The 144,179-nt window shown below is 42.1% G+C and overlaps 5 protein-coding genes across 8 annotated transcripts in view; 3 read left to right on the top strand and 2 right to left on the bottom strand.

The window, feature by feature from the left end:
• Window positions 1–2,813, top strand: part of atp5l (ATP synthase, H+ transporting, mitochondrial F0 complex, subunit g) — a 13,655-nt gene extending 10,842 nt beyond the window's left edge. The window contains exon 3 of the mRNA XM_060913186.1: window positions 2,540–2,813. Coding sequence (XP_060769169.1) covers window positions 2,540–2,638 — 99 coding nt within the window. The 3' untranslated portion in view covers window positions 2,639–2,813. The remainder of the gene's footprint in view (window positions 1–2,539) is intronic.
• ift22 (intraflagellar transport 22 homolog (Chlamydomonas)) overlaps window positions 1–11,082 on the bottom strand; it is a 15,797-nt gene extending 4,715 nt beyond the window's left edge. Inside the window, exons 1-5 of one of the 3 annotated variants that reach the window (XR_009651905.1) lie at window positions 10,807–11,082; window positions 10,620–10,702; window positions 10,432–10,521; window positions 5,199–5,401; window positions 3,725–5,071 (exon numbers count right to left, since the gene is read on the bottom strand). Coding sequence is in view for 2 of the 3 variants with exons in the window: in XM_060913184.1 (XP_060769167.1) it covers window positions 4,923–5,071; window positions 5,199–5,401; window positions 10,432–10,521; window positions 10,620–10,702; window positions 10,807–10,860 (579 nt within the window). In the remaining variant the exon portion in view is untranslated. Of the gene's footprint in view, window positions 1–3,378; window positions 5,072–5,198; window positions 5,402–10,431; window positions 10,522–10,619; window positions 10,703–10,806 lie in introns of those variants that run through there. The other 2 variants (XM_060913184.1, XM_060913185.1) reach the window with 2 other exon arrangements.
• A 10,163-nt stretch (window positions 11,083–21,245) lies between these two features.
• ftr82 (finTRIM family, member 82) lies at window positions 21,246–27,014 on the bottom strand. Its single transcript, XM_060913019.1, has 7 exons — window positions 26,110–27,014; window positions 24,185–24,280; window positions 23,597–23,830; window positions 22,998–23,157; window positions 22,491–22,550; window positions 22,331–22,399; window positions 21,246–22,143 (listed from the first exon to the last, which is right to left on the bottom strand). The coding sequence occupies exons 1-7, from the start codon at window positions 26,698–26,700 to the stop codon at window positions 21,623–21,625; spliced, it is 1,731 nt and encodes a 576-aa protein (XP_060769002.1). The 5' UTR covers window positions 26,701–27,014; the 3' UTR covers window positions 21,246–21,622.
• Window positions 27,015–56,617: 29,603 nt separating this feature from the next.
• On the top strand, window positions 56,618–66,777 carry ftr83 (finTRIM family, member 83). Of its 2 annotated transcripts, XM_060913319.1 has the most exons (8): window positions 56,618–57,268; window positions 57,798–57,893; window positions 59,808–60,041; window positions 60,259–60,418; window positions 61,810–61,866; window positions 62,747–62,842; window positions 63,787–63,859; window positions 65,850–65,938. In XM_060913319.1, the coding sequence occupies exons 1-7, from the start codon at window positions 56,696–56,698 to the stop codon at window positions 63,846–63,848; spliced, it is 1,278 nt and encodes a 425-aa protein (XP_060769302.1). In that variant the 5' UTR covers window positions 56,618–56,695; the 3' UTR covers window positions 63,849–63,859; window positions 65,850–65,938. The 2 variants fall into 2 exon arrangements, with proteins under 2 accessions (XP_060769302.1, XP_060769301.1); XM_060913318.1 differs by lacking the exon at window positions 63,787–63,859 and having other exon boundaries at window positions 65,850–66,777.
• A 13,400-nt stretch (window positions 66,778–80,177) lies between these two features.
• On the top strand, window positions 80,178–143,966 carry ruvbl2 (RuvB-like AAA ATPase 2). The gene is made up of 15 exons (XM_060912123.1): window positions 80,178–80,240; window positions 83,252–83,306; window positions 83,431–83,486; window positions 90,074–90,215; window positions 91,844–91,973; window positions 92,068–92,134; window positions 103,392–103,498; window positions 103,633–103,726; window positions 121,368–121,491; window positions 122,895–122,989; window positions 135,360–135,478; window positions 135,568–135,687; window positions 139,297–139,426; window positions 141,910–142,024; window positions 143,675–143,966. Exons 1-15 carry the CDS (start codon window positions 80,229–80,231, stop codon window positions 143,698–143,700), a joined length of 1,392 nt encoding a protein of 463 aa, XP_060768106.1. The 5' UTR covers window positions 80,178–80,228; the 3' UTR covers window positions 143,701–143,966.
• The last annotated feature ends 213 nt before the right edge of the window (window positions 143,967–144,179 follow it).

Here is a 144,179-nt window from a genome sequence, read left to right as displayed (position 1 = left end):
TTTGGTCACCAGAAGCTCCGCAATTGCTGCCCTCCGAGCCCTAATGCGTCTCTGCTGGTCACTGAGCTTTATGAGCTTTATTCTCAAAAGCAAACAGGCGAATATAGCTCTTAATAACAGAAATGCTGCTACTCTGAGTGTTTCCATGCTTGTCATCTGTACAATGGTTGCTCTTTTGTGGCGCGAAGATTGCCTAAAACTCCGTTTTGGTCTCTTTACACACAAACGTAAAACGGAGTTTTCAAAAAATCTCCACTTTTGCCGGGGTTTTTAGAAAGAATCGTTTTCAGGGGAAAAAACTCCGTTTGTGTATAAACGAAAGGCACAAACGAAGGCAAAGGTCTGCGTTTTTAAAAATACCCGGGTATGTGTAAACGGCGCCTAAGAGTGGAATAAAATGTTTTGCAAATTGCAATTATTTCTGAAGGCATAATGGTAAGGTTTGTGTTTAATGTTAAATAATTTAAAAAAAAACGCCTTTTGGTTCAGGTTTGGTCCACACCCACTTTTTTTTTTTTTTATTTAAATTTTTTTTTAATATAAACACACAACACCTGAACAAGTGTAGATATTGGCCCCAAAAAGATTCTCTTATTGAATTGCAGATTTGATTTAAAAATGTTATTTTTGTGCAGACAAGATGATAAACATTTTAATCATGAAAATCAAAGTTTGATGCAATTTTTTTTTTTAAACGTGAGATTCACATGTGCATAGTTGTATGGATGACACCTTTTGTCAAAATTACTCAAGATAATAAGGAAGTCTGGTTTTAAGTCAAACCAGGGTGTGAAATGACGTGGATATACCCTTGTTGAATGCTTAAAGTGACTACGTGGCAAATTTTCATTTTGAGAAGGCAAACAATAAACATGTCACCACAAATAGTTATCCAAACAGTTGATTGATACATGGGCATAACATTTGCGAAGAGAAAATGTTTTCCTACTAACCATCCATCCATTATCTATACCACCGACTAGTCAGGGTCGCGAGGGAAGCTGGAGCCAAACCCAGTTGACTTTGAGAGGTGGGGTACACCCCGTTTTCTTACTATAAATAGAATATTTATGTAAATGAGCTATTTCTTTTACATACTGTGGAAGTTATTAATCTTAAAGCTTGCAAATGGATCCTAAAACAGGCTGGCTAAAACAAATGTGCTGTCCTTAAGAGAGGAGGACTGCAATGAATAAATTGAAGGTATAGTTAGTTATAGTCCGTTACTTCCTGTAGTAGTTTCTTTAATATTTTCACTGGACCCCGGGACTATTGTAGCTTGCAAGCAGTGTTGTAGTCAAGATACTAAACCTCGAGTCCAAGTCCAGTCTCGAGTCCCCAGTGCTCAAGTCAAAGTCGTTTTTTAAAAAAAAAAATTCAAGTTGAGTCCACTATTGATCCGAGTCGAGTCCGAGAACAAGACTCCAACTGCACCATTTGACAGCAGCTGCTTCAGCGCCATTTAACGTTAGTTTGTTCCTGAACGTGACACATGAACAGGTGAATGTGCTTCTCTTTGTTAGGGAGTGCGAAGTATTCTGTCAGAGATGGTTGGGAGATGGATGTAAGCACAGAAGGTGTATACAAGTGAAGACAGGTAAACAATCCAGAATGGCAGGCAAAATCATAAAACGGTGAAACAAGTCAAGTGAGGCACAAACAGGCTATCAAAGACGAGAAATAGGAAAAACAAACAAGGAAGGAAATAAGGCTCGGTAATGTCAGCAATGCAACTCAATACTTCGCAAAGTAAGTGTGTTTTCACAGTGTTTTATTTAGGTGTGCTTATTGTGCCTTAATTCTGTGCAGGTGTGAGTTGGTTACCGCGTACAAGTGTGTCTGCTTGGCATGAGCACGCCCGAGAGTCTCTGATGCACGTGCCAAGGTGTGCCACTCTTGCACGAAATTAGTACAAAAATTAATGTAAATATAAATGTCTTATGCCAAATTATGATAGCATGTTACAAAAAAATAAAAAGTCCGAGTCATCAGTGCTCAAGTCGAGTCACGAGTCCTTAAAATTAGGGCACAAGTTGGACTCGAGTACCACAAGCCTGCTTGCAAGTAATGGAAACCTCATCCAGTTGTTCAGTGTCATGATTTGTGTCTGAAATGATGACCTTCCTGCCTAATCTAATGGCAAAGTGTATGTGTTCTGTACTCCATGCAGTACCTTATTGGATTTACTAGCCCACTTAATATGCATTCCAATACGTTTAGAGAGGGATGCTGAGTAGTGCACTATGTAATCCATCCCAGCCTCACAATCAACTAGTGTCCAACTGTCCTGAAAACGCCATTTTGCTTTTGATACGATTTACTAAATTAACAGTGAAAGCACTGAAACCGTTAAATGGTTTGTTTTAATTTCACCATCCATCAACTCCACTGGTAGCCACTACTTTGCTCCGTGGTTGGACTGTTCTGGTTCACCTGTGTGTCGCTTGGAATTAAAATTCTGAATGAAATTAAACACAATTTGCTTCGTGACTGGATTAAAATGATTTTGTTAACTGAAGTTAATCTCTCGTCTCCACAGGAAGCTCTGAAGAACGGTCTGGTCGCCACAGAAGTTCTGATGTGGTTCTACATTGGAGAGATCATTGGAAAAGGAGGCATTGTGGGATATGATGTGTAAAATGTGGACTGTCCTTGTTGCTTGTTTCCTCTTTGTTGAAGCCCTTTGTTTCCAGTTTGAACTTCTTGGAATCCAGGAACTAAATAAGTGTATTGTTTAAAGTCATATGTGCTCAGGACAACGATGGAGGGCAGGTTATGCCAGTTTTCATAATAAAAACTAACTTGGGCCATTATTTGGATTTGTGTGTGTGTGTATATATGGAAGGTGTACATGACTACTTCTGGCATCAACTCAAGGCTTTCTTAGATACAGTAGAAACAACTTAATATACCACGAGACCAGTGCTGTAGAATAACTTATTGGGCACATGCGCACACGATAAAGGAATTCTCCAGCATACGGGTTGTTTTACAATCAGGGTACGCAAGCTAAAAATCGCATTTAACACATTATCTTCAATATCAAAAGGCTTGACTAAATAAACTTGGTTGTTTATTGTAGCCCTGTGATCGCTCTATTTACCATGCAAAAAAACATTTGGTGATAACGTTATTTTTGGTGAATGTATGGCAATGTATGTCATATTTAGCAAAATTACTCATGTCATTTAGAAAAAGTGCTTTTTTGACCACAGGTAGCTCCAAAAGGGATGCACTTACATCATTCTTTATACCATAAAACACGTATTTGGTTCCATATCATTGGAAACATAGTTAAGTTTTAATGTTGAATGCCAGTAAGTTTTCAGACTATTTTGATCAAATTAGTATGCAATTGTGTCAAAAAAAAAAGTCCTCTCCGAGACAGCTAATTTTTCAATATAAAATAACATATCTAAAATGATTATTTTCATCCTAAAATGTGGTCAAGATATTGGGACATAAATATTAGAGACAACTAACACAAAGCTTACAGTCTTATATGTAAAAGCACTATGGAAGTAGTGGATTCTGAATTGTCAAAAAAAAGTCCTCTCCAAGAATCACTTCATTTGTTTCTCCCATCTTATAGCAGATTACACAAAACTACCATACACACGTCAAAAAATTACCTGAAATCTGTTCTTTAACTTGTCCTTCACTTAAAAACTGGTACAAGAACCAGTTTGAATCAATTTGAATTTTGGACCCCTGCGACACAAACCTGATTGTAAAACAACCCCCACTTCAATGTAATTTGTCTGCTGCATCTGTAGTGTACGGGTCATCAAAGTTCTCTGCACTGGTAATTTTGTTACCTGTACTGAGAAAGAGCAGAAGACACTTACTCCTTACAACTCGCATTGGAAGTCGTTGAATTTTGTGAAACTTGCATAAAACCCATAATTTATTAGAACATTGAAATTCTACAGCTTGTAAATCTGTGCAATTTTTGTTCTTTCAGAGAAACGACTCCTTTTTCAGAGAGATTGTGTTTACGTGTTAATGTGAGTGTCCGAAATCGCTCCCTACTCACTATATAGTGGGGTCGCAATTTTGTAGTGCTGTCCGAAACCTTAGCGAGGATTATTTACACTATATAGTGCGCTCCAAGTACCCTGCAATGCATCACGAAAAGTAGTGTACAACCAATGGTCACTAACCAAGCAATATATCCCATCATGCATTATGGTCACGCTGAAGGAAATCTAAGTCTCAAATTCAATTTAATAAAAGGCAGCGGCAAAGAAGAAAAAGTATTCAGCCTTGATTTAAAAGAACTGAAAGATGCAGGTACTTTTGTATTGATTAATGTAGGAAATGCGCTTAGTATAATATGGATTTATCATAAAAACACATGCACGCGTTTATTATTTTGAAAACCCACCAGCCGACTGATCTGGCACGTTTTAATTGTGTGACGGACTAGTGGCTGAAAGTCTTTTTTCATTTTATCAATGGGCTCACTATATAGTCCTCTATATAGGGAGTAGTGAACGAGCGAGTGATTTCGGACACGGTGAGAGTCTGATGGTCCAGGGATACCACAGCACCTTAGAGAAAGTACGAGTAACTGGATTTACTTTTTAATATCGCTCCAGTGTTGGAAAATCAGATAAAATTCCATAAAAACAGCGTAGTTTGTCTTATCCTATGGCTTTTGTAATGGCTGTAGTTATGAATTAACGTCACATATTTCAAATGTTTATCTCTGGAGTCAAACAACTGCCCTTAACACTTCCATTACATGCCAGTAGGTTGTTTTTTTCCCCCCTTATTACATGGAATCATGAGAAATTCCTGCCTGTGGCAATCACACACGCTACAGATGCAGTAGACAGAGCTCACTAATTCCTATTAATTTCATTAGTCCTAATTCATGTTACCTGTATATAATGCAGTCTGAATATAAAACGTAATGGTTATGCTATAATGGACATCTCTTCACGTTCCCGGCTTTCTGACAAGCTCTGGACAACGTTTCCTAGATATGTCCGGAACTCCTGACGCACCCCTTCAGGGTCTTCGTCTAGGTTGGAATGAATGAGAGGCAGCTTGTTCAACTGAGGGGCTGCACAGATGAGAGAAAAGGACGTACAGGTTTCTCTGACTCAAATGATGCCAATGCAAAAGTTAAATGGTAATTTGTCAACAAATTCTGTATAATAATTTGCATTCTGTTTACTCTCCGGTCTTACCTAAGTGAGGGCGCGATGTATCTGCTCCACTACCAGGCTTGTGGTGTGCTATGAGCAGACACTGTCCTGCCTGTAGCCTTTGAGACGAGATGAATGTCGAGTACCAGGTCTCTGCTTCTGTAAGGTGACTGGGAACGTCAGGGTTAAATACAACGACCACTCCACTGGAGTCTTTCAATATAGCTGACCAGCATGCTTCAAACCTATAATGAGGATGTGAAAAGTGATCAGAGACAGATCCATACCAAACTTAGTCACGTTATTAACTAAATACCACTTAAATCCTAATTATTATCCATCCATCCATTATCTGTAGCCGCTTATCCTGTCCTACAGGGTTGTAGGCAAGCTGGAGCCTATCCCAGCTGACTACGGGCGAAAGGCAGGGTACACCCTGGACAAGTCGCCAGGTCATCACAGGGCTGACACATAGACACAGACAACCATTCACACTCACATTCACACCTACGGTCAATTTAGAGTCACCAGTTAACCTAACCTGCATGTCTTTGGACTGTGGGGGAAACCGGAGCACCCGGAGGAAACCCACGCGGACACAGGGAGAACATGCAAACTCCGCACAGAAAGGCCCTCGCCGGCCACGGGGCTCGAACCCGGACCTTCTTGCTGTGAGGCGACAGCGCTAACCACTACACCACCGTGCCGCCGCCTAATTATTATATGAATGATAAATAAATGTGAATGACAGGGTGTGCTACAGTATTCTTCATTACTCTTGCTAAAGTTCTTCTAGCAAGCAAAGAAGAAAAAGCAGAATCATACCACAGAAAAACCTGGGCTTATGCCTGTGAATGTACTGTATGTTTGGATTTTAAGCAACTAGCCAAGTTAAACTCTTAATTTATACAGTACATTATAATAACTTTCACTTCTAGACAATACACTATATAGCCAGAAATATGTAGACACCTGAGCATCACATCCATAAAGTGTGAAACACAATTGTCTGGAAGGTTTTCGTATGCTGTTACATTTAAGATTTACCTTCACTAGAAGTGAGGGACCCAAATCTGTTCCAGCAAGATAATGCACCTACGCATAAGGTAAGCACCATGAGGACATGATTTGCCAAAATTTATATGGAATAACTTGAGTATCCTGCCCCAAGCCCTGACCTCAATCCCAGTGAACCCCTTTGGGATGAACCACAATGCCAACCTCCTTCCCCAACATCAATACCTGACCTCAAGAATGCTCTTGTAGCTGAATGAGCATCAATCCCCACACTGTAATTGTAAATCTACAGCACAGAAAGACATCCTGTACAACTATATGCCTCCAGTTGTTTGGCAACAGTTATGCCAGGATCAGACTACACAAACTCAAACCAATTTTGACATGATTTTTGTCACAGCCATCAAATTTCCAATGTCAGGCCTGAATATGACCTTGTGACATAAACGAAGAACAGCAATGTGGCATCTCAGAATATTCTTCTATTTTCTCACCTAGTTTGACAATTCCTCCGACGTTCCTTCTGTAGCCATGATTGACAATTTCTTGGCCCTCCTACCTGATGACATGCGAGGATATGACCGATGATTGGTCAGGGTCAAACTTATAGTGTTGCCGGTCTCTTGACTAAGACATGACAAGAATTTATAGCACTATGATTGTCTAATCTAACACGGTGATCATCATGAAAGACAAACAAATTGTGCAGTCTGATCCTACGTATTAGAGGAAGGTCTACTTATGAGTGTGATGGTCAGGTGTCCACAAAGTTTTGGCCATACAGTGTAAAAAGCCACATGCTTACTGAGAGGATGCAAGTATCAAACCTGTATTGAGTATTGATCTCATACACAGAGCTGTGATGCTGGTACAATCCTGATTTCAAAAAAGTTGGGACAAAGCACAAATTGTAAATAAAAACGGAATGCAATGATGTGGAAAGGGCGGCACGGTGGTGTAGTGGTTAGCCCTGTCGCCTCACAGCAAGAAGGTCCTGGGTTCGAGCCCCGGGGCCGGCGAGGGCCTTTCTGTGGGGAGTTTGCATGTTCTCCCCGTGTCCGCGTGGGTTTCCTCCGGGTGCTCCGGTTTCCCCCACAGTCCAAAGACATGCAGGTTAGGTTAACTGGTGACTCTAAATTGACCGTAGGTGTGAATGTGAGTGTGAATGGTTGTCTGTGTCTATGTGTCAGCCCTGTGATGACCTGGCGACTTGTCCAGGGTGTACCCCGCCTTTCGCCCGTAGTCAGCTGGGATAGGCTCCAGCTTGCCTGCGACCCTGTAGAAGGATAAAGCGGCTAGAGATAATGAATGAATGAATGATGTGGAAGTTTCAAAATTCCATATTTTATTCAGAATAGAACCTAGATGACATATCAAATGTTTAAACTGAGAAAATGTATCATTTAAAGAGAAAAATTAGGTGATTTTAAATTTCATGACAACAACACATCTCAAAAAAGTTGGGACAAGGCCATGTTTACCACTGTGAGACATCCCCTTTTCTCTTTACAACAGTCTGTAAACGTCTGGGGACTGAGGAGACAAGTTGCTCAAGTTTAGGGATAGGAATGTTAACCCATTCTTGTCTAATGTAGGATTCTAGTTGCTCAACTGTCTTAGGTCTTTTTTGTCGTGTCTTCCGTTTTATGATGCGCCAAATGTTTTCTATGGGTGAAAGATCTGGACTGCAGGCTGGCCAGTTCAGTAACCGGACCCTTCTTCTACGCAGCCATGATGCTGTAATTGATGCAGTATGTGGTTTGGCATTGTCATGTTGGAAAATGCAAGGTCTTCCCTGAAAGAGACGTCATCTGGATGGGAGCACATGTTGCTCTAGAACCTGGATATACCTTTCAGCATTGATGGTGTCTTTCCAGATGTGTAAGCTGCCCATGCCACACGCACTAATGCAACCCCATACCATCAGAGATGCAGGCTTCTGAACTGAGCGCTGATAACAACTTGGGTCGTCCTTCTCCTCTTTAGTCCGAATGACACGGCGTCCCTGATTTCCATAAAGAACTTCAAATTTTGATTCGTCTGACCACAGAACAGTTTTCCACTTTGCCACAGTCCATTTTAAATGAGCCTTGGCCCAGAGAAGACGTCTGCGCTTCTGGATCATGTTTAGATACGGCTTCTTCTTTGAACTATAGAGTTTTAGCTGGCAACAGCGGATGGCACGGTGAATTGTGTTCACAGATAATGTTCTCTGGAAATATTCCTGAGCCCATTTTGTGATTTCCAATACAGAAGCATGCCTGTATGTGATGCAGTGCCGTCTAAGGGCCCGAAGATCACAGGCACCCAGTATGGTTTTCCGGCCTTGACCCTTACGCACAGAGATTCTTCCAGATTCTCTGAATCTTTTGATGATATTATGCACTGTAGATGATGATATGTTCAAACTCTTTGCAATTTTACACTGTCGAACTCCTTTCTGATATTGCTCCACTATTTGTCGGTGCAGAATTAGGGGGATTGGTGATCCTCTTCCCATCTTTACTTCTGAGAGCTGCTGCCACTCCAAGATGCTCTTTTTATATCCAGTCATGTTAATGACCTATTGCCAATTGACCTAACGAGTTGCAATTTGGTCCTCCAGCTGTTCCTTTTTTGTACCTTTAACTTTTTCCAGCCTCTTATTGCCCCTGTCCCAACTTTTTTGAGATGTGTTGCTGTCATGAAATTTCAAAGGAGCCAATATTTGGCATGAAATTTCAAAATGTCTCACTTTTGACATTTGATATGTTGCCTATGTTCTATTGTGAATACAATATCAGTTTTTGAGATTTGTAAATTATTGCATTCCGTTTTTATTTACAATTTGTACTTTGTCCCAACTTTTTTGGAATCGGGGTTGTATAATATTGAAAATAGACAGTTAGGGATGGACTGAAAACAGAACATAAGCAATCATACAGTACCAGGCAAAAGTCTGGACACACCTTCTAATTCAATGGTGTTATATATAAATAAATAAAAAAGACACTTCATGTCTTAAAGTAATAACGGATGTCGTTTGTCTTTACTTAGTTGAGCGGTTTTGGAGATAATATGGATTATTACAGTTGTGCAATAGAGCTGTGTACTGTATTTATTATTATTTACTATTTCATCTCAAACGCATTAAGAAGGCAAGAAATTGTACTAATTAACTTTTGACCTATGGTCATGAACTTTGGGTAGTGACCGAAAGGATGAGATCTTGGATACAGGCAGATGAAATGAGCTTTCTCTGTAGGGTGGCTGGGCTCGTCCTTAGAGATAGGGTGAGGAGCTCAGACATCCAGACGGATCTCGGAGTCAAGCCGTTGCTCCTTCATGTCAAAAGGAGTTAGCTGAGGTGCTTCGGGCATCTGATTAGGATGCCTCCCGGGCACCTTCCTTTGGAGGTTTTCTGGGCACATCCAACTGGGAGGAAACCTTGGGGTAGACCCAGAACATGTTGGAGAGATTATATATCTCACCTGGCCTGGGAGTGCCTTGGGATCCCCCAGGAGGAACTGGAAAGCGTGGCTGGGGAGAGGGATGCCTGGAATAACCTGCCACCGTGAACCGACTTCGGATAAGTGAGAGTGGATGGATGGATGGAACTTCTGACGAGGCACACTGTTGATTGAAAAGCATTCCAGGTGACTACCTCATGAAGCTGGTTAAGATAATGCCAAGTGTGCAAAGTATCATCAAGGTAAACGCTGGATACTTTGAAGAGTCTAAAATATGAAACCTTTTGTTTACCACATAATCCCATATAGGCGGCACGGTGGTGTAGTGGTTAGCGCTGTCGCCTCACAGCTAGAAGGTCCGGGTTCGAGCCCCGTGGCCGGTGAGGGCCTTTCTGTGTGGAGTTTGCATGTTCGCAGCCCCGTGTCTGCGTGGGTTTCCTCCAGGTGCTCCGGTTTCCCCCACAGTCCAAAGACATGCAGGTTAGGTTAACTGGTGACTCTAAATTGACCGTAGGTGTGAATGTGAGTGTGAATGGTTGTCTGTGTCTATGTGTCAGCCCTGTGATGACCTGGCGACTTGTCCAGGGTGTACCCCGCCTTTCGCCCGTAGTCAGCTGGGATAGGCTCCAGCTTGCCTGCGACCCTGTAGAACAGGATAAAGCAGCTAGAGATAATGAGATGAGAAATTTATCCAAAGCACGTGAGACAGCAATGTTACCAACCCTGCAGTCCTGGGATTTAAACCAAATTTGGAGAAAGCTTTGACCTCTGATCCTCTGAATAGTTCCAAGTAGAAGGAAGTCACTCACTTGAAATCTCCTGAACAATCCCACAGCTCCACTTCACAAGCACTGTCTTTGGTCCCATTTCCCAAATTTTGGGACTCAAACTCCAATATCCTGACAAACACCATGTCATAAATCATTAGTCAGGAAAACATAAAAGTTTTTCTCGTGTACCATGCAATGCTATTTCTCCTGGATTCCAGTTTACTGACCTGACTCCCTGGGTCGGGCTGTAATCACCTCCGATTGTCTCCACTGTGTCAGACAGGAAATTGGCCAAGACTGTCTTCCCACTCTGTTCATAATAATAATAATAATAATAATAATAATTGCTTTAGAGAGAATCCTAACACAAAGAAGATCACTACAAATGATAAGAATAACCAAATCCATGCTCACCTCACGTGGTCCAATTAAAAGAATTTTCACTTTTAGATTTTTCACTTTTAACATTTTCACAAACTCCAGTATATTATATAGCACAACACGCAAAGCTAAAGCTAAGCTAGGCAGCTAAATTGCTAGCTAACCTCTTTAACTGGCTGAAGAGTTGACTAACAGAGAATGGACATGTTATTTTATTTAAATTCTGAAATTATGTTATATAATATTTAAAACGACACACTGGTATCAGAGACAGAAACTACAGATCTGACACAAACACCTCGTTGTCATGGCGCTGCAGCCTGCGTGCTGTGAAGTTTTACATTTCGCATTCTCAGATTCGTGAATATTCACAACCGCAGGCAATGTAGATGTATAACTTTAACCGAGATAAATTCACACAAACAGAAATTAAAGCTTTGCTTTATATATCTCAAAAATTATTTTTTTTCTGTAGCGCCTATAATTTAACCACAGGTTAGACTCTTAACCTTGACGTCACAGATGAGCATTAATATTAATATTAAAATAATTTTCTTCATTCTTAAACTATCCTCTTAAACCCATTTTACGCCATTTTTACTCTCTTTCTCTTTCTTATTTTCTGATGTTAATCAATAATGTAGACTTTACACCAAACACTGGACATTTAAAAATAAAAGGGCTGTATTTATATGCGGCTTCATCCACAGTTATCGACGCCTTCGTCCACAGTTATCGACACAGTTCCACAATTAGCGACACCTTCGTCCACAGTTATCGACAACGTTCCACAATTATCGACACCTTCGTCCACAGTTATCGACACAGTTCCACAATTAGCGACACCTTCGTCCAGTTATCAGCACCGTTCCACAATTATTGACACCTTCGTCCAGTTATCGACATCGTTCCACAATTATCCACACCTTCGTCCACAGTTATCGACACAGTTCCACAATTATTGACACCTTCGTCCAGTTATCGGCACCATTCCACAATTATCGACACCTTCATCGAGTTATCGACACCGTTCCACAATTATCGACACCTTCGTCGAGTTATCGACACCATTCCACAATTATCCACACCTTCGTCCAGTTATCGACACAGTTCAACAATTATCGACACCTTTGTACAGTTATCGACAACATTCCACAATTATCAACACCTTCGTCCACAGGTATCAACAACATTCCACAATTATCGACACCTTTGTCCAGTTATCAACACCGTTCCACAATTATCAACACCTTCGTCGAGTTATCGACACCATTCCACAGTTATCGACACCTTCGTCCAGTTATCGACACCGTTCCACAATTATCCACACCTTCGTCCAGTTATCGACACAGTTCAACAATTATCGACACCTTCGTACAGTTATCGACAACATTCCACAATTATCGACACCTTCGTCCACAGTTATCAACAACATTCCACAATTATCGACACCTTTGTCCAGTTATCGACACCGTTCCACAATTATCGACACCTTCGTCCAGTTATCGACACCGTTCCACAATTATCGACACCTTCGTCCACAGTTATCAACACCGTTCCACAATTATCGACACCTTCATCCACAGTTATCAACAATGTTTCACAATTATCCACACCTTCGTCCACAGTTATCGACAACGTTCCACAATTATCGACACCTTCGTCCACAGTTATCGACACCGTTCCACAATTATCGACACCTTCATCCACAGTTATCGACACAGTTCGAGAATTATCAACACCTTCATCCAGTTATTGAGACCGTTCCACAATTATCGACACCTTCATCCAGTTATCGACACGTTCCACAATTATCGACACCTTCGTCCACAGTTATTGACACCGTTCCACAATTATTGACACCTTTATCCACAGTTATCGACACTGTTCCACAATTATCGACACCTTCATCAACAGTTATCGACACCGTTCCACAATTATCGACACCTTTATCCACAGTTATCGACACCGTTCCGCAATTATCGACACCTTCATCAACAGTTATCGACACCATTCCACAATTATATTAAAAAAATAATCGGTATGTGCTATTAAGTTAATAAAGCATAGTTTTTATTTAAAATTTGTTTTACATTGACTTATATTTCATACAATATATGGTAAATATATTGATGTCAGTGATTACGTAAATGAGGAAGTAATTCTGATGTTTGTAAACAAATTATCTGATAATGGTGAACCTGTGTCAGAAAATCCCCCCCCCCCCCCCCAAAAAAAAAATTCCTGAATGAATAGAAAAATCTGAATATTTCAAGCATGTAATTTTTTTATATACTCGGAATTTAATTCTGGTCTAATTCTGTTTATTGCAATCAGATTCCAAATACTCTATAAACATTCCATTCTGTTATGAATCAGAAAAAAGTTATTATAAAATCACAGCACTTTTATTTTTTAAAAGAATTTCATCTACTTCAACAGTGTTACACAAAGATCGATCCATAACAGTTGTAAATGTCACTAAATTCCACAGGGTGTCGATAATGGTGGACACCGGTGAAAGTGATCACTATTATCGACACCTCACGTGACTTTTCAAAACACGTTTAGATACAAAATGGCGACTGTCAAATGAAAGGGTAAGAAACAAAGTAGGTTTCGACAAGGAGATCATGAAATATCGGTAGATTTGATCAGTAAAAACATGTCCATGATCTTTCCACCATGCTTACCTGCGATGATAATGTCTGGGTTTTCCTCAAATTGCTGATCGTGCTGAAACAAAAAATTCAATCTCAGGTAACGAGCTGTGTCATCAGATGACAAGATCAAAGGGCAAGGCGGGTCTTCAGGTTGATTAATTAACCAATAATAACTGTTGTAACTGAAACTTGCCTTTGTAAAATTGTTTTTTATTGGTAAATCTGAAAAGGTGTCGATAATTATGGACTGTCGATAATTGTAGCTGCCGCTGTATACAACCCCGATTCCAAAAAAGTTGGGACAAAGTCTCATCTCATCTCATTATCTCTAGCCGCTTTATCCTTCTACAGGGTTGCAGGCAAGCTGGAGCCTATCCCAGCTGACTACGGGCGAAAGGCGGGGTACACCCTGGACAAGTCGCCAGGTCATCACAGGGCTGACACATAGACACAGACAACCATTCACACTCACACCTACGGTCAATTTAGAGTCACCAGTTAACCTAACCTGCATGTCTTTGGACTGTGGGGGAAACCGGAGCACCCGGAGGAAACCCACGCGGACACGGGGAGAACATGCAAACTCCACACAGAAAGGCCCTCGCCGGCCCCGGGGCTCGAACCCAGGACCTTCTTGCTGTGAGGCGACAGCACTAACCACTACACCACTGTGCCGCCTGGGACAAAGTACAAATTGTAAATAAAAACGGAATGCAATAATTTACAAATCTCAAAACTGATATTGTATTCACAATAGAACATAGACAACATATCAAATGTCGAAAGTGAGACATTTTGAAATTTCATGCCAAATATTGGCTCATTTGAAATTTCATGACAGCAACACATCTCAAAAAAGTTGGGACAGGGGCAATAAGAGGCGGGAAAAGTTAAAGGTACAAAAAAGGAACAGCTGGAGGACCAAATTGCAACTCATTAGGTCAATTGGCAATAGGTCATTAACATGACTGGGTATAAAAAGAGCATCTTGGAGTGGCAGCGGCTCTCAGAAGTAAAGATGGGAAGAGGATCACCAATCCCCCTAATTCTGTGCCGGCAAATAGTGGAGTAATATCAGAAAGGAGTTCGACAGTGTAAAATTGCAAAGAGTTTGAACATATCATCATCTATGGTGCATAATATCATCAAAAGATTCAGAGAATCTGGAAGAATCTCTGTGCGTAAGGGTCAAGGCCGGAAAACCATACTGGGTGCCCGTGATCTTCGGGCCCTTAGACGGCACTGCATCACATACAGGCATGCTTCTGTATTGGAAATCACAAAATGGGCTCAGGAATATTTCCAGAGAACATCATCTGTGAACACAATTCACCGTGCCATCTGCCATTGCCAGCTAAAACTCTATAGTTCAAAGAAGAAGCCGTATCTAAACATGATCCAGAAGTGCAGACGTCTTCTCTGGGCCAAGGCTCATTTAAAATGGACTATGGCAAAGTGGAAAACTGTTCTGTGGTCAGACGAATCAAAATTTGAAGTTCTTTATGGAAATCAGGGACGCCATGTCATTCAGACTAAAGAGGAGAAGGACGACCTGAGTTGTTATCAGCTCTCAGTTCAGAAGCCTGCATCTCTGATGGTATGGGGTTGCATTAGTGCGTGTGGCATGGGCAGCTTACACATCTGGAAAGACACCATCAATGCTGAAAGGTATATCCAGGTTCTAGAGCAACATATGCTCCCATCCAGATGACGTCTCTTTCAGGGAAGACCTTGCATTTTCCAACATGACAACGCCAAACCACATACTGCATCAATTACAGCATCATGGCTGCATAGAAGAAGGGTCCGGGTACTGAACTGGCCAGTCTGCAGTCCAGATCTTTCACCCATAGAAAACATTTGGTGCATCATAAAAGGGAAGATACGACAAAAAAGACCTAAGACAGTTGAGCAACTAGAATCCTACATTAGAAAAGAATGGGTTAACATTCCTATCCCTAAACTTGAGCAACTTGTCTCCTCAGTCCCCAGACGTTTACAGACTGTTGTAAAGAGAAAAGGGGATGTCTCACAGTGCTAAACATGGCCTTGTCCCAACTTTTTTGAGATGTGTTGTTGTCATGAAATTTAAAATCACCTAATTTTTCTCTTTAAATGATACATTTTCTCAGTTTAAACATTTGATATGTCATCTATGTTCTATTCTGAATAAAATATGAAATTTTGAAACTTCCACATCATTACATTCCGTTTTTATTTACAATTTGTTGTTTGTCCCAACTTTTTTGGAATCGGGGTTGTATTTTTATAGTATATGCCCATTATCCAAACAGCACACTTTTGTAGCCCAGTGCAGCAGCGCGCGCTCTGGTGTCGGTTAAAACATCTAGAAAGTTCTAGCTGCAGCAAAGCTGAGAAATGAAAGTCTGTCTGGATTAAACAACTTTATGTGTTAAAGCATGTTTATAATAGCTCCAGTTATTATACACTCGCTGAGCACTTTATTTGCCACTTTATTTCATGATTATTGATGCCAGATGGGCTGGTTTGAGTATTTCTTTAACTGCTGATCTCCTGGGATTTTCACACACAACAGTCTCGTCAAAATGGTACACTAAATAAAAGCATCCAGTGAGCAGCAGTTCTGTACACAAAAACGCCTTATTGATGAGAGAAATCAACAGAGAATGGCCAAACTGGTTCGAGCTGACAGAAATGATACAGTATCTGACATAATCACTCTGCACAAGTGTGGTGAGCAGAAAAGCACCTCAGAATGAGTAGAAGACCACGTCCAGTTCAACTTCTGTCAGCCAAAAACAGAAAGCTCAAGCTGTAGTGGGTACAAACTCCTCAAAACTGGACATCTGAAGACTGGAAAAATGCAGCCTGTTCTGATGAATCTCGATTTCTGCCGAGGCACACATATGGTAGGGTCAGAATTTGGTGCTAACAACATGAATCCATGTACAGTGCTCAGCGTAAATGAGTACACCCCCTTTGAAAAGTAACATTTTAAACAATATCTCAATGAACACAAACAATTTCCAAAATGTTGACAAGACAAAGTTTAATATAACATCTGTTTAACTTATAACATGAAAGTAAGGTTAATAATATAAACTTAGATTACACATTTTTCAGTTTTACTCAAATTAGGGGCGGCACGGTGGTGTAGTGGTTAGCGCTGTCGCCTCACAGCAAGAAGGTCCGGGTTCGAGCCCCGTGGCCGGCAAGGGCCTTTCTGTGTGGAGTTTGCATGTTCTCCCCGTGTCCGCGTGGGTTTCCTCTGGGTGCTCCGGTTTCCCCCACAGTCCAAAGACATGCAGGTTAGGTTAACTGGTGACTCTAAATTGACCGTAGGTGTGAATGTGAATGATTGTCTGTGTCTATGTGTCAGCCCTGTGATGACCTAGCGACTTGTCCAGGGTGTACCCCGCCTTTCGCCCGTAGTCAGCTGGGATAGGCTCCAGCTTGCCTGCAACCCTGTAGAACAGGATAAAGTGGCTAGAGATAATGAGATGAGATGAGACTCAAATTAGGGTGGTGCAAAAATGAGTACACCCCACAACAAAAACTACTACATCTCGTACTTTGTATGGCCTCCATGATTTTTAATGACCGCACCAAGTCTTCTAGGCATGGAATGAACAAGTTGGCGACATTTTGCAACATCAATCTTTTTCCATTCTTCAACAATGACCTCTTTTAGTGACTGGATGCTGGATGGAGAGTGATGCTCAACTTGTCTCTTCAGAATTCCCCATAGGTGTTTGATTGGGTTCAGATCAGGAGACATACTTGGCCACTGAATCACTTTCACCCTGTTCTTCTTCAGAAATCCAACAGTGGCCTTAGATGTGTATTTAGTCATGTTGGAAAAGTGCACGACGACCAAGGTCACGGAGTGATGGTAGCATCTTCTCTTTCAGTATAGAGCAATACATCTGTGAATTCATGATGCCATCAATGAAATGCAACTCCCCGACACCAGCAGCACTCATGCAGCCCCACATAAGGACACTGCCACCACCATGTTTCACTGTAGACACCATGCATTTTTCTTTGTATTCCTCACCTTTGCGATGCCATACAGTTTTGAAGCCATCAGTTCCAAAAACATTTATCTTGGTTTCATCACTCCAGAGTATAGAGTCCCAGTAGTCTTCATCTTTGTCAGCATGGGCCCTGGCAAACTCTAGGTGGGCTTTTTTGTGCCTGGGCTTTAGGAGAGGCTTCTTTCATGGATGGCATCCATGCATGCCATTCCTCTGCAGTGTACGCCGTATTGTGTCACTGGAAATAGTCACCCCAGTTTGGCTTTCTACTTCTTTAGATAACTGCAGTGAACTTGCATGCTGATTTTCTTCAACCCTTCTCATCAGAAGACGCTCCTGTCGAGGTGTTAACTTCCGTGGATGACCTGGACATCTCTGTGAGATGGTTGCAGTTCCATCTTTCTTAAATTTTTGTACCACTTTTGCTCCAGTATTCTGACTGATAAGTAAAGCTTTGCTGATCTTCTTGTAGCCTTCACCTTTGTGGCATAAAGAAATTATTTTCTTTGGGGAATTCTGAAGAGACAAGTTGAGCATCACTCTCCATCCAGCATCCAGTCACTAAAAGAAGTCATTGTTGAAGAATGGAAAAAGATTGATGTTGCAAAATGTCGCCAACTTGTTCATTCCATGCCTAGAAGACTTGGTGCTGTCATTAAAAATCATGGAGGCCATACAAAGTACTAGATGTAGTAGTTTTTGTTGTGGGGTGTACTCATTTTTGCATCACCCTAATTTCAGTAAAACTGAAAAATGTGTAATCTAAGTTTATATTATTAACCTTACTTTCACGTTATAAGTTAAATAGATGTTATATTAAACTTTGTCTTTTCAACATTTTGGAAATTGTTTGTGTTCATTAAGATATTGTTTAAAATGTTACTTTTCAAAGGGGGTGTACTCATTTATGCTGAGCACTGTACCTAACCTGCCTTGTGTCAACAGTCCAGGCTGGTGGAGGTTATGTAATGGTGTGGGGTATGTTTTCTTGGCACCCTTTTGGGCCTATTACTACCAATCAATCATTGCTTAAATGCCACAGCCTATTTGAGTATTGTTCCTGACCGTGTCAATCCTTTCACGGCCACAATTTACCCATCTTCTAATGGCTACTTCCAGCATTATAAGTCACTGTAACTGAATCCAATGGAACACCTTTGGGATGGTAGAATGGGAGATTCACAGCGTGAAAGTGCACCTGAAAAATCTGCAAGAACTGTATGATGCCATCATGTGAACATCGACTAGAATCTCAAAGAAATGTTTCCAACATCTTGTGGAATTCATGCCATGAAGAATTGAGGCTGTTTTGAGAGCAGGCCCTAATCAGTATTTGTATATAATTCCTTAGTTCTCTGTTAACATACAGTGCCCTCCATGATTATTGGCACCCCTTGTTAAGATTAGTAAATAGGGTTAGAAAAAAAATCACCTTTTGGTGAAATAGTTTCATCTCACACTAAATAAATGAGAAAAATTCAACTTTTAATTGAAATAAATGTCGTCGGCTGTCCATCGCTAGCAATGATGACTGCTTCATTAGGATGCACAGAAACACAGATAGGCTGCGAGGCCTACACCAGAGAAATAAATGTATTCAGAAGATAACATCCCTCATTGAGAAATATTTATTTCAACAAAAACACATGTGCCACGATTATTGGTACCTTTGCAATTAATCCTTTGTGCAACCTCTCTTTGCCAGTAAAACAGAACTGAGTCTTCTCCCTGAGAAACCATTCCTCTTTACACAATCTCTCCAGATCATCCAGGGTCTGAGGCTCTCTCTTGTGTTCTCTCCTCTTCAGCTCCGCCAACAGGTTTTCAATGGGGTTCAGGTCAAGAGACTGATATGGCCATGGCAGAAGCTTGATTCTGTGCTCATCTAACCATTTTTGTGTTGATTTGGACACATGCTTTAGATCACTGTCCTGCTGGATTATCCATTAACGACCCAGTTTTAGTTTCCTGGCAGAGACATCCAGATTTTGATTTAAAATGTCCTGGTATTTCATGGAGTCCATGATACCATGTACTGTAACAAACTTTTCAGGGCCTTTGGAGGAAAAGCAGACCCAAATCATCACAGAACTTTTTTATTTTATAGTTGGGATCGGGTTCTTTTCATTACAGCCATCCTTCTTTTTACACCAAACCCACCGTGAGGGTTTATTACCAAAAAGCTCAATGTTTGTTACATTAAACCAGAGAACACGGTTCCTGTCAAAGTTGTAGTAGCATTTCACAAACTTCAGGTGCTGACATGTGGTTAACTGACAGAAAAGGCTTTTTTTCTGGCACACCTTCCAAATAATCTGTTGGCATGGAGGTGGCATCTGATGGCGGGTTTGGAGACTTGGAAACCCCAAGATTTTACTTTTTCTTGTAATTCACCAACAGTGATCCTTGGGGATTTTTTTTTTTACCATCTTCCTCACTGTACGTGGGGACAAAATAAACTTGGGTCCTCTTCAAGGCAAGTTTGTCACAGTTCCAGTTGGCGTCCACTTTTTTATTATTGATCTGACAGTAGAAAAACGCATTTTCAGGCTATTTTTTAAATAACCATTCCCTGACTTACGAAAGTCAACACATTTCTTGCTCAATTGGTTTGTGCGTTCTCTTATTTTTTGCATGTTGATGGATGACTAAGGGAATTTGGCATCTGTGTCACCTCATATTTGTAGACCAGTTAAGCAGGAAGTCGTGGATTACAGCTTGAAAGTTCCTACACACTCCAATCAATTCAAAAATACTGTACAATTTAAATGGGAAACATGCTTCAGTTACATTGTGTTCTCTATAATTTCCAGGGGTGCCAATTTTTTTCTAACCCTCTTTTTTTTTTTTTTTACTAATCTTTACAAGGTTGCCAATAATTGTGGAGGGGCACTGTATATCCCTGCTGTAAATTATTGCTGTTCACCAAAAGAGGGTGCAACAGCAAACTTTTTGGCGTGCTGTGAACTATCTTTACTGATGTGCGTACACCTACTGTACCACTTCTATGTTCCCACCCAAATCCAGGAGTTTCCAGTCTAAAAGTTTTATGGATGTTGTTTCTCATATTTAGTTCTGACAATCCAGCTGCTCGAAATCTTCAGAAGAGAGAATATTAAACCTAGGTGAGAACCAGAACAACCAGTTTGGACAGCTCTCCAGGAACTGGCTTGTACATGTTGTGCCATAACTGAGCTCTTCTTTTACCTATCCACATGATTTTTTGTGTTTTCTTTCCATGATCCAATTGATCATCAAATTATTAGTCTAAAAAGTGTTTAAACTGTAGGATATAAGTGCATATAACTACAAACCCATACAGTGAATTACTGAGAAAGACTGCAGCTGCAGGAATTGTCCAGCAAACATCATTTAACTTGAGAGGGTTTTCATCCTGGTACTGATTTTCTGAAACACTAAAGGAAGGGGTTGGGAGCGTGTTTCCTTCCTAAAGTTCACCAGTGCAGTTGTGAATGCAAGAACAGTTAGTGGCAAAGAGCCAGATCGAGAGAATTCATGTGTGTTTGCTTTGTCTGAAAAGCTTTCAATGTGTAGAACATAAAGAAAACTGCAGTTTTTACTCAATTGTACACACTCAGAAAACTATTAATCTATCATGCTCATTATTTATTTTATTTACCTAGAGTATGAATTAAACTGCTGGTTTTTTTTTTTTTTTTGGTCATGCTAATACTGGAATGAAACTTCCTGCAAGGGGGAAAAAAAAACCCCGTCGAGATTGATCCTGTCCATCACTTGGCAAGATTTAGATATAAGACACAAACACACGTTTGTTTGTTAATAAAAACTTTAATTGGAATATCAAGAGGTCATTTTTAAGGAACAGTGAAGCTTTTATCAGAAAACGGACAATGGCACTTGGTACTTGGATAAATATAAGTTTTAGTATTATGATATGATATTAATTGAAAAAGAGAAAAATAACATGGCATGTTGGAATGACATTTTTGTTATTCTGGGACTAGGGCTAAATGAAATGTGATTTGCAAATCAAATTCGAGGTGTTATTTTTTGTGTATTTTATTTTTTATTTTTGTAATGTAGAGTAAAATGAAATGGCTTTAGTGATAACTGAGAATGACATAAAACACATGATGTAAAAAAAAAAAGTACTCCGTAGAAATAAAAAAAAAATTGTCAAAGTCTTCATTTTAGCTGGCAGATTTTAACTGATGTTCCAACCCCAAACCCAGGATAGAGGGGTTCAGTGAAGGTGGTTTCGAAGCGATGGAGGCACGTCATGGTCTCGCCGATGCTGTAGAAGCCCAGCACCCCTGCGCTGTGGTCTAGGTAGACCCCTATCCTTGGAGAATGTGGTGCATTGATGACTTTGTCCACTCTGTTATGCCAGGCAGAATAGCCCGTATCAGAGCAGAGGAGACTCCAGGATTTATCATTGTACCCCAGCAAGCAAAGGGGACCTTTTCCTTTGCGGCTGATGCCCCGGTAGGCCACTCCAACAGAGAATTCACCGTTCCACTCGATTTCCCAGTAGAAGCGGCCACCAGACAGAGCCTCGCGACACAGTACCTGGGCAAAGGTGTCAAACCGCTCTGGACTATCAGAGTAGGGCTGCAGGTTGCGGGTCCGAGTCACCTTCTTGTTGTTTTCTGACAGGTATAGCTCTTTATAGGCTGTGCTGGGGTCCAGCCGGAGCTGACAGAAGTCTACAGGCAAGGAGGAGGGAGTTGAATTACTTCCAGGAACTCTAAGAATATTAATATCTATACCACAAAGGCCTAGGAGTACTATTCTCAGAAGAAACTGAGCAAGAAGTCTGGAAGAATGTATGATATAAGCGTTATATAAGCCAAGAACAAGCGGACTAGCTGGATGATTAGATATGCTACTTACATTTTAAGAACTCAGACCTGCTCCTGGGCTGTGAAGGAGGGGCACTGTCCACAGTTTGGACGTCTTTGACTAGATACAGAAAGTAAAAAGCGTATAGTTAGGTTTCATTCAGTGCTCTTTAAGAATACATTGTTTTTGGATGTGTTTTCTGATGCCTCACCTCGGCTGCTTTTCTCTCGGACACTGCGGTTCTCCAGTGTGTAAACAGGTACTTCATTCACTGCAAGGCACCAGGAAAGTACGCATCAAGAGCTATCCATTTGTTTGTTAAACATCATTAAGAAGTTTTGCCCATAAACATGACTAATCAGCACCCTTGTATTATTACATAAAACATCCTGGAAACACGAAAGGATGTTAATCACCCAATCAGTGCTGTACTTTTTGTGTACCGCACTTTAGTCACGATTCAAAGTGCTATTTACTTTCTCAACGCCGTCACATGACTCCACTTTATGACACTTGTAGCAGTTCATGGTCATGTGCCCTGTGTGGCTGGATTATAATCCTCCTCACACTATGTGTTTGGTAAAGTGGAAAAATACAGTACTCGACGTTCATAATAATGTACAACAAACCCAACAATGAAAATGTCCATAGGTTGTAAATAAATGTACTCAGCACTGAGTAGTTTTACTAATGTTGGTGGTTAGAGGAGGGTTCTGACCTGATTTTGAGACCTTCAGCAGTTCCTCTCTGCCCAGTTCTTCAAGTCTTTCCTTGATCTCTGCGACGGCTTTCCTTGCGGCGCTGAACGAGAAGTCGGGGTTCAGAGACACTTTGGGAATGAAGCCGTCATCAGTTGGTGTGCAGAGATAGTGGAAATTCTGTAAGGGAAGGAGGAAAACATGTGGTATAGTCAGACACTATTTACACTGCGTAAATATCCTGTGTTAATATTTGTTTTTCATTTATATATACAATATTCGACTAATGCAGTTTTAATCAGAGCATTTTTTTTTTGTAATGTTTTAGAAAGTTTTCAATTTTTGGCAGTTTCAAAGAAAAGTCTGCTTCATAGAGAATCTCTGCTCTCAGTGGTACGCTGGCACAAAACGAAAGGCCGCATAATGAAACTATTGTGTTGGCTAATAGATTTGGCATAAGAGATGGAACAGCAAATAGGAGGTAAGGTTATTTCAAGGGTGGCTATACACCTGTTCAATTCAAAACGCTCCCCTCTTCGACTAGCATTCCAGTATTTATTTATGTGAATTTTCAGTTTCAAAGCAGCTAACTTCTGAAATCACTGAGTTCTGTGTCTACCTGTAAGAAGTGGATGTGGTCCTCTGTACTGTAAAGCTGCTTTAAGCCAGATTCCTTCTTCTTCAGTTCATCAATCTCCTGCTCCAAGCGCTCCATCAGCCCCTCGGCCTGGCTGAACGCAGCTTTCTCGTTGATGTTGATCAGCTTGGTGACCTCCGACCTCATCCTCTCGATGGCAGTGATCATCTCATCGAACATCTTCTTGCTCTCTGCCATGGCCCTTTGAGCTGAGCTCTGAGGCATATTCACAACAACAGTTTAGCACCCATTGGCGAATCACTTTGTTCCAGACTACACAGCGACTTTCTTTGTTTCAACTTTCATGGCTTAACATGTCAGAACAAAAAACACACTGTGTCAACAACTGGTTTGCACTTTATCGGGCAAATCGGGCAAATACAGTCCGGCCTCACGGTTTATTTGTGTTCCCTTGCATGAGGTTGTTATTGAGTTACTAAAGAGATAAGGGTTCTATCTCACACCACTGGCATTCGTAGCTACATAATATGGCTTTCTGCTTTTTACAATTTGCTTTTGATTGTGAAAACAGGGGCCGTTCTGGAGGGATTCATTGAAACTACGACTCACCTTCAGCGAGTCGACAGCCGTCTTTAGTTCCTCCAGCTCTTTGGTCCTCTGCTGGCATTTTTGTTTGATCTCAGCTTGGGACACTCCAAGAAGTTTCTATCAGAGAAACACACAACACAGAATGTTCAATGAGTTTCAAGTGACTAGCTCAGCATAGCTAAAACCACTGACAACCACTAAGAACCACCAAAGGATTGTTTAAAGAATAACTTTCTAAAAGGATTCTACTTGGGACCGATTCTTATATGGAAACATTCTGGAGAACCTTTTAACGGTTTCCCCTAAAAGGTTAAATCTAGAAACCTTTTTTCTAAGAGTATATAAGCATATTTAAACCTCCAGTTTATTACTTATACCAATCTACTAATACATAACCAATAAAAAGGGAACTCAGAGAGTCTATATACACCTTGCTATGTCTTTCAATTGCGATTAATTTGTGCATTTGGCAAGGTGGAAATCTTCACGTGGGGAGACATTGTAGCTCATTATTAGTAAGTGGTCTTATTTGGAGATCCTGCTTAATATGTGCGCCGCTATCTCAGGAGACAGTGGAAAGAAAAGGGAGTGTGGGAATGCCAACCACGCCAGGAATGTGAAACTAGCCACTCCCGCCTTATGTAGAAGCATTTCAAGGTGCACATGCCCTGGCCCCTTGGAGAATGAAGAGGGGGCTTTGGTGCGGCATTTCAGTGAGCCCGCAGGACCATTCTTCAAGATAAGCTTGATGGAATGTGGGGAATCTGGGAAGGGGTTGAATAAAGGGAGTGTGTGTCTCTGTTTGTGTGAGAGACTGAGAGGCTGATGAAAAATAGGGGGGTCTTAAATCTGTGATAAGGTCCTTCTGATTTCAACAAAGTAAACAAACCATTGTCAGTTAGTACCTGCTGGTTCCTGCTCTGGCAATGGATCACACGGATTATGAGAACAGCACTGGACTTACTGCCAAGCTTTGATAATGTTATTATGGAGATAAACAGAAACATATCGAATACTGTCAGCTTTTATCTGAACAATCCCTGCTGTCAGTTGTCCTGTACTTGTTCCAGGGAAGGGGAAAACATCCGAAGGATGGCTATTTATAGTTTTTAATCTTGTCTTTCCACTTTCCCGCAGGTACTGCAAGCCTTCGTACGTACAACCAAACTAGAGAGAATCCCGTAAGACGATTGGAAAATGTTGGCAATTTAATAGAGATTAAATTTTAAAAAAGGGAGGAGGAGAGGGAGGAGGGTTCAAAGGGAGGTAGACATCTGTACATTCTCTCAGTCATACGTGTCCACTTACTGACTGGATCATGTCTCTAGCGGTTTAGCAGGAGGTCTCTCTCAATTTCTTTTACTGATAATGTAGGAGGTTGGGGGGAGGGTTGGGTCACAAGCTTTGGCCTGATCTTCTCAAACTCACATACCTTTATCTGTGGGATTTTGCCTGTCCCTACACTGCAGGTCCTGACCAACCCTTCCCCACCCTTTCTCTCTTAGAACATAAAACAATTTTGCTTTGTAAGAATCTGTTTCCAGTGGAAAGCCTACTCAGAACATGCTTTGAGTCACCTTTGGCTATAGAGACACTCCCTGGATGGTTTCGGGTTGACCGCCAGGATATGATAACGTTATTTAGCTATGACTTTTGTCCTACTAGTTCTGTCTCCCTCATATACATCTGGTTTAATGTTTACCCTCACTACCCATAATACATTTTCATGAATCGTCACTAATGGTGCATGGCTAGCTTGCTTTAGATAACACAAAACTAGTTTGACTGAAAGATATGAGATAATACAAAATGTGAGATAAACCCTGGGAAAGTATAATTTAACGGTTCTGCACACCTCAGTGAGAGGCTTCGTCATACACTGCTGAACATCTTAGTATTAACTTCTATCAGAAACACAGTTTTGTTTCGTAAAAATCACTCCTTACCTGTTTCTCACTTCTCTCTGCCTCTGCTGATACGATATCATGACCTCTGTGCTCACTGACGGTGCAGATAGCGCAGATACACATCTGATCGGTACGGCAAAAGAGCTCCAAGCTCTTTTGGTGCTGTGGGCAGATCTTTCTGTCTAGGTTCCCCAGCTCATCCACCAGTTTGTGTCTCTTGAAGGTAGCTGACTCATAGTGGGGCTTCAGGTGTTTCTCACAGTACGAGGCCAAGCAGTTGAGGCAGGATTTGACAGCTTTGAGCTTCTTTCCTGAGCAGAAGTCACAAGCCACGTCTTTCGGTCCAGCAAAGCTCCCATTGCTTGGAGGCACCAGGTTGAGGTTCAGGCCCGTCTTCTTGATCTTCTCAGCCACTTTGGAGAGGGTTGCATTGGGTCTGAGCACAGGTCTCTGGGTGAAAGTGATTCTGCACTGAGGACAGATGTAAATCCCGGTGTAGTCAGCCTCATTCCAGTAGCCACTAATGCAGTCCATACAGAAGCTGTGGCCACATGGGATAGCCACTGGATCCTTCAGGAGATTCGTGCACAGGTGGCAGCTGAAGTAATCTGGAGACACAGGCTCAGCCATGTTCACCTCAAATACGCACAGACACGTCTACACACAAGATGCGTCCAAACACCTGTTTAAGTAAACAGGGCGCGTCCGTGAACGAGAAAGAGAGAGGAAAAGAGGGCACGCAAAGGAGAAGTCGTCAGAAATCTGGAATCAAAGCAAACAGCTGCACACACACAACCTACTTTGTACTGTTGAATTCCACGAATTATTGACTGAAAGCAGGTAAAGTCCTCCCCTTTTTACAGAGAGATAGACAGCAGGAAAAAGAGAGAGCGAGAGCACAGCCTACCTTAGACAAGCAAGTCAAGTTAGGAGTGCCAGAGACTTAAGAGAGACAGAGCATGAGAGTGCGGAGGGTGGAGTCAAAGAAAAATAGGGCAGGGCTATTAAGAATGAGTGAATTGTAGTCCAAAGGGTCCCAAGATGAAACCGAGAGTTGTTTAGTAAAGATACAAACATACACTAGAGTAGGTTGTCCCCTTTACACTTTATTTCAGACTGGGAGCCAAAGAATATTTTGATAGTCCACACACACACACACACACACAGTATAATTACACTTAGTTGATTATAATTACACTTAATAACAAACAATACCTTTCCCATTAGTTTCACTGTAGATAATAATTCATAATAGTGGGTCAAAAATGTACTCTAATATGAATATATTCAAAATTTCCCATTGAATTTATGGCATAAATACTGTCCTTTGTATTGACCTTAACCTTTGTAAATATTTCGTGTAAAAACATCCATAGTGCAGAGCTAACATTGTCAGAACATAATAATTATGAAAGAAAATCAACATTATATTAATTTCTCAATATTTTTATTCATGACAAATGAATAAAAATGGGGGCATGACTGTACATTAAGCCACATAAGCAGTAGTCAAAATTAAAAAGTTGTATGAAGAGGATTTGAGTCATACTTTGAAGTAAATCTGGTTGAACTAGTCTCATCGTGTAGTTGATGTACAGGTGGCGCGCGTGTGTGTGTGTGTGTGTGTGTGTGTGTGTGTGTCTCATTATGTAGTTTCTATCTGTTAGTCATTTTTTGTTTGCTTTAAACCTCTAATATTTCTCTGCTCCCCAGATTCTCTGATGACGATTCAAAAGGTGGGGACCTTCAGTGACTCAACACCACCAAACATTTTTACCCTGAGTTTTAATATTCCATATAATATTACGTTGTGTAATCTATTCAAAGTATATATTATATTTGTAACTCAAATATAATCATTTTAATAGAAAGAGTAACTGTTAGGCGGCACGGTGGTGTAGTGGTTAGCGCTGTCGCCTCACAGCAAGAAGGTCCTGGGTTCGAGCCCTGGGGCCGGCAAGGGCCTTTCTGTGTGGAGTTTGCATGTTCTCCCCGTGTCCGCGTGGGTTTCCTCCGGGTGCTCCGGTTTCCCCCACAGTCCAAAGACATGCAGGTTAGGTTAACTGGTGACTCTAAATTGACCGTAGGTGTGAATGTGAGTGTGAATGGTTGTCTGTGTCTATGAGTCAGCCCTGTGATGACCTGGCGACTTGTCCAGGGTGTACCCCGCCTTTCGCCCGTAGTCAGCTGGGATAGGCTCCAGCTTGCCTGCGACCCTGTAGAAGGATAAAGCGGCTAGAGATAATGAGATGAGATGAGATGAGAGTAACTGTTACTAGTTACAATGAAATACATGTATTTAAATAGTGTGATGTGATGGGGCAGCTACGGCCTGAAGGTTAGAGGAACAGCCTTGGGCCCAGGGGGTGACCGGTTTGATTCCTGGGACTGGCAGGAAAAGTATATTATGGCTGAGGTGCCCTTGAGTGTGGCACCTGGTCCCTAACTGTTCCCTGGGTGCTGTAGCATAGTTGCCCACTGCTCTGGGTATGTACGGTATGTGTGTGTGCTTGTTGCCCACTTGTGTGTGCATGTGCGTGTTCACTGCTTTGGATGGGTTGAATGCAGAGGAGGAATTTCACTATGCTTGAGTGCGCATGTGACAAAAATAAAGGCTTCTTATTAAATAACGTAAAACACTTTTCTTTTAAATATATTAGTTTGATGCATGTTCATATCAGCAATTTGGTCCTGGGTATGACTTTAAACTCAACCGGTGGTGAGTCTCAGGTCCAGGAGGACTTGAGTATTGGGGAAAGTGGAGTTACCCCTTAATCACCATTGCTCCCAGGTCCGCTCTGACCCAGAGTGGTAGCACCTGCCTGGGTTCCAGCTATGGGTTAAATAGTACATCACCAGTAATGCGCTGGCAGCAGGGCACTTTTCGGTTCAATGTGGCAGATGACCCCAACAGGGTCAATGGCACACCATCAGAAGGCATGCGGAAGAGCCACTCAAATGGACAACGGACGGTATCACTCGGCAAGTTAGTTGTCACTCCAGGGCAACTTCTATACCCGTCAGGTCTGTGACACTTTTGTGCACCACTTGGCATCAGGTCTGGAGGTCCAGAGAGAGACAACACGATGGGGGCACAACATCGTTTGTCTTATCTTACTGTACAAGGTGCTTCGATAGGAGAGGAGCTCTAGTGCGGGCCTTGTGGCCCATCTCCGTTTCTGCGCATCCTAATGAAGCAGTCATCATCGCTAGCGATGGACAGCCGATGATATCAGTAATATTGACATATGGAGTAAAACATGTAACTATAAAATGGCAGTCCCATATTTCAGCCCCATATTTTCACTCTTAGATATGTAATGCATTACAATCTGCCAGTTTTGAGGAGGAAAAAAAATAGATTAATAGTGTTTGATGTAAAAACATATTTTGGGTCTATGACCGAATGATGACTCTATGTTTTATGCTATTAGACAAAACGTTCCACGGATGTAAGGGAAGATATGTAAATAGTTGTAACCAGACCATGAATTTAAAGTCACATTGCAACATTTTACATTCTTTGCACATAATGGACACGCATTCCGGTCGCGCTTGTGAATCCTCATTCATGTTGCATGCTCACATACTGCACGTGAACAACGTTAAGATCATGCAGTAGTCATGAAATAATTAGTCTGTGTAAATGTTGATGCAATTTTGCGGGACTCATTCTTTTGAGGTTAGTTTCGGCCTTGAGAGTTGCCAACTCATAGATGTCGCCCTCGCCCTGCAGTACAAGCCTAGTTACTCCACCTGACACTTCCTTTTTAGAGGACAATTGATACTACTTTGTCTGGTTTTTTTTTCAGGGTTTGGGTAAGCCTCCTCTGCTGTGTAACACCTCTGAGTACACGAGTTTCAATGTTTCACCTCTCATTTGCATAGCCACAGCAAGCGTGCTGTTGTTGGAGAGGGGGCAGGGCTCGGATGTGCCTTTCGGTGTGTTTTAAGCTGCACTTTAATATACAACCATGTCTGTTTTATATTGTACACAAATGAAATCTAAACTCTAGCTTCTCTTCATGCATGTTAACGTTAAGGTTCATAAACTGGATTCAGAAAGCGTGTAAGAGTTTACTGTCCGTGCCGCATTTTTCAAACATCTTTGGTCCAAATTCCAGGTGCGCACGCAGTGACACAGACAGTGACACTTGTTAAACTTTGACTGGCTGCACAAGAATGGTTTCATCAGTCCCGCCTCTCTTGCCTAGCTGACATCACTCCGTACATGGTTTCGCCTCACTCCTTATTTGGTATACTTTCTGATAAGCCAGTTTCTCTTTCCTTCCTCTTTTTTTTTTTCCCAGAGTTGATCAGATTCCAGGAAAGGCTGTTATACAGAGCTTTTCCTGTGATTGTCTCTGCGTGACCACGAAATAACTAACACAGAGCTAGGTGAAGCCTTCCCTGGGTGGAGGCCCTTCTCTTCTGCTCTGAGACGTGCACACTAATATCTTTAATAATGGGAGCAAGATGAGGCTACGTGATTCATATATTTGTATAAGTGCACCAGAAAAGATAGTCTTCTGCAAAGTTTGGATCCAATCCATGGAATAAATCAGTACTATGGCAAATAAGATGGCAATAGATTGCATGTTTATAACCCTTATATGACCTCAGACAGTTTGCGATACTTTAAGAGCCTCAGCTCTGCTTCTCCGAGGTACATTTCAACCAGGACGCTTTGTGTTTCCTTGGGTACATTACAACTCGGCTATCATGTTTCAGTTGGTTAGTGACTGAGAGAAGTGTATAGGAGTTGGTGTGTAGGGGTTCATACTGAGGTTGCAGGAATGTGTGTGTGTGTGTGTGTGTGTGTGTGTGTGTGTGTGTGTGTGTGTGTGTGTAACATAGACTGACCAAGTGTAAAAAGAGTGTGGGGCTTGTATACCATGCACGTTGATAATCTAGAAGTCAAGGGCTTGCCTCTGTCCATTCGTTTCGTCAGTGCATGGAGACGAAGTATTTACAAGTGCTTCCCTTGAACAATGGTTACCTTTGTCAGTCTTAGCCAAGATGCAGGGTGTGTGTTGCTAGATGTTTGGAGAAAGGCCAAGTTAGAGTGAACAGGTTGCAGAGACTGGAACTGCTGCAGGGAAAAAATAAAAAAATAAAATAAAAATTAGAGCGAGCCTCAAAAACACACAAAACTGCTTATTTTATGACGCTCTTCTTCATACGCTTTGAGCTAATATAAAGACGGATGCATCCTGAAGCAGCTCATGGAATAAAAAAAGGACATTAAAACCAGCATCTGTTGACTACAAATGGTTTACTTTTATCTAAAAATCAGTTGCATGATTCTGACAACACTGAGATGCCAGTTTAGTGGCGTGCTCAATTAGTAATCGCATAAGTATACCTAATAAAACAGCAACTTAGCACACATGGAAGATAACAGCAGTATTTAATATTAAAATTAAACACTTTTTTTTGTCACTGAGAGCTTTGTAGCTTTACACTCTGCTGTAATTTTATACACACACTCACCTCTTTAAACCACTCAAACACATGCTACGTCCAACACCCAAATATAACCTGTAACGCTGCAGCTTGACTCACTACTGTGGTAATCATTACTCATGTGAGTACATGTGCAATCTATTTTAAACCTGTGCAATTTATCGGATACTCTGACACTCAGCAGTAATGTAGATAATGACGATGTGCTGTATTTCGTCTCTGTTGTTATAACGTCGTTCAGGGCGAGCATGCAAGTAAGAATTTCATTGCATATTGTTTACTGTTCTTACGCATATGACAGCAAAAAGCTTGAAACTTGTTTTGACAAATACTTAAAAAGAATGAAATTGTTACATAAATTTCTTGATTGGACATTTTCATATGAATGTCAAGCTCCAGGGCGGCACGGTGGTGTAGTGGTTAGCGCTGTCGCCTCACAGCAAGAAGGTCCTGGGTTCGAGCCCCGGGGCCGAGCCCCGGGGCCGGCGAGGGCCCTTCTGTGTGGAGTTTGCATGTTCTCCCCGTGTCCGCGTGGGTTTCCTCTGGGTGCTCCGGTTTCCCCCACAGTCCAAAGACATGCAGGTTAGGTTAACTGGTGGCTCTAAATTGACCGTAGGTGTGAATGTGAGTGTGAATGGTTGTCTGTGTCTATGTGTCAGCCCTGTGATGACCTGGCGACTTGTCCAGGGTGTACCCCGCCTTTCGCCCGTAGTCAGCTGGGATAGGCTCCAGCTTGCCTGCGACCCTGTAGAAGGATAAAGCGGCTAGAGATAATGAGATGAGATGTCAAGCTCCCGAAGACCAAAAAAAAAAAAAGGTAAAGTGTACATAATTCACAGCAACATGACATTTAATGTGTAAGGTTTTGAAGATGTCGTTATTGAATGACAATGCGTCATTGAATGAAGAGATCACCTCCCATATCAAGCACACTTCATCAGCATTCGGCTGCCTCCGTAAGCACGTCTTCATGAACCACAACCTCTGCATCTGCACAAAGGTCGTGATCTATCATGCAGTCTGCATCTCGACCCTTCTTTACGGATGTGAAGCCTGGACGTTGTACAGGAAGCAAATCAAGTCCCTTGGAGCCTTCCATCTGCGCATCCTCAGAGTAACTTGGGAGGACGCAGATCCTCAGCAAGGCTAACTCCACACGTGGATCCTCCATCATGTCCTCCGATGGACCGGACACGTCATCTGAATGGCCCCCAACTGAATGCCCTGGATGGTCCTCTACGGAGAACTCACAGAAGGGACCCGCTCCCTTGGAGGACCCAAGAAGCGTTGGAAGGACTTCTTGAAGTGGTCCCTGCAGTCCTGCAACATCCCTCCTGCCGACCTTGAGATCCTTGCCAAGGACCGTGTGAACTGGAGGCGGACTGTGTCCCAGGGAGTCTGCCACTTCCAGGAAGAACAGACCAGGCTGAGGGAGGAGAAATGGGCCCAGCGACACCTTCGGCAATTCCTTCCCTCTGCTCCCGCGTCTGGTCCCTTTGTCTGTCGTCGTTGTCGTCGTCCCAGGATCTACCAGTCCAGGAACAGGCTTCTCTCTCATGAGCAGGTGCACGAGAGACAGCAACAACCCTAACAGTAACAACAGCAAGACCTGGGAAGGCAAAGAAGACAATGAAGAGGAGGACCTTGTCATCATCAAATTTTCAACAGACAGCCATAAGATAAAGGTTTTGAAGAGCAAAAATGATCCCATACCACAGTGACCACTGAGAGAGTAATAGTGAAGAAACTGACAAACAAAATGGCACCAGGTAATACAGTATTGTGACTATTTTTTTAGTAAAAACTTTGTAATAGATTTCTATTTTATGACTTCGACATTATCGAGTCAGTACAAAAACATTTTAGGTTTCAAAACATTAGCTTTCCAGCACAAAATTAAATGTTACAGAAAAATGTTTGAATGTCAGTAAAAAAAGCTTTTTTTTTTGGACATTCATATGTACAAAGCACACACACACACACACACACACACATATATATATATATATATATATATATATATATATATATATATATATATATATATATATATATATGGGTCTGTCTCAGAAACTGGGTACTGTGGGGGTCATCATTTTTGTCAACCTGGAATGACCATCACTGAACAGAGGTGGGTATCTATGACATCTATCAGCCACCTACAATGCAGCCATCAGCATTCTGATTCGGATTCTATGATGATCCATGAGAGGATAAATACTTGATACTCCCTATTAGACAGACAGAACTGAGGATGCCTTTCGGATGAGAGGCGAAACGTCTTCAAGACTTTTCAAGCAAGTCCAGTTGCTCTCTTCTACCAACCACAGATTACTATGTACCAGTGGCGGCTGGTAGTCTTTCAAACAGGGGAGGCTGGTCGGTTACGATATTTCCAGATTTTAAAAGAAAAAACACATCAATTTTGCCCATACTCTTGCCTCTGATCTGGCTGATTGTTGGCAGGGTCACAAACTGTGAAATAACAGGTTCTTTTGGCCCATTAGCCTACTGTCCAATATACATGATGGTGGTGTTGGGGGGAGGGGGGTATATTTTCACATTTTATATTTTAAAATTGTGACATGTTTAAAAATTGATCATTATTGAAAGCAGCTCTTTGTCAGGAACCTCAGCAGTAGAGCTGGGTGCCACACATTTCATTCAATGACACTCTCCCTATATTTTACTTATTTTGACTGAGAAATGTTTTATTGACAATTTTGATAACCCTTCACTTTTAATCCAGGTCTGTAGTGTGAAATGTTCTCGGCTGTGTTTTTGTTTAAAAATGTTTTCCAAATTGTAGCTGTGTTTAATTCATATCCAGAAAAATATATATTCCAATATAATATACTCAGCATAAACATTTTAAATAGAGTCTATATTTTTGGTCCATCCATGACATATTACTAAAGTAGCCTATTTACTGTTGTTGATGTGGGTCACTTGCTGTTAGCCAATTCACTTTCTCGTACCAGGAGAGCTGAAAGGAACGAGTATTATTTCCTACCTTTTTCACCAAGTCAATTTGAGGCGTTGGTCTACCCTGCTCTTTAATTTTAATTTTTTCCTCGAAAGGAAGACTGGCAAATGGCTTCGCCAAAATTAAATCAGCAATGCTTGGCATCCGTGCGCAGCTTTCTTGCTAGCTGACTAGCCCCCTCAAGTTCAAGTTCAGTCACTCAAATAAACGAAATTTCTGGAACTAAGATAGCAAACTTGACAACACTATATTTACACTTTATTTACAATGAAAATATATACAAACTAAAAAAGCTGGTAGAAACCGTATGTAATGAATGAAATCGAAATGTAAGCTGATCTCTTACAATACAGCACTTGCGAATCCGCATGGGACTGAACTGATGTTGCCAGATACTGCTGATGTTATCCAGCCCAAAATATGTTCAAAACCCACCAATATGCACTTAAAACTGCTCAATTGATCGGGAAACCCCCAATCTGGCAACACTGTACCGCTGCCTGTCTATAGTTGAAACGAGCTGTCAATCAAAGAAAATATCCGGCCGCTTTCACCAATCACCAGTCTCCTCGCGGAAACTGCCATGTCCCTCCCATGTGAGGCTCGGAGTCCGTGGGCGGGCGTTTTCGCAGTATTTGTCCAATAACCGTCTTGCATTTTGAGATTGAAAAGCGCAGGGCTCCCAAATGCCACTGAAGTCCACTGAGGCTGGGAGTCCGTGGGAGTCCGTGGGCGGGCGTTTTCGCAGTATTTGTCCAATAATCGTCTTGCATTTTGAGATTGAAAGCGCAGAGCTCCCAATGCCATTGAAGCCCACTGAGGCTGGGAGTCCGTGGGCAGGCGTTTTCGCAGTATTTGTCCAATAATCGTCTTGCATTTTGAGATTGAAAGCGCAGAGCTCCCAATGCCATTGAAGCCCACTGAGGCTGCGCTGCATCGCGCTGTCACGAGGGGGAGAAACTCACGCACACATTAAAGTTATAAGGGCATTTTTAGAGGAGGCTGAGCCTCCCTCGTTGTCTTAGAGCAATCGCCCGTGCTATGTACCTGGATGACTGAGTATCTTCACAGATACGTATGTTTCTACACACTTTGGGATGAGTTCCCTTTGACTGGTGTGGGAGTATGAGAGGACTTCCAGAAAATTGGCAGACATCTTAGCCAGAGAGTATCGTTCATTTTTGTCAACCTGGAACGACCATCACTGAACAGAGGTGGGTGTCTATGACATCTATCAGCCACCTACAATGCAGCCATCAGCATTCTGATTCGGATTCTATGATGATCCATGAGAGGATAAATACTGGATACTCCCTATTAGACAGACAGAACTGAGGATGCCTTTCGGATGAGAGGCGAAACGTCTTCAAGACTTTTCAAGCAAGTCCAGTTGCTCTCTTCTACCAACCACAGATTACTATGTACCTGGATGACTGAGTATCTTCACAGATATGTTTCGACGCACTTTGGGATGAGTTCCCTTCGACTGGTGTGGGAGTATGAGAGGACTTCCAGAAAACTGGCAGACATCTAAAGCTGGGCATACACTGTGCGATTTTTGGCCCGATTTTGACACGATTTTCACTCGTGCGACTATTTTGGAGATCAGGCCGAGTTTTGGCTCAATCGTGCGTCTCGGATCGTGTAGTATACATGGGGTAACGACAAGCGATTAACACCTCACGACCTCCTCCCGATCGATCGGATGAAAATCAAACCTGTTTGAAATCCTGAGCATCGCATCCGAGCATCGCATCCGAGCATCGGATCATATAGTGTGAGAACAGGAATCGTAAGCTGCGTGCTGTTTACCCCTGCGATTCACTCATACAGTGTGAGCAGCAGCTGAATACTGCGATTGAAAAAATTGCACAGTGTATGCCCAGCTTTAGCCAGAGAGGATCGTTCATTTTTGTCAACCTGGAACGAGCATCACTGAACAGAGGTGGGTGTCTATGACATCTATCAGCCACCTACAATGCAGCCATCAGCATTCTGATTCGGATTCTATGATGATCCATGAGAGGATAAATACTTGATACTCCCTATTAGACAGACAGAACTGAGGATGCCTTTCGGATGAGAGGCGAAACGTCTTCAAGACTTTTCAAGCAAGTCCAGTTGCTCTCGTCTACCAACCACAGAATAGAGAGCACAATGTAACTGAAGCATGTTTCCCATTTAAACTGTACAGTATTTTTGAACTGATTGGAGTGTATAGGAACTTTCAAGCTGTAATCCATGACTTCCTGGTTAACTGGGCTACAAATATGAGGTAACACAGAGGCCAAATTCCCTTAGTCATCCATCAACATGGGAAAGATAAGAGAACACACAAACCGAATGAGCGAGAAGTGTGTTGACCTTCATAAGTCAGGGAATGGTTATTTAAAAAATAGCTACTCGCCTGAAAATGTGCATTTCTACTGTTAAGGCAATAATAAAAAAGTGGACACCAACTGGAACTGCTCCAAACTTGCCTTGAAGAGGACCCAAGTTTATTTTGCCCCCACGTACAGTGAGGAGGATGGTAAGAGAGGCCAAAAATCCCCAAGGATCACTGTTGGTGAATTACAAGAAAAAGTAAAATCTTGGACTTTCCAAGTCTCCAAAACCACCATCAGACTCCGCCTCCATGCCAACAGATTATTTGGAATGTGTGCCAGAAAAAAAACCCTTTCCTGTCAGTTAACCACAAACGTAAGCACCTGAAGTTTGTGAGATGCTACTACAACTTTGACTGGAACTGTATTCTCTGGTCTGATGTAAAAAACATTGAGCTTTTTGATAATAAACATTCAAGGTGGGTTTGGTGTAAAAAGAAGGATGGCTGTTATGAAAAGAACCCAATCCCAACTGTAAAATATTATGGAAGTTCTGTGATGTTTTGGGGCTGTTTTTCCTCCAAAGGCCCTGGAAACCTTGTTTGGGTACATGGTATCATGGACGCCATGAAATACCAGGACATTTTAAATCAAAATCTGGCTGCCTCTGGCAGGAAACTAAAACTGGGTCATCATTGGATCTTCCAGCAGGACAGTGATCTGAAGCACATGTTCAAATCAACACAAAAATGGTTCGCTGAGCACAGAATCAAGCTTCTGCCATGGCCATCTCAGTCCCCTGACCGGAACCCCATTGGAAAGCTGTGGGGTGAGCTGAAGAGGAGAGAGAGCACAAGAGAGGGTCAAGGACCCTGGATGATCTGGAGAGATTGGGTAAAGAGGAATGGTCTCAGATGCCCTGGTCTCTTTTTCTCATTGAAAAATTGCATTGGGGTGAAAACCCTTGCACTCATCTGTAAACAGGAACTATACTATAACTTGTACTATAAAGGCAGAATAAAATGAAGTAGAAAAAAAAAGAAAACAAGTGTTGCCAGGCAAAACAAACCTCACCCGGTAGCACTTATGATGAATATGAAGGAAGATATCATGAAAAACATATTTGACTTTTTTGGTGACCTTGACCTTGATTTTGACCTTGTGTGTGAACATACTTGGCCAATAAACATGGTTCTCATTCTGATTCTCTGCTGCTCTCAGCCAATCAGAACACACGGCTACCGCCTCTATATGAAGTAGTAGCCACAAAAACCTTGACCTTGACTGGATGACCCCCAAAATTTTGGAGGTTCTATTTGAGACCAATGCCCATCTATCCTGAACATTTCATGAAGATTGGTCCAGCCGTTTTCCCATAATATCATTAAAAAAACAAAGAAAGAAAGAAAGAAAGAAAGAAAGAAAGAAAGAAAGAAAGAAAGAAAGAAAGAAACCTGACCGAAAACAATGCCTCGCCCGCTGGTGGACTCCGTCCCGGGCGAGGTAATAACTGAAGGTTTTTTTTTCTTCTGCTGGGTAGAATTGCTTTTACACCCTTTTCAAATGTATTTTTGACAATATTCCTCAATAAAAACTAAAATTATAAAGGAAATATCTCTGCTAGTATTAATCATTATGTAATTATTCATTTATTTCCCCCTGTTTTGAACCCTTTTAGTATCTTTCTAGTCATGAATAAACTGTTTCGAGTAACTCTGTGTAGCTATGGTATAATAAATGTCACTTTTACATACCCTACAGTCCAGTGGCCTTCACAGCCTCAGTAGAGATGCAATATAAAAGATAAGTAGGGTCCATTAGTCTGTTGTCTTGGTGCAGTCACCTCTGCTGTTGCTTCAAGGTGTCACAGTTGAACGAGAAGCAGCTCCAGTTACGCTGCAATCAGAAGAGACCAGAGGAGGCATTCTGCAACCTCACACCCTTCACATACTATACATGCTGAAAACGGTTTATGGTTATTTAGCACAAAAATCTTTTAGCACAAATCCAGTCTTTTAGCACAAGTTCTAAAGCCTCTTAGGACAACTCTAAGTTCTTTAGCACAAGATCCAAGAACACTTATTCTTTATTATGAATACTTACTAATCATGTTTAAAGCTGTTTGATGGATTTTTTTTATGAAAGTTGCTGAGATTCCAATCGAAAACGAATGATTGTATTTTCCCACTCCGCCATCTTGAAACCGCCATGCTTGATGTAGCCCGTATGCTAGTCACCAATCCTCCCTCCAAATTATTTAACACGGCACGTAGCCTGACCCAGTACACCGCTACAGCCAACTTCCAGGTTTGTTTTGTCTTTATTAAAGTCTTCTCCTTCTTCTTTTGGCTGCTCCCGATTAGGGGTCGCCACAGCGGATCTTTCGTCTCCATTGCTCCCTGTCTTCCGCATCCTTCTCTACCACACCTGCCACTTTCATGTCCTCTCTCACCACATCCATGTATCTCCTCTTTGGCCTTCCTCGTTTTCGTGTGCCTGGCATTTCCATCCTCAACATTCTCCTTCCAACATGCTCTGCATCTCTTCTCAGGATGTGCCCATACCATCTCAGTCTCATCTCTCTTAGCTTAATTCCCAAGCTCTCCACATGTGCTGTCCATCTGATGTGTTCGTTCCTTATCCTGTCCAACCTCCCATCGCAAACCTTAACATCCTCAACTCCGCCACCTCCAACTTTGCCTCCTGTCTCTTCGTTAAGGGTACGGTCTCCAATCCATACATCACAGCTGGTCTCACTACTGTCTTATACATCTTACTTTTCACTTTTGCTGGGACTTTCCTATCACAAATGACTCCCGAAATCCTTCTCCAACTGCTCCACCCTGCCTGCACTCTCCTTCTCACCTCACTATCGCAGCCCCCATTTTCCTGCACAGTTGACCCCAGGGACTTGAATTTACCAACTTTCTTTATGTCTGCTCCTTGCATCTTCACTACACTCTCATCCCCATTCTCATTGATGCACATGTATTCTGTTTTGCTACTGCTCACCTTCATTCCTCTTTGTTCCAATGCATACCTCCATCTCTCCAAACCCAACTCAACCTCCTTTCTACTTTCACCACATATCACAATATCATCCGCAAACATCATGTTCCATGGTGACTCTTGCCTCACTTTGTCTCTCAAGCTATCCATCACTATGTCAAACAAGAAAGGCCTCAAAGCAGATCCTTGATGAAGTCCCACCTTCACCAGTGCTAAGCTTAAATTATATCCTATTTACTATTTGCTAATTTGATAAAGAGTGAAAGGTCAAGTGAAATTTACAAGATGGTAAGAGTTTAAAGAAAACTTTTTGTTTGTTCTTTATCTAAATTTTTGTTTTTACAAAAGAAAAAAGGTCAACAAGATGGGTTCTAACCCAGCGGCCGACAGGGGCCTTTCTGTGTGGAGTTTGCATGTTCTCCCTGTGTCCACATGGGTTTCCTCCAGGTGCTCCAGTTTCCCCCACAGTCCAAAGACATGCAGGTTAGGTTAACTGGTGACTCTAAATTGACCGTAGGTGTGAATGTGAGTGTGAATGGTTGTCTGTGTCTATGTGTCAGCCCTGTGATGACCTGGCGACTTGTCCAGGGTGTACCCCGCCTCTCGCCCGTAGTCAGCTGGGATAGGCTCCAGCTTGCCTGCGACCCTGTAGGACAGGATAAGCGGCTACAGATAATGGATGGATGGATGGATGGATGGATGGATGGAAAAAGGTTGAAAGAAAGGAAAACTATGTACAGCTTTTTCAATTATTTTATGAAGCTGTCTACATTTTAGATCATTGCTGTGACTTCGAAATGCAGGAAAGTGAAATAATTAAACAAGGTTTAATCAAGAAATAACAAATAAGGCTTGTTATGGCTTAACTACGAATATCCAAAGACACCAAAGAATCGGATTTTCAGTCCACATTTCAGAGATCAACAACTGATCCTTACCTAACATGCACAAAAGCAGAAATTCCGGCTTCCAGTCCTGAAGCAATCATAATAAACCCGTTCTGATATCAAGATCAGTATTTTTTTTCTAGATTATTTTGTGACCATAATCCAGAGTTGTGCTAAAGAACATAGAGTTGTGCTAAGAGACTTTAAAACTTGTGCTAAAAGACTTTGGATTTGTGCTAAAATACTTTTGTGCTAAATTACCGGATACCCTGAAAACAGACCAATGATATTATACCTACTGTGAAGCATAAAGTGATTTTTGGCCATATTTTATTCAAAATGTCTACATTGCATCAAAGGAATTATTGTATCTGGAGCAAGCCTCTTGCTGCGGATGCCAGTGATAGCTTTAAGTAAACGTGACTGTGTCTTATCACAGTCGGACAGCTTTTTATCAGTTGCTGCTTTAAATGAAGGTGTAGGCAGCAATAAATCAGACAGCTGATGCAAGCAAGGATAAATATTTGACCAGGGCTATTAAAATCTCTGCCGTCCATATTATTACACAGCATTTTATGAAGGACATAAAAATGGATTGGAAATGTAATCCGACATATCTATTACATTCTGAGCTTTATAGCTCATGGAGCAGAAATGACAGCCTCGCTGGTATATTTTCCACTGTCGGACTGGAAGTGGAATGAATGACATGCTGTACAGATGTCCTGCAGGTTTGGGCACTGCTTCAAACCATTCCCAGCTGCAAATAGTTTTGTTTTGTTTTGTTTTTTAAAGCCATCTCACTTGCACAGTGGAACTTTTTACATCTTCAGATCTCTCTTCTCTGACCCTGTGCTATCTGACTTATCAGGCTGGGACACATTCTTGCTGACACTTTTTGTGCCCTGCATTGAAACACAAGACCAGATGGCCATTTGGTACTTTCTGAGAAGAGATACATAACAGCCCCAAAGACTCGATGTCAACACTAAACTGACATTTGAGACAGGAAACAAACAAACAAAAAAAGAAAAAAGCGAAGAATGTAATTTCTATGAGTTTCATTTGGAAAGGTTAGCTATACTATTAAACTTCACATGTTTAATATAGTTAATGATGAACAAATAATGTTAAAAGTTCAAGCTATTATAGCCATGTTGTTTGTATTATTTAGCCTCTACTAGAACATAATATGTCTCATCTCATTATCTCTAGCTGCTTTATCCTGTTCTACAGGGTCGCAGGCAAGCTGGAGCCTATCCCAGCTGACTACGGGCGAAAGGCGGGGTACACCCTGGACAAGTCGCCAGGTCATCACAGGGCTGACACATAGACACAGACAACCATTCACACTCACATTCACACCTACGGTCAATTTAGAGTCACCAGTTAACCTAACCTGCATGTCTTTGGACTGTGGGGGAAACCGGAGCACCCGGAGGAAACCCACACAGACACGGGGAGAACATGCAAACTCCACACAGAAAGGCCCTCGCCGGCCACGGGGCTCGAACCCAGGACCTTCTTGCTGTGAGGCGACAGCGCTAACCACTACACCACCATGCCGCCCATAATATGTTTGGCACTCTTATTTTTTTTTTTTGCTCTTGAGTATTTTTTTTTTTTTACTCCATGTGACAGATTAATTTAGAGTATGCTTCTTCTTCTTCTTCTTCTTCTTCTTCTTCTTTCTCCTTGCAAGTTACTGTCAGAGTTTGATGGCATGTGTTAAAAGGTCAGACAGTTTCTGGATGCTAAGTGCACATCCATCACAGAAACCTCTGAAGTACACTGTAATGCCATGGATTAAGTCATCAGGCTCGTACTGGGGCCCCTTGAGAATGCAACTCCCAAGAATAGCACGGAGATGAGCTCATACCTTTCGCAAAAAACTCAACACACTGTGGTCTTGGGAAAAGGTGGTAATTAGCCAACCATGCTAATTAGTCATACTGTTAAAGGTAACACTTTACTCAAATCCTGTGTATTAAGACTGACATAACCATGACATTAAAGTCTCAAAGCAGATATAGGTCCAGGTGTATTGCAGTGTCATGTTATCATTACTGCAAATGTATATAGAAACAGTGTCTTGCAAAAGTATTCATCCCCCTTGGTGTTTGTCCTGTTTTGTCGCTTTACAAGCTGGAATTAAAATGGATTTTTGGTGAGTTAGCACCATTTGATTTACACAGCATGCCTACCACTTTAAAGGTGAAAATTGTTGTTTTATTGTGACACAAACAATAATTAAGATGAACCCCCCAGAAATCTGGAGTGTGCATAGGTATTCCCCCCCCAAAGTCAATACTTTGTAGAGCCACCTTTTGCTGCAATTACAGCTGCAAGTCTCTTGGGGTATGTCTCAATTAGCTTAGCACATCTAGCCACTGGGGTTTTTGCCCATTCCTCAAGGCAAAACTGCTCCAACTCCTTCAAGTTCGATGGGTTACGTTGGTGTACAGCAATCTTCAAGTTATGGCACAGATTCTCAATTGGATTGAGGTCTGGGCTTTGACGAGGCCATTCCAAGACATTTAAATGTTTCCCTTTAAACCACTCCAGTGTAGCTTTAGCAGTATGTTTCGGGTCATTGTCCTGCTGGAACGTGAACCTTCATCCCAGTCTCAAACCTCTGGCTGACTCAAACATGTTTTCCTCCAGAATTGCCCTGTATTTAGTGCCATCCATCTCTCCTTCAGTCCTGACCAGCTTTCCTGTCCCTGCAGATAAAAAATATCCCCACAGCATGATGCTACCACCACCTTGCTTCATTGTAGGGATGGTGTTCTCAGGGTGTTGGGTTTATGCCACACATGACATTTCCCATGGTGGCCAAAAATATGAATTTTAGTCTCATTTGACCAGAGAATCTTCTTCCATGTGTTTGGGGAGTCTGCCACATGCTGTTGGGCAAACTCCAAACATGTTTTCTTAACCCTTTGATGCAAAACATGGGTCAAAAGTGACCAGGCTGAGTTTTTATCTTCTATATCTTTGCAATAAATTAATTCCATCATTCAGTATTCAAGGTATTCCTCAATTAACTTGTTTTTGATCATCATACATCCTTATTTTATTTTTTCCTTTCTTACTTTTTGAATAAAAACCCTTTTTGTATCACTACCCTTCTAATGCACAACATGGGCCAAAAACGACCTGCATTCATCTTCCAGGTTATTTCATGTATGGCTGAGTGTTTCTATGATATACTTTTGAAATAAATTCATTTTGTCATTTACTTTTCCAAATATGCAGTAAATATCTTGTTTTTGTTTAGCACAAATCATCATTTTTATTTTTCCTTTCTTAAGTTATGAACAAGCACAGCTTTTGTAATTCTACATCAAGTTTACACACATGGGTCAGAAACGACCCGCATGCATTTACTACAGCGTTTGGTGGGAACTGTGAATTGTGCTTGTGTCAGACATTTCACAGCTCAGCACAGCGCCCGTTGCCCATCTAATACATGGAAGTAATGTTTTTCAATTGTTCTAACATTACCTTAGAAAAAAATTGATTATGTTTAGGTTACCCTGAGAGTGAGTAGATTACTTGTCAGAAAGTTACAAGTAATTACTATTAGCTACCGAGCTGCTGACATATTCTACTTTAGTGAGCTAATTTTATTGTAGTTGGCTTAGCTAACTACATAGTTAATAAATAAATAACTGGCCCCATTCACTGCTAAAGTAATTACTTGAAACAAATTATTATTATAGTGTTAAGACATTTAATTTTAAATCACACTTGGATGACCTATGTGTAGTAATATAAAAAGTATTTTTGTTCATAAAGTAGGAAAGAAAAAATTAAATTAATGATTTGTGGTAATTAAAAACAAGATATTTAAAGAATACTTGGAATATTCAATCATAAAATAAATTGATTTCAAAAGATAGAGCAAAGAAAAACTCAGTCAGCATGAAATAACCTGGAAAATGAATGCGGGTCATTTTTGCCCCATGTTGTGCATTAGAAGGGGTGTGCATATGTTTTGCATCAAAGGGTTAAGTAATTACTTTTTTCTGGCAACTCTTTTATAAAGCCCTGCTCTGTGGCATAATATATGGCTTAAAGTGGTCCTATGGACAGATACTCCCATCTCCGCTGTGGAGCTTTACAGCTCCTTCAGTGTTATCTTTGGTGTCTTTGTTGCATCTCTGATTAATGCCCTCCTTGCTCGGTCTGTAAGTTTTGGTGGGCAGCCTTCTCTTGTCAGGTTTGTAGCAGTGACATATTCTTTCCATTTTGCTATAATGGATGTAATGGTGCTCTGTGGGATGTTCAAAGTTTGGGATTTTTTTTTTATAACCCAACCCTGATCTATACTTCTCCACAACTTTGTCTCTGACCTGTTTGGAGGCTCCTTGGTTTTTATGTTGCTTGCTAAGTAGTGTTGCAGAGTCAGGGTCCTTCCAGAACAGGTTGATTTATACAGACATCATGTGACAGATCATGTGACACTTTGATTGCACACAGGTGGATCTTAATCAACTAATTATGTGACTTATGAAGTGAATTGGTTGGACCAGCTCTTATTTAGGGGTTTCATACAAAAGGGGGTGAATACTTAGGCACACTCCAGATTTCTGTTTTTTTCCATCTTAATTATTGTTTGTGTCACAATAAAACAACAATTTTTACCTTTAAAGTGGTAGGCATGTTGTGTAAATCAAATGGTGCTAACCCTCCAAAAATCCATTTTAATTTCCTCTTGTGATGCAACAAAACACCAAGGGGATGAATACTTTTGCAAGACACTGTATATAAATAAAATACTTGAATATGAACAATTATATTTCTTATGTGATTATTATACATCAAATATAAGCTTATACACGTTTTCAATGCTTTAACATATTTCAGGCTTTACATTGTCTTATTTAATTGCCACATCATTTTGCTTCTTTCTATGGGCCCGCTTACACGAGGACGCTGTCGGGTAAAAACGACTAAATATTTTATCGGAAGTGGGGCGGCACGGTGGTGTAGTGGTTAGCGCTGTCGCCTCACAGCAAGAAGGTCTGGGTTCGAGCCCCGTGGCCGGCGAGGGCCTTTCTGTGCGGAGTTTGCATGTTGTCCGCGTGGGTTTCCTCCGGGTGCTCCAGTTTCCCCCACAGTCCAAAGACATGCAGGTTAGGTTAACTGGTGACTCTAAATTGACCGTAGGTGTGAATGTGAGTGTGAATGGTTGTCTGTGTCTATGTGTCAGCCCTGTGATGACCTGGTGACTTGTCCAGGGTGTACCCCACCTTTCGCCTGTAGTCAGCTGGGATAGGCTCCAGCTTGCCTGCGACCCTGTAGAAGGATAAAGCGGCTAGAGATAATGAGATGAGATGAGATTTTATCGGAAGTGCCTTTCGTCTACACGGGGACAGTGTTTCCGAGGCTGAAAAACGGAAAAAATTGAAAACGCTTTCCAGAGTGGATAAGTTAAAAACAGCCCCCGTTGCATATCCATCTAAACTACCCAATACGCGAAACTCTGCTCGGATCTGCTCACGTCGGGTACGCGTTTACGTCATACATATGTCATATACTGTACATGCCAGCCCGGGAAGTAAGAAAGTAAGTAAAAAAGTAAGAGCATGTCTGATTACATCGATCCAACGGACCTTCAAGCTGCTCTGGCAGCTTTAATAAACGTCCAGGAGTCCTTCGAACATCTATACCGAATCTGCACATATACCGTTAATGAACAGAGGCGGGTATAGTATGCTCTTACTTTTTTACTTACTTTCTTACTTACCATAGCCAGAGTAGTCAAAGTTTTCGCGGCGCAGATGTGCAGATCAGACAAGACGTTAGACATTGCGCATGTGTGCAGACATAGTGGAGGTCTTTCACAGCACCACCTAGCTGCCTGGCATGCACATCCAATTGAATTCCACACATTTATGCGTCACTGTATAGACGCAGATTTCCTCCTTGAAAACGGTCGTGTAGACGCGGAAAAAAGTGAGAACGAAAACGGACTTTTGCGTTTTTGTTTCAGACCGTCCCCGTGTAAAGTGGGCCTACATTGCATTACAGGCATTTAGCAGACACTCTTATCCAGAGTAACATACAACAAGCACACGCATACCCAGCACCTGCAAAGCAGTTAGGGATTAGGGCTAAGGGCACTTCAGCCATGGATTTTTCTTACCAGTCCAGGGAATTGAACCAGTGACCCTTTGGGCCCAAGGCTGTGTTTCTAACCTTTAGGCCATGGCTGCCCACATGAGTGAAAATTATCTGCCAATAGAACAAGACTATTTCAAGCTTGAAATTAGAAAAACAAGAGAAGAAGAAGAAGAAGAAGAAGGAGGAGGAGGAGGAGGAGGAAATATCTCAAAATAGGTTTTTTGGTTTATTGTTATCTTATAATAGCAAATTTTCATTTGCTAATATGCTTTTTTTTGCAGTATGATAGCCACCATCATATAATGCTTGATATAATGACATTTTACATCACATGTTAAAGTGTGCTTTCAATAAAAGAAATATTCATAATAATTCATTAAAAGAAGACTGTTTTCCACATTATTGGTAAGTCTACAGCAGCATCATAAAGGGCTTGCTTTTAATTATATGCATATATGGGATATGCTGAGTAGAGCATTAGTGATTATTCTCATATAATACAGTATGTAAAAGAAATGCATAACAATGCATGCTGAGAATTATGGAAAACAGAAAAAATTACTGTATGATCTAATATTGAGGCGTACATGTCACATACAATATGGTAAGTCATAAGTGTTTGAAACAAAACAAATGCTTTGTCCATGTTTTGTCTTTTTAAAATTATTAACTCAAAGCCTGATTGCTTCTGCCAAGAACTTACAGTTTGCCTATAGATGAATCTATCATGGCAGCATGGTGGTGTAGTGGTTAGCACTGTCGCCTCACAGCAAGAAGGTTCCGGGTTCGAGCCCAGTGGCTGACGGGGGCCTTTCTGTGTGGCGTTTGCATGTTCTCTCCGTGTTTGTGTGGGTTTCCTCCGGGTGCTCAGGTTTCCCATACAATCCAAAGACATGCAGGTTAGGCTAATTGGTGGCTCTAAATTGACCATAGGTGTGAATGTGAGTGTGAATGGTTGTTTGTGTCTATGTGTCAGATCTGCGATGATCTGGCGACTTGTCCAGGGTGTACCCCGCCTTTCACCCGTAGTTCAGCTGGGATAGGCTCCAGCTTGCCCGTGACCCTACACAGGGTAAGCAGCTATGGATAATGGATGGATGAGTCTATCATCATGATAATGACCCCAAACTTATATGGTTCCAGGATGCAGAATCAGTGTTTCTGTGATGACCATCACAGTCTTGGATTTGAACCCTTTCAAAAACCTGTGGTCTGCATTGAAGAGGTAGGCCCACATGTACATACTGTATACAAACTAAAGAACAATCAGGTGTTTTTAACCCTTTGATGCAAAACATATGCACACCCCTTCTAATGCACAACATGGGTCAAAAATGACCCGCATTCATTTTCCAGGTTATTTCATGCTGACTGAGTTTTTCTTTGCTCTATCTTTTGAAATCAATTTATTTTATGATTGAATATTCCAAGTATTCTTTAAATATCTTGTTTTTAATTACCACAAATCATTAATTTAATTTTTTCTTTCCTACTTTATGAACAAAAATACTTTTTATATTACCACACATGGGTCATCCAAGTGTGATTTAAAATTAAATGTCTTAATACTGTAATAATAATTTGTTTCAAGTAATTACTTTAGCAGTGAATGGGGCCAGTTATTTATTTATTAACTATGTAGTTAGCTAAGCCAACTACAATAAAATTAGCTCACTAAAGTAGAATATGTCAACAGCTCAGTAGCTAATAGTAATTACTTGTAACTTTCTGACAAGTAATCTACTCACTCTCAAGGTAACCTAAACATAATCAATTTTTTTTCTAAGGTAATGTTAGAACAATTGAAAACCATTACTTACATGTATTAGATGGGCAACGGGCACTATGCTGAGCTGTGAAATGTCTGACATAAGCACAATTCACAGTTCCCACCAAACGCTGTAGTAAATGCATGCGGGTCGTTTCTGACCCATGTGTGTAAACTTGATGTAGAATTACAAAAGCTGTGCTTGTTCATAACTTAAGAAAGGAAAAATAAAAATGATGATTTGTGCTAAACAAAAACAAGATATTTACTGCATATTTGGAAAAGTAAATGACAAAATGAATTTATTTCAAAAGTATATCATAGAAACACTCAGCCATACATGAAATAACCTGGAAGATGAATGCAGGTCGTTTCTGACTCATGTTGTGCATTAGAAGGGTAGTGACACAAAAAGGGTTTTTATTCAAAAAGTAAGAAAGGAAAAACTAAAACAAGGATGTATGATGATCAAAAACAAGTTAATTGAGGAATACCTTGAATACTGAATGATGGAATTAATTTATTGCAAAGATATAGAAGATAAAAACTCAGCCTGGTCACTTTTGACCCATGTTTTGCATCAAAGGGTTAATGTATTGCACGGAGGAGTGGTCTAAGTTCACTCTAGAAGTGTATTCAACTATTTGTTACGCATTACAGAAAAAGGCTCAGTGCTCACTGTGGGAGTTAATTGTGGGAGGGCTGATCATTTTGAAACCAGAGTTTTGTAGAATTAAAAAAATTGCACTGTAACCGTTCCTGATGTGGGTGGAGCACAGAAGCATGACAGGCGAGAGTTGATGGTTGCACAAAACACTTTATTCTAGCTTTCCAGCTTGCTTTTATTCACTCATTCACACATGCGTTGTGGTCGGGGAGAGAGCTCCTTTTCTCTGCTCTCTCTCTCCTTTTATGCTCCATTCCTGTAACACACACACACATATTAATTGACAGCAGGTGGAATGACTTAGCCACTCACCTTCCCCGACCCTGCCCTCCATTCACAGACTGCTGCTTGGCCATGCCCCCGCTGCCACATACCCCCACCCGTCTGGCCTGAAGCTGACTCCCCCCCCCACAACAGGACAGGAAGTCCGCCACCACCATCTGCACCCCCGGCCTGTGGATCACCTCGAACTTAAATGGCTGAAGGGTGAGATACCAACGGGTGATCCGCGCATTGGCATCCTTCATGCGGTGTTGCCACTGGAGGGGTGCGTGGTCCGAACAGAGAGTGAAAGGGCGCCCCAGCAGGTAGTATTGGAGGGCGAGGACCGCCCACTTGATGGCGAGACACTCCTTCTCGATTGTACTGTACCTGCTTTCGCGCATCGACAGTTTCCGGCTGATGTACAGCACGGGGCGCTCCTCGCCCTCCACCTCCTGGGACAAAACGGCTCCCAGCCCTCTGTCCGATGCATCAGTCTGCAAAATAAAGGGGAGAGAGAAGTTAGGGGAGTGTAAACGTGGCCCCCCACACAGTGCAGCTTTTACCTCAGAGAAGGCCTGTTGGCACTGCTCCATCCACTGGACCGGATCTGGAGCCCCCTTTTTAGTGAGATTGGTTAGTGGGCTGGTGACGTCCGAATAATTAGGTAGAAACCTATGATAATAGCCAGCCAGCCCTAAGAACCGTCTCACCTCCTTTTTGGTCTTGGGCCTCAGGCAGGCCGCAATCGCTGCGGTCTTGTTAATTTGGGGATGCACCTGCCCATGACCCAAGTGGAACCCCGGATACCATACTTCCACCCGCCCAATCACACACTTTTTCGGGTTAGTTGTGAGGCCCGCTTGCCTCAGAGACTTTAGAATGGCCTTCAGGTGTTCCAAGTGCTGCGGCCAATCATGGCTGTAAATTATGATGCCGTCTAGATAGGCAGCCACATAGGCAGCGTGAGGACAGAGGACCCTGTCCATAAGCCGCTGGAACATAGCCGGCGCCCCAAACAACCCAAAAGGGAGCGTGACAAATTGGTGTAATCCAAACGGTGTGGAAAAGGCCATTTTCTCTCGGGATAGAGGAGTCAAGGGGATCTACCAATATCCCTTTGTTAGATCCAGTGTCGAATAAAAGCGAGCAGCGCCTAACCAATCAAGCAACTCATCAATGTGAGGCACTGGGTATGCATCAAATTTGGACACCGCGTTGACCTTTCTATAGTCCACACAGAACCGGACTGACCCATCGGTCTTGGGAACCAGGACCACTGAGCTGCTGCAGTCACTGTGGGACTTCTTGATTATGCCCATTTCAAGCATGGGCTTGAGTTCGTCCCGAACCACCTTTTTCCTGTGTACGGGCAATCGTTAAGGGTGGCTACGCACTACCACCCCCGGGGGCGTTTCGATGTGGTGTTTTATGAGGTGGGTACGACCAGGAAGGGGCGAGAACACGTAGGAAAATTCCTTCTGCAACTTGGCTACCTCCATGAGTTGGGCCAGTGAGAGGTGGTCTCCACAAAGGACCGGAGTGGTCCGAGATGTTATCTTTTTTTACCTCCGGCCCCAGATCCGCCTTCTCTGGGACTACCAACGCCTACGCCATGGGGACCCCCCTCATTCCAGCGTTTTAAAAGGTTGAGGTGGTAGATTTGCAGTACCCCACCCCATCCGTTCGCTTCACCTCATAGTCGACATCCCTGACTCGCCATGTGACCTCGAAGGGCCCTTGCCACTTGGCGACTAATTTAGAATTCGACGTGGGCAGTAATACGAGCACTTTGTTTCCCGACCTGAACTCGCTAAGGCGTGTGCCCTGTCATACAGCCGGCTTTGATGTTCTTGTGCCTGCTGCAAACTCTCCTGGGTTAGGTGCATGAGGGTGTGGAGTTTTGCGCGCAGGTCAAGGACGTACTGGATTTCATTTTTACTAGGTGAAGGTCCCTCCTCCCAATTTTCCCGTAGCACGTCCAGAATGCCACGCGGCTTACGCCCATAAAATAATTCAAAGGGAGAAAACCCCGTGGAGGCTTGCAGGACCTCTCGTACTGTGAATAACAGGGGCTCGAGCCACTTATCCCAATTACGTGCATCTTCACTTACAAATTTCTGGATTATGTTTTTGAGTGTTTGTTTAAATCGCTCTACTAAGCCATCCGTTTGTGGGTGATAGACACTAGTGTGGATAGACTTGATCCCCAGTAACCCATACAGCTCACACAGTGTGCGTGACATAAACAAAGTGCCTTGGTCTGTCAGGATTTCTTTCGGAATCCCAACCCGGGAGATAAAGCGGAAGAGCACTTCCGCAATACTGCGTGCTGAGACATTACGGAGAGGCACTGCTTCCAGATATCCCGATGCATAGTCCACTAGAACTAAAATAAAGCAATATCCCCATGCTGACCAATCTAATGGCCCAACGAGATCCATCCCAATTCGCTCAAATGGGGTCTCGATTAGAGGAAGAGGGCGCAAAGGCACTTTTGGAGTGGCTGCGGGATTTACTAATTGGCATTCACGGCATGCTGCACACCACCGATGGACATCCCCATGAATCCCTGGCCAATAGAACTGGGCCATTATTCGGGCTAGTGTTTTATCTTGCCCCAAGTGTCCAGCCATGGGATTAAAGTGAGCCACATGGAATATGAGTTCCCTATGGCTCTTTGGGATTAACAACTGGGTTATTCATTCCTTAGTTTGAGTGTCCTGCATCACTCGGTATAATCTATCTTTAAGCCAGCCGCCGCCTCCGTGGCAGGGGAACGGGGTGGAGAGGGGGACAAGAGACGGAGGGGAAAAGAGAGAGAGAGAAGAGAAGCGAGGGGAGACGCCTTGTCTGCCTGCCGTCGGAGCTGCCTCCAGATGGTCCTCTGCCAGCTCAGTGGCTCATTCCAGTGACGCCGGGTGATGACACTGGACCCATTCCGCCTTTCCTTCTGGAAGTTGAGAGACAAACTGTTCCAGTGCCACCAGATCGATGATCTAGTCGCCGTTGTGGTCTTCCACCCTCAGCCACCGCTGGCAGGCATGCCGGAGTTGCTGGCATGCAGTTGCTGGCAATGCAAACGGCCGGCCGACCTCCTCCAATGCCAGCGTCCGGAAGCGCTGGCGATGTTGCTCCGGGGAGTGGCCGAGCCGCTGCAGCATGGCTTTCCTTAGGTCAGCATAGACCAGCTGGCTGTCAGCAGGGAGCTGCTGCACTGCGAGCTGTGCCTCGCCAGTCAGGAGCAGGAGAATGCGCGCCACGCACTGCTCCAGTGGCCACCCCCACACCTCGGCTGCTTGCTCGAAGAGAGCAAGGAATGCTTCTGGATCGTCCTGCAGTCCCATCTTCGTGAGGGTGGCGGCAGTGGTGGTTGACACCCCTGCTGACGCGAGCAGGTGCTGGAACGCCTGGCGATCTTCCTGCTGGGCCAGCATCAAGGTTTCGAAGCTTTGCTCTTGCTCCTTTTGGAGGGTGATCAGCGCTTGATGCTGGTTCTGCTGGGCGGTAGCGAGGTCAAGGATGAGCTCTTCGAATGGCGAGGACTCCATGGGGTGTTTCCCTTCTGTGCTCCCGGGTTTCAGCACCACTGTAACCGTTCCTGATGTGGGTGGAGCACAGAAGCATGGCAGGCGAGAGTTGATGGTTGCACAAAACACTTTATTCTAGCTTTCCATCTTGCACTCACTCACTCACTCACTCACTCACTCACTCACTCACACATGCGTTGTGGTCAGGGAGAGAGCTCCTTTTCTCTGCTCTCTCTCTCCTTTTATCTTCCATCCCTGTAACAAACAAACAAACACACACACACACACATTAATTGACAGCAGGTGGAATGACTTAGCAACTTACCTTCCCCGACGCCGCCCTCCATTCACAGACTGCTGCTTGGCCACGCCCCTGCTGTCACATGCACCACTTGAGAAAACAGTTTAAGTAAGTAAAACTGTGCGGTTTCGACAGATGTTTCGGCTCATCGGATGTGTTACTCATTATATATAGTTGCTCATTCACATGAAGGTGTGAGAAATTATTCCATGAACAGTAAATGAAAGCAATTCATTGCCATTTTATTTACAGTGGTGTTTGAAAGTTTATGAACCCTTTAGAATTTTCTATATTTCTGCATAAATATGACCTAAAACATCATCAGATTTTCACACAAGTCTTAAAAGTAGATAAAGAGAACCCAGTGAAACAAATGAGACCGAAATATTATACTTGGTCATTTATTTGTTGAGGAAAATGATCCAATATTGCATATCTGTAAGTGGCAAAGGTATGAGAACCTTTGCTTTCAGTATCTGGTGTGACCCCTTTGTGCAGCAATAACTGCAAATAAACATTTCCGGTAACTGTTGATCAGTCCTGCACACCAGCTTGGAGAAATTTTAGCCCATTCCTCCGTACAGAACAGCTTCAACTCTGGGATGTTGGTGGGTTTCCTCACATGAACTGCTCGCTTCAGGTCCTTCCACAACATTTAGATTGGATTAAGGTCAGGACTTCGACTTGGCCATTCCAAAACATTAACTTTATTCTTCTTTAACCATTCTTTGGTAGAACGACTTGTGTGCTTAGGGTCGTTGTCTTGCTGCATGACCCACCTTCTCTTGAGATTCAGTTCATGGACAGATGTCCTGACATTTTCCTTTAGAATTTGCTGGTATAATTCAGAATTCATTGTTCCATCAATGATGGCAAGCCGTCCTGGCCCAGATGCAGCAAACAGGCTCAAACCATGATACTACCACCACCATGTTTCACAGATGGGATAAGGTTCTTCTGCTGGAATGCAGTGTTTTCCTTTCTCCAAAAATAACGCTTCTCATTTAAACCAAAAAGTTCTATTTTGGTCTCATCCGTCCACAAAACATTTTTCCAATAGCCTTCTGGCTTGTCCACGTGATCTTTAGGAAACTGCAGACGAGCAGCAATGTTCTTTTTGGAGAGCAGTGGCTTTCTCCTTGCAACCCTGCCATGCACACCATTGTTGTTCAGTGTTCTCCTGATGGTGGACTCATGAACATTAACATTAGCCAATGTGAGAGAGGCCTTCAGTTGCTTAGAAGTTACCCTGGGGTCCTTTGTGACCTCGCCGATTATTACATGCCTCGCTCTTGGAGTAATCTTTGTTGGTCGACCACTTCTGGGGAGGGTAACAATGGTCTTGAATTTTCTCCATTTATACGCAATCTGTCTGACTGTGGATTGGTGGAGTCCAAACTCTTTAGAGATGGTTTTGTAACCTTTTCCAGCCTGATGAGCATCAACAACACTTTTTCCGAGGTCCTCAGAAACCTCTTTTGTTCGTGCCATGATACACTTCCACAAACATGTGATGTGAAGATCAGACTTTGATAGATCCCTGTTCTTTAAATAAAACAGGGTGCCCACTCACACCTGATTGTCATCCCATTGATTGAAAACACCTGACTCTAATTTCACCTTCAAATTAACTGCTAATCCTAGAGGTTCACATACTTTTGCCACTCACAGATATGTAATACTGGATCATTTTCCTCAATAAATAAATGACCAAGTATAATATTTTTGTCTCATTTGTTTAACTGGGTTCTCTTTATCTACTTTTAGGACTTGTGTGAAAATCTGATGATGTTTTAGGTCATATTTATACAGAAATATAGAAAATTCTAAAGGGTTCACAAACTTTCAAGCACCACTGTTTGAACAGACAGCATTATATACAGTAATTATTGTTGTTATGGTTGCACCTTAGAGGGAGATATTTCACTTGTTTCTTGTCAGTCTTAATTAAACACTCTACATTAATGGTGGCCCATAGAAAATTCCATTAACAATTTGTAACTTGGAGTTTATCCCAAGACCACTGGACACAAAGTGGGATTGCAACCTGGAGGGGACACCAGTCCATTTCAGAGCACCATACATACACTTTCACACACTCATTCACACATAGGGACAATTGAGGGTCGCTAATCCACCTACTGGGATGTTTTTAGGAGGTGAGTGGAAACTGGCGAACCCACACAAAAAGACACATAGACACAGGAGGAACATGCAAAACTCCACAGACAGTAACTCGAGCTCAGGATCAAACCAGGAACTATGGAGCTGCATTTCCCTAATCTGTAATGAACATGTTTTTTTCTTTTCTTTTTTTTTTAGTGCCATCTAAACCTTCGGACAACGATAAACAAGTATTTTATGATAATTGTGAAATAAAATTATTTATGGCTGCTATTATGACAATTATAGTACTGGTAACATGACATGTTTATATTACAGGATGTAATGTAAACTCATGACACCATATTTGTCATAAATATAAATATGCTTATGGAAGTCTTATGACTCAGGGTTCAAAGGTAGATTAGAAATTTGCTGTTTATACTGCGCAAAAATAGAGGACTGCAAAAACAAGATAGTGCTGCTTAACTTAACCCCTCGTGCTCCTAGAACCATTTTCAGACCCAGACTTACATTCCCCACTCGCATAACTGTGCCTTTCCTCTTAATTTGCCTGGAGTTGCTGAGTAACTCAGAGTAGTTACTGAATAACTTGTTTTGAGTTGAATAACTTAATACTAACTTGGGACTTGAAGGGGTTAAATAAATTATAGGACATTTCATGTTCCTCTTTTTTACCTTCAGATAAACAAAAATCATCCCGTGACACTGGTGCAATGGTGTATTTTCCATTGCACCAGTGTCACATGATGTTTGTCAGCTAATGCTTATTGCTGTTAGTGTAGCTTGTTTATAAAACTGCCACATGCATTATGCAAACCCAGAGCATTGTACTTGTTTAAAAAAATTCACTGCAATTCGAAACATATACATCACATGTCATACTGGAATGGGCAAACCAAAACTGTGTTTTGAGATCGTAAATTTCATTCATTCTTCTCATGTATCCTTTTGATTGATTACTGGTCTCTCTCTCTCTCATTCCTCACCTGTGTCTCAGCCACTCCCCTCCACATTTAACTAGTTTCTGCTCAACCAGTTTGTCCTCCTTTGCTGCCTGAATGTTGACTGTATATAACACAGTTGTGGTGCCACATTCTCATTTTGCCTTTACCTTCACGCAGACACACTTCTCTACTAAGGTCACAATCTTCTCCTGTTAGTGAATCCATGTCGCACGAGCAGGACATCTGCTATCTCTGCAAAGAGGACCTGAGAGACCCTGTGTCCATTCCTTGCGGGCATAACTTCTGTGCCATCTGCCTCAAGACTTACTGGGACCACGCTGACCATACAGGCCAGTACTTGTGCCCGCAGTGTCGAGTCAGCTACAGCAAGAGGCCTACCCCACGCCGCATGTCCTCTCGCAACTCTTCAGGACACAGGTATTCGGAGTCTGCGCCTCCAACTCCTCCATCTCCAGACTATAACTATGCTGGCCCCAGGGATGTGGCATGTGACATCTGCATCGGGAAGAAGCTCCGAGCTGTTAAATCGTGCCTGATGTGCCTGGCATCATACTGCGAGAAGCACTTGAAACCTCACTATGAGTCGGCGACCTTCAAGAGGCACAAGTTGGTGGATGAGATCGGGCATTTGGACAGGCAGATCTGCCCACAGCACCAGAAAGGCCTGGAGCTTTACTGCCGCACAGACCAGATGTGTATCTGTGTGCTGTGTACTGTGAAGGAGCACAAGGGCCATGACATGGTATCAGCCGAACAGGAGAGAAGCGAGATGCAGGTGAGAGCAACTATTGCTCAGTGTTTGTCTTTCAGAGTTTCCAGGACATGAAATTGCTCTTTCTTTCCCACTACTGCACATTTGGGTTGAATTACGGGAGCAATTTTGTTGAATTTAAGACAATTTAGCCTGACCTATGGTCAACCTGTTATCAAAGAGGATGTGAATGCCCAGTGTCTATTGCTCCTTGCCAAACTTGTAAAACAAACATATCAGAGTAGGAGTGATCTCCACCCGGATTAGAATAAAGAAGTCGTCTGTGCAGTATTACTGGTGTAGGAAGGACTGCATTTCTGTTTGTGATGGCAAAAATCCTCCATTGTTCCTTAACCAAAGTAGGGAACTGATCACATTAGTTACCAACATGTCCTTGCTTTTATATTTAAAGCAGTGAAAATGAAAAAAAAAAAGTTTCCTACCATGCTGTCATTAAACAGTGACTGAGCATCCATTTTTAGTCAATGTTCAGTGAAAACAAGGACAACATAAACATGTCATATTCATAATGTTTGTGCATGTGGTATTACAGCAACGTCTGGGTGCCACACAAGCTGAGATCCAGGAGAAGATCCATGACCGAGTGAAGCAGATGGAGGAGTTGAAACAAGCTGTGGATGCACTAAAGGTGACTAAAGAATACTTTTTACAGAGGTGGACAAAGTACCCAACTTCATTACTTAAGTGAAAGTACAGATCCCACTGGTCAAATGTTACTCCGATACAAGTGAAAGTTGTCCAGTCAAATTTTTACTGAAGTTAAAGTGCTGAAGTACTTGCTTTTAAAAATATTTAAGTATTAAAAGTACATTTTCTGTCAACACATTGTTGTATTATTACCACAACGCTTATAATACCTCATGCCTCTGAAGCAACCGACTGGATTATTTTCTGAATTCACAAAATGAACGCATGCTGTGCCGTCATGGTGGTTTAACGTTATGCTAGCTAGTCAGTGAAGCTCCACCTGACATTCTAGAAAACTCTTTTCAAACTCGAAATCATATTGGGTAGCTAATGCTACTAGAAAAGAAAGATTTCTACATTGTTTATTTGGCAAGATCGTGCTAAAACATATTTCTGAAAGGACTTCAGATAAGTTAACGTTATTCATGTTAGCGTAACTCCACTTTTGCATGTGTCCAAGTTAACTAGCTATGTGTTAATGTTAGCCATGGACAAGGCTACGGCAACTTGGCGGGCAAATCCATAGAAAGTCATTTGACTAACCAGACTGCATAGCTATTGCAATGTTATCTCATCTCATCTCATTATCTCTAGACACAGACAACCATTCACACTCACATTCACACCTACGGCCAATTTAGAGTCACCAGTTAACCTAACCTGCATGTCTTTGGACTGTGGGGGAAACCGGAGCACCCGGAGGAAACCCACGCGGACACGGGGAGAACATGCAAACTCTGCACAGAAAGGCCCTCGCCGGCCACGGGGCTCGAACCAGGACCTTCTTGCTGTGAGGCGATAGCGCTAACCACTACACCACCGTGCTGCCTGAATAAAACGTTTATATACCTCAATATGCTTCCACAGGTTGGACGGCGAGTTTTTGTAGGCCGTGATGTGGTTTGGTTTTAGGCAAACAAAGCAAACATTTAAAACGAAATGAATCTTTAGTCCTTTCAGAAAACTGAAACATGGGTTCGTGGCCCATGGGTGCGTGTATTCTCCAGAAGAACCGCCTCCTTCCATCAACTGATTGTGTTCAAATAATGCTGCTGAGAAATCAATGAGCTTGATTTTATACAGACTATGGATGTAACGTGACCCTAGTGATTACTGATAGACTGTTTCAGTGTCAACTGCGAAAAAAACAATCACGTTTTCGAAAAGAAAAGAAAAAAACATCAACTTTCAAAGCTGCTTCATAGTAACGAGTAACAAGGACCTTGATAGAAATGTAGTGGAGTGAAAAGTACGATATTTGTCTTTCAAATGTAGTGAAGTTAAAGTCATAAGTTTCCAAAAAAAAAAAAATAACCCAACAATACTCAAGTAAAGTACAGATACTCAAAAAGTGTGCTTAAGTACAGTACTCAAGTACATGTACTTCGTTACTGTCCACCTCTGACTTTTTAAATATATTACTGTGACGCTGATGAATGTTTTACAGTCCTAAATCACTGCACTTCTGAGGGAACCCTTAAACATGATACAAAAGATCGTTTCCCTGCCAGAATGGTTTCCCAGTCGAAGCCCTTTAGGAATCAATCTTTTTGTCCAAGTGTATAATAACACCATCCTAACCAACAGTATTCATGACACATTTAAATCATTTAGGTCAGTTTCTAGCGTTCCAGGAAACTAAGGCACAATGCATATCATTGTATTAACGGACATTTGGTTTAGATGTAAACCAGCTACAAAATAGATTTACCTTTCAGTCAACGCTCAATACTGAGTCTTCTTTAAGATAGAAGACTTTGAGTGCTTATGAATAAGTACAGTAGATTAAAGAATTGTAGAATTATGTCCAGTTAAAAGGGACACGTATAAAATGAAACCGAAATCATCTCTCCAGAACTCGGCTCATCGGGCGTTGCAGGAGAGCGAGAAGCTATTCGGAGACATGCTTCGCACCATCGAAATGATGCAACAGGAAATGGCCAAGCTGATCTCATCCAATAAGAAAGCAGCACTTAACACAGCAGAGGGCCACATGGACCGTTTGGGGCAGGAGATTGCTGACCTGAAGAGGAGAGACAATGAGCTGACGCAGCTTTCGCGCACAGAAGACCACATCCACTTCATCCAGGTACAAGAAAATCCCTGAGCAAAGTCAGTGGGATTAGATGTTTCAGCTTTATGTGTTCAAAAATCAGTGAGGGCCTCAGATTCATTAGCAACTGCTAGGCAAATCATCTCCTGATTCTTTAGCACTTAAAATGAAATCAATATCTAAACCACATTGATATTTTATACTTATAATTTGAATTAAGGTATATTTATATGTGTGGTCTTTTCTTTTGAAGAGTTATCACATGCTGATAGCCCAGACAGATGCTGAAGAGCTGCCTACAGTCAGCGTCAACCCTTATTTCTCCTTTGGCTCTGTTACCAAGACTGTCTCAGAGCTCAAACAGCATCTGAATGAGTATGGGAATGAGGAACTGGTCAAGGTGGCCACCACGGGTGAGTTAATGCTGTGAAACTGAAATCTCTGAACATAACATAGCTCTTCAGAGATTTATATTTAACAGTTATTCCACGAAATCTCGTCGTACATGGCTTATAGCCTACTCGGCGCTATAAGCCATGTACGATGAGATTGCGTGGAATAACTGTTTTATTCTATCCTCATTCACTGTATTTTGAGAAATGGAGCATTTTTATTTGTACTTTTTTGCAAATTTTACTTTTTTGCAAAGAAAAACTTTATACAAAACGTCCAACAAAATCATTTCCACTTAGAATGTCATCAAACCGGCGAAATAACCGTCGCAGTTAGTGAAAAATGCTTTCATCATAATTCTTGAAAAGTAAAAAATGATACGTTCTTACCATCAAATACTTTCATTCCATATTTTGCTGCTTTTTTTTTCGAGTAGAGTTTTTATTTAATCTTCAGTTGGTTCAGCAACACGTGCCGCCATTTTCTTCTTCTTCTTCTTCTTCTTCTTCAGGGTTTTTTTTTTTGGCAATTGGTAAACCAACTTAAAGGTGGATTACCGCCACTGACTGGGCTGGAGTGTGGAACAGGAGATATTGGAAGGAGGAGAAAACTATATACTTTTAGCTATTTCTGTTTCTTTTAAATACTTGATAACAAAGTGATATATCTGACTTGATGTGCGCCACCATTTTGTTTCTGTCTACTCATGCTATATGAGCTGATAGCCTAGTAGTAGAGTAGCCAATCAGAGCGCATGATTGCTCATATCCAGTGAATGTGGATAGAATAATACCTGATATTTCTCAGAGTCACTATTTTTCATTGTATGTAACATACAGACAGGTGACAAATTAAAACACACACACACGACAGTGGCTCTGTTATGGTGTGGGCATATTTGTTTTTGCTGCGGCATGGACTGGGTTCTTCACTTGGGCCCTTAGAGGAAAGCATCACTGCAAATCAATCCAGAGTTCTTCTAACTGATTACCTTTATCTTATGATGTAACCTTTCTTTCCTGATGGGGGTGGTCTCTTCATAAAAGTCCCTGCCTCCATCCATGGGGTTACAGGAATGATTTTATGATTGAGGATGACTGTAGCCATCGTCGAAACACCAATTAAGAGGAATATCTTTTGGAAGAATGTTGTTCATGTCTCCAATAAAGTTCTTGAACCTTGTAGAATCTACACCAAGATGCAATAAAGCTGTTCTTGAGGCTTGTGGTGGTCCAAACCTCCACCTTACTACACTTTATTTTGGTTTTTCCTTTAATCTGTCACCTGTATGTATATTAAGTGTCCTTGGATCTGCCTTTTACAAACGTCTTCCCATACAGTTCTGTTCAGTATGTTATTTTATCTTATGGCCTATTACTAATATTAATTATGTCCTGAAATTCTCTTCTAGTGAACAAAATGCCTTTCTGTCAACTAGAGGACAAAAAGGGAAGGAAGTCTATAAAGGGTGAGTTACTTCGAATGAGACATTTTAGAGTTCTCTTTATCAACATTGGATGGAATGTTGAAATGTTATTGCCAAACAAATCAAAGTAAAAAAAAAAGAGATTTCTTTGGTTGTTCAGTAAAAACACATTGACATTTTAACTAATACCATGTTAATGGATATGTGAATGATGAGCTGTTGTTCATATTGCTAGGTGTAGATTGCATCATCCTTAAGATCCGTCTATTTGCCATCAAGGCTTTAAAGAATACGTAATTAAAAATACATAACTACATACATTAGTACATTTCCTAAATGAATATAATATAGTTAGGCGGCACGGTGGTGTAGTGGTTAGCGCTGTCGCCTCACAGCAAGAAGGTCTGGGTTCGAGCCCCGTGGCCGGTGAGGGCCTTTCTGTGCGGAGTTTGCATGTTCTCCCCATGTCCGCGTGGGTTTCCTCCGGGTGCTCCGGTTTCCCCCACAGTCCAAAGACATGCAGGTTAGGTTAACTGGTGACTCTAAATTGACCGTAGGTGTGAGTGTGAATGGTTGTCTGTGTCTATGTGTCAGCCCTGTGATGACCTGGCGACTTGTCCAGGGTGTACCCCGCCTTTCACCCGTAGTCAGCTGGGATAGGCTCCAGCTTGCCTGCGACCCTGTAGAACAGGATAAAGCGGCTACAGATAATGAGATGAGATGAGATATAATGTAGTTAAAAACATGCCACATAAATGAATTTATTCTTCATACACGTCATTTTATTAAACATTTGGTTTTAGAATTGTTGTTATTCTGCAGGCGGATTTTTCTCTTTAGACCTTTAATTCTTCCTTAACGTGTATTTTGTTCATGTAAACACACCTTATCATATGAGTATAGTAACCATTTTCTGCTGCAGCTCCAGGTGATGAAAATGATCTGTATAAGACTCACAGGAATCTAAACCAAGCACCTCGCAGCCAGACTCCACGCTCCAGAGATGAATTTCTCCAGTGTAAGTTTGAGTACTTTTGTGTCTTTTTAATTTACAACACTGCAACAAAAATAATACTTTTACAGGTCGTCTTAGATTAAAGGGCTATCTGGTTTCTATTTGGTGTTGGCTCATGTTTTCTTAAAAACTAGACCTGGTTACGCAAAACAGAATCGGAGGATGATAATTGTATTATATTTATGCAATGCTTCAAAAAATTTCCATAATAGTATGTCACATAATATGCTTAATCATACCTTAAGCAAAGCTTGGAGGAACAAGGCTGGCCTTTTGCCCAGTACTAGGCAGATTGTTGAGGGAGTTGTCCTGCAGCATTCCTTAGATATGGGATTTGTGCATGAAAAGACTGAAAGAACTTGCTTGGCATGTTCGGCGAGTGGGTGTATGGTTTGTTAAAAGAGAGAAGACATTCCAAGAGCTAGAGCACAAAATGTACGAGAAAGCCACAATTTACAAACCTGGCCTGGATGCCTCTTTGCTTTCTGGCTCATGTGTCCTGGTGCATGCACGTTTTTCTGCATGTGCGTAGATGTTTTGCTGAACTGTTTGTTGTTTTTCTAGAGTTGGAACTGCTTAGCTGAAAGGCTTGTTGTTCTTGTCTAATGGGGGGGACCAATAAGGCCAGGGCTACAAAAGGCAAGTCTTTCATCTATTGTGCACAAACCAGGCAACACCCACATTAGCAATGAAGACAGCGAAACCATACGATCAAAACTATACTCTCTTCATAACTTAAATAATCTGTGAAGTAGTTTTAGTCATGACAAGACAAATCCCAGAGATTTGCAAGCTAGGGAATCTTTATGAGGTCTTTTTTTAGCATGGAGGTTAAACAATGTACTTCAGGTAAGCATAGTAAATGTAGCACAACTCATTGAATTCCAATGTAACTGCATGGGTGTGTAGTCAGTCTGAAGTGTGTACTGACACTCTCGGCCCTCTAGATCAGAGACGATCACGTGGTTCCTCAGGCAGCCGCAACTACGTAATGTACAACCAGCTCTGAGAGCCAACGAGGTGGGCAGACTCTAGACTTTATCTGCATGTTGGGCCTATGCTCATTAACAACCAAACAGTATAGCAGTGCTGACCAAAGTTCAGCTTTCTCTCTTTTAAATTCTCACTAATCTGAAGTCACTGACTGTTGATTATAAAAACTGATACAAGGTCAGCACTCCTATTTGAAAGATAAATGTGCCTGGGCTTCACCTTTAGGGTCTGTCACTTTTGTCTCTCATTTTGGAACACCTTGAAAACTTTTGTTGAATCAAGATTAAACTTTATAGTTTGGTGATTGATTTCATCTGTTTTATCTTTACCTACACAGTGGTGCTTGAAAGTTTGTGAACCCTTTAGAATTTTCTATATTTCTGCATAAATGTGACCTAAAACATCATCAGATTTTCACACAAGTCCTAAAAGTAGATAAAGAAAACCCAGTTAAACAAATGAGACAAAAATATTATACTTGGTCATTTATTTATTGAGGAAAATGATCCAATATTACATATCTGTGAGTGGCAAAAGTATGAGAACCTTTGCTTTCAGTATCTGGTGTGACCCCTTTGTGCAGCAATAACTGCAACTAAACGTTTCCGGTAACTGTTGATGAGTCCTGCACACCAACTTGGAGGAATTTTAGCCCATTCCTCCATACAGAACAGATTCAACTCTGGGATGTTGGTGGGTTACCTCACATGAACTGCTCGCTTCAGGTCTTTCCACAACATTTTGATTGGATTAAGGTCAGGACTTTGACTTGGCCATTCCAAAACATTAACTTTTTTCTTCTTTAACCATTCTTTGGTAGAACGACTTGTGTGCTTAGGGTCATTGTCTTGCTGCATGACCCACCTTCTCTTGAGATTCAGTTCATGGACAGATGTCCTGACATTTTCCTTTAGAATTTGCTGGTATAATTCAGAATTCATTGTTCCATCAATGATGGTAAGCCGTCCTGGCCCAGATGCAGCAAAACAGGCCTAAACCATGATACTACCACCACCATGTTTCATAGATGGGATAAGGTTCTTATGCTGGAATGCAGTGTTTTCCTTTCCCCAAACATAACGCTTCTCACTTAAACCAAAAAGTTCTATTTTGGTCTCATCCGTCCACAAAACATTTTTCCAATAGCCTTCTGGCTTGTCCACGTGATCTTTAGCAAACTGCAGGCGAGCAGCAATGTTCTTTTTGGAGAGCAGTGGCTTTCTCCTTGCACACCATTGTTGTTCAGTGTTCTCCTGATGGTGGACTCATGAACATTAACATTAGCCAATGTGAGAGAGGCCTTCAGTTGCTTAGAAGTTACCCTGGGGTTCTTTGTGACCTCGCCGACTATTACACACCTCGCTCTTGGAGTAATCTTTGTTGGTCGACCACTCCTGGGGAGGGTAACAATGGTCTTGAATTTTCTCCATTTGTACACAATCTGTCTGACTGTGGATTGGTGGAGTCCAAACTCTTTAGAGATGGTTTTGTAACCTTTTCCAGCCTGATGAGCATCAACAATGCTTTTTCTGAGGTCCTCAGAAATCTCTTTTGCTCGTGCCATGATACACTTCCACAAACATGTGTTGTGAAGATCAGACTTTTATAGATCCCTGTTCTTTAAATAAAACAAGGTGCCCACTCACACCTGATTGTCATCCCATTGATTGAAAACACCTGACTCTAATTTCATCTTCAAATTAACTGCTAATCCTAGAGGTTCACATACTTTTGCCACTCACAAATATGTAATACTGGATCATATTTCTCAATAAATAAATGACCAAGTATAATATTTTGGTCTCATTCATTTAACTGGGTTCTCTTTATCTACTTTTAAGACTTGTGTGAAAATCTGATGATGTTTTAGGTCATATTTATGCAGAAATATAGACAATTCTAAAGGGTTCACAAACTTTCAAGCACCTCTGTACATGTCCTTTATGTCGGCATCTCTAACCTAAAACCTTGAGCAATAATTAACCCTATCTCTGATCTCTTCTGCTCTGTTGAACAGATGCCTGCCCGCTAACTCTAGACACAAACACAGCATACAGACAGCTCTACCTTTCCCGAGGCAACAGGAAAGCAGCACTGAAGAGAGACCCCCAGTCCTACAGCGACAGCACCCAGAGGTTTGACTGCCTGCCCCAAGTGCTATGCAAAGAGGCCTTGTCTAGTGGCGCCTACTACTGGGAGGTGGATTGGAGCGGTGAGGGGGTATCCATTGGCATCACCTACAAGGGAATCAAGAGAACAGGTTACGGTGATTCATCCCGCATTGGCTACAACCGCAAGTCCTGGGGCCTTTTCTGCTCCGATTCCAGCTACTCAGCTCGCCACATGAAAGATCAAATCGAGATCAATGCGCCCTACTCTTCTCGCATTGGGGTTTTCCTGGACTATGATGCAGGCACACTGTCTTTCTACCGTGTAGCAGAAACCATGTCACTTATTCACCAGTTTAAAGCCTCCTTCACTGAGCCTGTCTATCCTGGCTTCTGGGTGTGGTATGAGTCTTCCATCTGTATTTGTCAGCTGTAGTTCTGTGTTGTTTACTTGGTTTAGAGAGAATACAGTAAAAAAAATTTTTTATAATATGCATAAATGTCATTGTTGTTACATTAGATCATTGTTAGGCATCGTGATATTAGATCTTGTATCGTTGTGTATATCGTTGTTTATATCCAATATCGTTATGATATTAGAACTTGGAGTGAAAAAAGTAATGTGAATAAGCAGTAGTAGAATACATAGTAGATAAGCAACATTGTTAGTGCACTGAATAATTTGCAGGAAAGGAAAGCGTATGCATGTATGCATGTGTGTGGGGGGTGGGGTGGGGGTATGGGTATGTCCAGTGCTGGTCCAGTAGTGGGTATGTCCAGTGCTGGTTTGTATGCACAAATGAAAAGACAATAAAAATAAAAAAAAGCAATCTAAAATATCTGTCCATTGACACCTATTAGAGGCAAGTTTGATATATGAAGGTTTTATAATGTTATGCCCCACACAGATGACGTAAACACGTGGAATCTTCCAGTGAACTCATTGAATGCCTATATAAACAACTAAATGAGTGAACTCCCCAATTTCCCCAACTCCCCAACTTATAAGACATCCTGAAATTTTACAGATATAAAGTTAATCAATGAACAAACGGTGCCATCTACTGGCTGAGTACATGAAGCTGATAGATGGACTAAAGACTCGGAGCATGTCCATTACATTACATTTAGCAGATGCTCTTATCCAGAGCGACGTACAACATATCCAGAGCTGCCTGGGGAGCAGTTGGGGGTTAGGTGCCTTGCTCAAGGGCACTTCAGCCATTCCTGCTGGTGCAGGGAATCAAACCAGCAACCTTCTCTTTCTCGAACCATTAGGCTATGGCTTTTCCCAGATTATAGCATGTTCTGGCACAGAGAAGAAAAGAGGTGAAGGAGCACACTAAGGGGTGGCACCACCTAATCTTGTACAGGAAAATATTTTCCACATATTCACATTACTATATTCACAGCCCCTCTATAGTTTGGTCAAAATACCTCTTCTGCTCCCGTTAGGGGTTGCCATAGCAGATCTCATCTCATCTCATCTCATCTCATTATCTCTAGCCGCTTTATCCTTCTACAGGGTCGCAGGCAAGCTGGAGCCTATCCCAGCTGACTACGGGCGAAAGGTGGGGTACACCCTGGACAAGTCGCCAGGTCATCACAGGGCTGACACATAGACACAGACAACCATTCACACTCACATTCACACCTACGGTCAATTTAGAGTCACCAGTTAACCTAACCTGCATGTCTTTGGACTGTGGGGGAAACCGGAGCACCCGGAGGAAACCCATGCGGACACGGGGAGAACATGCAAACTCCACACAGAAAGGCCCTCGCCGGCCCCAGGGCTCGAACCCAGGACCTTCTTGCTGTGAGGCGACAGCGCTAACCACTACACCACCGTGCCGCCCCATAGCAGATCATCCTTCCCAATTTATGGGATTTGACTTGGCATAGTTTTTACACCGGATGCCCTTCCGAAAGCAACCCTCCCCAATCAAAGGGAAATGGGACCAGCACTAAGTATGCGCTGGCTTGTGTAGCCCCAGTGGCTGTTTTTTTTTTGTGTGTGTGTGTGTTTTTACCTAAAAAAGCACGTTTTTGAACTGTGCAAGGAAACCCACACAGACATAGGAGAACACGTAAACTTCACACAAGACAGCCCCCATCAGCCATGAGGTTCAAACCCTTCTTGTTGAAAGGCAACAATGTTAACCATTGTAGACCACCATATCACCCTTGTTCAAAGTACCTGCAACATGACAATTCGGTAGATTTAAATCAACAGAAGTTGTACTGGAGCAGTGGTGTGCAGGAATTGTCTTTCATGCTCAACTATTTATATTTCATTGACACCTGAAAATGACCATTAGGACATCTGGCTACTTAGCATGGTGACAGATGTCAACTCGAACAATTTCTTCATAATTACCTCCGCCAACTTTGTTTGAGGTTATGTTTTTGCCTCTGTCTGTTTGTTTGTTTGTTTGTTTGTTTGTTTGTTTGTTTGTTTGTTTGTTTGTTTGTTTGTTTGTTTGTTCGTTCATTCTTTTCCAACATAACTCAAAAAGTAGTGAACAGATTTTGATGAAATTTTGAGGAAAGGTGAGCCATGGACGAAGGAACAATTGATTACATGTTGAGGCAAATCTGGATAGCAAATCTGGATATGTATGTGGATCCAGGATTTATTTATTTTTTGGCTCAAAGGCCAATGTGAGTTTAACCGCGAGTCAATGCCGTCAGCGCAGCAGTGAAGTCACCTTCCAGCTGGTGTAGCGTTCATCAGTAGTGTTAGCGAATGCTAATAAAGCAGTCAAGCCAGCCCTATCGAGAGCAAGTAAGACAGGCTAACGACCGAGAAACTAAGATTTCTGTCTCCAGACTCTTCTTCCACACACACCTGCTCACCACAGTATTTTTCACTCAGACTTAAGCCCAGCGCACACAGGCGACTTCTCGTTGCAAGCGTATTATGATTTTTGGACGCAAGTTTCACCTCTTGGGTAGCTGTGTGTGCACGTTATCTGTGACCAGTGGGCAATTTGGGGAGGGGGATGCAAGTCATGTGGAAATCACATGACTACTTCGCAGGCAGGGATGCAAGTCATGTGGAAATCACGTGACTACTTTGCGGGCTGGGATTAGCTTAGCCTTTGGAGGTGATCGCTTCATTATCGCAAAGACACGCATACACGGCGATATCTCTGCAACAAGTCAGCGACTGGTGATTTTTTTGTTGCAGAATATCAAGCATATTTGATACCTGCAATCTGTTGCAAGCAACAAAAAATTCACCGTCGCAAATATCCGCACACAAAGTGATTTTTTGCTTGCATCAAAAAGTTGCGCAACCAAGCGATGGAAAATTGCTTGTGTGCGCTGGGCTTTAAGTATTCATTTCCTTTTGTAATTTACTTAGTTAATTTTAAAATCAACAACGACAGCTACACACAACGGAGCAACCTGGCAGCCTGCCGCTAATCCCCAGAGGTGGACAGTAACGAAGTACAATTACTTGAGTACTATACTTAAGTACACTTTTTAAGTATCTGTACTTTACTTGAGTATTATTTTTTTGCCAACTTATGACTTTAACTTCACTACATTTGAAAGACAAATCTCCATAGACTGTTCATAGACTGTATAAAATCAAATTCAATGATTTTCTCCACAGCATTATTTGAACACGATCAGGTGATGGCTGAATGGAAGGAGGCGGTTCTTTTGGGGAACGCACGCACCCATGACTATAGCTAGAACCCATGTTTCAGTTTTCTGAAAGGAATAAAGATTCATTTTGTTTTAAATGTTTGCTTTGTTTGCTTAAAATGGAGCACATCACGGCCTACAAAAACCTTGCCATCCAACCTGCAGAAGCATATTGAGGTATATAAATGTTTTATTCCAAGAGAAAGCTTGCAATGAAGTTGTCTGTGCTTTTAGAGCTAGCGATAACGTTGCAATAGCTATGCAGTCTGGTTAGTCAAATGACTTTCTATGGATTTGCCCGCCAAGTTGCCATAGCCTTGTCCACGGCTAATGATAACACATAGCTAGTTAACTTGGACGCTGTTAGTTAGCATGTAAAAACAGAGTTACGCTAACATGAATAACATTAACTTATCTGAAGTCTTTTCAGAAATGTTTTAGCATAATCTTGCCAAATAAACAAAATGTAAAAATCTTTCTTTTCTCATAATGTTAGCTGCCCAATATGATTTCGAGTTTGAAAAGAGGTTGCTAGCATGTCAGGTGGAACTTCACTGACTAGCTAGCTTAATGTTAAACCACCATGATTCCACAGGCAGATTCATATGTGCATGAATGCATACACTTACGCGTGTGCACACACAAGAGACCTGTGAGATGGACAGTATTGCACTAGTCAGCTGCAACAAATTGTTGGAATTTTTTGTTTTGATGTCAGATGATGGTTTTGCATATATATATATATATATATATATATATATATATATATATATATATATATATATATATATATATATATTTTGTCTTGCATAAAGCAGTGTTGTTGTTGGGCAGTTATTAAGCTCGAGGTGTGGACCTGGGTTTTAAGCAGGTTGGATTGTCATTTTTATAAGCTGCATTTACAGCTATTCCACTGTCTTCCTGATTAATATACACATGCATGTGTGCACACACTGCCAGAGCTGGGGCAGAACACTACCATGCTGCTTTGTGGGGGTGGGGAGGAGTGTTACAATTTAAAAAAAAAAGAAAATGACAATGGCACTTTTTCAGTTCAGTTGCGTTTCATGTTGTAACATTCTACCAGGCGTTTATACTACAGGTTCTACAAGTTAGTAAATCCCGTCGGTTGCTTCAGAGGCGTTAGGTTTTGTAAGCGTTGTGGCAATAATACAACAATGTGTTGACAGAAAATGTACTTTTAATACTTAAGTATTTTTAAAAGCATGTACTTCAGTACTTTAACTTAAGTAAAAATTTGACTGGACAACTTTCACTTGTATCAGAGTAACATTTGACCAGTGGGATCTGTACTTTGACTTAAGTAATGAAGTTGGGTACTTTGTCCACCTCTGCTAATCCCTTGCAAAATCCTTTGCCCTGTTGCTTTTTGGTGTCTGGCTAACTTTTGATGGAGCTGAAGTCCCAGCTCTAACAATAACGGTTCACCACTGCTCGTTAGCCACTAACCTTTTCCTTTCAGTAGAGAATGTGAAGTTGATGTCATGCAGTGTTGAATTTTGGATAATTGGCATGTTTATTAGGGTGCATCAGTTGCCCTCACTTTCATAAAATCTGATGCATTTTTGTTTGGGTGTTCCTTTTCACCAATAAAGACATCCTGTAAAATTTTTTGACCATATTCAAAAGTCTAATGGTGGCACCATGAGGTTCATTTTTTGCCAAAAAACGCTTATTTTATGTTTTCGAGTAAGGTTTGAATCACAGTGTTGGACTCCATTTATTGATTTCTTGTGAGCCAGAGATCATGTTAAGAACCTTTGCAAGGGATTGAGAAGCATTAATGTGATTCATAATACATTTGTATTGTTTAAAAGTAGTTGAACAATGATTCAATGAACAGCTAAAACTCAAACTGTGCTTGATAATATATTTAGAATATGTACTAAAAATGCGTATCTAAGATATTTGGTATACTCTATAAGGTGCCATAATGTTTCATGAAAAGTGATCGAAATTTTGTCATAAAAGTCATAAAATAGCAGCTTTTTCCATAACTTTGAGCTCCTGGTGCCACCATTAAACTTTTGAATTTTGTCAAAATATTTCACCCAGTGTGTTTTCTTACCAAAAGGAACATAAAAACAAAAATGCATCATGATCGGAGGAACTTTTCATTTTTAGGGGGCAACTGATGCGCCCTAATATTTATGTGCCATGTTGAGAGGATCCCACTGGCTTTCTGTTGGTGAGTTGGATGCTGTTGTTTTTTTTTTTTTTCATTTTCTGTCATGATTCTGAAAAATATCACCATGGAAAGTCAGTGCTGCTGCATCAAGAACTGCCATAGTAGGTCACGTCATCATTCAAGGAGAAAACTAGACTAAGGAATGTTTTGGGGTTGTTGTTTTTTTCAACTTTCGTATGTGGAAAAAACATGATTTGAGCTCACACATCAGTACTGCACGAGACCGCTACAGCTTTCAACACAGCAGATTTGTAAACTTTTTTATTAATAATGTGACTGATCAAACCCACTACCAATTACTCAATAACATAATCACATAGCTGAAGGTTTTAAAAAGTTTTGTATTGTGTTTGATTTAATAATTGGGCCAAAAAGAGGAGTTGCAAAACCGTCCCTGAACTTCTAATATTCTGTAACTTTTAAGCTCAGCAAAGTGTACGCACTCAGTCTAAACAAAAGATAGTTCACTATGTCCAGGTATATGAGTGGAGGTAGTGTGTTGGAGTTTGTAATCCAGTCTTTGGCTGCCATGACATAGGGTTCTAAGTTCTTTATCATGCTCAGATTGTCCAAATACCACTGCTTGGCATTGTGAGCCAACTTCTCCAGGTAGGGTCCCTTTTGTTTCTCTTTTCCATCTATTTTTTCTCCATCAGATTTGACTGATTTAACCAACCTTTTAACCAAACAAAACAAAAGATAAGCAGATGACCACTGTAGCAGGCACAGGTATCAGAGCACGTTCCTCACAAGATGGTGCCCTTGTTCACACATGCAACACGGCATGATGTAACTCCACACTCTATTACACCAACCAGGAGAAGCAAAATCCAATTTTTTTTTTAAATTAATTTCATCTGCTTTTTTTTTTTTGTCCAGGTAAGCTTTCAGTCGAAACTATAACCCTCTTTTTTCTACTGTTGTCTGCTGATGAAGTCAACAGTGATGATGATGATGATGATATAGAAGTGATGAGGAATAAAACCGGTACCTGGGGTTGCACTTGTACCGTATGTTGGACTGCTGCGTCTACAAACAAGATCAACATTCTAATTAAAGTCAGCTTATACTGTCTGGAAACTTTTTTTTTTGGATAATTGAAGAGTTTATCTTCTTGAAAGGGCTCTACTTAGAGCCTCACCAGAAGTTATTTTGATCAGAGTAAAACATGGTCAGCTGAAACTATTAACTATTGCAGTTCATTAATAAATAACAACTTTTACAGGCAGCAAATGAGCCTGATTAAAAGCAGCGTGTGGCACTGCTGAGGTGTTATTGAAGCCCAGGTTGCTTTGACAGTGACCTTCTGTATTTTTGGGTCTGGTGTTTCTCATCTTCCTCTTGACAATACCCCATAGATTCTCTACGGGGTTCAGGTCAGGCGAGTTGGCTGGCCAGTCAAGCACAGTGATATGTCAGCAAACCATTTGGTAGTAGTTTTGGCACTGTAGGTAGGTGCTAAATCCTGATGGAAAAGGAAATCAGCATCTCCATAAAGCTGGTCAGCAGATGGAAGCATGACATTCTCTAAAATCTCCTGGTAGACGGCTGCATTGACTTTGGACTTGATAAAACACAGTGGACCAACACCAGCAGATGACATGGTACCCCAAATCATCACAGACTGCAGAAACTTCACAGTGGACTTCAAACACCTTGGATTCTGTGCTTCTCCACTCTTCCTCCAGACTCTAGGGCCTTGATTTCTAAATGAAGTGCAAAATTTACTTTCATCTGAAAAGAGGACTTTGGACCACTGAGCAACAGTCCAGTTCTTTCTCTCCTTAGCCCAGGTAAGATGCTTCTGATGTTGCGTCTGGTTCAGGAGTGGCTTGATATTAGGAATGCGACAGTTGTAGCACCTTTCCTAAAAAGTGTCTGTGCGTGGTGCCTCTTAATACACTGACACCAGCCTCAGTCCATTCCTTGTGAAGCTCTCCCAAGTTCTTGAATCAACTTTTCTTGACAATCCTCTCAAGGCTGCAGTCATCCCTGTTGCTTGTGCACCTTTTCCAGCCAGCCTTTTCAGCAATGACCTTCTGTGGCTTACCCTTCTTATGGAGGGTGTCAATGATCATCTTCTGGACAACTGTCAAGTCAGCAGTCTTCCCCATGATTGTGCTTGCATGTACTGAACTAGACTGAGAGATACAGGGTATTTATTGTCTGAATCATAATTTCTCAAACTTGAAATGAAATATGGGCGGCAAGGTGGTGTAGTGGTTAGCGCTGTCGCCTCACAGCAAGAAGGTCCGTGTTCGAGCCCCTTTCTGTGTGGAGTTTGCATGTTCTCCCCGTGTCCACGTGGGTTTCCTCTGGGTGCTCCAGTTTCCCCCACAGTCCAAAGACATGCAGGTTAGGTTAACTGGTAACTCTAAATTGACCATAGGTGTGAATGTGAGTGTGTATGTGTCAGCCCTGTGATGACCTGGCGACTTGTCCAGGGTGTACCCCGCCTTTCGCCCATAGTCAGCAGGGATAGGCTCCAGCTTGCCTGCGACCCTGTAGAACAGGATAAAGCGGCTAGAGATAATGAGATGAGATGAGACATTTTTTTGTGCTGTAGGCCATAATTATAAAAATAAAAACAGAAAAATAGTTGAAACATTTTAGTTTACATGTCTAGAATATATAAAATTTTCAATTTCTTAAATAACTGATGGAAAATATTGAACTTTTGCACAATATTCTAATTGTTTCGATGCACTAATATATATATATATATATATATATATATATATATATATATATATATATATATATATATATATATATATATATGCAGTTGTGGTCAGAAGTTTACATACAGTGACATGCATGTCATCTTGGATATGAATGTCATGGCAATATTTGGGCTTTCAGTAATTTCTTTGAACTGTTCTTTTGTTGTGGCAGAATGTATAGCACACATCTTTAATAAAAAAAAACACTAGAATTTGATGCACAAATTTTTATTTTTTGAGGTTCTCTGAAATCAAGACAAGGTCAAAATTATACATACAGGGTCAAAAATATACATACAGCACACCTAATATTTGGGTAAAATGTCTCTTCGCAAGATTCACCTTGACCAAACATTTTTAGTTAGCATGAACAAGCTTCTGGCAGAATTCTGGTTGGATATTTCATGACTCTTCATGGTAGAATTGGTAGAGTTCAATTAATTTTTTTTTTCTTGGCATGGACTCGACTTATAAGCATGGTCCATATATTTTCAATAGGGTTGAAGTCAGGACTTGTTTTAAGCTTAATGTTAGCCTGCTTTATCCTCCACAACTAGCTCTGACGTGTGTTTGGGTTCATTGTCCTGTTGTAACTCCCAAGTCGTGTTCAAGTTTCTGATGGTTTATGCTGAAGAATTCTGAGGTTGTCCTCCTTCTTCATTATTCCATCCACTTTGTGCAATGAATCAGTTCCACTGGCAGCAAAACAGCCCCACAGCATGATGATCCTACCACCATCACCAGCTGGTACAGTGTCCCCTGTACATGGTGGTTATTGTGGCCAAACAGCTCGATCTTTGTCTTGCTCCGTTTTTGAGATATAGGCCATGAAAATATGTGACCTAATATTGATCTAGGTCAAAGGTCAATAGGTCAAAGCTATAAATATTCATTAAAACATGTTTTGCTATGGCAAAGGAGCAAGGCTGGCTCAAAGACCATGAAAAATAGACAAACTGACTTTTTGCTATAGAGTCACCTAATTGACAAGTTCAAGGTCAGTGAAAATAGGTCAACGCGCTTAACTATTTTGACCCCCCCCCCCAAATAGGTTCTCCATACCCAATTTGGTGAAAATTCATGAAAAAATTAGGGAGGAGTAGTGATTTAATGCATAAGTGACCTTTGACCTAATTCTGGCAAAAGGTCAAGGTCAGAGGTCAAATGAGTGCAAAAAAAAGTATTAAGGTATTGAGGTATTTCACTCACGTGACCAAGTCATGTGATGCTGCCATTTTGGATGGCACGGCTCGAATCAGTTTGAATGTGAGGAAGGCGACAAACGAAAAACATAAAAGAAAAAGGAGCGAGATGCAGAAAACACCTTCACTATCCAGCGACGTAGGGCATTTACAGGGCGAGCAGAGGGAGAGGTATTTGCAAAAATTGAGGTTAGCAGGCTTAGAGAATGACGTTTACCTGCTTCCACCAGGATTGTTCACTGACGTACGGAAGTACATGAAGCCCTCGTCTTTACCTGACTTCGGCCCACATGATCTGTATACCTATGTCGTTAAAAACCCATCGCCATACACAGGTATTGATCTGAAAGCGTATAAGAGTTTGGATGCCTACAAATATTTTGTGTCAGGCTGGGTAACATGCCTACATCAGCGGGTCGTCCCTGGAGCCGGTGGTCGCCATCTGATTACAGCTAAGGTTTGTTCACATTTTCATTTACTTTCGGTCCTCAGGATAAACAAAATGTTATTAAATGTCATTGAAATAACTTCTTAGTCTGTTGAGACATGGCCCGTTATAAATTTGCTGTTACCAGGCAATGACCAAGAACTGTATTATTAGGGTCGGTGTAGTTGTAGCAGTGTATTAGCAACTAGCTGTTAGCACTAGCTAATGTCAACAACATCGTAGCTGGTATGTTACTGTAGCAATATTTACGTTCAGTCATTTGGATGACTGTTAAAACCTTTCAGTCTCAAGTTTTTCCTTTACTGGATTTACTAGTTTACTGAGCTAGCGCGCTCGGCCAAGCCGGGAGCCATCGCGCGCTCGCCGGCCAAGCCGGGAGCCATCGCGCGCTCACCGGCCAAGCCGGGAGCCATCGCGCGCTCGCCGGCCAAGCCGGGAGCCATCGCGCGCTCGCCGGCCAAGCCGGGAGCCATCGCGCGCTCGCCGGCCAAGCCGGGAGCCATCGCGCGCTCGCCGGCCAAGCCGGGAGCCAGCGCACGCTAGCTCAGTAAACTAGTAAATCCAGTAAAGGAAAAACTTGAGACTGAAAGGTTTTAACAGTCATCCAAATGACTGAACGTAAATATTGCTACAGTAACATACTAGCTACTGTTGTTGACATTAGCTAGCTTGCCGTCCAAAATGGTGGACACCGGGGCGTCACGTGACCCTGTGACGTCAGGTGAAATACCTCAATAAGGGCCATGGAAGAATTTTGTCTAGCTTGTCCTGGTACTGTACCAGGTGGTCTCATCCATAGCTGTTCCTGAAAATTTTATGACGTCTTAAAATGACACAATGACGTCATGTGACGTCATGTATGTTATGGAGCTCACAGATGGTCACTATCTATGTTTCATCCAAATATCTTGAAAACTGAGAGAGAAATGACCCTTGTCTAACTACTACTACAACGTGTACACTAAACCTAAGCAATTTCAAGATCCCATTTCCACTGAAGTGATCTCATCTCATCTCATTATCTCTAGCCACTTTATCCTTCTCCAGCAGGGGTGGGCAATTATTTTTTCCATGGGGCCACATGAGAAACAGAAAATTTTGTGGCGGGCCGGACCAAAAGGCTGAACTAAATTCTGCATAATATTAATTGTATTTCTTTATATAAAGCAGTAAATAACATTGTTTTTACAAGCTGCTAAGACTGGTAAGAGTATGGAAAAAACGAGGTTGCCTTACAAAAAATGTCATTTATTCAATCAAATTTCCCAAAACAATGGTTAAAATGTGAACATTTGTACCATTTTTTTTCAGTCACATTCACCCCAAAACACAATAAAGGCATCACAACATTGTCTTTCTACTCCAAATATCAAGCAAGATACATCATATTATAATAATGATGCCCACATTTGTAGTCTAATCACATCATTTGGTGTTTTTCAGTTTTTCGGATCTGCTCTTCGCAAACTAAACACACGGCTTTATCTCTGACTTCAGTAAATAAATACTTAGCAGTCCATGTTTTGTTGAAAGCCCTGCATTCGGCATCTACCTTTCTTCTTTTTGCGGACATTTTGGGGGCTAAAGTCTTCTTATGACCTGCTCGCAACAACGTCGATTCGGTGTAGGTATCAGATCTACAGATCGGCTCGGGCTCCGGCGCCTGCTGGTGACGTCACACTATATGATTGGCTGGACCATTTGAAGGATGACATACAAGTTTGTGGTTGGTCTGGACAAATTACGAAAGTAGTTATCGCGGGATTAGGTTTTGTGGGATTTCATGTCATGTTCATGTTGCGCGTATTGCATTTTTGTTGAACACAACTTCAAAATAAAAGCAATGCACATTCAGTCCATGCATGAGGTCTCATCTCATCTCATTATCTCTAGCCGCTTTATCCTGTTCTAAAGGGTCGCAGGCAAGCTGGAGCCTATCCCAGCTGACTACGGGCGAGAGGCGGGGTACACCCTGGACAAGTCGCCAGGTCATCACAGGGCTGACACATAGACACAGACAACCATTCACACTCACATTCACACCTACGGTCAATTTAGAGTCACCAGTTAACCTAACCTGCATGTCTTTGGACTGTGGGGGAAACCGGAGCACCCGGAGGAAACCAACGCAGACACGGGGAGAACATGCAAACTCCACACAGAAAGGCCCTCGTCGGCCACGGGGCTCGAACCCGGACCTTCTTGCTGTGAGGCGACAGCGCTAACCACTACACCACCGTCACTGAAGTGATAATAAATAATAATGATAAAATAATAAAATCTGCAGTAATCTTCCTCAATGTATCCATGATGATAAAAATGTATTGAATACTGTACATTATGATTAAAAGAAGAAGAAGAAACCTTTATTTGTCACATGCACACTTCAAGCACAGTGAAATTCATCTCATCTCATCTCATTATCTCTAGCCGCTTTTATCCTTCTACAGGGTCGCAGGCAAGCTGGAGCCTATCCCAGCTGACTACGGGCGAAAGGCGGGGTACACCCTGGACAAGTCGCCAGGTCATCACAGGGCTGACACATAGACACAGACAACCATTCACACTCACATTCACACCTACGGTCAATTTAGAGTCACCAGTTAACCTAACCTGCATGTCTTTGGACTGTGGGGGAAACCGGAGCACCCGGAGGAAACCAACGCAGACACGGGGAGAACATGCAAACTCCACACAGAAAGGCCCTCGTCGGCCACGGGGCTCGAACCCGGACCTTCTTGCTGTGAGGCGACAGCGCTAACCACTACACCACCGTCACTGAAGTGATAATAAATAATAATGATAAAATAATAAAATCTGCAGTAATCTTCCTCAATGTATCCATGATGATAAAAATGTATTGAATACTGTACATTATGATTAAAAGAAGAAGAAGAAACCTTTATTTGTCACATGCACACTTCAAGCACAGTGAAATTCATCCTCTGCATTTAATCCATCTGAAGCAGTGAACACGTGCACACACCCAGAGCAGTGGGCAGCCACACCAGAGCGCCCGGGGAGCAGTCAGGGGTCAGGTACCTTGCTCAAGGGCACCTCAGCCCAAGGCCGCCCCACGTCAACCTAACTGCATATCTTTGGACTGTGGGGGAAACCGGAGCACCCGGAGGAAACCCACGCAGACACGGGGAGAACATGCAAACTCCGCACAGAAAGGCCCTCGCCGGCCACGGGGCTCAAACCCAGAACCTTCTTGCTGTGAGGCGACAGCGCTAACCACTACACCACCGTGCTGCCCACCTGAGCCATTAAGTAAATAATAACCTTATTGCAATTTAACCAGCCCTGGAACTGATTTGGTGGAAAAGGGGTAACAGAAAGGCCCTCGCTGGCCGCAAACCCGAAGCCTTCTTGGCAACTGTGCTAACCACCGTGCCACCCAAAACACAAACATCCCACAAAAATCAACCACACACACACACACAAATAACATGTCCAGTTTGTGTCCCCCCCCCAACAATTACATGAATAACATGTCTAGTTTTGTGGAGCTTCCAAGGCAGAGATGAGACAGTACCGATCCAATGTGCGTGGTAAGATGGCGGCCACATGGCTTCACCCCGGCTGGCCAATGAGCTATCTCGATCTTTTACGTAGAGTTCAGTGGTGGAACTTAAGTGAGCAGGAATACGAAATAATTTTAAAGCACTGCTTTATGCGATACAGCAGAGATATGACAGTACCGATCCAATGTGCGTGGTAAGATGGCGGCCACATTGCTTCACCCGGACTGGCCAATGAGCTATCTCGATCTTTTACGTAGAGTTCAGTGGTGGAACTTAAGTGAGCAGGAATACGAAATAATTTTAAAGCACTGCTTTATGCGATACAGTGTGACAGTACAGGGTAGTCAAAATTCATTTGGGCAAAATGTGTAATATTTCTAGCCTATGCTTATTTTTTTCTTTTCTTTTTATTTTGTGAAGCTTTGTTGCCAAGGGGAACGTATGTGCGGGGGACTTTTTGCTACCCGGACGCATTTCTATTGTGCATTCAGGAGCAATCGCCGCCGCGCTTTAGAAAACATGGCAGCTCAGGTGAGAGATACAAGATGCTTTCTTAACACTTTCTCTCTTTTTTTCCGTTAATATCAGTTTGGTTGTAGTTTTTATAATCGGCTTTGTTTGAAAAAGGTAAAATAAAAATATATATTCATATTCATCGTGACTTATTTTTGCATATTCCGAGTCATAGTCATACTGTACAGCTTGGACTTCAAAACAACCCATGCACATAGTCCTTAAATATGTCTATTTTCCCACATTTGTATAGATTCTTCTTATTTTTATAACTACTTTCTGACCACCAAAGCACATTTCTTGTATGTGAGAACGGAATTGGCAATAAACCCGGTTCTGATTCTGATCGAGACGGCGGGCGAAGAACTCTTCCTGGATGCACGTGTAATTCTTCAGAAACAGAATCAAAATTCCTTTATTGTTATTGGACAGAGTAAAACGAAATTGGTAAGCAGTCCTAACTGCATGGACTCAAGAAGTAGCAAGAGCAAAAATAAATAGGTATGTGAACCCATACACACGTGCAAGGAAGAAAAATCGTGTGTATGTGAGTGCAAAAAGTCGCTCGTAACTGCCTGGTTACACTGAAACAGCAGATCTTGGCGACTGAATTTAGCAAAGCCTCTCAGACATGTGAACAAAAACGCACGGAAAGGGCATCGAAATTAAAGGAGAGCCGCTCGCCGCCATCATCTGCTAATTTCCTAAAGGTTTCTTTCTGTAAACAACGTGTGATTATCAGATTTCCCGGCTTGGGAGATGTAAATCCGTTCTTGTATTGCACAAATAAGTTCGATCCTTTAACCGATGCCATAAGTGTGTGCTGCTTTTCTGTTGCTAAATTGCTAACTAGCAGTGTTTAGCTTTCTAGCTAGTTAGTCTGTTACTTTATACACCTCCTGCAAGCAAAGGAGAACACGCCTTGCTTTAATTTTCGACCATTTTATTATATTAAGGAAAAATACTTGCTGTTTCATCAGTCATATATTATAATTAATTCTCGGATTTATCTAGCATGGCTAGTTTTGTATGCTAGAAACTTCTGTTGTAGGCTGCAGTGTCGCCATGGCAACGTGCTTTAGTGCGTTGTGGCGCACGCGCTGAACAGCTTTTTAATCTTTCCTTTATATGACGTTTATTATATATATATATATATATATATATATATATATATATATATATAAAAAGTGTGTGTGTATATATATATATATATATATATATATATATATATATATATGAGAGAGAGGCATGTATGTATGTGTGTGTGTATATATATATATATATATATATATATATATATATATATATATATATATACACACACACACATATATACACACACACAGTGGTGCTTGAAAGTTTGTGAACCCTTTAGAATTTTCTATATTTCTGCATAAATATGACCTAAAACATCATCAGATTTCCACACAAGTCCTAAAAGCAGATAAAGAGAACCCAGTTAAACAAATGAGACAAAAATATTATACTTGGTCATTTATTTATTGAGGAAAATGATCCAATGTTACATATCTGTGAGTGGCAAAAGTATGTGAACCTTTGCTTTCAGTATCTGGTGTGACCCCCTTGTGCAGCAATAACTGCAACTAAACATTTCCGGTAACTGTTGATCAGTCCTGCACACCGGCTTGGAGGAATTTTAGCCCATTCCTCCATACGGAACAGCTTCAACTCTGGGATGTTGGTGGGTTTCCTCACATGAACTGCTCGCTTCAGGTCCTTCCACAACATTTCGATTGGATTAAGGTCAGGACTTTGACTTGGCCATTCCAAAACATTAACTTTTTTCTTCTTTAACCATTCTTTGGTAGAACGACTTGTGTGCTTAGGGTCGTTGTCTTGCTGCATGACCCACCTTCTCTTGAGATTCAGTTCATGGACAGATGTCCTGACATTTTCCTTTAGAATTCGCTGGTATAATTCAGAATTCATTGTTCCATCAATGATGGAAAGCTGTCCTGGCTCAGATGCAGCAAAAAAGGCCCAAACTATGATACTACCACCATCATGTTTCACAGATGGGATAAGGTTCTTATGCTGGAATGCAGTGTTTTCCTTTCTTCAAACATAACGCTTCTCATTTAAACTAAAAAGTTCTATTTTGGTCTCATCCGTCCACAAAACAATATTCCAATAGCCTTCTGACTTGTCCATGTGATCTTTAGCAAACTGCAGATGAGCAGCAATGTTCTTTTTGGAGAGCAGTGGCTTTCTCCTTGCAACCCTGCCATGTACACCATTGTTGTTCAGTGTTCTCCTGATGGTGGACTCATGAACATTATCATTAGCCAATGTGAGAGAGGTCTTCAGTTGCTTAGAAGTTACCCTGTGGTTCTTTGTGACCTCGCCGACTATTACACACCTTGCTCTTGGAGTGATTATTGTTGGTCGACCACTCCTGGGGAGGGTAACAATGGTCTTGAATTTCCTCCATTTGTACACAATCTGTCTGACTGTGGATTGGTGGAGTCCAAACTCTTTAGAGATGGTTTTGTAACCTTTTCCAGCCTGATGAGCATCAACAACGCTTTTTCTGAGGTCCTCAGAAATCTCCTTTGTTCGTGCCATGATACACTTCCACAAACATGTGTTGTGAAGATCAGACTTTGATAGATCCCTGTTCTTTAAATAAAACAGGGTGCCCACTCACACCTGATTGTCATCCCATTGATTGAAAACACCTGACTCTAATTTCACCTTCAAATTAACTGCTAATCCTAGAGGTTCACATACTTTTGCCACTCACAGATATGTAATATTGGATCATTTTCCTCAATAAATAAATGACCAAGTATAATATTTTTGTCTCATTTGTTTAACTGGGTTCTCTTTATTTACTTTTAGGACTTGTGTGAAAATCTGATGATGTTTTAGGTCATATTTATGCAGAAATATAAAAAATTCTAAAGGGTTCACAAACTTTCAAGCACCACTGTGTGTGTGTGTGTGTGTGTGTGTGTGTGTATATATTAATTACACTATTTATTTATTTATTTACAATGTTGTAAAAGATGACAAGCACGAAAGTACCGGAGGTGCGTGATCTCACCAGGATAGAGAGAATCGGTGAGTGCATGCTTGTCCTTGCTTCTTTGATCAAACCTTGAGCTCTAGAGTGTATTAAGTGTCCTGAGTGCATATGATCAGTTCTGTGTTTTTAAAAAGCTGTTGGTTAATTGTGTGTCTTCAGGTGCACACTCACACATTCGAGGCCTTGGCTTGGACGATGCTTTGGAACCACGACAGGTAAAAATCCTCACACTGCCTTTTCATATGGTGCAGTTACTTTAACACAGCAATTCAGCAACACCAATCTGCTGAGTGCATAATCATCCATCCATTATCTGTAGCTGCTTATGCCGTCCTACAGGGTCTCAGGCAAGCTGGAGCCTATCCCAGCTGACTACGGGCGAAAGGCAGGGTACACCCTGGACAAGTCGCCAGGTCATCGCAGGGCTGACACATAGACACAGACAACCATTCACACTCACACCTATGGGCAATTTAAAATTTTTTTTTTGGGGGGGGGGCTTTTTTCACCTTTATTGGATAGGACAGTGTAGAGACAGGAAATGAGCAGGAGAGAGAGACGGGGAGGGATCGGGAAATGACCTCAGGTCGGAATCGAACCCGGGTCCCCGGATTTATGGGTATGGCACCTTATCCACCTGAGTCACGATGCCCCCACCTACGGGCAATTTAGAGCCACTAGTTAACCTAACCTGAGTGGATAGTATCTCCATCCTTGACTCTTGTATGCTGCATAAATGGGAACAAAAAAATATATTTTTGAGATTTAAAATTGACCACAAAGTTGGCATTCGAGCTGAGCCAGCCAGTCCTGAGTGCGTGACATCACAGCGGTAACTGGTTTTAAGGCCAAGGCCTTTGACAGCCATAGACCGAAGCCAGACTCGGCAGGCGAGAGTGGTTGCAATGGCGTCTTCGTTCGGATTTATTGGAGATTTTTCGGATTCCTCAGATAGTAATACATCTGACTGTGATAGTCCTGAAATTGGAGTGTGTGTACATGCTACTGCTATACATGTAGGACCGCATCAGTTCGAACCATCGGAAAGTGAATCCGATAGTAACACATTGACCACGGAAGCCCCCACCTTACGAAATAAAGCCAGAGAGCAAAGCCGTCTAGAGAATTGGATGGAATTGAACTGGCAGTCTCATGTGACACTCGTTAAAACAGGATAGGTGTTATAACTTATGAAACATACATGTACATGCATGCATTTTCACTGATAAAATGTAAAAGGCTAATTAAATAATCAGATGAATTGAGACGATCACATTCTGAAGCAAATTAAATAATCTTATACCGGTAACTTAAAGGTGCCCTTCCACCAAAAACGTTTAATACTGGCTCTTTTTGAAATACCATAGTTCACTCCGAGTTGCATATGCATGCTGTATGTGAAAATGTAATTCTACTCCCATTCCCTGTATTAGCTTATGAAAGAAAATAGTCGGAAAAACAAGCAAATCTGAAAAAGCCCTACAGACTTGCATCACTTCGAAAATTAGTATTCATGGCCTCGCCCACCTTAGCTTGCGACCGCCCACAGGAAGAAAGTTCGGATTTAAGTGCGAGGAGAGATAGCAGAGCCCATCTCGTCAGTAGCTAACGAAGAGGACCTAACAGCAAGCTGAAAACATGGCTGAACAAGTTCGTGCCTGTGTTATTTGTGGCAGTAACACATCAACGTTGCATTTCTTGCCCAAGATAGAAGAGGTGAAGAAGAAATGGTTGGAATTTATCTTTGGAACACCACCAGCAAAGTATAATGCAGCGTTAGTACTGTGTTCTGATCATTTCAACCACAGTGACTTTTCAAACTTTGGTGCCTTCAGTAGTGGTTTTGCTTCGAGGTTGTTTTTAATACCTGGATCTGTACCGTCGAGACGATCGACCACCAGCTCACAAGCTGTAAGTAAAACATGAACTTTTTGTTTGAAGGCTTTTGTTACAAAATAGCATGTTCATATTCTCCACATTAGCATGCATGATATGGTCACAAGCTAGGCAGGGATGAGAGTTTTCCGCTTTTCGGCGGATTTCCGCTTTTTCCAAGTAAAAAAACGACCTTTTTATATTATGCCAAATCCGTTGAGATTTTTTTTTTTTAATTAATTTCGGGGGGTTGGGGTATGTTCCTTCATGCTGTTCAAACTTTATTAACTCCAACGATGTTTACACATTATTTGTAAGTCGCCATCTTTAGTCTCGTTTAAATCTCGTTGAATGTGATGTAAAATTCGTGTTATCTACATTATTATTGGTCAAAACATCGATGTCGATACCATAATAGCCAATCAAAACAGTTTTTACAAAGACACCCACATCCGCTTGTTCTGACCCACTGGAGATAGCATCACAGTGCTGTTAGCCAATCAGAGGTAACACGTTTACTGATTGGCTAACAGCAATCAGATGTAACACGTTTACATGTCATGAATATTAATGAGAGAGCTGAAATCCTGTCGTTCTCCCGCCACCCACTCCTCCACCAAACTAGAACAGCCTGAAACAGGAGAACCACAGCATTTTTTTTTTCACCAAAACCGGCTCACTGGGCATTCATTCATGCTAGAGACCACTGCACAATTAATGAAAAACGATGCAAGGAGACCTTTAAACACAATACAAGTTACATGTATTAATCTAAATGCAGGTAAACAACGACTGTTATGTAACCAAATGAAAGTCGGAGCTTACCCGTCTGTTCTCTCGCTTCTTGAAGGGCGATCTTGTGGCCGATTGTTTTGAAACAATCTGACTTTCAGTTCTTCATTCATTCGCTTCTTCCATGTGAGGGCGAGATGTTGCTGCTGAGGCAAGCATATCCAGCGGAGAAATCTGACGACTGGGCCACTCATTCTCCATTTTCTCCATACTGAGTACTCCGCCATTACTGCTCGGCTCACACTCTGGGAGAACTGGTGCAACTGAACTTGCTTTCCTTTTCTTGTAGTTTTCTTTTCCTTTAATTGTTGGTACTGCACCCTCTTTCAATACGGGCTTATAGCCAACGCTCCTCAACAGATCAGAGGTTTCGTACGAGTCATCAATAAAATGTGCCTGTGACCTTCTCGCAAAACGCGTCCAAGTCTTTACAGTTTGAACATTCTTGGGCCATGAATGCAACGTAAATCCACCTTCTGTCGTGTTGCTGCACCCACCAGCAACACATTTACGTGGCATGGCGATAACTTAGCTCAAAATGGAGGATCGAAGTTGCAGTCAGCTCTGTGTTTTAGTATAGCGAAAATGGCGATGAGCCCAATAACCTTCCTGCTGTGACGTCACAGATGTCAAGGTCATTCACTCAGACCGCTACCTATATGAATCGTTTTAATCGTAAAAATTACTGTATTAGATTTATTGTTAACGCTTAAAACTATTCCTGTGCTGTTCTTGAGGTCTCAAGGCATTTATAGACAAAAAGTGAAGCCATGGTTCTGCATGCCTCCTTTTAAAGAGATTTTTCAAGTTTTTGGGGTGTGGGAGTAGACAAATATGCTTGCTTTATGCAAATGTATGGAGCCAGGTCAGGAAGGATAAGGCTGGACACGTCACTAGTGATGCTCAAACGTTGGTCCACCCCTTCATTATGTCCTGCTTAGATTATTGTAACTCCCTACTAAATCCCTTCAAAGACTACAATACATTCAGAACTCTGAAGTGAGGCTCCTAACCCATACCATACCATCTGCCCATATCACCCCGATTCTTTCTCAGCTTCACTGGCTACCAGAATTAAATAAAAAATCATACTACTCACCTTCAAAGCTCTCTATAACCTTGCTCCTTCTTATATCTGTGATCTCATGACCCCTTATATTCCATCCCGCTCTCTCAGATCCTCTAGCTATAATCTCTTTGCTGTTCCTCACACTAGACTCTGTACCCTGGGTGGCAGGTGCTTCAGTGCCATGGCCCCCAAGCTCTGGAATTCCCTTCCTCAACCCCTCCGTGACTGCTCTTCTCTTCCTTTCTTCAAATCTCATCTCAAAACCTTTTCTGTTTCATGAACATTTCTCCACCAGTGCATAAACTCGCCACTCTTTAGCACCTTTTTTTTTTGTGTGTGTGGTGTTTTCTCTGACCTATATAAAGTGACCTTGAGTTTGAGAGAGGCGCTATATACAGTGGTGCTTGAAAGTTTGTGAACCCTTTAGAATGTTCTATATTTCTGCATAAATATGACCTAAAACATCATCAGATTTTCACACAAGTCTTAAAAGTAGATAAAGAGAACCCAGTTAAACAAATGAGACAAAAATATTATATTTGGTCATTTATTTATTGAGGAAAATGATCCAATATTACATATCTGTGAGTGGCAAAAGTATGTGAACCTCTAGGATTAGCAGTTAATTTGAAGGTGAAATTAGAGTCAGGTGTTTTCAATCAATGGGATGACAATCAGGTGTGAGTGGGCACCGTTTTATTTAAAGAACAGGGATCTATCAAAGTCTGATCTTCACATCACATGTTTGTGGAAGTGTATCATGGCACGAACAAAGGAGATTTCTGAGGACCTCAGAAAAAGCGTTGTTGATGCTCATCAGGCTGGAAAAGGTTACAAAACCATCTCTAAAGAGTTTGGACTCCACGAATCCACAGTCACAGATTGTGTACAAATGGAGGAAATTCAAGACCATTGTTACCCTCCCCAGGAGTGGCCGACCAACAAAGATCACTCCAAGAGCAAGGCGTGTAATAGTTGGCGAGGTCACAAAGGACTCCAGGGTAACTTCTAAGCAACTGAAGACCTCTCTCACATTGGCTAATGTTAATGTTCATGAGTCCACCATCAGGAGAACACTGAACAACAATGGTGTGCATGGCAGGGTTGCAAGGAGAAAGCTACTGCTCTCCAAAAAGAACATTGCTGCTCATCTGCAGTTTGCTAAAGATCACGTGGACAAGCCAGAAGGCTACTGGAAAAATGTTTTGTGGATGGATGAGACCAAAATAGAACTTTTTGGTTTAAATGAGGAGCGTTATGTTTGGAGAAAGGAAAACACTGCATTCCAGCATAAGAATCTTATCCCATCTATGAAACATGGTGGTTGTAGTATCATGGTTTGGGCCTGTTTTGCTACATCTGGGCCAGGACGGCTTGCCATCATTGATGGAACAATGAATTCTGAATTATACCAGCGAATTCTAAAGGAAAATGTCACGACATCTGTCCATGAACTGAATCTCAAGAGAAGCTGGGTCATGCAGCAAGACAACGACCCTAAGCACACAAGTCGTTCTACCAAAGAATGGTTAAAGAAGAATAAAGTTAATGTTCTGGAATGGCCAAGTCAAAGTCCTGACCTTAATCCAATCTAAATGTTGTGGAAGGACCTGAAGCGAGCAGTTCATGTGAGGTAACCCACCAACATCCCAGAGTTGAAGCTGTTCTGTACGGAGGAATGGGCTAAAATTCCTCCAAGCCGGTGTGCAGGACTGATCAACAGTTACCGGAAACGTTTAGTTGCAGTTATTGCTGCACAAGGGGGTCACACCAGATACTGAAAGCAAGGGTTCACATACTTTTGCCATTCACAGATATGTAATATTGGATCATTTTCCTCACTAAATAAATTACCAAGTATATTTTTGTCTCATTTGTTTAACTGGGTTCTCTTTATCTACTTTTAGGGCTTGTGTGAAAATCTGATCATGTTTTAGGTCATTTCTGCAGAAATATAGAAAATTCTAAAGGGTTCACAAACTTTCAAGCACCACTGTAAATGTAACATTATTTGGACACAGCAAAAATAATTTGTGTATTTTATTTTGCCACTGCATTTAAAGGGAAAAAAAAGTGGCGTTAATTTTATAATTTTGAGGGTTTTGCACAATTCCGTGTGAACAAAACATCTAGGTATTTTCCTCTAGTTGTGTACTTTAACTTTCAGACTGAACAAACTAGGTGATGTGGCTAGCTTTAAATAAAGAAAAAGAAAAATACAAAACCCAAATAAATACATTTGTTAAAGGAACAGTCCACCGTACTTCCATAATGAAATATGCTCTTATCTGAATTGAGACGAGCTGCTCCGTACCTCTCCGAGCTTTGCGCGACCTCCCAGTCAGTCAGACGCGCTGTCACTCCTGTTAGCAATGTAGCTAGGCTCAGCATGGCCAATGGTATTTTTTGGGGCTGTAGTTAGATGCGACCAAACTCTTCCGCGTTTTTCCTGTTTACATAGGTTTATATGACCAGTGATATGAAACAAGTTCAATTACACAAATTGAAACGTAGCGATTTTCTATGCTATGGAAAGTCCGCACTATAATGACAGGCGTACTAACACCTTCTGCGCGCTTCGACAGCGCATTGATACAGAGCTCAGATATCAGTGCGCTGCCGAAGCGCGCAGAAGGTGTTAGTATGCCTGTCATTATAGTGCGGACTTTCCATAGCATAGAAAATCGCTACGTTTCAATTTGTGTAACTGAACTTGTTTCATATCACTGGTCATATAAACCTATGTAAACAGGAAAAACGCGGAAGAGTTTGGTCGCATCTAACTACAGCCCCAAAAAATACCATTGGCCATACTGAGCCTAGCTACATTGCTAACAGGAGTGACAGTGCGTCTGACTGCGTCTGACTGACTGGGAGGTTGCGCAAAGCTCGGAGAGGTACGGAGCAGCTCGTCTCAATTCAGATAAGAGCATATTTCATTATGGAAGTACGGTGGACTGTTCCTTTAAGCTACACAGCATTCAGGAATTTTGTAAGGTCTGTGAATGTAAACAAACCCATGTTTGTGTCCTACCCCTTGAATAAGCGTGAGTGTTTGTCTCTCAGGTGTCTCAGGGTATGGTGGGGCAGCTGGCGGCTCGGCGGGCGGCTGGTCTGATATTGGAGATGATTAAAGACGGGCACATCGCTGGACGTGCAGTGCTTATCGCTGGCCAGCCTGGGACGGGCAAAACCGCCATCGCTATGGGTACAGTTTGTTCTCTGAATAAGCATTTAAATCTGAAATTCTATTGTAATCTATTCATCAGTTGTGCATCATCCAGGGCTGGCAATTTGATTATATAATAGTGATCCCGTGATAAATTATAGCACAGTATGCATTGTCTTTTCAATATCTGGGATATCGTGATATCTTTTCATCAGGAATTTTTAAAAAGTAATGACATAATTAGTATAAAATGTACTTGATGTAATTTTTTTTTTAAATTGTAAGTTTGCTTTTCAGTGTTAAATATATTTAATTATTTTACAATTGTAAATTTTTTTTAAATGTAAAAAATGTTTTTGTAGACATTAAATAAAGTGTCATCTAACAAGTACTTTAAAAAAAAATGCATCAGTTCTGTATATATAGTTTTCACTGACGTCACAGCATTCCGGGGAACACCCTCCAGCCGCCATCTTGTGGGTCAAACAAAACGGACCATCGCCATTACCGGCTACGTTATCTCGGACGAATTTATGAAGTTATATAGTCAGTTTTGTAAAATAAAGATCAATGTCAGCAAAATCAAGCAAACAGAAGTATATAGATACATTAGACGACATCTCACGACAACGGTATGCAGCCAAACTGGCCTTGATTGGGGGAATTGACCCCTACGAAGTGGACAAAGATGCATTTTCAAGTGACTATGCAGGACTGCCAAAGCCTGCTCCAAAGCCTGAAACTGACTTCATCAAACTTTAAAGGCTGTCTGATATATACAACTTTATATATTCTAGCATTAAATAGACTGTTGAATGTTGTGCAACCGTAATAAGTTGATTAAACACAAATGAAATCATACAGAATAGACCTAAAATGTTTTTCAAAAATGACCCTTGCGTGAGTGAAGTGACAAGTGTCAAATAGAAACGTGACAAACGAGCGATATTAAGTGTACATTACAATGTAAACGTACACTCAGCAGTTCCAGTTAGGCATTCTCTAGAGATTGTTCACATGATGTTTTGGTTTCCAAAAACAAACTTAAACACAATTGATTGTTTATTTAAACAACTTACCACTTATAAAATGATCGGAGCAGACTTTGCTGTTTGGAAGGCTGATAATCCTTGCGGTTGATCCTCGCAAGCCATCGATTTCTGCTTTGTATGCTGAGTTTGTTTGCTCGCCTTCGTGCTCCCGTACAGTGGGAATTCCATAAAAGCTCCGCTTGACGTCATCATCTGACCTATTACGACAGCCGTAAATACAACAGGTGTGCACCATTGCTAGCTTTAAATAGCCTGCTTGGGTTCTTTTGGAGACTTTGTACTCGCGCGTTACAATGTGTGCTCAGTGACCCGTACGGTAAGCTTGACCCACAAGATGGCCGTCACTAGGGAATCCCCGACTCTGTGACGTCATGTGCAAACTGTATTGTTGCTTGAACCATTATATGGTGATGCATGTCGTGTATCATATAAATGCGATAAAGTATTGATTAGAGAATTGTGATGTATATTTTACATATTGCCTACCTCTACTATGATCAGTATCAGTTGTCTGTATTTACAGGTGTCCCTGAGACTGTGTAACATGCTGGTGTATTTCTAATAACTGTCCTGCAGTGGACCCGTCAGTAAAAGTGTTCTGGTGTGTTTGTGCAGGTATCGCTCAGTCACTTGGTCAGGACACACCATTCACTGCTCTGGCAGGAAGTGAGATCTTCTCTCTGGAGATGAGCAAGACCGAGGCCCTGAGCCAGGCCTTCCGCAAAGCTATCGGAGTCCGAATCAAGTGAGTAGGCCTGCTGTCACACTGAGTTTACCGTCATTTGAAGCACGAGAAATGAGAGTTGTTCCGTGGTTATACGTCATCTGTGTTTGTATAGAGAAGAGACGGAGATCATTGAGGGAGAAGTGGTGGAGATTCAGATCGACCGGCCTGCAACAGGAACGGTATGTCAGTTGCGAAGTTTATATAAACTACATTATTACTGAATGTGTTAGACAAGAAAGCCCACAGTGATTTAAGGCACATGTCAGTGATTTTGTTTGTTTATGGACGAGATTTGCCATTGTTTGACGCTGTATTGAAACACACACTGTTTTTGTTTACTCTGAACTCTTATAATGCAACTCTAAGGATAGTTGTTGAATTCCAGCAATAAATGTTTAAACTGGTGTGACTTTATATTTGCTTTATCAAATCTGCAGTTTTTTACTGTACAATCTAACAACGTTTAACAATTCCAGTTCATTATTCGATTCACAATTTTGGGTTCTTTTTTGATTTTCCCCACAATATTTATGAAAAAAATTAAAATGAATGAATTTTATTCGCAATAAATGCAACTGTTATTTTCCTGTTTATCAACTTAAATATTCCTTTGGTTAAATAATAGTCATTTTCTTAATGGCCAGCAATGATTTACCCACATTTGTAAAGGTTGGAGTAAAATAGTCTATTAACTACAATTTTCCCTTTTATTAAAAATGAAAAAAAAAAAACATTGTCCTTTTTGAAATTTTCATGAAAATTTCTACTACCTCCATTTGCTTCCCTTTTCTTTAGCAGTCTGTATAAAGAGAGCTCTGATTTCTTGTTGAATGTATTTGTAGAGTCAATCACACAACAGCTCTTTCCAATTATAGATTTTTTTTTTTTTTAAATAAATGTTATTTTATTTTTTTGGGGTGTGTGTTTTTGCAGTATTAGGCCCAATCCCAATTCTAATTTCTACCCCTTCCCCTCCCCCTTCCCCTTGAAACTGAGCTACAAGGGATAGGGCTTGAAATTCAACCCCTACGTATTGGGATAGCTCTTCAACGATCGCATACGTCATCGCGTACCTCCGTCAGCGTTTACATTAGCAAAATGCGACCAAATGCGTCACTGGCTGCGACCAGCCGCTACAGTCAGAGGCAGAACCAGAAATCTCTGCTGGCAGGGTGTGATTTGTTAACTAACACCACTGAATGGGATATCTTTGGCGCTTCGTGCACCACATCCGACAGAATGAGGTGTCAGAACACTCATGTAAACAATAAAAGCGAGAATAACAGAACAAAACGTACGCAGTCAAGCAACCGAAAACAATACTCACTCCCAAAGCTTTTTAGCAGCAGCTTGGATTTCAGAAATCGCTGCTCATTCTCAGCTCGAAAGCGAATCAAGCGGCGTGTTTCCTCTGGATAACAACTTAAAACACGTAAATAATGGAGAAAATACATTTATGACAATCTTTCGCCACGGGATCCGCCATCTTTCTGAAATCCGCATGAAATCTCGCTGAAATCCGCATGGCATTGTGGGAAATCACTCAAACCCCTTCGTTTGGAGTCAGCTCCAGGAAAATCTCCGTTTGGAGGGGTACAGAAGCCCTACCCCTTCCCCTACCCCTCCGCGTTAACTGGGATTGGGATACCCCTACCCCTTCACGTGAACGCGCAAAATGGAGGGGAAGGGCCAAGGGGTATGTCCAAGGGGTGAAATGGGATTCGGCCTAAGAGTTGTTACTTCCACCTACTGTGAAGTAGCATGCATTCCCTCTATTGTACGTTACTGTGCCCTCTGCTGTTGAACAATGTAATTACAGCTAGGAAAAACTAAGTGTCCGAAATCACTCCCTACTCACTATATAGTGGACTATATACGTAGTGAGTTCGCCATTTTGTAGTGCTGTCCAAATGTATAGTGAGAGGCTGTGTCTGAAACCATTCACTCGTTCACTACTCACTATCTAGGGAATTCTATGTAGGGGACTACATAGAATAGTGAACACTTTCGGACACTACTCCGCTGCACCGTTATTTACATCATTACTGTCGCACAATTAAAACGTGCCAGATCAGTCGGCTGGTGGGTTTTCAAAATAAGAAACGCATGCATGTATTTCTGTGATAAACCAATATTATACTGAGTGTATTTATTAATGTGGGAAATACAAAGTACTTTGTGTCTGCTACATCTTTCAGTTCTTTTAAATCAAGGCTGAATACTTTTTCTTCTTTGCCGCTGCCTTTTATTAAAGCAAATTTGAGGCTTTTGATTAATTTCTCGCTCTGCACTGTAACTTTTATTCTTGTATTCTATCTGTCTTATTTTTAATTGTACTTGAAATGCCCCTTTTATAATGTGTTTCTTCCTCCGTCCGTTCACCCGGACCATGTTGAGGTTTCGTATTTGTGCTGGTTGATATAGGAAAACAAAAGGGAACATGGGTTGGGTTATGAGCAAAATGTGTCTGATTTATTTTCAGATCATAAATATTCTGAATTTTGTGTCTCTTTAATATGACCTGTATGTGTGAATTGACCCGGAAATACTATGTGCTTGTAGTGTTGAAATTTGTCCTGGCGGTAGCTCTGTAGTTTTGCACAGCCTTCAAGGTAGTTGGAGGGTGAACGCTACTTTGCTTGGGCCTGTTGGGATTATTATCAGCACTTTGCTCTTAATTTGCACAACTTTGAGCTTTGTCTTCGATGCATGTTTTAATGACAGAAGAAAGGACTATTGCATTGTACCCGTTTGCACGTTTAATGACGGAAGAAAGGACTATTGTATACGTATTTGCATTCCTTGGAGAGCGCAGCAAGGTATGACGTTTGTTTGTCTAAGATACTTATAGAAGCATAGGTGTATAAATTTTAACGTTGTGTAATTTGAGATTATCTTGGTATTTATTTTATGAGACGTGTGACATGGAAATAAGTTTGTGAAATGTTTGTATGTTTTAAAACGGTTTTCACGGTGCTGTAAGGACGATACGGATTAAAGTTTAACGTCGTCTTGTTGTGGTGGACTTAAATAAAGGAAACCTTATGCGTCAGTTGAGACTATTGTGTTTTTGGATCCAAGGACTGCTACCTGTACACCTTTTTTTATTTCTTTCAGCATGACTGCAATGCATGATGGTGTATATATTGCTTGGTTAGTGCCCATCGCTTGTACACTACTTTTCACGGTGCATTGTGGGATACTAGGAGTCCACTGTATAGGGTGTAATAATTCTCACTATATGTTCAAACAGCACTACAAAATGGCGAACTCGCTATATAGTGAGTGATTTCGGACACAGAGAATTATTACAGTGCACTTAAAGTATCCCACAGTGCATCGTGAAAAGTAGTGTACAACTGATGGTCGCTAACCAAGCAATATATACCATCATGCATTGCGGTAACGCTGGAAGGGGAAAAAAACAAAACAAAACGGTGTTTGGGTGAATGGACAGAGGAAGAAACGCATTATAGAGCAGGGATGAAAGTCTTCCGGATTTACCCAGAAATCCGGATATTTGACAACTCTTGAAAATCTCCGGTTTTCCAAATGGAGAAATTTATTTTTCAGATTTTTTGCGTTCCTAGACGTGGCGTAATATGCATGGGCGTTAGGGCTGGGTATCACCAGATACCTCACGATACAATACTATGGCGATATTTTGCCCACGATAACGATATCACGGTACAGCGATTCTGCAATAATCGATATATTGCAAGAAATTTCAACCACATCACAATATCTGTGTCACTGAAGAAAATCAGAATTTATTGACCACTGTAAAATTACATTTCACATACACACTCTTGCCAGACATGTATTTGTCTCTATTCTACTGCTGGCAAAACCAAGAGTTGCTTCACTACAACATACAGAAAATTCCCATTTCTGTGCTAGTATTATCAACTTTTCTGTAAGCATGGACACATCAGTGCTGCTTAACAAGCAGAATCAAATTGTTTTATGAAAACTTGCACTGCAGACTGCACATACATTTCAGTGCTAACACTAATATCAATTTGTTCTTTGTAAACTTGAGAACATATACCGGAGAACATTTAACTTGTGCTTATTTTGCAGGAACAACACACTGTCTGAAACACATTGAAAAGTGCAGTGGGCATCTTAATTGGAGCATCTTAATTTAATTCGAGCGAAACAGGTTTTGCAAAGTGCATTCTCTTTGTCCGGCTCACTTTTTTTTTTTTCCTCCTTTCCTTTGGAATCCAAAGTGCCTCCAAACATCGGCCTTAAAGTTCGGCGGCGTCTCTAGGTTTACGTTAACAGCCATGCTTGCCTGTTTTTTGTTTTTTTTTCCTCACTGCAACCGCCGGGGGAAAAAAGAGAAGACGAAGAGTGCCTTGCAGTGAGGTAGCGGCACAGCGACACCTCGCGGAGCGGAGGTGTGGAAGTCGTACTGGATTTACAACCCGTCTGAAACATGATTTTATTATTTGAAAAAATATCGATATTCAAATTTTGAGTATCGATATTGAATCGGAAGACAAAGTATCGCGATGTATCGCTGTATCGATATTTTTGCACACCCCTAATGGGCGTGGTCCTTAAATAGCCCAAACATAGTTCATTGATTTAAAGACAGGTGTTCTTTGTTAACGGCGCGCGTGCCGGAGCTCGTTTTAATAATTTAATTTAATAATTTAATAAAAGGAAAAGAAGAAAGTATTCAGCCTTGATTTGAAAGAACTGAAAGATGCAGGTACTTTGCATTTATTAATGTGGGAAATACGCTCAGTATAATATGCATGTATTTTTTATTTTGGAAACCCAGCAGCGGACTGATCTGGCACGTTTTAATTGTGCGTCACCACTGCAGGTGTATGATCGCCTGACACTTCTTAATATTCGTGAGTCTTTGGAAAAACTGCCAATGTGCAGCTCTGATGGACATTCAAAGACGCCTCCGCCTTTTCTGGCGTTTATACCGCTACATCTACGGCGTCTTTCCTGCTGGCTACCTCGCAGCAGTAGCCGCAGAAGACGTGGAAAGCAAGGAGGAGTTCTCGTTAAATTTAAATCCTACCTAGCTTCTTCTCGTTACGATCCCCGTTGTTTATTAGCCGGATTTTCCATGGACTATAGGGGCTATGATCTGCGGAGTTCCATGGAGTACAGGTATCGGTGGCTCCAACCGGTTCTCCATGACACCGGGGTGTTGTTCCCATGTTGTCGGCTAGTGCAGACCTGTCAGCGGGGCTGTGTGCCGGGGAATCTTCGCTCGCTCACCCGCTCCTCTCATCAGTCTGGCCGTTGCTCAGCTCATATTGCGCTGATTAACACCAGATCTCTCACTAATAAGACATTTATTCTGAATGACTTTTTTACAACACATGATCTGGATTTCCTTCTGCTGACAGAGACCTGGTTGAAACCAGGTGAGAACAGCGCTTTCTCGGAGCTCCTCCCTCCCGGCTGTTCTTTTTTTCAGCACCCCGCGAGCTGCTGGTCATGGCGGCGGTCTGGCTGCTGTATTTAAGGGGAGTTTTAGATGCCGAATGTTAATCGCTAATAATTATTCCAGCTTTGAACTGCAGTTGTTTGTGATCAACCTCGCCTGCCCCATGTTGTGTGCCACAGTCTATCGTCCTCCCAAATTCAATAAGGACTTTATTCAAGAGTTCTCTGAGTTTTTATCTGATTTTATTGCAAAGTTTGATAAATTACTGATTTGTGGAGACTTTAATATTCATGTTTGTTGTGCAGCAAATCAACTGGCTAATGAGTTTAAAGGAACAGTCCACCATACTTCCATAATGAAATATGCTCTTATCTGAATTGAGACGAGCTGCTCCGTACCTCTCCGAGCTTTGCACGACCTCCCAGTCAGTCAGACGCAGTCAGACGTGCGGTCACTCCTGTTAGCAATGTAGCTAGGCTCAGTATGGCCAATGGTATTTTTTGGGGCTGTAGTTAGATGCGACCAAACTCTTCCGCGTTTTTCCTGTTTACATAGGTTTATATGACCAGTGACATGAAACAAGTTCAGTTACACAAATTGAAACGTGGCGATTTTCTATGCTTTGGAAAGTCCGCACTATAATGACAGGCGTACTAACACCTTCTGCGCGCTTCGGCAGCGCATTGATACGGAGCTCAGATATCAATGCGCTGTCGAAGCGCGCAGAAGGTGTTAGTACGCCTGTCATTATAGTGCGGACTTTCCATAGCATAGAAAATCGCCACGTTTCAATTTGTGTAACTGAACTTGTTTCATGTCACTGGTCATATAAACCTATGTAAACAGGAAAAACGCGGAAGAGTTTGATCGCATCTAACTACAGCCCCAAAAAATACCATTGGCCATGCTGAGCCTAGCTACATTGCTAACAGGAGTGACAGCACGTCTGACTGACTGGGAGGTCGCGCAAAGCTCGGAGAGGTACGGAGCAGCTCGTCTCAATTCAGATAAGAGCATATTTCATTATGGAAGTACGGTGGACTGTTCCTTTAAAAGCCTTTTGGATTCCTTTGGTCTTATCCAGTCTGTTAATGCACCAACACATGAGCATGGGCACACACTCGATCTTATTTCTCACGGGCTTTCAGTTTCCCTCAGAGAAGTAGTGGACACTGCCATTTCGGATCACTTCCCCATTGTTTTCGATTTTGCTGCTCCCCCACCTGCCAATAAGCCTGTTTCCTTAGCTCACAGACGCCGTATTTTTACTTCATCAACGGCTGGAGAGTTTGCTGTTGCCTTTAGGGACTCTCAGCTGCATGCTGACAGTGGGCTGGTTTCTTCCCTTTGCCCAGAGTCTCTACTTTCCACTTTCCATTCTACCTGTTCTGCAATTCTGGATTCTGTTGCCCCTTTTCAGCAAAAAAGCATTAAGACCAAGACGGATCCCTGGTTGAATGACCACACCCGTCTGCTTAGGCAACAATGTAGACAGGCTGAACGGCGGTGGAAAAAGGACAAATTGCATGTATCCCTGGGCTGGTTAAGGGACAGTTTAGCTGCTTACCAGAGATCTCTGAAGGAGGCCAAGTCCAAATATCTGTCTTCCATTATAGCCAATAGCTCTCATCATCCTAGATTGTTATTTAATACTATTGACTCTGTTCTTAATCCACGCCCCACTGTTCTGTCTGATGCCTCCGCCACAACCTGTGAAGAGTTTGTCTGTTTCTTTACTGACGAAGTGGAATCAGTCAGACAGAATATCAGTAACATTGATACGTTCCTTGATGATGTGGATGCTCCTTCTACACAGTCTGCTGTTTTGGACCGGTTTGAGACTATTTCTGTCGTTTTTTACGAAAGTGGTTAGTGGCATGAAACCCACTAACTGTCCCTTAGGTGTCATTCCAGCCAAGTTTTTGAAGGAGGTTTTTAATTCTGTTGGGTTAAGTTTGCTTGTTTTTATAAATACTTGTCTTAATTCTGGGTCTGTCCCAGCTGCCTTTAAACATGCTGTAGTTAGGCCCCTCCTTAAAAAAAACACCTCTTGACCCTTCTGTTCTGTCCAATTTTAGGTCTGTCTCCCATTTTGCCTTTTCTTTCTAAGGTTTTAGAAAAAGTTGTTTTTATTCAATTATAGTCATTTTTAGAAAGATTCTGTTCTTGATAAATTCTAGTCTGGTTTCAGATCCCGACATAGCACTGAGTCAGCACTGTCGAAGGTGCCCAATGATATCGCTCTGTCTGTGGATGCTGGGAATCCTGCCATGCTGGTGTTGCTTGACCTTACAGTGGCCTTTGATACAGTTGACCATGTAGTCCTTGTATCTCGCCTAGAGCAGTATGTTGGCATTCATGGCACTGCTCTCCAATGGTTTAGGTCATACTTGGCAAATAGGAGCTTTGCTGTGATGATTGGCGACCTCTGTTCTTCATATGCATCCCTCTCTTGTGGGGTGCCACAGGGCTCTATTCTCGTCCCTATTCTGTTTTCTTTGTACATGTTGCCTCTGGGATCAATTATAAAAAACACAATCTGTCTTTTCATTTTTATGCTGATGATTTGCAGATATATTTGCCCATGAGACCCAATGAAAATACGGCACTTACTAAGTTACTGGATTGTATTACTGATGTAAAGCAGTGGCCGGCACGGAACTTTTTGCATTTGAACGACAGCAAACAGAATGTATTTTATTTGGCACGTCACCCACGTCAAATGTTTTTACAACAAATTTTGGTACTCTGACCCCCCTTTTTTTAAACCATTTGTACAAAATCTTGGGGTAACATTTGACAGTGGGCTTAAATTTGATAAACAGATTAGTTCTGTTGTTAGAACGAGCTTTTTTCAACTTCATCTCTTGGCCAAAGCGAAGCCGTTTCTCAGTCGGCAGGATCTCGAGAAGACAATTCATGCATTTATCAGTTCGAGACTGGACTATTGTAATGCCCTGTATGTTGGCCTCAGCCAGTCTTCAATTTTACGTCTTCAACTTGTACAGAACGCTGCGACCCGATTTTTAACAAGCACGTCTAGACGTGAACACATTACTCCTGCGTTGTCGTCACTCCATTGGCTTCCAGTCCGTTTTAGAATTGATTTTAAACTTCTGTTTGTTTTTAATGCCATCAATGGCCTGGCTCCCTCTTACTTGTCTGAGATTTTAACTATTCGTGATCATGGTAGGGTCCTGCGTTCTTCGGGTCAGCTTCTGTTAGAAGTTCCAAGGTCGAGATATAAACAGTGGGGTGATCGTTCTTTTGCTGTCGCTGCTCCCAGACTGTGGAACAATCTGCCCCCTGACATTTGCACCACTATTGATCCCGGCCTTTTTAAATCAAAGTTGAAGACCTACTTTTTTAGATTGGCATACAATCCTGACTAGGGGAGTCTTGTTTTTGAGTGGTGCTTCGTTTCGTCTGTTTTATTTCATGTACTTCTGAAAGGCTTTTGGTAATCTGCAGCACGGTGGCGCCTTCCGCAGTCAAAACCTGTTTTTATGTGTTTTGGTGTTCTGTTTTATGGCTTTGATGTAAAGCACTTTGGGTGCCTTTTGGTTATTGTAAAGGGCTATATAAATAAAATTTGATTATGCAAGAATTAATCAATATTGCTTTTCAATAAAAATGTTCTGCATAAATATGTTTTTATTGATTGATTGCCCCAACAGTTGCCCTTAGATTTCCACTCTAAGTGAGGTTTGAATTGAGCAGGTGTTCGGTTCTTTTCCCAGGATATCGAAATCATGTCCAGGGTAATCTCGCATGCGTTGTAATTGTTGTGGAGAGAGACTTGGGTTTTAAAAAAAATAAGCTGGAGTATTCCTGAAATGACCGATAATCCAAGGAGGCAGTTGCTGAGAACCAGAGCGTACTTGTCTGCATTTTTAAATAGAACGTGTGTAATAAGTGATAAGTGTTGCTGTAGGAAAATAATCAACTATGGTGTTACTTCAGCGTTAGTGTTATGGCCCCGAAGTGTTTAGTTTCCTATAACAGCATATCCCAAGTGACTTTCTTCCTCTTTGACCACAGCAATATGCCAACTGTTAGTTTTTTATTCATTCAGTAACACGTCATACTTTTTATGTTTATTGAATAATTTTTTAAAACTGTTTTGGACTGTCGACAAACCAAATTAGTGCCCGTTATCACTTGCGTCATTAATCCAGACCTGTGATTTTGCTCCTGTTCGAGCTCTGCTGGAATACAACCCCCTGACCAATCAGAAGAGAGAATTCAGCAACAGTGTGTGATGAAGCTTAAATAAATGCAGAGCTGCTTTAGCTGAATAGTCATTTAGATTACATCCCCGATTCCAAAAAAGTTGGGACAAAGTACAAATTGTAAATAAAAACGGAATGCAATGATGTGGAAGTTTCAAAATTTCCATATTTTATTCAGAATAGAACATAGATGACATATCAAATGTTTAAACTGAAAAAATGTATCATTTAAAGAGAAAAATTAGGTGATTTTAAATTTCATGACAACAACACATCTCAAAAAAGTTGGGACAAGGCCATGTTTCCCACTGTGAGACATCCCCTTTTCTCTTTACAACAGTCTGTAAACGTCTGGGGACTGAGGAGACAAGTTGCTCAAGTTTAGGGATAGGAATGTTAACCCATTCTTGTCTAATGTAGGATTCTAGTTGCTCAACTGTCTTAGGTCTTTTTTGTCGTATCTTCCGTTTTATGATGCGCCAAATGTTTTCTATGGGTGAAAGATCTGGACTGCAGGCTGGCCAGTTCAGTACCCGGACCCTTCTTCTACGCAGCCATGATGCTGTAATTGATGCAGTATGTGGTTTGGTATTGTCATGTTGGAAAATGCAAGGTCTTCCCTGAAAGAGACGTCGTCTGGATGGAAGCATATGTTGCTCTAGAACCTGGATATACCTTTCAGCATTGATGGTGTCTTTCCAGATGTGTAAGCTGCCCATGCCACACGCACTAATGCAACCCCATACCATCAGAGATGCAGGCTTCTGAACTGAGCGCTGATAACAACTTGGGTTGTCCTTCTCCTCTTTAGTCCGAATGACACGGCGTCCCTGATTTCCATAAAGAACTTCAAATTTTGATTCGTCTGACCACAGAACAGTTTTCCACTTTGCCACAGTCCATTTTAAATGAGCCTTGGCCCAGAGAAGACGTCTGCGCTTCTGGATCATGTTTAGATACGGCTTCTTCTTTGAACTATAGAGTTTTAGCTGGCAACGGCGGATGGCACGGTGAATTGTGTTCACAGATAATGTTCTCTGGAAATATTCCTGAGCCCATTTTGTGATTTCCAATACAGAAGCATGCCTGTATGTGATGCAGTGCCGTCTAAGGGCCCAAAGATCACGGGCACCCAGTATGGTTTTCCGGCCTTGACCCTTACGCACAGAGATTCTTCCAGATTCTCTGAATCTTTTGATGATATTATGCACTGTAGATGATGATATGTTCAAACTCTTTGCAATTTTACACTGTCGAACTCCTTTCTGATATTGCTCCACTATTTGTCGGCGCAGAATTAGGGGGATTGGTGATCCTCTTCCCATCTTTACTTCTGAGAGCCGCTGCCACTCCAAGATGCTCTTTTTATACCCAGTCATGTTAATGACCTATTGCCAATTGACCTAATGAGTTGCAATTTGGTCCTCCAGCTGTTCCTTTTTTGTACCTTTAACTTTTCCAGCCTCTTATTGCCCCTGTCCCAACTTTTTTGAGATGTGTTGCTGTCATAAAATTTCAAATGAGCCAATATTTGGCATGAAATTTCAAAATGTCTCACTTTCGATATTTGATATGTTGTCTATGTTCTATTGTGAATACAATATCAGTTTGAGATTTGTAAATTATTGCATTCCATTTTTATTTACAATTTGTACCTTGTCCCAACTTTTTTGGAATCGGGGTTGTAAAAGTGATGGAAAATAATGAAAATCCTTGAATAAATCTGGGTTATTGATTTTTCTCTGTGTCTGTCTGTCCTTTCCTTTGTATTTGTGTGTTCAGGGTGCGAAAGTGGGCAAGCTGACCCTGAAGACTACAGAGATGGAGACTATCTATGATCTGGGCAATAAAATGATCGAAAGCCTCACTAAAGAGAAAGTCCAGGCTGGGTGAGGAAGTACACTGTACACAACGCAAAATGCGCATTTCCTGTCATATAGTTAAACATGCAAGACTGCAGGTGATATCCCAGATTAAACGGTGAATTGTTGGAAATCTGACTGAGCTTCCTGCTCTTCTGTAGGGATGTGATCACAATTGACAAGGCCACGGGGAAGATCTGCAAACTGGGCCGGTCTTTCACCAGAGCTCGAGATTACGATGCTATGGGAGCGCAGGTAAACACTCGAATCACACCGATGATGCATTGCATGCTGTATATTACAATGTATACACCGTACTGTACACCTGCTACGTTTCTTATAAACCGCTAACCTCGGCAAGAGTTCCAGTCAACTTGAATTAGTTTTTAGTCATATTTAGGTTTTGTTAGCAAGAAGATGCAGCTGCAGCCGAATCGCTCCCTTAATCCCCTTTTTATTTAAAGGCCCACTCTGGATGTTGCTGCATAAACAAATCTCAGCTTGTACCATTATTCTTGGGTTTCACGTGATGTCACATTCACCTCATTAGTTATTCAAAACTTTAGCTGGCGGCTCAGTTGACAAAGCGTTTGTATGGAGAAGGCGCATTGCTCGCGTGAAAAATGCCTTACGCTTGCGTTGTTTTAAATTGTTCGAATCGATCAAACCATGGAACTGATAAGTTTCTTCAGGGTTCCCTGTGAACTAAAAAAAAAAAAAAAAGGGTGAACGAACACAGGATTTCACAAAAAGACGTCGCGAAAGGTGGCTTTTGAACCTCTCACTGAAATCAAAGGGAGCCGAGTCAAAGCATGCTCGAGTTTGCAGTGATTGTTTAGTGAAAGGTTTGTATATCCCTCTCAGCTATGGCGTTGGGGTTTTCCAAGTGCTTTTCTTACTATGTGTCGTTATTTTACAGTACTTTTTTTTTTTTTTTTAAAGTCACGAAGCGCTAAAGTCCCCAGCTGTTTCTTAGTTTACTCCTCACAAAGTCTATATGGATCAGAGATGAGAATTTTCCGCGGATCTGCGGAATTCTGAGTTTTTCCCGCTGAAAATGTCATTTTTGTGAAACGTGTAAATCCGTTGAGAGAATTTCGGGGGGTTGGGGGTAAGAGTCGGCGCGAGGCAAGGCTTGTGGTGGCACAAGCAGGCAGGACCGACCGACCGCCCGCCAGCATCTTTCGGCAACGCTCATCGCAAAATTGGTTGCAGCTGTGATAACGGAAATCGTCATTGCTTTCTTCACTATTTATGCTAACGACAACTCGCGACGATTTCTGGCAACGTTTTGGCGCTCGTTTCATCTCACTTCTACAATTCACGGAGAAACAAGCTATACGTACACGGTTTTGATTGCTTCTGAAGTTCTAGTTATTTTGGTTAGTTTTCAAAGTTACTTCGTCAATATGGCGAAAGTTTTGGACCGCAAAAATGAGGATCGTGCCAGGGAAATCGATAAATCGAACGGGATAAAGCACTATTTCCGATGGGCATGGCTCGATAGTAGTGTTACCATGCAGATAGGGGGACAAACTGTGACGACGTGCCTGACGGAACATATCCGAAAAGTGGACGTGCCGGGAAAGGTTCTGTGTATTCTGTGCTCAGATATGATCAATTATGGAAACAGAGGAGCTAGAAACATCCAGTAGCACATCAAAACAAAAAAGCACAAAGGTACGTTTTACTTAAATTGTCCAAGATAGAGTCAGGAGGAATCTAATATATCGTTACAGTACCTTCATTATCGCTCACGATATATATATCTGTAGGGATTTGTTATCTTAAAGTTTATAAACGTTTTAAACCATCATGGAATTTGAAAAAAAAAAATATATATATATATATATATATATATATATATCTCATCTCATTATCTCTAGCCGCTTTATCCTTCTACAGGGTCGCAGGCAAGCTGGAGCCTATCCCAGCTGACTACGGGCGAAAGGCAGGGTACACCCTGGACAAGTTGCCAGGTCATCACAGGGCTGACACATAGACACAGACAACCATTCACACTCACATTCACACCTACGGTCAATTTAGAGTCACCAGTCAACCTAACCTGCATGTCTTTGGACTGTGGGGGAAACCGGAGCACCCGGAGGAAACCCACGCGGACACGGGGAGAACATGCAAACTCCGCACAGAAGGGCCCTCGCCGGCCACGGGGCTCGAACCCAGGACCTTCTTGCTGTGAGGCGACAGCGCTAACCACTACACCACCGTGCCGCCCATATATATATATATATATATATATATATATATATAAAATAAATAAATAAAAATATACTGGGTGCGATTTGCTGGAGGGGATGGGGGGGATGAAACAGGAAGTATAAGGATGAGAAAAAACCAGTTTAAATCGGAAAGCTGCGCACAATGTGAACTGCGCCATCAGAGCAAACTGTTCATTTAGTATTCATATATTTTAGTGATTTTCGAGTCACTGTCCATTTAATCCGGAGGGAGAGAAACATCACAGCAACGCGACAAGCAATGCAAACTTTGTTGTGTTAATGTTCGTGTATTTAGTCAGAGAGGTAGGAAGATGAATTTACTATCTCTGGTTTAGTGTTCGTTTTCATTTAGTGTTATTCATTTGATATCATCGGATGTTATTGAGCTGTGAGCCTATTGTTACCTTAATTTTGTGACGTTTCATGATTAAAAAAAAAAAAAACCATCCCCCCCCTTCTGGTTTTTTGACAAATCGCACCCTGTGTGTATGTGTGTGTGTGTGTATGTATGTGTGTGTATATATATATATATATATATATATATATATATATATATATATATATATATATATATATATAAAAAAGGCACACAAGCACACAAACCCCTCCACCACAATAAGGTGGCAGTTCTAGGAGGGGCTTGTTTGTGTGCTTGAATGATCCTAGGAGCTATGTTGTCGGGGGCATTATGCCCCTGTTAGGGTTTCCCAAGGCAGACAGGTCCTAGGTGACAGGCCAGACCAAGAGCAGTTCACCAAAAAACCCCTATGGAGAAAAAATCCAGGACCGTGACGTCGCCCGGTAGGACGCAGCCGGGGCCCCACCCTGGAGCCAGGCCCGGGGTTGGGGCTCGTATGCGAGCGCTTGGTGGCCGGGCCTTTGCCCATGGGGCCCAGCCGGGCTCAGCCCGAAGAGGTGACGTGGGCCCGACCTCCTGTGGGTTCACCACCCACAGAGGTAGCAGTAGGGGTTTGGTGCAGTGTGGATTGGGTGGCAGTCGAAGGCAGGGGCCTCGACGACCTGATCCCCGGACACAGCGGCTGGCTGTTGGGACATGGAATGTCACTTCGCTGGGGGGGAAGGAGCCTGAGCTTGTGCGGGAGGTTGAGAGGTACCGGCTAGAGATAGTCGGGCTCACCTCCACGCACAGCTTGGGCTCTGGAACCCAGCTCCTCGAGAGGGGCTGGACTTTCCACTTCTCTGGAGTCGCCCGTGGTGAGCGGCGGCGGGCTGGTGTGGGCTTCCTTATAGCTCCCCAGCTCAGCCGCCATGTGTTGGAGTTTACCCCAGTGAACGAGAGGGTCGCCTCTCTGCGCCTTTGGATTGGGGAGAGGGCTCTTGCTGTTGTTTGTGCCTACGGGCCAAATAGCAGTATAGAGTATCCGGCCTTCTTGGAGTCCCTGGGAGAGGTACTGAGGGGTGCTCAGACTGGGGACTCCATTGTGCTACTGGGGGACTTCAATGCTCACGTGGGCGATGACAGTGACACCTGGAGGGGCGTGGTTGGGAGGAACGGCCTCCCCGATCTGAACCCGAGTGGTGTTTTGTTATTGGACTTCTGTGCTAGTCACAGTTTGTCCATAACGAACACCATGTTCAAGCATAGGGGTGTCCATAAGTGCACGTGGCACCAGGACACCTTAGGTTGGAGGTCGATGATCGACTTTGTAGTCGTGTCATCTGATCTCCGACCCTATGTCTTGGACACTCGGGTGAAGAGAGGGGCTGAGTTGTCAACTGATCACCACCTGGTGGTGAGTTGGATCCGCTGGCGGAGGAGGAAGCTGGACAGACCTGGCAGGCCTAAACGTATGGTGAGGGTCTGCTGGGAACGTCTGGCCGAGCACTCTGTTGGGGAGGTCTTTAACTCCCACCTCCGGGAGAGCTTTTCCCAGCTTCCGAGGGAGGCGGGGGACATTGAGTCTGAGTGGACCATGTTCTCTACCTCCATTGTGGACGCAGCTGTTCGGAGCTGTGGCCGCAAGGTCTCCGGGGCCTGTCGTGGCGGCAATCCCCGAACCCGGTGGTGGACACCGGAAGTAAGGGATGCCGTCAAGCTGAAGAAGGAGTCCTATCGGGCCATGTTGACCTCCGGGACTCCTGAGGCAGCCGACGGGTATCGGCAGGCCAGGCGTGCTGCAGCTCGGGCAGTTGCGGAGGCAAAAACTCGGAACTGGGAGGAGTTCGGGGAGGCCATGGAGAAGGACTATCGGTTGGCCTCGAAGAAATTCTGGCAAACCGTCCGGCGCCTCAGGAGGGGGAAGCAGTACTCTGCCAACACTGTTTACAGTGCGGGTGGGGAGCTGTTGACCTCGACTGGGGACATTGTCGGGCGGTGGAAGGAATACTTTGAGGATCTCCTCAATCCCACCGTCATGTCTTCCACTGAGGAGACTGAGGCTGATGACTCAGAGGTGGACTCGTCCATTACCCAAGCCGAAGTCACTGAGGTGGTTTGCAAGCTCCTCGGTGGCAAGGCACCGGGGGTGGATGAGATCCGCCCTGAGTATCTCAAGTCTCTGGATGTTGTGGGGCTGTCTTGGTTGACACGCCTCTGCAACATCGCGTGGCGGTCGGGGACAGTGCCTCTGGAGTGGCAGACTGGGGTGGTGGTCCCTCTTTTTAAGAAAGGGGACCGGAGAGTGTGCTCCAATTATAGGGGAATCACACTTCTCAGCCTCCCAGGGAAAGTTTACTCCAGGGTACTGGAGAGGAGAATTCGACCAATAGTCGAACCTCGGATCCAGGAGGAACAATGCGGTTTTCGTCCTGGTCGCGGAACACTGGACCAGCTCTATACCCTTCATAGGGTGCTCGAGGGTTCATGGGAGTTTGCCCAACCAGTCCACATGTGCTTTGTGGATCTGGAGAAGGCATTCGACCGTGTCCCCCGTGGTATTCTGTGGGGGGTGCTTCGGGAGTATGGGGTTCGGGGCTCTTTGCTAAGGGCTGTCCGGTCCCTGTACGAACGGAGCAGGAGTCTGGTTCGCATTGCCGGCAGTAAGTCAGACCTGTTCCCGGTGCATGTTGGACTCCGTCAGGGCTGCCCTTTGTCACCGGTTCTGTTCATAATTTTTATGGACAGAATTTCTAGGCGCAGCCAGGGGCCGGAAGGAATCCTGTTTGGGAACCACAGGATTTCATCTCTGCTTTTTGCGGATGATGTTGTCCTGTTGGCTTCTTCAAACCAGGACCTTCAGCATGCACTGGGGCGGTTTGCAGTCGAGTGTGAAGCGGCTGGGATGAGAATCAGCACCTCCAAGTCCGAGGCCATGGTTCTCGACCGGAAAAGGGTGGCTTGCCCTCTCCAGGTTGGTGGAGAAGTCCTGCCTCAAGTGGAGGAGTTTAAGTATCTCGGGATCTTGTTCACGAGTGAGGGAAGGATGGAGCGTGAGATCGACAGGCGGATCGGTGCAGCCTCCGCAGTGATGCGGTCGCTTTACCGGTCCGTCGTGGTGAAGAAGGAGCTGAGCCAAAAGGCGAAGCTCTCAATTTACCGGTCGATCTACGTTCCGACTCTCACCTATGGTCATGAGCTTTGGGTAATGACAGAAAGAACAAGATCGCGGATACAAGCGGCTGAAATGAGTTTCCTTCGCAGGGTGGCTGGGCGCTCCCTTAGAGATAGGGTGAGAAGCACAGTCACTCGGGAGGAGCTCGGAGTAGAGCCGCTGCTCCTCCACATCGAGAGGAACCAGCTGAGGTGGCTCGGGCATCTTTTTCGGATGCCTCCTGGACGCCTCCCTGGGGAGGTGTTCCAGGCATGTCCCCCCGGGAGGAGGCCCCGGGGAAGACCCAGGACACGCTGGAGGGACTATGTCTCTCGGCTGGCCTGGGAACACCTCGGTGTTCTTCCCGAGGAGCTGGCCGAGGTGTCTGGGGAAAGGGAAGTTTGGGCTTCCATGCTTAGACTGCTGCCTCCGCGACCCGGTCCTGGATAAGCGGAAGAAGACAAGACGAGATAAAAGGCGCACCCCCCTTTGAAACACCACCCCCCCCCCATGCACGCTTTGCGTGCATTATGTCTGCCCTTGGCAGACATTTCAGAGGTTTTTTTTGAATGTCCCATTCTCATCCCTGATGGATGAAGGTCGTGACAAAATTCTTACCCAGCCGTACAGTTACAAGGCGCCGTGATCACTTCTCCGTCTTGTTTAACTAAGATCCAGGCCTTTAAAGGGGTTTCTGATGATCTTTTTGTATGATTTAGCTGAGAGATAAGAGCCAACACAAGTGAGAATCAAGTGAACTGTTTGTTTACACTTCAACTTGCAGCGCTTCGTTGTTAAGACGTGAACAAAAAGCTTAAAAAAAAAAATACTTACATGGGCAAAAACAATACAGGATTCATTCGGCAGCGACTTTACCCAGCCACGTACAAAAAGTTGTAAGCCTCCATACTCTTCCACACTTTCAACTGTTTTGCGGTGTAGAAGGACGTCTGCAACACCAGATAGTTCGAGATGTCGGGGAACTCGACTGAAGGGTAGTTTTCAAGATCGTATGACAAATCCTTCTTTCGCAGACTGTAGGGGTCGATTCCATTGCACATAGCGACCTTCTGAATATATCCAAAGCAAGCAGCGGCTTCTAGATTACGAGCGTGATCTGATAACTTATCGCTGGTTTGTTTGCACTACGGCAGCCATTTTGGTTTGTTAGACAACCAGCTGTTTTACTGGAAGTGAAATCGCTGAGAAAAGTCACGTGACTGAAACCCAAGAATTGCTCGTGGTGGTTGGAATGATTTGAATAACCGTAGCTACTCGAGAGAGTTAGGCAGCTGGGCCATAGAAGGTTCACGCTGCATGCTGCACACTACACGCTACACGCGTGTAAAGAAAAGTGGACAAACGTAGCATGATTTGCTCTGGGCCATAGAACGGCGTTCACGTTGCACGCTGCACACTTCACGCGTGAAGCGTGAAATGAACATGCACACTTTTTTCTAGGCGTGAAGATGGAAATTCCAGTCAATGCATGCGGTCACCGCCGCGCCAGCCAATCAGAACGGGTCTAGGGAGATAACTCTATGCTTTCAGGGGAAAACTTCAGAAAAAATATAATTGAATGGTATAATTGAAAAATAGTTCTTCATCGGGATTGTCAAGCAGATTATAGAATGTTCGGTGAAATTCACCACGGGTTTCTCTCAGAAGGAAGTGTTCTCGGCTCCAAATTCTGTTCCTTTTTCTCTTCCTCTGTCTCAGTAAAAGCAGAATGAGGCAATCGTCGTCATCCGAAGAGTCCATATTGTTGGTTACTCGGTCAAAGTAGAACAGACGCAACACGTGAACATCCAAGCATGAAGTTTAATGGCCCAGGGTCCGGTTCTTCACGTGTAGCGTGCAGCATGCAGCGTGCAGCGTGAACCTTCTATGGCCCAGCTACCTTATTCTATCATCTCAGTGGATAGCTTCTTATGTGGTGTAAGACACCCTGATATGAACAGAAGGAAGAAAACACCTTTGCATTGTTATTGTGTGTCGTTCAGAAAAAGGAGACTCGTGCCACTTACTCACTTCTGGTTAATAAGTGCTAAATTGATATGTGGTCCTGAGTTTACTGGCTGTTTGTGTTAATGCTGTTTTTAAAATTTTGTCTGGCAAATGTTCAACTGATTGATTTTCCTTTCCATGACACAAACAAAACAATAACTAGAAGGGCACTCTTCCGTCTCCTTGGCGCAGACCTCCGCCAAGGACAGTAGTCGACTTTTCTATGATGTGTAAACCTGCAACTGTAACCAGTTTATAAATAAATAAATTTGTTTTTCAATGTTTTTTTTTTTTTTTTTAATATAATCTCCGGCTGCACGTTGGTGTAGTGCTTGGCGCTGTTGCCTCACAGCAAGAAGGTCCGGGTTCGAGCCCCGTGGCTGGCGAAGGCCTTTCTGTGCAGATTTTGCATGTTCTCCCCGTGTCTGCGTGGGTTTTCTCCGGCTTGCCTGCGACCCTGTAGAACAGGATAAAGCGGCGAGAGATGATGAGATGAGAATATAATCTCCGCTGCTCATAATTTGCATGGATTAAAGTTTTCCGTCAACTGGGAGCGCTAAAGGTCAATAATGAGAGTGATGCAGATCCGAGGGAAAAAAAAAGGGGGGGTAGGTCCATAGGTCTGACACCAATGTGATTTAGAACTTCACCAAGCTGCTGTGATTGCCTGTTGTTGAACCCTTTCTTGTGCTATGTTTGAGTATATGTAAAGGAATAAGTTGTTGCGCTAGATAGGCCTAAATAAATAAATACAGCCTCCGCTACTGTCTAGTCCCGGGGAGGCTCGGCGTAGGCCACTGATGAAACTATTTGGCTGTCCTACTAGGCAACTAGGTTACTTGTCTACTACTAATAGTAGTAGTAATAATGATATTTGCCTATTGAAAGGTGATCAGGTGAAAAGTTGAAGCCGCAGCAAGACCTTTTGCTATTAAGCGTTTTGTAGGCTTCGGCAGACAACGTTCTAGAAAGGCTGTGTTTTTCTTTGGTTTGATTAGCCTACGATTTAATCTTTAAACATTTATGGTTTCAGCAGTTCGCTTAAACATTGGAGGCTGCAGAGTCGGGCTGCAAGATTTCCCGACACTTGTTTAAGATGCCAAACTTCATAGTAAGGAGAAAATAATTCCACAGTATTTAGTGCCTCGTCAGTCTCAAAAATTAATAGTGAAGGAGCAACGCGAATCAAGTCCCAAAAAAACATCTCGTAGGCCTATATTTTACATTTTCAAAAAAGTCCGGAATTGGAAGTCGGTCAGTGGAGTGTAATGAAGTGTCTCATTCACTAAGCACAAAAGGTCGGAAAACAGTGGAGAAAACAGCGATTGCTTAAATAGGCTACTAATGGTTTACATTAGTAATTTAATGTATGTGACAAATAAATTCATTGATTAAATAGATAAAGAAGTGAATACTCCGAAGCTCAAAATTCAGGAAAGTGGCTCCGGTGTCACAAGTGCACAAGAACAGTTATTTGAAAGTTAACCTGATGAATTTGTGCGTGCGCGTGCGATTTCATGAAGAACCGGGACAATTGGCATTCGGTGAAAGATTCACACCTATGACTCATTATATTCGCATGTGCCCTCTCGCCCACGGTTGCTTTGTTTTCCCGATTTACACGAGTGTCTGAAAATGGAGTTTTCAGAAATCTCCACTCTGCCCCGAGTTTGCGAAAGTAGCTGTTTTCAGTGACTGAAACCCCCGTATAGGTGTGAATGAGAGGTGCAACCGAATAAATAAATAAATATGCGTCTTTTTTATCCGGCTACATGTAGGCTATCACTGCGCAAAGCCTCTTATTTTGAAATGGTAGTAATATTTGTTAAAATAATAGTAGGCTAATTTCCACATTAATCGGTAAAATGGCACAAGGGATGTGATGGGGGGGATGGCCGTTTTATAAGGGGGATGATTTGAGATTTTTATTTCAGAAGGGGGATGCCTCCCCCCACATCCCCCCCCCCCCAACTCGAGTACTGCGTATAAGGCCACCTGACATAGGCCCTTCGATTTCCATCACTAGAGCGCGTCAAATTACTTTCGGTTTTGCCAGCATGGACGCGCTTCTTTTAAATGAAGGCACAGATGTGTCAGACATCGACAAAACGGTAAAGAATAAGTGGAGATGGGCTTGGCTAAATGAAATGGGCGATAATGGCAAGCCATTTAGTTCATGGTGCAAAAAGATGAAAATGGCAGGTGTGCGCTTTTGTGTAGTTTGCCATAAAAAAAAGTCTATGGAAGCAATGGCAAAAAACTAGATGCCTTTGGCTTCACTGCGAAGAAGCAGAAAAAGTGAACTTTCACTTTACTTTTCTTGCAAGTTCTTTCTGTTCCACTCTTTTGAAAGGACGGTTCAAGTTCGACTGCACTTGCACTTTTCTCTTAACCACTGCTGTGCGTTACTAAAGTATTGTTGAAATAAATTTGCACTTTGCGCTGAAAACTTGATGTTTCATCATTTATAGCCAGTAATGACAATGGTAAAGTCTTGCCTTAGCTTTAGTCATTGTTAAAATTATGTAAATGTACTATAAGTAGGGGCCTTGAGGATAATGGACAACACAGCATTTAAAATTTGACGCATCGCTGATGTGGTAGGGGCCAACGACATGGAGCTTTTTTTTTTTAGTCAGATGTTTTTGGGTTTTTTTTTTTTTTTTTTGCTTTAATCCATGAATTTGCTGCAAATCCAATTATTCCATCATGAAATTGTCTTCGATTCAGGTCTAGCATGACCAGAAGCGATGCCATAGTTGTTGATTGATTCTTGCACTCTGATTGGCTGAGCTGGACCACGTCGTAGCGTATATAGTTATGTTACAGAGCCAGGCAGCGTACTACAGAGGGTAACTGAGAAAGCCAAGTGCACATCCATCTGGAGGGAAATTTTCATACAGATCAGGGCTCGAAATTCATATATTTTTTCACCAGCCAGCCGGACTAGTTACCTTCCAAAGTAACTAGCTGTAGAATTGTACCAGGTGGGTGGAACACAGAAGCACGGCAGGCCAGAACTGAGTTCTCAATAACTCCTTTTTATTTTAGCTTTTCAGCTTTTATGTTCACTCATATAGATACATGTGTTCTGGTTGGGAGAGCTCTCTTCCTTTGCGCTCCCTCTCCTCTTATAGGGCGCGGTCACTGGGGAAGAGACACAAACACAGGTTAATTCCCGTCAGGTGCAGTGATTCTGTCACTTACCTTCCCTGACTCCGCCCTCCCTTCACAGACCGCCGCTTGACCACGCCCCCGCTGCCACAATAGCCAAACAGAAAATCAACTAGCCAAAATTTGTTCATGTATGAGTTTTACTTCTGTCAAAAATAACACAAAAGAGAGTAGTTACCATTGTTCATGACTAATGTGCATTTGTGGCGGATCACAGAATCCAGGGACACATGTCTGCCTGGGGGCATTTTGAGTTATTGACAGATTCAGAAAGTACAGTTTCTAAGCTTTCCAATGATGCCTTCCATGTGGAGATCTGACAATATTTGAAGAATGTGTGGCCTTTTGAAAGTGTATACTTAAAACAGACAAGGGAGAAAATCGCCCTCAAAGTTTTCCATCTCAGCTACTCTGGGTGCAGGGCGGGCACATAATGCTGCTCATCTGCATGATATTAAGGAAAGCCCTACCCCGTACTAGCTAGCACGATACTACTTTCATGTAAACAAAGATCACCACGTCAATTTTCCTTCCATGCAAAGTATGCCCAACACAATTATGAAGTACAAAAATAAGTCCTAAAGTATACTTTAACATTTTGTGGTTGAAAAATTACTCACACCGTAAGAAAGAAAGATAGCACAATGATGACACAACTAACACAACACTAGTTTCATGTAAAGCCTCGGTCACAACCGGCCGTACAGTACGCGCTCCTCCGGCCGGTCTACATGCAAAAAATGCAAGAAACACACGGAGAGCGCGCGTGTGAAAAGCACGAGAGCGCGCGTGTGAAAAGCACGAGAGCGCGCGTGTGAAAAGCACGAGAGCGCGCGTGTGAAAAGCACGAGAGCGCGCGTGTGAAAAGCACGAGAGCGCGCGTGTGAAAAGCACGAGAGCGCGCGTGTGAAAAGCACGAGAGCGCGCGTGTGAAAAGCACGAGAGCGCGCGTGTGAAAAGCACGAGAGCGCGCGTGTGAAAAGCACGAGAGCGCGCGTGTGAAAAGCACGAGAGCGCGCGTGTGAAAAGCACGAGAGCGTGCGTGTGATGTGCTGATTTTCGAGCCGCAGAGGTTCTTTGTCATGTCAGACTCACTCTACGGGCGCTTACGTTTTTTTCAGGTTGCAAGACAAACTTACGGCCAACGCGCGTCTTTCTCTGTGAACAAAAAAAAAAAAAGACACAGCGATTTGGGAAACGCCAAAAATCGCACGGCCAAAAAATCGTACGTCCGGTTGTGACCTAGGCTTAACCAAACCACAACACTCTCCGTTACATGCAAAAATAACCACACAGCCTTAGATTAATAAACTTACCCCATCAGAAAGAGAAACGGTGCCTTGCACACACCAATGCCTCCGATGGAACGTAATCCTAGAACGGTCCGTGTATCATCCGATCATTCAAGTATTCCATTCAATCTGGAAAACGAGGTTGCGTTTTTTTTTGCTAGAAATGGTTATCTCCGATGTGTGTCAGCTCCTCTGCGCTCTGTTTAGTAACTCATTCCATAGTGAAATCACACGCCTGTATGCAGTTAAGTAGCCATGCGCTCAGCTCAGATCATACAGCTGATTCGCGGAAAACAAAAGACTTAAATCATCATGTGAATGGCCCATATGGTAATTTACCCACACCCCCCAGCAGGCTACAGTCCTGACAAAAACGAGACAATTTGCAACAAAAATGTATGCTTTTCCAACAAAACAATCTATTATCTGAAATACTGATTGCATTCTTCAAGATCTCAACTTGCACATGATGGAAAAAAACAAATCACAAATTTAAAAAAAAAAAAGCTTCTTTTGCGATTATCTCGGATTCGTTTTGGCCGACATGTGTCCCTGGATTCGGTGAGGGGTCACATTTATTTCAAGACCCGAGTATTTTGATACTGTGGTTTTTTTTTTTTTTTGCACACTTTACAAATTGGCATTTGCTGTTCCATGTCCTCCTCGCGATATCCAAAAAAATGCTGGATGACTAGTTCTTTTAGGAACCAATTCGTCTGCTTCCATTTTTAATTTGTCGCTGAAATTGACAGAGCTTACACGGTAGCCTATGCAGCACCAGCGATTGCACGAACTGAGTCAGTGCTGACTAGAAACCGAAACTAGAAAATCTTCCCGGAAGTTCCTTTCAGCACCGAGATGTCGCCCGGGATTGGTTGGCAAGTGTGTGACGTTATTGCTTGCTTTTTTTTTTTTTACCCTTAAGCAGCCTCTCACATTACTGCCTGAGGGACAGGGAGAAAACCACCGGAGAAGGTTTTAAACAAACACGAAACAAACGCAAGTCGGCAGATGACCATAAAATACTCAATAGTTACGATATAATAATTTTATGTATCTCACACAGAATTTTCGGAGATGTATCGAGTATATTCGATATATCGCACAGCCCTAGTCTGAATCTTCGCTTCATATACGTTTTTTATTTTCAACTAGCCAGCCGGGCTGGCTAGTGACAGGAATTACCCGCCAAATGACAAATTAAGTCGCCTCGGGCGACCGGAGCCCTGCAGATTTTGCAAGTATTTTACAGGGAAATGGTGAGTAACTTATTAGCTGAGAATGCACCAGAAGGCATGTAAATTTCAAAACTTTCTAGATGCTGCCAACCGGCTACTTGAGATTTTCTGGAGAACCCTGCCAGAGGATTACTGGTGCCAATTGTGATATGGAGTCATTGTATTTCTACATTGGCTATGTTTTGTCACTATTGAACTTTACTGTGTTTTAAGATGTGTGGCATTGTTCAGTGCAAACTTCCGCCAAGGCTATCTTGGAACATTAGCAAAACAACCTAAATTGATGGATCTGCCCTGTGACTCAGCTCTGCACCAAAATTTAATGGGTTCTTTCACGGCCCATGCTATACCCTTCCAACAAGTTTCATAGAAATCGGGTCGGTAGGTTTTGTGCAATCGTATTTGGAGACAGATGGACAAATAAACTGCACTGAAAACATTTGACCTCAAACTCTATGATGAAATGCAGTGACGTTTTCCTCAAGGACTTAAAAAAAAAAAAAAGGTTGTTTTGTCAAAGGTGAAAGCTAAATTCAAGTTTAAGCTTTGTGAACGTAGACACACACTGCCCTACTCTAGATGTGTTTGGTAACATTATTGACCTTTTCGACCCCGGTGGTGATGTGCGGTGAGGTGCTTTATCCCGCTAGTGTAGCAGGTGCATTTGCATCCAGGGTTTCCCGAATGGAACTTGTGTACCTTTCGCAGCACAAAAATAAATTTACTTTTATTAAATTTATGCAAAATAATATAATTCTGCTCAAAAAAGTAGCATTAAATGCCTTCCATTTGTCTTGAAGTCACTGCTGAATGTTCAAGATGAAGAACTAAAACGCAAATAGGTGTACTGACCCCAGTAATGTGTCAGGGCTCGACATTAAGGATTGCCCGGGGCAAGTGAAACATGCATTCGGGCAAGTGGGCTACATCCCCAACATGCCCGACCGGGCAAGTTGGAATGGGCATACATTATGAACTAGCACCACACAAATTGGGCGCTTTGATCTTTTTTTTTTTTTTTTTTCCTTTTCTCTTCAGTTCCTCAAAGCGTCCCTCACTACGTATCTGCCATAATTTTTTTTTTTTTTTTTTAAACGTGGAGGTGGATGATTTAAATGTCCCATGGCATGGTGGTTTGTTGATGCTTTAAACGGGCTCGTGGAGGTTTCCGGATGTTATATCCGCAGCCTTTCTCGAAATGAACCCTCGGCACGTAAATATAGCCTCCTGGGAGAAAGCCCCATTTCAGCCCTTTTCCCAGTGCGTCGTTTTGCTAATGAGAAGCAGGAGGCGGGGAAGGGTAGAGGGTGGGGGCAGGCCATGGGGGGAGGGGGAGGGGCTTGACCAAGCTGCGCACACACATACTCGCTGCTAAGACAAAACCCCGTTCTCCCTCGGACTCCTTTCGTAAACTCAACGTGACCCAGAGAGTGAGTGTGTTCGGAGTGGTAGTTTACGAACGTATAATACCCTAGGCTTGAACACACACTCCATAACCAAAGAGGATAGAAGCAGCAACTACAGCAACATATTGCTTATCCAACAGAAGACATGCATTGCGGAGCAATAGTCAAACATAAGCTCATAAGTTACAGTCAATTTCCAGACTAAACTCAGTTTAACAGAGCATGCTGCATGCTCTTTAGTTTTGTAGCACAGAGTACCTGGCTAACTGCAGGAAGCGGTTAGCTGCACAGCTAATGTAGCCATTGCTAGGCTAACGCACCGATTTTAAAACACGGCAAAATGACCAGTTATACACTTACTTGTTCGGTGTTTGTGGCTGATGCGGCAGGGATGCTTGGTACGGACCCAGGCTTCAGTGACAGTTGATGTGCAAAACCTGCCCTGTACTGTCCCAAGTTGTGGAAACATTCATCAGGAAAATGCTTCCGACAAACATACACCGTCTTAGGTAGACTCGACGGCGTATTATTGGAGTAAATAAAATTAAGCCACTGCGTCTTCAGAGGCTCTCCCGTTGGCAGTAAAAACAGACTCTTTTCTGTGTTGTCACATCCATGTACAGCGCAATTTCCATGTTTCGCTCGCTTAGGTGATGCCATGTTGTTGTGTCCTCCCTCTATGGTCTCCTCACTACAACTGGGCGGGGCAATCCATACAGTGGGTGGGAATCCAGAGGGGGGGCGTGGGGATCATCTCCCTTGCTGACGTAGTAAAGGGAAGAGCTTATCAACGCGCCGTTTTGACGCGCCATTCTCAAATGTTGGGCATAGTTTGGTTTACACATTATGAAATTTCTAGCCACTGGGGTGACTTAAGAAGGTCAGAGGAACTCATTTTAACGTTAAAAAAACTCAGAAAGTGAAAATTTCATGCCATGGGACCTTTAAAAAAAAAAAGAGAGAGAGAGATAAATATTTTCAAACACAGTACTGTTCAAAAATATTGGCACCCTATTGTTTTCTTCATAAAAACTTTTATAGATTTCTATTTTATGATTTCTACATTATCGAGTAATGATCCTACAGTCTGAGAGAGTTCTACACAAATGCACTGAATTTTACAACAGCTGCATGCATGTGAAATGGAAATAAATCACTAAGGCAGGAAAAACTATTTTGGATAAAATTGTTATTGTCCGTTACAAGTAAAAAGTAACCAATAACCAAACTTCAACTCAATGTGTGATCTTCATTTTATGTTGCAATTCACAACTATTCTATGGTTTTATATATATATATATATATATATATAGTGCTGTCAAGTGATTAAAATATTTAATCGCGATTAATGTCGCGACTGTCATAGTTAACTCGCGATTAATCGCAATTTAATCGCACATTTTTGTCACATGAAAAACCATTGTAATTCTCTTATCAGCATAAAGTGAATGGGCTTACTCACCGTTCGAACTACGGGGGTACTCGGGGGATCCGAGATCCCCTGAAACAGACATGAGATCCCAGGGACGTCACTAGGTTTGAGAGACAGGGGTAGCTTAGCACCCAGAGGAGAAAAGGTATTGTGCGCGCGCAGCGCGCGCCGAACATTTTTCAGAGCACCTAGTAAGGCTGTCAATCAATTCATTATTTCAAGAGCATCACACCTTGGGGACACACTTCCCACCATTTCTATTCTATTTTAAAATTGCTTTCATCATTTAATTGCTTGCTGAAGCAACTTCACCAGCTAAACTACAAAAATGTGAAAAAAAACAATGGTAGGTGTCATGCATTCCTGCGCAAACTGAAGAGGGCAAGTGCTTCACAAATCATCATGTAAACATTCTACAGAAGACTCAATATAGCCTAGGTAAAGTTAAGCAAATGCAAACCACTGACATCAAATTACAATCTCACCGTGTGTGTCTGCAAATGAAAGCATAGAATTCTGACTCTCTGCAAACCCAACTCAATGGAAGCCCGCACCGCGCCTGCTGCAGAATGCCTGCGTAGTTTTTTAAGTCCTACTAGCCTACCACTCGACGTGACGCTTGCCACAGAGCCAATGAGGAGGAATCATAACGATATTAATAATATTGCATTAAACAATAAATAAGCAAGCAGAAACTGTTGTTCGGATTAACTTGCGTTGTTGATGGCTCATGTTCAGTGCTTTACTGCCTTTGTTTTTTTTGGGAAAAAAAAATAAAAATATAAATAATTTAAAAAAGGGCAAAAAATATAGGGTGGCTTTGCCATAAGATAGGGTGGCTGGAGCTACCCTAAAATGGGTCTGGCGACGTCTATGTGAGATCCCTTGAAAACATGATTTGGGAAATGTTGGGGGGGTCTCTAAAATATTGGCAAAATGATGTTTATTGACATAGCAATCGTGTGTAATGGGAAGCATTTGCATATCCGAAGTGAGCGCGCGATGGAGAGCTGCGCTCTGAGACAAGCGCAAGTCCCCCCCCCCAAGGGAAAATAAGGGACCCCCCCCCCCCCGAAAATATTGGCATAGTTCGAACACTGGTTGTACCGATTTTTTTTTTTTTATTGCAGAGCATAACACGTCACAGCAAAGTGGGGCTGGAGCCGCCGATGGGAAAACGAAACCAGCCGAGCACCGTGGCTCTTCGGGGGAGGGCAGAGGACTCTGGCTGTGCGGGGCATGGCATCATGTCACAGAGTGTTAATCTCGCGATAAAAATATTATCGCCGTTAAAATTGAGTCAAGTTAACGCGTTAATAACGCGACATTTTTGACAGCACTTATATATATAAAATTTATTTTACTCGCAAAATGGGGGGAAAGTGATAATATTGGGGGACAAGTGGAAATTAACCTCCACTTGCCCCCCAGGGCAAGTAGGTTTAAAAGTTAATGTCGAGCCCTGTGTTTAAGGACTCTCTCTCTCTCTCTCTCTCTCTCTCTCTCTCTCTCTCTCAACCCCTAAACCCTTTATCTACATTTCTGACACTCTTGGTTTGAAAGCAGAGATTTATTTAAAGTCCAAAAGCAATATTTTGTTTTTCTATTTTCAGACGCAGTTTGTTCAGTGTCCAGAGGGGGAGCTGCAGAAGCGTAAAGAGGTCGTACATACAGTCTCGCTGCACGAGATCGACGTGATTAACAGCCGCACACAGGGCTTTCTGGCACTGTTCTCAGGTCTGTCTTCATCTCTACCTACTACAAAGCCTTAGCTTTCATGAACCACAGATGTACCAAGCAGATATGTGGCCTGACCAAAAACATTTTGACCAATAATGTGTTGGTATCAAACTTTGTATAAACAATATTAGACAATTTGTTGATCCGTTGATGCATGCATACCACCATCGGTCCATTTGCACATAAAAGGAACAGTGTAACTGCATAAGAATGTCCTTGGTCAGATTAAGTTACTTGTAGTTTGGTTTGTTGGATGATATTTTGAGATGAATAATCCGATTTACGTACAATATGCTCATCACTACTAGGTTTCAAAGAGCGATTCTGTTCTGTGAATGAGTGTGTGAGACAGGGAATGGAAAATGAAGCACACCACCTTTTTAAAAAAAAAAAAAGAAGCAACATGATCGCTGATTAAACTGTTTCGCGTCATTGTTTGAAGGAGAGCGCACCTTAATTATTATACCCCAGGTCCGAAGGGGGGGAGGGGCTGTTGTACTGGTTTACATCCGTCTGTATCTCCGTCCGTCCGAAAGATCCTTTTTCTTAGCAGCTACAAATCATAGCCACTTGGTACCAAACTTCAGCTTGGGGTTCTATAGCGTGTATACTGTTTTGAGGTCTGTTGCACATCGACTTCCTGTTTACCGACTGAATGTATTTATGAAACATCTAGGGTGGATTTTGACACAATTTCACGAAGCAAAATGCTACAGTTGTGGTCAGAAGTTTACATACAGTGACACGAGTGTCATCTTGGATATGAATGTCATGGCAATATTTGGGCTTTCAGTAATTTCTTTGTGCCACAGAAAAAGAACTGTTAAACGAAATTACTGAAAGCCCAAATATTGCCATGACATTCATATCCAAGATGACATGTCACTGTATGTAAACTTCTGACCACAGGTGTATTTCAGAATGACAGTTTACCAGGATGCTATTTGAAATCCCTGGGGAGAGACACTGCTCTTTACTTCCTTGTTTCAGGGTTAATTACTTGTTGAAGTCAACGTTCATAATAAGTGTCCTATTCCTTCGATCGCTTGCGTTCTGATGTAAGCAAGAGCGGGGGATATGTAAGTGGGCAGGAGCTCACAGTTGATCTTGTTTTGTGTTGAAAATGAAATTATATTCTCATAATCTAATGGAAATAAAACATTTCAGAGTTGAAACCTTGGAGCAAATCTCTTCTGTGGTTGTCGAGTGGAGCCACTCATTCTGACTCACCGAAAAGAGCCGGAATTTCAATCAAGCGTCGGTTATGGCACGCCTTGCTCCACTGTCGACACATCTTAATTTAAATTTCTTAATTAAATAAAACATTTATGGGGATTGGGTTTCCTGGTGTGTTTACTGCTGAATCGGTCTGATCTGGCTTGTGCGTGTCTGTACTGTAGGAGACACGGGAGAGATTAAATCGGAGGTACGTGAGCAGATCAATGCCAAAGTTTCCGAGTGGAGAGAAGAGGGGAAGGCAGAGATCATTCCTGGGGTAAGTGGAGCTTCTTTAGTACACTTTATCCGCAGCCTCAAACGCTGCACTTAGGCTACATTCATTACGTTTACATTTACTGACCAAATGCAGTATTTTTTGTTAGGCTGTTCATACTACGTTTTCAGTGTGGCCTATACAGGGCTCGAAATTAATGCTTGTCCGACTGGACGGGACAAGTAACTGTTTGGTCTGGACAGGTCAAACCCACATGTACTTGTCTGATGGGACAAGCTGAATTATTCCCAACTCTCCCAGAGGTTCTGGGAGTCTCTCGCATATTGATAGTGACTCCCTGACACCCACAAATTAGATACAATATCCAGAGAGAGAGAATCCTGATTGCTCTGTCTTGCTAAGTAGACCAATTACTGTTCTCTGTGGGCGGGCTTTACGTCTTCTCTCCCAGACCAGGAGTCCAACAGTTCAGTGTATCCAGAAGCATCATGGCAGAGTGCCCCCGAAAACACGAAAATACAAAACCCACATGCAGGGATGTGATTTTTCCGCGAATTCGCGGAATTCCGCTTTTTTCATCTCAAAACTTGAAAAAATAAATTTTCCGTCATTGAGATGAAACGAGCAGTGTTGCCAGATACTGCTGACGTTTTCCAGCCTAAAATATGTTCAAAACCTGCCGAAATGCACTTAAAACCGCCCAATTAGGCGGGAAACCGCCCAATCTGTTACAGAGCGATGGGCCAATCACGTACCTCGTTTCAAACGAGGTATGTGATTGGCCCATCGCTCTGTAACAACCAATGAACGCGCTTGTTAGATAGCTGTACGCAAGCTTGCTTCAAACAAAGAGTTGAAAGATGGCAGCCTCCGTGATCGAGCGTAAAGATGCAAATCAAGTTAAAGAAATGGACAGAATAGTGAAAAACAAGTTCTGCTGGGAATGGTTGGAGAAAGAGGTTGCTACAGATGTTGGACATAAGACTGTGAGGCATTTGTTCAGTGATTTCGTTCTGAACACTGGAGTTATGAATATCCTTAAGTGAGTGAACACTGCAATAAGTTGTGAATATTCTTAAGTGAGTGAACACAGTAGTTTTGAATATCCTTAAGTGAGTGAACACTGCAATAAGTTGTGAATATTCTTAAGTGAGTGAACACTGGGGTTCTGAATATCCTTAAGTGAATGAACACTGTGGAGTTATGATTATCCTTAAGTGAGTGAACACTATAGAGTTATGTATATGAAGTTGACATTGCTAGAGTAGAAACTGCAGAAAAAAAGTGACTGATATGCTGGAACTGGACATGGATGCTAGCATCTTTTTTTCTTTGAGAGTTCCTGAAGACTTGTGGATGAATTCTTATGTTGCATCATGTTTGTTTGAAAAGGCACATTTAGGTATGTTCAACTTCTACAGTAATTGAAAGTATAAATTTTGTTTTTCCTTATACAATTTTCTATTTATTCTAATGCAGATGATTTAATTTAGAATGACATTTTTAGGTTTCATGTTTTGGCTTTTTGTCAGTTAAGAATCATTGAATTTACTATAGGGGCTCAGAGTTGCATGTTGACCATTAAATTGGCTTGAATTTGTTAATCATGACAATTTTTTTCTTGTGTGTTTGCGTGCCATTTTAGTACAATTTTTAAGTCAGAAAATCCCAGAACCCAGGAGCTTCGGGGGGCTTCGCCCCCCCTTGTCCCCCCACCAGGGCGCTGCCCTGGACCAGCTGGGGGCCTGCAGCCCCCAGACCCCCGGCTAAAATTTTCAGATAATTTCACCAGCCCCAAATCACATCCCTGCACATGTCGCCTTGCCTCATGGGAGTAAAAATATTGACAGTGTTGCACGCTGTACTGATTGTAACAGTGACTTTAGCATTACCCATGGCGGGGTAAACCAGGGTTAGATCTTAACACTAGCCCGCTAGCCCGTGGCTAGTGCAGATAACCACGGGCTAGTGCAAAATCTCTGCTACTAGCCCGTGTTGGCTAGTGCAATAACTTGACATGGTTGTGGCCATCTTGAATCATGCAAAATCTGATACAAAATCTTTTAGCTCATTCTATTTATTGTACATGGTGTAATGCATTGTTGCTGAACATTACTGTCACAGTTCATTGACACAGGTTGTAACTGTACAAGTTACTGTGCAACTGTACTTGTACAAGAATTAGTCATGTTCTTTTCTAGTCCAAGATAAGTTTGATTTCAGTTCTAGTCCATTTCTATAAGAATTTGCTGTTTTTTTCCAGTCTAAGGCAACTGAATGATTTCAGTTCTAGTCCATTTTGCGAGATTACTACATGTACTAGTCTACTTAACTGTAAGCAATGACTACCTCTTTTATACTTCAAAGTGACAATTATGGTTTGAAACACAAAGTCACATATGAGAACCATAATGGATTGAATAAAGTACTGGTTTTGTTACACTGAATTGGGAGCTTCTGTTGTTTCAACTTGTTCATTGTTTAGTATTTAAAATTCTTTCAATTGTCACAGGAATTGGGCTTAAAATAGCGGGCTAGTGCAACACTCTGCGGGCTAGTGCAATTTGCAAGCCACTAGCCCGGCTGGCTAGTGCAGAAAAACCTTAAGATCTAACCCTGTAAACGATTGTAAAAGACATGCTGAGGTGAGTTTAACAGTGTCAAGGCTACATCATCAGGCCAAACTCCTTGAAGACTTGCTTAAAATTATAATCGAATATAAAATGAGTTAAATAACAGTAATGAGCAGTTTGAATCTATATATTTTGTCACATTTTTCTACATAGGCCGATCTAATTTAGTTTACAAACAAGAGAAAATTACTCAGAGTATTACATACAGCCGCCCCAACCAATATAGTAATAATACTGTACGTTATGCTTTATATCTTTTAGGGATTATTGAAAATCACTATTTTTATAGTAATTATTCAAGAGTTACATCAATAAAATTCCAATAAAACTAGTCCAATCACCTCAGTGATCCAGCCGTCTTATTGTTTACGAAATTCCAGGGAAACCGAGTATAGCAGGCGTGTGTGTGTAAAAATAAGTGTAATATCTATAGATTATTAGACTCTGAATTCATCGAAATCGGCGAAATGGCAATCAAATACCTCAATAACATAAATATCTGTGGTGAATCTTCATCTCATTCGGACTTTTTATTGTATTCTTCTTTTATGTGGTTCACATTAACCATCACAAATGTCGTTAAATATTTAGTGGGAATTTACGACAGTGCCAAACTCACTTATGGTTTTTCATTCACAAAGTGATCCTGTCCCTCGATCATGCCCGAAAGAAAACAAGTTGGTTTCATTTCTTTAAATTAATTTATACGTCACATTTTACCAGATTAATCAAGAGGGAACTTGATTTCCTTGAGAAGCTTTGAATTTGGCGGAGTCTAACTCTTAAAACTGCAGATCAGGTAATGGGTTAGAACACATGCACTATAATGGGGCATTGGATAGTTTTTGTTTATTGTTAATTAAAGTTTGAGTTTTATTGAAAAATGAATCATGAGGGGGAACAAGATGGCGTCGTAGAGTGAGCAGCACTGTTCGGCAGCTCCAGTGGCTATCTTTATTTATTTTTTTTAATATAAATACGTGTTTGTATAAAAGACATACGAAACAACTGCGAGGGAGGTACCCTAATATGAACCTAAACACTTATTTTGGACAAAAATCGACTATGGACAAAAAATTGATGAAAAAAAACGAAGAATACTCCTGCGAAATCTAGCCTGAGAGGTGAACAAACGAGGGCAAGCGCTATGGAACCTAGCATTGTCCAGGCTTTGGATAATTTATCAGATAATCTCACGAAAGCTATCGACACGAAAATCTCCACCGTACTAGATGCCATTAAAGAACAGACCTCACAAATTCAGGCTGTTGCCACACGCATCGAGGAGGCTGATAAACGAATCCTCGATGCTGAGGAAGCGGCCACAGCCTCAGAAGCTAGGATAGCATCACTTGAAAAGCAGGTTCGTGATATGCTTGAACATGTCGATGACTTGGATAATCGGGGTCGCAGGTGTAATGTGCGTGTCGTTGGCTTACCGGAGGATTCAGAAGGGAAAGATCCAGTGAAATTTTTAGAAACATGGATTCCCGAACACCTCCAAATGACGACGAAAGGCAACCGCGTAAAGCTTGACCGAGCTCACAGATCCATGGCACCAAAACCCGGCCCGAATCAGCGTCCAAGGCTACTGATTTTGAAGTTCCACAACTTTCGAGACAAACAGTGAGTAATGGAGGCGGCAAGGCGGCTAGGATCCCGTGATCAAGATGGCTCTACATCCAGGGAGCCCAAGATCTCCTTTTTCAACGACTTCTCGGCTGAAGTGGTACAGAGGCGCAGGGCATTTGATGATACGAAGATACGACTGAAGAAACTTAACGTGGCATATGCGTTGCTCTATCCGGCCACTTTGAGGGTGACATTGGACGGAAAACAGACAAGATTCAACTCTCCTAAAGATGCCGCATTATTTGTACAGTCGCTGGAGGAGGGACGCAGAGGTAACGTTAGGTCGAGCAATGAGTCTGAGGATGATAAAGTGGACACTGATTAGCCTGGTAAATTTGTAAGTAGTACCTCCCTGCTTAACGTTAACGAAAACTCGTATATTTTATTTGTCTAGCCACAGTGAGTGTGCCGAAATGTTTTTTTTTTTTTTTTTTTCTTCTTCTTGGGTGGTTTTTTTTTTTTTTTACTATTCTTATTGAGGGTTCTTTTGTTGTTGTGTAGGCTAAAAGCGCCTCAATAGTGGCTTTACTTATGGTGAGAGATGAGGATTGGATGGCAAGCTATTTAAGCTGGCCAAGGATGACGTTTAGAGTTCCCTGCAGGTTAGGTAGCAGGGATATCCCCTGTGAACTTTTAAGTTGGACTTGTTTTTCTTTGTATGATAGTTCTTTGTTACACTATCAGCAGTGTTTCTCTCTTGGCTCAGTGAATGCATTTTTTTTTTTTTTAACGTTTTATGACACATGCTCAGTATAGGTTATTATTTGTGCAAGCTTATGGTTAAAGTCAGACAATATGTCAAATGATAAATTGCGCCTCTGTACATGGAACATAAAAGGGGTTCATAATCCTGTTAAAAGAAGAAAAGTTTTAACCTTTTTGAAAAGAGGTAATATTGATATTGCTCTCTTACAAGAAACGCACTTAAATGATGAAGAACATTTAAAACTGCAGCGGGGAGGTTTTGCACAAGTTTTCTTTTCTTCATTCACTTCAAGGAGTAGAGGGGTAGCTATATTGGTAAAGAAGAACTTACAATTTTCAGTACTGGATTGTGTTAAAGATAAAAGTGGCCGATATGTTATTGTTAAGGGTGTTATACAGGGCATGACCATCTCTATTTTGAATGTATACTATCCTCCTGCTCACCCTTCGGACTTCATAACAAAAGTGTTTTTGGATTTTTCTGCTATTCAGTCAGATATTGCCATTGTAGGTGGGGATTTTAATTGTTTATTAAACCCAATGATGGACAGGCTCCCCCCTAAAGCTATGCCTCTTTCACCACAAACTAATGCCGCTTTTCCACTACAAACGCGGCTGAGCCGTGCCGTGCTGAGTCGGGCTGAGCGGGGCTGTTGGAGTTGCATTTCGACTACAACCGCGCTGAACCGTGCTGGCTGGAAGTGCGTGGACACACTGGGTGGAGTTAGCGAAAGTGGGTAGACGTCAGGTGATGTCGTTAAGCAGCGCAAACAGTGACATCAGTGATCTTTTAAGCGGTAGTCTCACAACCCGAATAGTAAACAATAAACATGGAGGACATGGAGTCGTTAGTGTTGCTGGTCTTGGTGCTGTGGCTTGTTGTCACCGACAACGCCAACAGATACTGGCAAGAGCGTATAGATGAGGCGAGGCGGCGCATAAGGCTTCAGAAATTCTCGTAATTCGTAATTCTTCTCCTTCCGGGTTTGCGGTGTTTACAGATCCCAGCGCGCTCGCGGGGCGTGTGTGGGCATGTGAGGACACTCCTCCTCACCAATCAGTGCACAGGGGAGTGTCTGCTCACGCCCCCAACCTCAGTCGGCTCGCTTTGGCTCGCTTCAGCCCCACTCCAAAACGGTGCGAGTTTTAGGGGCTAAGCAGGGCTGAAGCGAGCTGAGTCGTGCTGGTTTTTGGTAGTCGAAACGCGAGCCGTGTCGGGCTGAAGTGAGCTGAAAAAGGGTAGTGGAAAAGGGCCATAAAGCTCTCAGTGCAATTTGTGAGGAACTTGGATATGTAGATGTTTGGAGAGCTCTTCATACTACTGATAAAGCATATACTTTTTTTTTCTGCTCCCCATGGCTGTCATACTAGAATTGATTACTTTTTTCTATCAAGGCTCTCTTTGCACAGAGCTCTGTCCTGCTCTATTGGCAGCATCTTGATTTCTGATCATGCTAAAGTGGTTTTGGATCTCTCCATTAAAGGAGTGAATAGTAGGGTGAGATGCTGGAGACTGAATACATCTATTTTGAAGGATCAAACATTTCTTGATTACTTCACTACGGAATTTGGGTATTTTTTGACTACTAATTCCCAGTCCACAGATAACTCAGCTTTACTTTGGGAAACTACTAAAGTGTTTGCTAGAGGGTTAATTATTGCTTTTTCAGGCAGTAAAAGAAAACAAAAAAGGGAGAAGCAAAATAAGTTAATGGTGGAACTCAAAACTAAAGAAGAGGCTTATGTAGCATCCCCATCCCCTGCTATTATGGCAGAAATAAATGCAATAAAAATAACCTTAGATAATCTTCTAACACAAGATGGAGAGATCAAAATTCGATTTATTAGACAAAGGATGTATGAACATGGGGACAAACCTGGAAAGTATCTGGCTTATCTCACCAAGAAAAGAGCGGAGTCACAAACCATTGCAGCCCTTGTTGATGCACAGGGCAATCTCATATATGAGAATAAGCTTATTAATGACACTTAAGATATTTTACCATAATCTTTACACTTCAGAGCAACCATGTGGTGTATCTGTATTGATGGATAATTTTTTTGCTCCATTGGAAATGCCCACTGTATTACCAGAGGATAAGCTTATTCTTAACTCCCCTGTTTCCAGAGAAGAGGTGATTAATGCTATAAAAGTACTACAGAATGGGAAAGCCCCAGGACCTGATGGGTTCTGTGTTGAATTCTATAAAGAATTCTCTGGCTTATTAGTGGATCCATTGGTTAGCATGTTTAATGATGCATTCTCAAAAAACGAATTGCCCCAGACATCAAGAGAGGCAAATATATCTCTCATTCTTAAAAAAGGGAAATGTCCAGAGGCATGTGGCTCCTATAGGCCCATATCCCTTCTAAATGCTGACAGAAAGATTTTGGCAAAAGTTCTGGCCACACGCCTTGAGGGTTTATTACCAAAGATCATAAAGGAGGATCAAACCGGATTTATTAAGGGACGAAACTCTTCTAACAATGTCAGGCGTCTTCTGAATATCATTCAAGTTTTTAAAAGATGGCAGATTGATGGTTTGGTGCTTTCTCTGGATGCAGAGAAAGTGTTTGACCGAGTTGAATGGTCTTATTTATTTTACTGTTTAGACAAATTTGATTTGGGAGATAATTTTATTAGATGGGTTAAGGTCCTATATGATAACCCTCAAGCAGCTATTCTAGCTAATGGTATCAGGTCTGGCAACTTTTCTGTATTTAGAGGTACTAGACAGGGTTGTCCCCTGTCCCCCCTTCTTTTTGCCTTGGTCATAGAGCCATTGGCAGAGGCCATAAGGACAACACCTTCTATTCATGGTTTAAAAATAGACAAGATAGACCATAAGATAAGTCTTTATGCAGATGATGTCTTGATCTATGTTGCAAACCCGGAAACATCAATACCCATATTACTCAATGTTATTGACTTGTTTAGTAAATTTTCTGGATATAAGATTAATCTGACAAAATCAGAAGCCATGCCACTTGGGAGTCTTAAGTCAGTTCCTAATGTGCTGCCTTCTTTCCCCTTCAAGTGGTCCCCAGGGGGCTTTACATATCTAGGTATATTCATAACCCCTGAATTTCAACAAATGTACAAAGCCAACTTTGTCCCACTATTTGAGAAGGTGAGACAAGATCTGGAGCGTTGGAGTTCATTACCAATCTCCTGGCTAGGACGCATTGCTATGATCAAAATGAATACTTTGCCTAGATTACTGTATCCTATCCAAATGATTCCAATTTTGTTTTCAAATGCAGTTGTGAAAAAGCTAAATGGCTGGCTCAGTGCATTCATTTGGAGCAAACGCAAACCCAAACTAAAGATGACTACCTTGCAGATGCCGCATTCTGAAGGTGGGCTAGATTTACCGAACTTTAGAAAATATCAAATATGTGCCCATATGCGATATATTTATGACTGGTTCTTTGTCGACAACGGGTCTGTCTGGTTAGATGTGGAAACTTCTCTATCTAAATACCCTTTAAGGGACTTGTTGTTCATCAAAAACTTTAAAACAATTAAATCACTCTGTGATAATATTATCACCCTCAATACAATTAAGGCATGGCGACTAGCCCGCAGGCTTGAAGGAAGGTCAAAACTAACATCAATTTACACCCCCATCTTGAACAATCCTGATTTCCAACCAGGATTGATGGATGCTGGCTTTAAGCTTTGGAGTGGCTATGGCATATATATGTTAAATGATCTATTCTCTAATAAGACGATAATGACATTTAGTCAACTGGTTGAGAAATACAATATTCCCAGACAGCATTTTTTCCGTTATTTACAGATAAGACACTATATATTACAAAGTACAACTCTCACTGATAACTGTGAAACATCTCCCCTGGAGAGAGTGCTGTTTGGAACATATGGGAGGATGTCTATTAGACGACTTTATGGAGCTCTGCGCACACTACCAGCTGTAGGCCTACAGGAGCTTAGAGAAAAATGGGAGACTGAGCTCCCTGTTACAATAAGGCTATGTTCACACTGCAGGCTGAAGTGACTCAAATCCGATCTTTTCGCCCATATGTGACCTGTATCCGATCTTTTATTGACAATATGAACGACACAGGTCCGATTTTTTTCAAATCCGACCCAGGCCGTTTGGATATGTGGTCCTAATTCCGATTCCTATCCGCTCTTTTCATATGCGACTTCAGTCTGAACCGCCAGGTCGCATTCATCCGACTTACACGTCATCAACAAGCCACAAACGTCACTATTCTGCGCTGAAGTAGGCGGTGGGTCTCTCAAAAAAGTTACAACAACATGGCGCATAATCACGGGCGCAGATAGAGGGTGGGACTCATCCCACCCAGATTTCAATTCACCTTGTTCGGTCCCCCCCACTTATAGGGAGGAAAAAACGTCTATGCTGTCTTTCTTTGCATAAGGCAAACCTCACGGAAAAATCAAAAGACTAATTACCATTCGGTTTATTGAGGTGCACAGCAGTGTATACATAGTTGCAACAACTCACATAAAACAAAACAAAGACTGATTCGGTTGGTTGAGCTGCGCAGACTGCACAGGTTGCGAGCTCGAGCTTGGTTGCTGTGGTTACTAACAACAAGTTTGACAGGCATATCGGGGTTGGTTTGCTGGCAGCTTTGTCCCCCCCCCCCCCAGTTTTTTGTCCCTCCCAGTTCAAAAAAACGTATCTGCGCCCCTGCACATGACATCAATGCGAGGGATGCTTCGGGCTGTGAAGGTTCTGAATCTTCTCAATGGAAGGACGCAGAGGTTAGGGAGCTGATTTCCATTTGGGGGGGATACAGCTATTCAAGCTAGATTGGATGAGTCATACCGCAACCGGGCGGTTTTACTTCCGTAAACACTGGCCATGCTCACTGCGTGTGACGTCGTCGTATCCTGCAATGCGCATGCGGAACACTTTTAGGTCGCTTTTCGTTCATACTGAGGATCACATACAAGTCGCATATATTTGTTAATGTGAACGACCTCACAAAAAAATCGGATTTCACAAAAAAATCGGAATTGAGCATTAAGCCTTGCAGTGTGAACGTAGCGTAAGAGATAATGAATGGCATGATATGTGGACCTATGCTAAAGCAATTTCAGTTTGTAACCGGGCTAAATCAATACAGTTCAAGATTTTACATAGAATGCACATATCTCCTAACCGCAGACATATGTTTAATCACACTTTGTCACCAATGTGCCTCAAATGTAAAACAGAGATTGGTACTTTAACTCGTTGCCTATGGTCATGTCATAAACTGCAGAGCTATTGGTCAGATGTTGTAACGGAAATGGAAAAGATACTGGGTGTGAGGGTAGAAATGGAACCTATGTCTCTTATTATGGGTCTTCCAGGCAGATTTGTGATGTCAAGGAATCAGAGACTTTACTGTATTCTAACATATGCAGCTAGAAAAAATATTCTATTGCAATGGATCAGTGATAAGGTGCCTACTATTAAGGGTTGGCATGATGTATTGTTTGGCATGGTACCTCTAGAATATCTTACATGTGTAATACACTCAAAGTCAAACCAGTTCTTTAAGGTTTGGGAACCATATCTGAATTTTTTAGACCCGGATGTGTCTGATATTATGTTACAAGGATTTTTTGAAAGGTAATAGGAAATTGCTTGATGCTGTGTAACTGTCATAACTATGTTTTTGTAATAATTATTGTTTTGTGCATGTAGCTGAGCCGTGTTGTTGTGGTTGTGTGTTATGTTTGGTTGTGTGTCTTTTCTAAAGTGAAAACCAATAAACATATTTCTAAAAAAAAAAAAATGAATCATGAAAGCATAATGATTATCATAACTATACCTGATTTTGGGCGGCACGGTGGTGTAGTGGTTAGCGCTGTCGCCTCACAGCAAGAAGGTCCTGGGTTCGAGCCCCGGGGCTGGCGAGGGCCTTTCTGTGTGGAGTTTGCATGTTCTCCCCGTGTCCGCGTGGGTTTCCTCCGGGTACTCCGGTTTCCCCCACAGTCCAAAGACATGCAGGTTAGGTTAACTGGTGACTCTAAATTGACCGTAGGTGTGAATGTGAGTGTGAATGGTTGTCTGTGTCTATGTGTCGGCCCTGTGATGACCTGGCGACTTGTCCAGGGTGTACCCCGCCTTTCGCCCGTAGTCAGCTGGGATAGGCTCCAGCTTGCCTGCGACCCTGTAGAAGGATAAAGCGGCTTGAGATAATGAGATGAGATGATACCTGATTTTTGGTAAACTTTGTTAATCACTTTCCTTTCATTGAACTAGTAAATACATTAGTAATAATAATAAAAAGGTTATGGTCAGGACAAGTGAAAAATCTTGCTGCTCTTCTGACTGGACAAGTGGATTAAAAAGTTAATGTCGAGCCCTGCTGTATTATACATTTAATGTGAACAGATTACTCTCCTACACTGAACACCAGTGTTGTAGTCAAATCACTAAACCTCGAGTCCGAGTCCAGTCTCGAGTGCTCAATGTTCAAGTCTGAGTCATTAAAGAAAATTGAGTCGAGTCCGAGAGCAAGACTCCAACTGCGCCATTTGATGGTGGCTGTTTCAGCGCCGTTAACATTAGTTTGTTCCTGAACATGACATATGAATAGGTGAATGTGCTTCTCTTTGTCAGGGAGTGTGAAGTATTCTGTCAGAGATGTTTAGGAGACGGATGTAAGTGCAGAAGGTGTTTATTAATACAAGTGAAGACAGGTAAACAATCCAGAATGCAGCAAAATCCTAAAACGGTTGAGCGAGGCACAAACAGGCTATCGTAGACTCAGCAGAATCAAAGACGAGAAACAGGAAATCAGGGATCAGGAAACCAAACAAGGAAATGAGGCTCGGTAATGTCAGCAACGCAACTCAATACTTCGCAAAGTAAGTGTGTTTTCACGGTTTTTATATAGGCGCCCTGATTGCGCCTTAATCCTGTGCGGGTGTGAGTTGTTTACCGTGCACATGAGCGAGAGTCTATCTGATGCACGGACCAAGGCACACAGATGTGAGACTCTTGTACAAAATTGGTACAAAAATGAATGTAGATATAAATATCTTTTGCCAAATTATTATGGCATGTTACAAAAAATAAAGGAAAATTCCGAGTCCCCGTCTCCAATTTACGAGTCCAAATCCAAGTGCTCAAGTCCAAGTCAAGTCACGAGTCCTTAAAGTTGGGGCACAAGTTGAACTCGAGTACTGCAAGTCTGCTGAACGCATATATGAAAAGGGCCAATGGGTCATGTGATTTGTTGAAACTTGCTGTATAAAGTGGGCCTGGCCACTTCTTTGGCATGTCGTTCCCCCCCATTTTCCAATAGAGGTGCATAATTCACGTTGATGTGTGAAGAGTAACTCCACTTTGCACTGGGTCACATCATACAGTGATTATTTTCTTATAACGGCATACCCCGTCATGTTCTATTCCTCACTTTTCCATGTTAATTTTTCACCCTCATAGGTCCTCTTTATAGATGAAGTCCACATGTTGGACATCGAGTGTTTCTCATTCCTAAACCGAGCCTTAGAGAGCGATCTCTCCCCCGTCCTCATCATGGCCACCAACAGAGGCATTACCAGGTGTGTAAATGTGCGCGTGCAGATTTCAGAAGTGTTCTATTGTAAAGCTTTTCTCTGGGCTCTTTATATTACCTGTTCCTCCTCGACAGAATCCGAGGCACCAACTACCAGAGTCCTCATGGCATTCCTATAGACATGCTGGACCGACTGCTGATCATCGCCACGTCCCCATACACTGAGAAAGAGACCAGGCAGATCCTCAAGATTCGGTGAGATGTGTGTTTCAGTTGTGTACCACCACAGGGTCGGCATTAGGGTTGGCACAACAAACATTTTGACTTGGACCCCAATACCGAGTGTAGTATTGCGATTCTCAATACCAAAAAAAAAAACCCAAAAACGCATGCTGATAAATTGCAGTTCCATTCTTTTTATAAATACACAGCTCTTTATATTCAGGGTATCAAACTCATTTTTGGTCTTAACCCTTGGATTCAAGTCTCCATCATTGAGCAGTTAATAACTGCAGTTAAATACAAGAGACTTTAAGGTAAAACTGTAATGAATTGAGAAATGACTGATGCTCAAACTCCTAACTTACTCATATGTTCTTGTTTACACAATTACACTTCGAAGCGATAGTTTAGTTGAGTCTGGTTCCTCTTAAAGTTTCTTCTTCATGCCATCTCAGGAAGTGTTTCCTTTCCATCTTCACTTCTGGTTTGTTCGTTAGGGATAAGTTAGAAAAATTTTAATGAAATATCAGAAATTTATATTTTTCTAAAAAGTTGCTTTGTGATGGTCCATTGTTAAAAGGACTCTACAAATAAAATTGAATTGATTGGATTCCATGTATATTATATCCTTCATCAAAAAATTCCTGTGCAGGGATTAGCCAAGGACGGCACACGTGACCCAAAATAGTTCCACCATTGATTTAAGCAATGTATCTTGTGATGTCCAAAAAAAAAAAAAAAAGGATATGGTGCGAGTCAGTCATGGTATACCCTGGATATACCGTGAACCGATGTCACAATTTCACGCTATATGGCCGACTCGAGTCACAGCTGTGGCTCCGTGAGCATTTCTGATCATGCCTAGTGAGGCAAGCGATAGCACGATACGTTGGACATGTGCAGGTCGAAGGTCACGCCGACGTAACTGACAAACATGGCTGCCTCCAGTGAGTTTATGCCGAGATTCAATCTTAACGCTTTTAATTTGGAATTTTTTGGTGAGGGGATATTTAAGTTATTCCACGAAATCGAGTCGTGCATGAGCTGATTGCCGACGAGGTGTATGACAAGATTGAGCAGAATAACCTTTTTTTTTTAAATTCTATCCACATTCACTGGATTTCAAGAAACGGAGTATTTTTATTTTTTGCAAATTTGATAAATAAAAACTTTATACAAAACGTCCGACAAAATAATTTCCGCTTAGAATGTAAACAAACTGGTGAAATGACAGTAGCAATTTGTGAAAAATGCTGCTATAATTCTTGAAAAATAAGACACGTTCTTACTAGGGGTGGGTATTGCCAAGGACCTCACGATACGATACGCATCACGATACTTGAGTCACTATACGATATGATATTGCGATATTCTACATAGTTCACTGAAAAAATGTAAAATGCATTATGCATCTTAAAATCCGAGTTGTATGTACATCAGATGATAGTGATAATTCATGGGACAAACTGAGTTAAAACAATATAATTCAAATTATCCATGCCATTTTATTGTAACTATACAAGCGCAAGTTACAACATATTTGCAGGAACAACACACTGTCTGGAACACACTGAAAAGTGCAGTGGGCATCTTAGTCTCCCTGAGCACGATTATGAAACAAAGTGCAGTGTGGGTCAGTGTCCACACACTGAAACTGAACTGAAACCTCAGTGAATCACGTTTCTTCTGAACTTGGAGTAAATACTCAAAATAAAATGCAGTGTCTCACACACAAATTAAAAATGCAAAATAAAGTGCAGCTTCTTGCCTTTGGCCTTAAATGACAAAATTAAGTTCACAGTTACAGTAAGTCACACATCACTGAAGTAGACGGGAGGACTTTGGCGCTGTCCAGTGTGGTTTGCTTCGGGTCGGGTTTCGGTGGCTCCGGCTGAGCTAATATGTCGGGGTGGTGTCGTGCTAAATAAGTTCGCAAGTTTGTGTTACCTGAATATCTAATTGGAGCGAAACAGGTTTTGCAAAGTGCGTACTCTTTGTCCAGCTCACTGTTTTTTTTTTTTTTTTCTCCTTTCCTTTGGAATCCAAAGTGCCTCCAAACATCTGCCTTAAAGTTCGGCGGCGTCTCTAGGTTTACGTTAACAGCCATGCTTGCTTGTTTTTTTTCCTCACTGCAACCGCCGGGGGAAAAAAGAGAAGATGAAGAGTGCCTTGCAGTGAGGTAGCGGCACAGCGACACCTCGTGGAGCGGAGGTGTGGAAGGCGTACTGGATTTACAACCCGTCTGAAACATGATTTATTATTTGAAAAAATATCGATATTCAAATTTTGAGTATCGATATTGAATCGGAAGACAAAGTATTGCGATATATCGCCGTATCGATATTTTTGCCCACCCCTAGTTCTTACCATCAGATACTTTTTTTCATATTTTGTTGCATCTTTTTGTGTTTTTTGGGCTTTTATTTTCGAGTAGAGTTTTTATTTCATCCTCAGTTAGTTCAGCCACACACTCTGACATTTTTGTTTTTCTCTCCTCACAATATATAAGCTGATAGACTAGTAGTAGAGTAGCCAATCAGAGTGCGCAATTGCTCATATCCAGTAAATGTGGATAGAATAAAAATCGAATGCACCATGTACTGAGAGGCACCGGTAATTATTGATTCTCTTCGGTGACTGGCGCAGTACTATTTTCTAGTACTATGCCAGTCAGTGAAGAGAATCCATAATTTCAACCGGAGCCTCTCGGTGCATGGTGTATTAGATTTGTATTTGAAGGTGAGTCAAATGAAAACTTTTAACAATACAACATAAATTGTCAACCTGAAGATTATTCTTTCTGGAGGAATCCGGACACTCAGTAAGCACCAGGACACTTACAGTGAGCGAAATAAAGATCTCACCTCATCTCATTATCTCTAGCCGCTTTATCCTGTCCTACAGGGTCGCAGGCAAGCTGGAGCCTATCCCAGCTGACTACGGGCGAAAGGCGGGGTACACCCTGGACAAGTCGCCAGGTCATCACAGGGCTGACACATAGACACAGACAACCATTCACACTCACATTCACACCTACGGTCAATTTAGAGTCACCAGTTAACCTAACCTGCATGTCTTTGGACTGTGGGGGAAACCGGAGCACCCAGAGGAAACCCACGCGGACACGGGGAGAACATGCAAACTCCGCACAGAAAGGCCCTCGCCGGCCACGGGGCTCGAACCCAGACCTTCTTGCTGTGAGGCGACAGCACTAACCACTACACTACCGTGCCGCCCAAAATAAAGATTCTATAGAAAAATGATAGACTTCTGGATGACAGATTTGCTATAAACTATACAATGTAATTTAAAAAAAATAATAATTCATGGTTTCATATAATATTGATGTGTGCAGAAAATCACTTTGATTATAGTCTGCAAAATTATTTACAAATAAAAAATGTTAGTCTTTGTACAAGTATTCAACCCTGTTACTATGAAACCCCTGAATTAGTTATTTTGGTAATAGTCATGGTTCCAGTATCAAGATGGTAGGTAGTGGTGTGCAAAAGTGTTTCCGCATCATCAGCACATTAATCAGTAACGGAGTTTATAGCCCTGAGTTTATTGCTCTCTTCTGCCCCCTAGTGGAATAACAGGCTACCTTTTTTCTTTTTTCCCCTGTTTAAATATTTAAATCAGGTGTGAGGAAGAGGATGTGGAGTTGAGTGAGGAAGCTCACACAGTGCTGACACGTATCGGACAGGAGACGTCGCTCCGCTATGCCATTCAGCTCATCAGCACTGCAGGCCTGGTGTGCCGCAAACGCAGGGTAACAGACGTGAACTATATTTTTAGTTTTAACTGTGTAGTGTCTTGCCACATTTATTACCACCTCAGTTTCACTAGAAGATTGTTCAAATAGCAAATTTTTCAGAAGAATGTGCAGTGTCTTGCAGAAGTGTTTGTCTTGTTTTGTCGCATTACAAGCTGGAATTAAAATGGATTTTTGGAGGGTTAGCACCATTTGATTTACACAACATGCCTACCACTTTAAAGGTGCAAATTGTTGTTAATAAATAAGAGCTGGTCCAACCAATTCACTTCGTAAGTCACATAATTAGTTGATTGCACACAGGTGGAGCTTAGTGTCACATGATCTGTCACATGATGTCTATATAAACCAACCTGTTCTGGAAGGACCCTGACTCTGCAACACTACTAAGCAAGCAACATGAAAACCAAGGAGTGCTCCAACCAAGTTAGAGACAAAGTTGTGAAGAAGTATGGATCAGGGTTGGGTTATGAAACATATCCCAGGGAGCACCATTAAATCCGTCATAGCAAAATGGAAAGAATATGGTACCACTACAAACCTGGCAAGAGAAGGTCACCCACCAAAACTCCCAGACCGGGCAAGGAGGGCATTAATCAGAGATGCAACAAAGACCCCAAAGATAACACTGAAGGAGCTGCAAAGATCCGCAGCGGAGATGGGAGTATCTGTCCATAGGACCACTTTAAGCCGTACACTCCACAGAGCGGGGCTTTATGGAAGAGTGGCCAGAAAAAAGTAATTGCTTAAGGAAACACGTTTGGAGTTTGCCCAACAGCATGTGGTAGACTCCCCAAACACGTGGAAGAAGATTCTCTGGTCAAATGAGACTAAGGCCATGTACACACGTAGCCGGGTATTTTTAAAACCGAACATTTTCCCCCCCTCCGTTTTTATAAAAATGTTTTATCCACACCACCTCATCTTCGAAAAAAATCCTTTCCACACATAACCGAACATCTGTGTTTTCAATCACATTCATAAGCATTCCAAACCTGTAGATGGCATTATTTCCCCAAACCCTACCCCCTAATCACATCAGAATAGCACCTGCACAATAATTAACGCTTTCAAGGCACTACTCCGATCCATTACTCTTTGTCCATGCTTAATCTGGCTTCTGCAGTAAACAAAGGTCGCACGTTTGACGTCAGGGCAGATTTGTTGTCATTTTTTTGGCGCAGATTGTGACGTTCTAAAACGCAAAACTCCGGTTATCTCTTATATTTTAAGTTCGTTTCTTAGACAAGGATATTTTTTAAGCTTGTTACCTTGTTAACAGTTTCGGCGAGAATCTCCCGCCTTCTTCAGAAACAGTCACCAGATGTCGAGTGGTGACGTGCCTTATCAGCTGATGTTGCGTTACGGAGGCATGAACGTCCCGCCCAATTTGACAGGTAGTTCACGCCTCCTGCTGTCAGGTCGCTCCTCCGGTTATCTCTGTCTACACGAAAAGGCATACATGGAGTTTTCAAAAATCTTCACTTTGCCCAGAGTTTTTTTAAATATTCGTTTTTGATGTGTTTTCATGTGGATGACAGGCCAAAACGTAGAAAAATATCTTCGATTTAGCAGATACCCGGCTACGTGTGGACGGGGTCTCTAATTCATCTTTTAGGCCATCATGGGAAACGCCATATGTGGCGCAAACCCAGCACCATTCTTACAGTGATGCATGGTGGTGGCAACATCATGCTGTGGGGATATTTTTTCATCTGCAGGAGCTGATCAGGACTGAAGGAAAGATGAATGGCACTAAATACAGGACAATTGTGGAGGTAAACCTGTTTGAGTCAGCCAGAGGTTTGAGACTGGGACGAGGGTTCACATTCCAGCAGGACAATGACCCTCAACATACTCCTAAAGCTCCACTGGAGTGGTTTAAAGGGAAACATTTAAATGTCTTGGAATGGCCGAGTCAAAGCCCAGGTATCAATCCAATTGAGAATTTGTGGCATAACTTGAAGATTGCTGGACACTAACGCAACCCATCGAACTTGAAGGAGTTGGAGCAGTTTTGCCTTGAATGGGCAAAATTACCTGTAGCTAGATGTGCTAAGCTAATAGAGACATACCTAAAGAGACTTGAAGCTGTAATTGCAGCAAAAGGTGGCTCTACAAAGTATTGATTTTGGGGGAGGGTGAATACCTATGCACACTCCAGATTTCTGGTTGGGTTCTTCCCCCCCCCCAATCTTATTGTTTGTCACAATTTAAAAAAAATTGCACCTTTAAAGTGGTAGGCATGCTGTGTAAATCAAATGGTGCTTACTTTCCAAAAATCCATTTTAATTCCAGCTTGTTATGCGACAAAACAGGACAAACATCAAGGGGGATGAATACTTTTGCAAGACACTGTACACCCCTTACCTCTGTGAGCTCAAGAGTCCGATCTGTGGTTCCCTCATGATTGGCATGAAAACATGTAATGCGTTTTGCATGTTGTGCAATAGTAAGTCTGCTTGGTATGTCCTCTTCAGGGTACCGAGGTCCAGGTGGAGGACATTAAACGTGTCTTCTCTCTCTTCCTGGATGAAGCACGCTCCTCACAGTACATGAAGAAGTACCAGGACTCCTTCCTCTTCAATGAAACATGTGAGTCCCTTTTCTAAGTTTATTTTTCTTGTCAGAATCTGGATCATTTAATGCGTAGGACTATAAAAACACAGGTGTTTTCTTCTACATTTATGACAGTGGGGTCTTGGGACCCCCGTGCAGCATAACAATGGGTGGATGGGGGTCGGTGATTTTCTTCCCTTACATTAGTGGAAATCAAACCCCATAATTATCGGTTGTTATATTTAACTAGTGTGTTCTCATAATTTTGGGCCTGTTTGACTGGTTACTTAATTAAACAGGCTTAATTCTAATCTCAATAGCTCAACCATAGGTACAATAATGTGCACTTACACTTTGTGTTCTGTCAGTGGGAGGTCCATGAATAAACAACTCCGACTCCAATAACAGCCAAATTATTATTGTACACAAATAATGAGCCTTATATTTGTACAGTTGGATCATGTTCATTTGGTCCATGCGATTTATTTTACAGTTAGAGGTCTTCTGTGCAAAAGTTTGAGAACCTTTGATGTAGAAGTCTCATTTAGAAAGACTGCTGTTATTTATTCCAGTTATTTGAACAGATTGGTAGATCAACAAGCCAGTATAACTAGTGTGTTTTATTTTGGATTGACTTTCATGCTGAATCTGCCAGTCGAATAGTGGAAACTGAGTATTAGTGCGTTTGTAGCAGGACTGTGGCTTGTGTTTTAAGTTGCACATTCAAGCCTTAAATCTGCTGAACAATGCATTTCATCAGTGATGGCAAAATACCTAAATGAGAACTGAAGTCATTTTTAAACTTGCTTTATTTCTTAACGTGTTCTTCAATTATCTTTTTGATTTTAGTAACCTTATATCGTGACTCGTATTGGCAACTAATTGCAATTAAATATTATACTTATCGGCCTATTCGGTTTTTAGCCGTGTTGAATTTAGTTCGTTTGGTCCACGGCAGGCGTCGCTTATCCGCGCGATCTTCACGAGACTTGTGCCAGACTTTGAAACGTGAAGTGTCAGCCAGGTGTCAGTGCCGCCATTTTGAAAACTGTTTTCCAAATGAAATATTGCACAAAAACGAGTTTAAATAACAATTAAGGCCTACTTTTTTTCAAACTTTCCTGATTGCTATCAAAACAAACAAAACTTCCAGCTTGATTACATCAGCATTCAAAAGAGGGCGCACGCGTCTTTTGACAACGTTGGCAGATTTTGGTCACTTTGATTTCCGCTGTACGTTTTACTCCCGTCCTACGATGTCTCGCACAGGTCTCAACGAATCTCAGTTGCGGCCATTGCTTTGACATATGGACTGATATTACATAGCAAATTTCAAACACTCATAACTTGCTATAGCAGTGACAAAATGGCTCTCAAAATGCATTTGTATATTTAATAAAATGAGAAATAGAATTTTAATGATTTAAAAAAAATTGTCTTCAGTTCTCCTTTAATTTAATGCCAGTCACTTGGGGTAGTTGAGATGTGAGGAAGGTTGGAGCTAGGAGAAAGGTGCATCACTTGAAAACATGAAATTTATTATAAAAATGGAGAGAAGTTTCTTCAGTAATACTGTTAAAGTAAAACATGACATCTGTGAGGTCTGTCCTATTAATGGTAAGGAAGCAGTAAAGGTTTATTTTGTTCTGTGAAGATAAATCATGTCTCTTTTTTGATTTCTTACAGCATCAAGTCAGATGGACACGTCTTGAGGAAAGGCTTCTTTATGATGCACTCCTGTGATGCGATGTCCTTCACTCTTGTGGCCGGAATGCACTGATGGCTGTGAAGCGCTTTTACTCTTTCTGTGACGTTTTGGAGTTTATATGCATGTTAGGTTTTTTTTTTTGATGAAATAACAAATCCTTACTGTTTGTCATGTCAGTGTTTTGTTTGTTTGGCATTACAAGTGAGATTTGTGTTACTTATGGTATTATTTTTCCATTAAAAAAAAAATTAAAGATGGTCTTAAACAACAGTCCATGTTTGGATTTGATCAGTCCTTCAAGTTCTCACACCCATTATCCACTTAAGTTTACCACATTTCAGTCAATGTTTAGGCAGAGACTCAGACACGGGTTACACAGCTGTTTAAGTCGATTTTTATGGGTTTCCCATTCAGCGCCAGAGACTGCTTTTTCAATAGTGCCTTAAAGTCACCTGCTTGCAGTGTCCCCTTGATAGTGGAACT

This window comes from Neoarius graeffei, chromosome 28 (assembly GCF_027579695.1).
Source record: "Neoarius graeffei isolate fNeoGra1 chromosome 28, fNeoGra1.pri, whole genome shotgun sequence".
NCBI classification, from domain to species: Eukaryota; Metazoa; Chordata; class Actinopteri; order Siluriformes; family Ariidae; genus Neoarius; species Neoarius graeffei.
The sequence above is the reverse complement of the archived record's forward strand: the minus strand, read 5'-3'. Positions and strand labels throughout refer to the sequence as shown.

Bases quoted from the DNA above. Each gene is read 5' to 3' on its own strand.
- ftr82 (XM_060913019.1), bottom strand. From the start codon at position 26,700: ATGGCTGAGCCTGTGTCTCCAGATTACTTCAGCTGCCACCTGTGCACG. The intron at 24,281-26,109 runs GTAAGGAGTGAT...TTTCTCTGATAG, and splicing joins CAGAGAGAAGTGAGAAACAG to AAACTTCTTGGAGTGTCCCA. The intron at 23,158-23,596 runs GTAGACACAGAA...CTTCCCTTACAG, and splicing joins ACCACATCCACTTCTTACAG to AATTTCCACTATCTCTGCAC.
- ftr83 (XM_060913318.1), top strand. From the start codon at position 56,696: ATGTCGCACGAGCAGGACATCTGCTATCTCTGCAAAGAGGACCTGAGA. The intron at 57,269-57,797 runs GTGAGAGCAACT...GTGGTATTACAG, and splicing joins AGGAGAGAAGCGAGATGCAG to CAACGTCTGGGTGCCACACA. The intron at 62,843-65,849 runs GTAAGTTTGAGT...TCTGTTGAACAG, and splicing joins CAGAGATGAATTTCTCCAGT to ATGCCTGCCCGCTAACTCTA.
- ruvbl2 (XM_060912123.1), top strand. The intron at 90,216-91,843 runs GTACAGTTTGTT...GTGTTTGTGCAG, and splicing joins CAAAACCGCCATCGCTATGG to GTATCGCTCAGTCACTTGGT. The intron at 122,990-135,359 runs GTAAGTGGAGCT...TCACCCTCATAG, and splicing joins AGGCAGAGATCATTCCTGGG to GTCCTCTTTATAGATGAAGT.